Consider the following 140,945-nt stretch of genomic DNA (forward strand, 5'->3'; position numbering starts at 1 on the left):
TAGGGGGTGGTACTTCTCCTGTCCAGAGCAAATCTCTTCACCTCTGCCCTGACGTCATTCCTTCCCTCCATCTCTGGGATGTCTCACCAGGCATCTCTCTCTCTTCCGCATCCTTCAAGATCTTTTTCTCTACTGGTTCCTCCCCCTTTTTCCCTCCTAAAAAATGCTTCCTTGACTCCACATCTCCCTCTGGATATTGTCTGACTTCTCTCCTGCTCTTTTCATCCAAGCTTCCTAAACCAACTCTGCTGTTTGGTTTCTGCCTCCATTGCACCACTGAAACCACATTATCTGAAGTGCCCAAAGACCTAATCATAAAATCCAGGGGACATCTTCCAGTCTTTATTACTGGCGTCCCCACCTGCATCTAACATCAGTGATCACTCTATCCTTCTGGAAACCCCCTCCCTCCTTGGCTTGCTTGAAGCCAGTCTGTCCTTCTGATGCCAGAGCTAGCATCTTGAATGTGGGTTTGATGGAGGCAGGTGGCTTGATCCAGCCTGTCTCCTGTGTGGTGCTCTCTCTTGGCCTCATTAGGTGCCAACTCTACGGTCCTAGGGTGTCTGTCCCTGGGCTGGGATCTATTTGCCCCATACAGAACCAGGCCAGATTCCAGAGGCTTCCTTTTTATTGCTGATTTGAGCCAGGTTCAAAGAGGCCTGCGCCAGGTGTTGACACTGTCTGTCCCTGGAGGAGGGAAAAGCAGAGGTGAAAGGGTCAGGTATGTGGGTCAGACATAGGGTCAGGCCAGAGGCTGTGTGGGCCAGGAGGCCCAGGGGGTCTGGGGTGGGAGCCAGGACGGCCAGAGGGCCCCTGCTCCTGTAGAGCCTCAGAGTCAGAGTTGCTGACGATGGCTTCTCGGAGGGTAGGCATCTCTGCAAAAGGCACATAGTCTGCTCCTGGGGGTGGAAACCAGGGCAAGTATGGGGTGCAGCAGGTGAGAGGGTGAGATAGTCCTGGATGGGATGGTTGAGGGTGAGAGCACCTTCTTGCCTGGCCTTCTGACCTTGACCCCCCCCCCCCCCGTTCTAGGTTGCCCCCTCACCATGAGGCCTCCCTCCTCGTCGCCGGGTCTCCTCAGTCTCAAAGAAAGTCTCGTGTTCCTCCCAGCGCCGGTCACAGGCCGCACAGAGGAAATTAGACTCAAAACAGTGGCAGCAACAGCCTAGGGCAAGGAGGAAGCCAAGACAGGTATAGGGAATTGGGCCTTCCCCATGGGCTAACTATATTCTCATCTCTTCTGTACCAACCACAAATGCGAGTTTCTTCTACCAGTTCCCCTATTCTTATCTCCAAACTATTTGCATCCTACCCATGCCCACCCCTGTACTCCCCTCACCCTAGAAATTACCTTTCACCCTGCAGGGATGGGACCCAGCAGCTGCATGGTCTTCATGGCTGTGTTTGCAGCGACATTGGGCCCTCCAGGCCTTGGGGTCAAAGGTAGCTCGTCTTTTGAGCCAGAACTCACCCACCTCCTCTGGGCGTGATGGGATAAAGCAGAACATGAGGCAGCGACACTGGCCCACGTTGCAGGGCACAGATATGTCTGTGGGAATGGGGACAGATGGTAGGATTAGACTGGCACCTAATAGGGCCTGGCCTTCCCGTGCCAACCCTCATACCAACATGCACACTTTCTCTCATATGGCCAGAGTATAGTTATCCCTCCCCGCTGGCAGGGGCTGCTCAGTTCTCCCTACCTGAGATGATCTGGTGCTCTTTCAACAAGTGTCCACAAAAGCATTTGGACTCATCTCCAATCCGGAAACAGTCCCATAGGTAATGGGGGCAGCGCCAGCCAATGTAGAGACCTGAGAGTGGAGGGATTAACAAGGAAAAGTGAGAAGGAATAGTAGCCTAAGCCTCCTACCCAAGGCGTTCTCACCTCTCCCCCTAGGTGTGTTCACCTCCACCCATGAGTTCTCATCCCCACCCCTTTAGACATTTTCTCGCCAGGTTTTCTCAGGGTTCCACAAGTGTTTCAGTTCCTTTTCCACCCCAGGATCCACTCCATCTCCGTTAGCCTGTCAGAAATGACTGAAGACAGTCTTCAAGATGATAAATGAAATTTTGTTTGAAGATGAACATGAATCTCGCCAAGTTCTCTGTGACTGTGAAGATTCCCATCTCCTCTCCTTCCCACATTAGAAACCAGCTTGGTTTTGTTTCCTTGAAGTGTCTAAGGTGAGGGAAGGGAAGATGATTGGCCAGGTGTAGAAGAGATGGTGAGGACTGGCACCTAAGAAGCATGGTTGTTGACGGGACCAGAGGTGGAGGAGGAGGAGGAGGTTGGGCAGCTCTGGGACCAGGAGAAGGGCTTTCCTCACTTTTCAAGGTTTGCACCTTCATATTACCTTTCTTTGTTCCTGGTGTTACCGAACTAATGCTATCTATGAATTTGAGAAGGGCTGCCTATGGTTCTCTAAGAATCAGGAGAAAGAGGTAGGCCAGAAGTCATGAGTGGTGAAGGTCAAGAAATCGAAGCTTGTGAGGCTAAGAAGTATCCCTGAGAGCAGGCACCAGCAAAATGCCACAACCCTTGAGAGCCTGGTTACAGCAGTGGGATCTGAAACTGGCTTCATGGTTAGCCTTACTAAAAGGCAAGGGTGGAGCCATGTAAATATGGGAGGAGAACCAGAGAGCACATCCCACTCAGATTTTCTCACCCTTCAGGAGACCTGAGAGTACTCCAACTTCTAGGCAAGAATCCTAGATGAGTCCTCATGGAGTGGGACCTTCGGCCGTAGGACCCATTCCCATTTAAAGGCTACAGTGAGGTGTCACCTCCACCAAAAAGTTGTCCCTGACTTCCTCTGTCTACGGGCCCCTTCTCTTTCTTTGACTCCTTGTGCTACTCCTATTACAGTACAATACATCAGAATGGACTTTCCACTTGTATTCCTCTTCAACTGTAAGTTCCTCCAAGTAAGGGTCTGTCTTTTTGCCTATATCTCTAGTCCTAGCTTAGGGCCTGGCCAAAAGAGGTGCCCAGAGAGCACAGACTCCTTGACTGATGAAGTGAAGGAGCAAATTCCTTCAGGAAGGAAGAGAGACCCAGTATTCCAGGCATAGCCCTGAAGTTAGTGTCCTCTGGTCTTTGACTCTGGCCAGGGCCACAATTCACAATTTTGTGCCTAATTGTCAGTCTAGGTTTTCTTGCCTTACCCATGGTCTTTCAGGGTCTAAAGCCTGTCCAGATAATGGCTTTTGGCTTTGCTACTTCTGTCTTGATACTGACAGCCTATAGTGCCACTGCCCCATTACACCAGTGAGTCTTGGTCGAAGGGGCAGAGAATAGGCAGAATCACAATGGAGGTGAGTGGGGGCCAGAATTCCACTGGAGGAATTCTGAACTCTGTCCAGAGCAGCAGGGCAGGCTGAGCAGATGAGGTGTGGAGGTGAACGAGGGTCAGTGCCCATAGATCAAGGTCCTGCCTGAGGGCCTGGGAGAGTCAAGTCCAAGCACTGGTATGGGAGTCAGTGTCCAGCTCTCAGATGAAGACTAGAATTTAAACAGACTAGCAACTATACCTCAGACTCCCATTATAGGTGTCAGTGCTCTTAAAGTGGGACACATCAGGCCATGTAGTCCAGAGTGGGAGCCTCTTCTCTCTGCTCTGATTCCAAACACTCTTCCTGTTATAAGTGGACAAGGGCCGGCAGGGTGAGGAGACATTATCTGGGATGCCATTTTGACCCTGTATAAGGTGGTTCTACGTAGTTTTGCCTTAAGAATCTTTGCCTCAAGCATTTTCACTGCATGATTAATTGGCCATAGGCAATTTTGCCACAAAAGATAAAATTATGAAAAATAAAAGGGCATTCATTAAAAAGGACATAATGAAAAATGGAAAATGAGTATCAAAATTAAAAATGGCTTTATTGCAAAATGCAATATATTTGAATTTAAAATGAATTTATTTTTTTTTAAAGATTTTATTTATTTATTCATGAGAGACAGAGAGAGAGAGAGAAGCAGAGGGAGAAGCAGGCTCCCAAGGAGCTGGGAGCCCAATGCGGGACTCGATCCCAGGACCCTGGGATCATGACCTGAGCCGAAGGCAGACGCTCAACCATCTGAGCCACCCAGGCACCCTGAATTTAAAATGAATTTAAAATGTATAGAATAGATTCACAGCAATACTGTGAATAACTGATTTTATTTTGTGGATTGTACCTAAGCACTTGTCCTCAAAGTCTTACATTCATTGTTTTACACGTTTTTGTTTTTTGTTTTTGTTTTGTTGTGCTTGTTGATTCATCTCCTTGTTTGGCATCACACTTTTTTTGCTAAAATTTCTTCCTTAAGAGAGGTATCAGTTAACAAATACTAGGATACATATTTGTAACTGAACTTTGTATTGTGTTGTGAAAGCTTTCTACACTGCTGCTTGTTCTTGGCAGATTGTCACATGTCCATCGATAGACATTCCAAAGTTGTATGGGAAGTTGTGTGGATTCAAAACTCTGTGTCACTGTGTAGACAATTATGAAGGCTAAGATCTATGTAATATAAAAATGGGAGTACTGTGTCAACAGAAAAATGAAACCAAACTGTCAACCAGTTGATGAAGCCAACAAACTGTCAAACCAAACTACCAACTAGTTTATCTTTTTTTTAATCTTTTAAAAAATCTTTTATGGCAAATTGCCTTATGGTTAACTAATTTTGTGGCACCCTATTTGTGGCAAAGGCGTCTACAGTACAGATGCTTACTCTGAAAATACCAGACAGGGTACAACACAGTCGGTTCCATGGTCATATATCACATTTGCATGATAATATCTATTTTTGCTTAGAACATTTCCATACAACATACAGCTGTCTTTACATGAAGGATGTCTCCAGTCCAGACTTCTCTCCTGAGCTTCAGACCCATATAGCTAGCTGTCTCCAGACTCTTTCACCACCATGTTCCACCAGCACTTCTAATGTGGTACAGCCAATTATTCCTTTCAAACCTGGCCCTCATCCTTTGTCCTCTGTTCATCCAACACATACTTATCATGCATCTACTCTGTTTTAGGCATTCATTAATGGTTATCATCATCAAATCAGTCTCTAAGCCAAAAACCTAGAGGTCATTCCAGGCATGTCCTTCTCTCTTATCCTATACATCCAAAGATCCAAAAGTCAGTTTCACCTTCTTAACATTTCTTGAACGTTCTATTTCTCTCCACCTCCACCCATCTACTTCTTACCTGGATTATTATTACCAGTGACCAATGTAGTCTTCCTACGTCCAGTCTTATCTTTCTCCAGTCTACGATACTGCCAGAGCAGTCTTTCAAAAACACAAATTTGTTCATGTTATTGTCCCACTTAAAATCTTTCAGTGACTCTCAGCTACCCTTAGGATATAATCCCAGTTCTTGAGCTTTGCACAGAAATGCCTGTACAGTTCTGCCTTCCAGAGCTGAGCCCTGTCCAACATTTCTTGCACTTTCCTACTGGTGCCTTGCCCTGTCAGATCTCACCTTACCCCAGTTTTCACCTGGCCACCTCTTTTTACTCATCTTATAGATTTCAGCTGAGAAGTCATCCCTTCCAAGGCTTATTCCCTGAACCCCCAAGATTGGGTGCCCTTTTTTTCTGCTTGTGCGGCACTGTGGGCTGACCTCAATCATAGCAATTAGAATGAATTATAATTATCCTTTTACTTATTGGTGGCTCTCATTAGAGTACAAATTACTTGAGAGATTTTGTTTTTGACATCCCACCAGCCACTGCCTCCACATCTGGCTCAATGACTGGCATACAGTTGGTGCTCAATAAATGCTGAATAAATAAAAGAAAAGCTTACATTTGATCCTTCTCTACACAGCACACATTCTGATTCTCTAGGGACTCAAGATCCCCAATATTAGGAGGGAACTCTAAATACCTTTTTCAGGATTGAATGACACTTAAATTACTACATAAAACCGCCCGTTTAAACAGGAAAATGAAGAAGTTCCATGTGAAGAAGTATAGCAGCCTTGAAGAGTGGAGAGCAGGCAGGAGGTGCTGAGGAGATCAGGGACTGAATGACCCTGTATTTGCAGGAAGAATAAGAGTGACAGAAGATGTTAAAATAAGCAAACAAAGCCATTTAAATGCCTGAATTGAGACTGAGAAACAAATGAGATCATTATGACTTTCTTGGCCAGGGGTGGAGGGGAAGGGTCCCAGCTTGAGAATGAGGAAAGTAAATTGCATGGAGAAGGGAGGACATAGGATTGCCTGGTTGTCTTTATATCTTAGGACCATCTAGTTTCAACATAACTCTCTTCCTATCATAAGGGGAAAAGGAAGTATGAAAGACAAAAATAAATGCACTGATGTCTACTGAATTCAGTTTAGAAACCCCCAGAATCTGCAGAGCAGGTCAGGATGGCCTGCTTTCTGAAGTTATTCGCTATAGACATGAAGTTCAGCAACACAGGTACACATGCTCGCACCGGACGGCACGGGTTTACATAGTACATCTGCACACCTTTTATATGCAGGCACAGATAAGCATAGCGTGCCACTAATGGGGCTGGCATGAGTACTAATTCTGGGCTGAGACTTGGAATCAGTAGGGCTTGAAGATACGACTCTTCTCTTTGGTGAAGAGACTCATAGCTTTTGGGTACCCACGTGATAATGGTCTGGCATGTGGGGTGACAGCCTTTTAGTGGAGTTCCACCAAGGGGACCAAGGCCTTTTGCCATGTCAGAGCCACAAGTCTCCTGGACTATCTAGGGTCCTGGGCCATCTCTGTCTTAAGGTTGGTTTGGTGCAGGCTCTCAGAGCCCTAGATGTGGGGCTGGCCTATGACCCTTCTTCTTCTTTTTTTTTTTTCAACAGCTTTAGTTTAGCTGCCTGTCCCTACCTGGGATTTATATGAATATCCCCACTTTTTTCTGTACTCATGCTGTCCACTTTGGCCGACCTGGCTTCTCCCCTCCTAGATTACAGGCAGTTAGCATTGCCATTTCCACAAGGGGCAGTGATCCATTGATCAGGGCAGGTTCCCTGATCCAGTTGGATTGGAGGATGGCCACGGTCCTGTCACAGGCTTCTGAAGGGCTTTCTGGGCTCACCTGTCTGGATGGTACTTAGGGCTGCATTCTTCTCCCATTGGAAAAGATAATTCACCTGAGCACCAAACTTCTCTCTGGGCATTGCCTTAGCCACTTCCACCAGCTCTGCTTGCTTGGCAGGCACCACTGGGTGGACTGTGTAATCTGGGAAGGGAAAAGCTGAGTAACCAAGGGAAGGTGAGGAGGCCCTAAAACTAAGAGAAGGGGCCAGGTTGAAGAGTAACCCAATCCCCTCCTCCTGGGGCAGGTATAAGACAGTGATGAGAATGGGGAAAAGTGCAGGCATAATTACAGCTAACTCCTTTCTTCTTCTTCTTGCCCAGCTGTTGTCCAGGCTGAGCTGTGTGTGCGGTGCTGTCAGTGGCATCCACCTGCTCTTTGTCTTCTCCTTCCTCTTCCTTTTCCTTTGCAGATGTGTCCAGGTGGACCGGGGCTGAAGGGCTTGAAAGGGAGTGCTTTTGAAGGATCTCAGACTCAGAGATCTGGATGGACCTCCTTGTCCATGAGACCTCACTGGGAGAATACTTAGAGAGGTCTTCCTTCAGAGTATCAGGGGAAGGTACAGCGACATAGTCTTGTGATGAGGTAGGAGAAGAAAGGTGTTTCTCTGGGACCTTAAAGATGTGAGTTTCCAACAGGGTCTCAGGGATAAGGGTTTCTAAAGGGATCTCAGAGTATCCTACAGGGGTCTCAGAGATGGAGGGCTCCAAAAGGGATTCAGAGGTGTAGGTCTCTAAAGGAGCCAGGGAAGTGGATGGAAGCATATGAGATTCAGAGGTGTGGGCCTCTAAAGGGGCCTGGGAAGTGGATGGAACCAGATGAGATTCAGAGGTGTGGGCCTCTAAAGAGGTCTCAGAGATGGAAGGTTCCAAAGAAGTTTCAGAGGCATGGTTCTCTAAAGGGGCCTGGGAAGTGGAGGGAACTAGATGAGATTCAGAGGTGTGGGGCTCTAAGGGAGTCTCAGAGATGGAAGGCTCCAAAAGGGTTTCAGAGGTAAGGGGCTCTAAAGGGGTCTCAGAGATGGAAGGCTCAAAGGCTGTTTCAGGGATAGGGGGCTCCTGTGAGTCCTCGGAAGGGTCCTTTGAAGAGGAGCGCTCCTCTGTTTCCATGGTGGTATGAGGCTCTTCTGTGACCTTGTCTGCTTCCATCTAGTGGTAGAAGAGGGTACAGGCTTCATTAGGTTCGGACTGGAGGGTCTGCGAGTCAAGAGTTCACTGGGGGTTATGGAATTAGGATAAGGTTTTCAGGGCACCTGAGATATAAGGAGGAAGCAAGATGAACTTTGGGTCAGGGTATAGTGCCAGGAGGTTCACCTGTGTGCCTAGACCCCATGTGACATGTGGCTACGGATTGTGAGGGAGCTGGAACTTAAAGACAGAAAGGTTGAAGCAGTCAGAATCCCATCAGTAGATGGTAGCAGAGGACCGTGACCCAGGAGGGAGCCTAAACATAGCAACTTGGTTAGTCCAAGAGCAGGGTCCTGGGCCTTAGGACCATGGAGTTCAGGCAGTGGAGTTCTAGAGACTGGGATACCCAGCCAAAGTGGGGGTTTGCTCCTAAGAGTGCAGGACAATGCCATGATGCATTAGGCAGGGCCCCGACTGCAGTCTGGTTTTGTCTAGGACCACATACACCCTCCCTTGATGATGTCACTCATGTTCAAGGCTTTAGTTACTTCCAGTGGTATGCGGATGATTCCTAAATCCGTATTTCCAGTTCAGACCTCTTTAAATCCCTGTATTTAACACTCATACCCAACTGCTTGCTGGACATTGCTAAATGGATGTCCCACAGGGCATGAAAGCTGAATTCTGGGAATTATTTTGGTCTTACCGTTTCCCCTCAGACCTCATCTTCAAATAGGCACCAAGGACTGTATTTCCTATTTTCTAAATAATCCCAAAATCCATTCTCTCCTTTCTTTTCTCTCTAATTTTGTTTAAGTTCTCATCATTTTCTACCCGGATTATGTAGTAACTTCACCCCTCTGTCTCCTCCAGCATATTCATCCACTCAGCCATTCTTTCATTGATTTATGTAACTTATACTTTTATAAACAACCCAGTCTTACACTTTTGCCCAGGCACTGTGCTAAACACTGGACTCAGTTGAAAGAATCTGGGAAGGAGACCAGGTTAACCAAAATGACAATACAGATGAGTTGGTGGTGTGCTGGGGTAAGCTCAGGATGCTGTGGAGTGGGGTGTGACAAATTTGTCTTGGAAGGATGTCCAAAAGAAGTCATCCCTTTTTTTTTTTTTAAGGATTCATTTATTATTTATTTTGAGAGAGTGAGAATGAGAGAGAGAGAGTACATGAGAGGGGGGAGGGTCAGAGGGAGAAGCAGACTCCCTGCTGAGCAGGGAACCTGATGCGGGACTGGACCCCGGGACTCCAGGATCATGAGCTGAGCCGAAGGCAGCCGCTTAACCAACTGAACCACCCAGGCGCCCAGAAGTCAGTCCTCCTTAACGACCCAATGGAGATCTTTCTTTAAAAATGTAAACCTAACAATGGCATTCCTTTGCTTAAAAACACTCAATTGTCTCAGCCTAAGGATTAAGTCTAAATTTCTTGGCCCTGACATTCAAGGCCTGCCATTATTTGCAACACTGCCTAAGGATTCCAGCTTTAGCCTTCTGTGCTCCCTTTCTCCCCAAGCTCCAGAGATGCTAAACACATTATTTAACATTCATTAGAGTCTTTCCAAAGGGGAAGTTTGGGACAAGAAGTAGGGAGAGAGGTAGGATGATAGGAATCTGACCAGACATTCCGCAAGAGGAAAAAGATACTTGAAGGTGGAGAACCAAGGATGGGAGAAGGATAAAAAGAAGGGGAAGAGGGAACTGGGTGGAGAAGTGTGGCGGAGGGGGAGTGTAAGGATGAAAAGTAGAGAATGGGAGGGGTTTCGAGTGAGGTGGGAAGGGGCAGAAGGTGTTAGGAGCGAAATGGGATGAGAGTTTGGAGGAGGAGCCTTTGGAGAAACCACATACCTCTGGGCTTTGGCTTGGCTGTTAACAAGTCCTTCCTTAAGTCACGATCTCGTCTGAAGCTGGGAAGGGGAAATGTTAGGGGAGGATGGAAGGCTCTTGGATGAGACTCGCCTTGCAGTTGTTATGTAATGAGAGGCCTTGCCTTCAAGTCTACCACTTGGGGAGGGAAGTTGGACACCTGCAGAAATTCGCAAAGGAACTCTGGCCAGATCTGGGGGAGGGTGGGAGGGGAAGGGACGAGGGGTTCCGCGGCCGATGAGGGAGGAGCTTGACTGAAACCTCTGGAACCCCAGCCGGGAGAGGAGGGATCCGTCACCAGGGCAACCAGAACGCCCAGGAGTCTCCGTGGCAACAGCACTGGTTTCCAAATGAGGCTGCATTGGACCCAGAGGGGACGAGCCTAGAGGGCTCACTTTTAAAGGGGTTTTGCGGGATCTCTGTGAGAGTGTTTGGGTAGTCTGCGGACGTCTATGGGGACGTCCGTAGATGTCTGGGTTTGTGAGGGTCTCTGTAGGGTTCCTATGAGATGTGTGTGGCTCTATCAGTGGGGGCTGTGAGGATCTGAGGTTAGCATCGGCGTTCCGAGGTTGGGGTGAGAAAGGGGATCAAGAAGCTGGGGCTGGGGCGGAGTCTGTCCTCGGCCCGCAGAATCAAGTTGGAGACCAATAGAATAGGGCAGGGGGTGGGCTTTACTGGCAAGAACCAATCGAGCTGATAGATGGGCGGAGCGTCATAACTACGTCAGACAGAGGCCGCCGCCGCGGGGCCTGGTTGTCGCCGGTCCAGCGCAGCCCGGAGTCGCCCAGGCCTGAACTCCTACCCAGGTCCCCGGCCCGGCCTTAGCCGGCCTGACCCCGACCCCGGGCCCACGAGGACACCGAAAGCCACCCCCCTGGGGGTGGGGAGCGGAGCCGTGGGTCAGCTCTGCGCTCACCCCGCGCTGGCCTGTCCGGCCCCGCCCCCGCCCCGGGCCATGGCCCAGCCCTGGTCCCGGCCCCTCGTCCTATCCTCGTCCAGCCCTTGGCCCCCAGCCCCGCCCTCGCCCCGCTTCCCAAATCGGCCCCTGCCCCGGCCTGGGTCCCAGCGAACGCCCAGATCCGAATCCCAACCCAGGCCCCCCCTCCAGTCCCAGTCCCTGTGCCTGTCCTGGCCCCCAACCCCTCCTCTGCCCTTGTTCCACCTCCTGTCACAAATCCCAGCCGAAACCCTGTCCCAACCCCATTCCCAATGTTTGCTTAAACCCGGGGCCCAAACCCTGCCCTTGCCCCAGTCCCCATTACAGCCCCTCCTTCAATCCCATTCCCTGCCCTTGTTCAAGCCCCAGTGCCCAGCACAGCCCAATCCATTATCTCAGCCTTTGCCCTCATCTCTGTGTTTACCCAAGTCTCTCCCACTACCCACCCCCCTCTCTCATACCCTGCCCCTCTCCCAGCCTCGACTCAGGTCTGGGCTCCAGCTGCCGCCAGCCTTATTGCTGCTGTTGCTGTTCTCTGTCCTTGGCCCAGGGGCTGGTGAGTGCAGAAGCAGGAAGCACTGAGGCAGGGAGGGGTGGACTGGAGGGATTCAGGAGAGATGGGACCTGGGCAACTAGATCACTGGGGAAGAAGTCGGGAGAAATAGGGAGGAGAGAGGTCTTACACAACTGAGAGAAATTGGGAGGGTCAGAAGAGAGGAAACTGTGGGCTTGAGGCTCAGCAGGTGCCTAATAGTCCCCAGGACAGAGACTCCAAGGTTTTCTTTCCTGGTGGCCATCCTGACCCTGCTTTGACTCTTGCTTTTCCAAGGAAGGAAACTTGGAACTTCTTCTGCAAGGGAAGTTTGATGGGGGAGACATGATCCTATATCAGAGAGCCTCTGGTCCAGTGTGGGAAGTTCTAGCCTAAACTTTGAGATATTGGGCATGCATTAAAACAGGGTTAAGAAAACAGTTTTGAAAACAACATGTAGCAAACAGTTGGACATGGGTTAGTTTTCTTCTTGTAATGAGTCTTGTTCCAGATAAGTTTGTTTTGCTGAAGAATAATTCCTGACACTTCTAGAGCAGTCTTGAAATATAGAGGGCCATTTTATAGATGGGGAAACTGAGGCTTAGTTGGGGGCAGTTTTCCCAAGGTCATACAGCTTGTACATGGTAGTACTGGGTCTAAAAAAAGTTTCCAAATTCCTGTTTTATACTAATGTTTTTTTTTTTTTTTCAATGCAACATATGCCTAATAGGAAAATAGACCCAGTTGAGAGAAGACTCAAAGTACAACCTGTCCTCTCCCATGTCTGCCCACAGTGGGGCTTCCTCATTTGCCAGTTGTCAGCCTAGGACCACCATCCAGGGAGGAAGTGATTCGGAGAGGGGGAGGTCCAACTTCTTAATGGGTGGAATGTGGGAGCAGGCGGGGTTCCTGGCTGTAGGAGATATGCCATAAAGTTGGCCCCATCTTAAGGAGATGACTGTGGTCTTCACAGCCTTAGCCTCCAATCCCCTCTGGCACTCTAGATAAGATGGAGATATACCTAAGGGAGTCTGGCAATAATAACAGAGCAACTGGGTGGGAGTTGGGTTTCAGTGAGCTTTGGGGGCCTAGTTCAGTGTATAAACTTGAGAAGATTGGTACATGCCAAAGGTTATGCCGCTGCAGAGGTGTCCAAGCTCTATATGTATGTTCACTGGCATCTGGGTACCTATGTGTTTGTGTACCTGAGGGGTCTGTGGGAATGCTTGTCATGTGCAGTGTGTATACATGCTTATGTGTTAGTATGTTCTTTGGCATGCATGGGAGCCCCTGAGTGTCCTCTGAGTGCCTATGTGATTGCGTGAAGGGGAGAGTACATGTTGTGGCCACACATGTTCCTCTTCAGCAATTCTTACTCCTCCTATAGACAGATCACTGAAGTGTCACCTTCCAAATGGATTTCTTAGTTGGAGGCAGTGTTTGCTGCCTCCCACAACATATAGGAGTAATCCATGTGCCCCTAGCCTGACTCTTTGAAGGAAGGAGCTGTAGAGGGGCTCAGTGTTGATGACTGCTGCTGGCAAATCAGGCACTCAGTAGAGGTAATAACCAGGCCAGTTTTTCAGTTTAGGTGAGGGAGAATCTACTGTTGGGCCCAATTCGTAGTGTCCATCCCTGCCACCATGGCCTCTTTGTTCACGAGCCCATTGAGCAAGCCTTGGCTGGCTAAGGGAGAAAGGTGACTGACAGCCACAGAACAGTAGGAAGCTGAAAGATGTGGATTAGAAGACGATTGTCCAGAAGCAGGTTCAGGTGCTTTGGGGAGAATTGTAATGAAGTTGGAAAAGAGCTCTGAATAGGCTCTACTAAGTAAGGGCTGCCCTGTGTGTTAATAATTCCTGCCTTGGTGGCTGTGGCCTGGCCTGCAGGGTTGCTCTGTGACCTGGTGGTGGTGACAGGTTTCACCTGAGGAGAGGCTGGCAGTGTCACGGGACCATCAGAGCACATCAGAGCACATAGCGTAGCCTTAATAAATGTTTATCGTTGGCTTCAGTCTCATTTTAGGAATGGAAGGTACCTCCTGGGTCTCCTGGTCTACCCCAATCCTTGGGTCTTTTCCTTGGGCTCAGCTGACTATAGTTGCATAGCCCAGGGGTGCCTTGCCATCCCAGGAAGTCGCCTTTTGTTCCATCTAGCGCTATCACTAGCAGGGCCAGCCTCTGCCTGTGTGTGTATTTGTGTGTGTGCGTGTGTGTGTGCATCTGCGTGTGCATGTATGTTTCAGATGGTGGTGGAGAATCACCCTAGCTTCATGTGGAAGTATTGAGCATCCAGGACGGGTTCGTCTGGGCTTGACTAGGGCTTTACTCATGCTTCCTCTGGGACACAGCTCTGTAGGCCATTGTGAAATGCCAAACCAAAGCTTGGAGTGAATGGGGCTGTAGACACTTTCTCAAGCATCTGCCCTCAGAACTTCTAGGCTCCTCCCACCATGTCCAGTTGCTGCTCACTCCCTTTCCCACTAGCCCATTCTGTGACCTCTGTAGCCCCTGGCCACTTTTCGGGTGGCTTAACCAATTTCCCAGTTCTCCAGGCCATGCCATGTTCCTTTGAATCACAAGGGTTTTTTGTACTTGTACTTTTGTACTTTGTGCTTATCCATTGTTTCCCAAAAGTCATTAGCTGCTTTTCACCACCAGTTCTCTGAGGGTCTGCACTGGGGGACTGGCCAACATTTCTTCCTCACAATAGCAGTGGCCCATCCGATGACCCATCCCTGGTACCAGCTTTGGGGAGGAGAAGCTCTCCCCTAACCCCAGCAGAGGGTGCTCCAGAGCTCCACTTTCTTGTAAACAATAGCAGCCAGGCTATTCAGCTCTTGGCTTTCTGCCTCTGTTATCATTCATTGCTCAGCTCGCAAAGGTGGCAGGTTTTCCTTGCTGACCGTTGAGGCCCATCATGTGGTCTGAACTGGACTGACTAGTCCTTGGGTCTAGCCATGGCTTTGAAGATGAGCATAGGCCAGTCTAGGGCCAGTGGCCTCTATATACTTAGGGCAGCTCCCTGCAGGGTGACCTTGAAGTTCAGTGGTGCCTTCCTTACCTGTGTTCCCTCCTTCAGCAGGCTCCCTTTCCCAGATGCCTCTTTCTCTCTTATTCCAAATACCTCATCTTGAGTTATAGCTCCCATTTCTGGAAGGGAGATTGTCAGACTAGGTAAGCCCTGTGTGTATTTCCTGTTTGGCTGAAAACTCCCCTTCACGGTCTTCCCTCTACCCCCTGCTCTGTCCTGAAGCTGCTGGAGTTCCCAGCCTTCTCATCTGTCCTGGGGGCATGCTTCTGTGCTTCTCTAGGGCTGATCTTAGGTCTCCAGAGCAGTCAGATTCTCCAGAACTTTGCCTGCCATCTGGGACACTCTTCTATGCAGCTGAGCTACTGGGTTATTTTCACTGTCACGGCAGTCCTAGTGCCCATGCGTTTGCCTGGAGAGCTGCTGACACCAGACTTTTTTGCTCACCTTGGCTCTGCTCTGAACAACCACGATCAGGTACTTGTATCTTGGCACTTCAGTTAGAGATAACCAGTACCCCCAACCCCAAGTGTGAATATTTCCAAGTGGTTTGAGATTCTACTGAGTCCCAGCTGACTGCCTCACCGGGCCTCCCTCTGGGGAAACGCCCTCTGGTTGCTCATTCTGAATCCTGCAGGGCCTGATGACTCCCCTCCTCTCCTGCGAGTTCTCATGGTGGCCTACCAGCTCCTGTTCTTGCCTCTGCCACCCAGGCAGGCCCCTTGCATCCTCACCACACTTTCCCCTTCCCCCTCCTGCCCTGAGCCAGTATACAGACAGTTTTTGTGAAGCTTCTGAGGGTTTTTACTGCTCCTGGAACCACAGGGGAACAGAAAGGGGAAGAAAATAAACAAGGAAGTTACACATTCAGTGCTGACTCCCAAGCTCCACAGGTGGAGTTCTAGCCTGCTCAGTGGCCAAAGAGCCCATGTCCCCCACACCCCACCACAACACACGCCATTCACGCCTCTGTTTTGTTAAGCTTGCTGAGAAGAGAACAATGACTCCTCAGTGAGGGACAGCTGTGGGGGCATATAAAGGGTCCTGGTTTGGGATGTAGATAGATCTAAGTTTGAATCCTCAGTTTGGTCTAGGTTTGAGCCTCAGTTTCCTTATCTGTAAAAACAGGTCATTTTTCCCAAGGTCATTATAAGGAGTAAAGCAGATGGCTAGGGCAGCATGAGCCCCAGCTCCTGGCTCAGAGGAGAATATTTGTTGAGTTGGTGCTATTCCTGTTGCTTAACAAAAGTGCCCTGTGTCCTACCCTGCTCCTTTCTCTCTTGCCTGCTCCTCAGGAGGCCTCTTCCTGACTGACTACTCCACCTGCTCACCCCGCAAGCTGAGTCCCTTCCGCTCCTTTGCCAGCACCGAGCTCTTCCACTTCCATGTTCCCGAGGACACATTCCTGGCTGTTTGGAACCTCATCATCTTCAAGGAGCAGGGGGGAACCTTTGGGGACCACTGCCCAGACCAAAGTGTGACTGTGTGAGTGTCCAAGTTAACATCCTGACCCCCACCTCCAACTCCAGAGCACTTTCCAAGCTAAAGTGTGACTGTATGAGTATCTAAACTGACCCAACCCCTCACCTATGTCCAGATTGAAGTGTGACTGAGTGAGGGACCTCTGGCTCCTGACTACTGTTTGACTGTGTGAGAGCCTGAGCTGACCTTTTACTCTTTATGCCCTGACTCCTGACTTGGAACCACTTTGCTGTATGTATCAGTATAGGGAATTCACTTGTGTTATTGGTGATGAGTGACAGTTCTTTCTTTTCCCCATTTCCCATCTCCCACCCCATTGCCTGTTGTCTTCCTCTCCTCATTCTGGTCCCCCAGGTATTTCCGGTCCGGGGCACCCCCTGTCATCAATCCCCTGCACACACACTTCCCAGGGGACACGGCTGTGCCTGGGGTTTTCTCACTGACCCTCAGCTGGACACTGCCCAACCGCACCTCAGGCATCTTTAACGTCAGCAGCCCCTTACCTGGGGACTGGTTCTTGGCTGCCCACCTTCCCCAGGCCCATGGCCACATCTCTGTCAAGGTGGGTTGATGCTGCCCAGGGTAGGAGGGGCCGAAGCTGCTTCTCCATGCCTGCAGAATCCCCCTCAGGCTACCTGGAATACCAGCGTTGTGCCAGGGTGGGCAACAGCGTAAGGGTGGCTAGGGTGGGGCGTAGCTAGAGGCCGGCAGTTCACCTGGTCAGCCAGAGGTCATGATCTATAGAAGGCAATTTGGGAGCCTTAGGAGGACATAGTGGGTGCAGGTAGCTGAAGGGAAAGTGCAGAGTCTGGAATCGGTCAGAGGCCCTGGCACTGTGGAGTAGTGTCCCTGTTAGAAGGTGTAAGGGTTATTCAAGGTGATCAGAAGCCAGCCAGGGACTGGTCATATGCTGCTGCACAAACCCAGGACTGGTCTTGTTCTACATCTTGATTGGTGATAGCCCTGCAGACTCTCATAGGCTCCAGCCCAGTTGTTGGTCCATCTGGGAGAAAACGTTCCTCTTCTATCATAATTTCAGCTCCCTACGCCCTCTGGAAGACCATAGGAGAACACTTGGGGGCAGGGAAGCCCTTTCCTGTTAAAAGGAGGCCTTGGGCAGCTGGTGTCCATCCCAACTGTTGCTTCCCTTTTCTCCAAAGGTCAGCTCTGATTTCACTGAGCAGAGGTTTTTAAAGTCTGAAGTGTAGGTTCAAAGGTCAGTATGTTTCTCCATTCTGATTTGGAGGGGAAAGAAATGGCACAAAGTTTTCCTGCCCCTCCCAGGTACAGGCCAGATAGCCTCCTTGTAGTGAGAGGATCTATAGGTTTCTTACTCTTGTCCATTGGCAGGAAGGGAGGGTATGATAAGCTGGCCCTTGGCAGAGTGGGATGGCCACATGTGTGGGGCCAGTGGTAAGGGTGAAGGAATGAGCATAAGCAGAGCAAGGATTTAAAGAACAGGATGCTGAAGAACACGAAAGCTAGTGGGACTTGGCCATTGAGAAATTTCCAGTTGGGAAGATTTGACTCAGCTGTATCTCTCCAGGCTGAGTTCCTTGAGGACAGTGGCTCTTTGGCCATGCCAGACTCACCTCTCCTCCTTCTGCTATAGCGCAGTGTTCAGAGAAGGTGTTATGATGCTTTTGAATGAGTTGAGAATTGTACAGGGGCAGGTGCACTGGTCTGCTGTTGTCAGCGATGGGAACTACGGCTGAGGAAGCAACTTGAGGCCTCAGTGATAGGCCTCTCTTTCCTGAGAGGGTTGTACCAGAGAATTTCCTGTCAAGGCCTGGGAGCCCTGTGGATGACAGCATGTTGGGAACTCACCTGGAAATGGCTCTGGGTTCTAGGTAGATCTTGACTCTCATCAGAACTAGGGGTTATTCTATTCCAAGGAGTGCCTTAGGTCTTTGGCCAAATCCCAAAGAGCCCATTCCTGATTGTAACTTTGATCCTGATTCTCTTTGTGAGAACTGACAGGGAAAATCTTTCTGAAGCCCTGCTCTAGTTATCCAGAAACCTTTCTGGATGAGTAGGAGGAACTGGGGGCCTGGTTAGGAGAGGTCAGAACCAGCCTTGACGTAGCCATTTGCATCTAGATCTAGCAAGTGGGGTCTGGGGACTCAGAACTGCAAGCTGGAGAGCTAGCTGGCAGAACTCCTGAGGTATGGCGATATCAGAGAGAAGGGGACACTGTTACACCTTGCCCTTGAATGACAGCAGACCTGAATACCATGAGAGATGTAGATCTTTAGTTAAGGCGTCTTCTAGAGGGTTGGGGGTGAGGGACGGGCAAGAATCATCCTGTGGTTTCTCTGAGAATTTGATTATCTTTTGGAATCTTATATTGGCCTCTAAGGATTCTTGTTCTCTGGTTAATTCCTTAGACTCCAGCCTGTGAATTAATTGTCCAGAGCATTCCTCCACGGTTCCATCTTCTTGACTTGCTTTCTCCTCATACTGTTGTTCTGACTTCCTGTGAGGCTTGGCCTCAGGTGGGGACTGAAGAGTCCCAACCATAAGAAGGCAGCACTGTTTCTACGGCCCTCCTCAGCTTTGGGGATGAGCTCAGACCTCCCTTCAGACCTTAGTCCTTGGGCACCTGCTTTGTCCCAGACCTTGGGTGTGAGGGACACAGATAAATAAGATGTATATTAGTGAGATTCAGGAGATGTTTTAAGAGGACAAAGGAGAGATGGCTAACTCAGTTTGGTAATATGGTAGAGGTGGTTTTAGGAAACAGGAAGTGAGGCCTGATGTTGAAAAAGCAAGGGAAGCCATTCCAGATAGTGGGAGTAGCATGGGCTAAGGCGCAGAGGGGAGAACTGAAGCTGTTCAGTGTGGAGTGGTTGTTGGAATGGGTAAGGGAGCTGGGCGGGTGAGCAGAGGCCAGATCATGAAGGACCTAGAAGTTTGAACTTTATCCTGAGAGTGATTGGGACCTTTAAGAGGTTGTGAAAGGGTAGTGACTTACTGGTCCACGCCATTCTCCTGAGCTCTGGTCCCACACTTCTGCAAGCTCCTGTGTCTATGCCACTGGCTACTGTATTCCTAGCACTTGGCACTAGCCTGGCACACAGTGGTGGCATGGCCAATTTTCATTGTTCTTCTGCTATCTTCTCAAATTCATAGGGTCCAAAACCGATCTCACTTCTCCTTTCCTTTTCCCCTTTTCCCTGTCAACCTCTTCTGTCTTGACCCATGCCCTCCATTGCCTTGCCCTCCCTGTCTTGGACCATGTGTTCATTCTGTGGTGCCCAGTCTGCACTGAGGGACTGACCTTTGGATTATAGTAACATCAGGTATCACCTGGCTCATTAGGGGAAAGTTTTCCAAATTTCTGGAGCAGAGTTCTCCTCAAATGCTTCCTCTTTCCAGCTCCAAGGTTTGAAAGTAAATGAAAGCAGGTCAAGTAATGAAAACAAGGATAAGGAAAGCAAAGAAGCAGATTGTAGGGAAGAAAGGATCTGACTGAATCCATCAACCAGACCAAGTATAGCTCTGTATCTCAATTTGAAGAGATTAAAATCTGCTAACAGTGCTCATTCTGCTCTTCCTCCTCCTTCTAAATTATTATATTTGTGTCTTGAATAGGTAATATACGCACCTGGCACAACATTCGAAAGGTACAAAAGGCATACAGTGAAAAGTAAGTCTTCCTCTTCCCTTCACTCCTTCCAGTCCCCACTTCCTCTCTCCAGAGTTAAGTAGTAACTAGCTATTAACTAGTTCCTTCTATCACTCTTTCCTTCTTGAAACACTTTCTCCTTGTGGCCTTCATGACTTTATAGAACTGTCCTGATTTGCCTCCTGCCCGCCACTCCTTCTCTGTCTCCTTTCTTCGTGTCTCCTCTGCTTGGTGCATTTTGTGGGGCCCCAGTGTTTGGTCCTGAGACGGTTCCTTTTATTCCTTTTTATTTCTCCATTCTCTTGCTAGGTGTTTCCAGTTTTAAATACCACCTATAAGTTATGTTTTCCAAGTGTATTCCATGAGTCATAATTTCTTTAAATCTCAGCCTTTATATTTAACGGCTTGGTATCTCTGATTGAATGTCCAAGAAATGTCTCAAACTTAGCATGTACAAATCAAAGCAGAGCCCAAAGTGGAAATCTCATTGATTCTCATTTTACTTCTCCCAGCCCAAGCCTCTTCTCTCTAGTCTTCTTCTCAGTCAATGGCACTGCCATTCACCATTTGCTCAAGCCCCAAATTTAGGTGTCATACTTGATTCTTCTTTTCCCTTTATTTCCCTATAGCTAGTCCGTAAAGAAAAAGTCTTGTTGATTCTACTTCTAAAGTATGCTCTGAGTGCATCTGCTTCTCTCTTTCCATTCTGAGCAAACCTTCCCTGAGCTTTCTCCAGGGCCACCGCAGTAGCCTCCCAGTCATCTCTCTGCTTGCACTCTTGCCCTCTGCAGGCTGTCCGGCACTCTTCTGTGTTGTTTGGTGCTGACTGACTGTGGGCCAGGGGCTGTCCTCGGCGTCTTTGGGCATCTTAGTCCATAAGCCCTGTCCAGAGTCTGGCACTGGCCACCCTGCTGAGGCCTTCCTCAGGAAACTCAGGCCTGCCATACTAGGACAGTCTGGGGTTCAGTCAAAGGCCTTCCTCCCTTGCTCCTTTCAGACTAGTTCCCACTCTACTTCTCACTTGAGCCCTCCTGGTTTCTCAAGTGTCCTTGCTTTGACCCCATTCCTTACATGACTGCTGATGTTGGCTCAGTTTGGACTCTCTCACTTGGCTTATGCCTTGGCAGCTCCTGAAGACCTGGCTTCCAGTGCCCTTTCTCTGGCCCTATCACAGGGTGAAGGCTGCTGCATCTCTGCACCTTCCCTGCTCTCCACTGATCGAATGCTTCCCTCTGCAATAAGGGATGTGCACATTATACAGTTTAAGGAAGGAGCACATTTTAACCATTGAGGTCATGTCCACTGATCCTTCAGTTAAGCCAACAACAAGAAAGATGTAGAGCAAAGTGTTGCTTCCCCCTGGATTGTCCATCCAGCAAGGAAATGGGCCACCTCCGGTGTGTGAGCTCCCACCCTTGGGGCTCGCACACTGCAAGGTTATTGTGGTGGTAATTGCTCCCGTAAGAAGTGGGGTTGATGAGATGACTTGTGGTAGTATTTCTGGTCCTTAGGGTTTGACACCAAAAATGAAGGACATCTGCTTTGGGTATCAGAGATGGAGGTCTTTGAGCAACTAGGTAGGTTGAAGAGCTCTCTGAAAGGACTCTCTTTTTGTCACCCACTCTTTAACTCAATGGATATTTTCTTAGTGCCTAGTATTTGCCAGGTAGTGTGCTGGGCATTGGGGATGCAGTGGTGCAAGAGGCACAGAAGAATTCCAGGCAGAGGGTAGTGAGGTCTTTGGCCTGGCCTCATCAAGGCCTCCCTCCTTCCAGCCTTGGGGAGCTTTGCTGGAAGTCAGTGCCTTGGCTGGCTTTTCCACGGTATGGAACCCAGAGGGATGTCAGAGCCTGGAACTTCTGTCAGAATGAGGTTTAGAGGTTTGTCTAGGTCGGAATAACCACATAAGTAAACCGTGGCCTCCAGTTTCTTGGGCCAGCATAAGGCCATTTGTCCAGAAGAACAGAGAAGCCTCATCAGGAGCCCTGTCCTCCTCTGACCTGCTGGTATCAGAGGGCTTAGGTAGCTGCAGATGCTGCAGAGGAGGGGCCAGAAGGGACTGTGCCCACCGAGGAGTGAGGAGGCTGTGCGTGCTGGGGCGGTGCCAACTCAGTCAGCGAGGGTCAGGGATCTCACCGAGAAGAGCAGCTTAGATGTGGCTGTCGTGTCCAGTAACAGGAGAAACCCAGCTTGATTCAGAAGGAGCAGATGTATCTGTGGGTCCCCTGAGGCAGAACAGTAGGAGGGGAGACAGAAAACAGGCTCTGGCTTCATAAACGTCAGAGCTGCCCACAGCTGTGTTGATTCGTTTGTTCATTCATTTATTCAGTTGACGTTCATCTGTGAGGCATGCACTTTACATTAGGCTTCATGTCTGGGGGAGCAAAAATAAAATAAGACAAGGTTCCTGTTTTCAAGTTGCCTGCAGTCTGGAGATTGCCTAGGAGGTAGAGTGGCCCTTCCCCGGGGGGTGTTAATGCAGAGGCTGGACAAACACTTGGGAGGGCCGAGTAGGGAATAAAGGAAAGATTCAGGTTAGGAAGGCTGGTTGGGTTTGGACTAGAAGCCTCAGGGAGCTTTCTAACCCCAAAAGAGAGCCAGTGTTCTAAGTTCTTGAGGGCTTGGAGGGAAATGGGGTGTTTTGAAATTACCTTGAGGGGCTGTCCGGGAGTGTCCAGGAAGAGGGGTTAGAGTGGAGGAGGTGCAGGCCTGATTGTCTGGGGGGCGTGGCTTTGCGTCCCCAGACCTCACCCAGTGCAGAGGCTCGGAATAGATCCTATGCACCTGGAAAGACAGACGTGGAGACCAGGCAGGAGGGACCCAGAGCTTAGAGAGACCTCAATCCTAGCCCTGGGAGCTTTGTCCCCCACCTGTCAGCAGATTCTGTTTGCCTTGCTTCGGTAGCACCCTTGCTGTCTCTCCTCCCACCGCTCCTGCTTTTGTCTCAGGGTCTCCAGGATGAGTGTCAGTACCTCCTTCAGCCGCAGCTGATTGTCCGGCGTTTGCTGGATGTTGCTGTGCTGGTGCCTGGCCGTCCCTCAGAGCAAACCCTCTCGGCCCACAATCGCTCAGCCCTCTACAAGTAAGTCGAATACTCCCGCAAACCTGACCCTTTCCCCTCTTCCTTCCTTGGCTTCAAACAGGGAACAGGGTTCTTTTGGCTTCTCAGCCTGTCTACCTGTTCCTACTTTTCCACTGGCCAGCCTGGGCTACGGGGGCCACCCCGAGCCCCCGGGGGGTTGGACCCCTGCTGCCCTCTCTCCTGGCCCCGAGGGCAGGAAGCAAAGAGGCCTCCTGCCCTCCTGTTTCCCTGTCCCTCTGTGCCACCTTCTTCCTGAGTGTTTGCCTCAGCCTGGTGTCCCTCTCACTCTCTCGCCTATACTTTCTTACCCCCAACCTCCCCTCTGCCCAGGGTCTTTGTGCCCAGCTTTACTTACAGGCTTTCAGCACAGCTGGCGTGTGTGGGGAGCCGCGGGGCATCGGCCTGCCCCCTGACGTTGCGCCTGCGCCCCAAGGCCCCACCCCTGCACAACTCAAGCTCTTTGTCCTGTGGAGGTGCCTCGGTGTGCCAGCTGGAGCTGGCACTGCCACCCTGGGGGCACTGGGTCTACGTGCGTGTGGAGATCCCATCCCGGGGTCCTGGCAGGACCATCCGCTTCCAGCTGTGTGTGCGGTTGCAAGGTCAGAAGCCCCACATCTGCCTTGGCCACTCAGCCTGTTGCCGACATCTGTGGCTGGGAAGAGGCAGCCATGGTGGTTGTGTTCAACTGACCCTCTGCCTTGTCCCTATAATCTCCCTAACCCCCCAGGCTCCTTCACACTCCCTAAAGCCCTTCCACTTGAAGCTTCGATTCACTGGAAAGCCTTTGGATCATTTTTTGCATTTGACTGGGGCTAACTAAGGGACCTCATTACTCTCCTTGATTTAATCTCATTCAGTTTCCTGGGGGTAGGCAGGGGCATCTAAAACCTTTGGGACAACTGTCCTTGCCAAAGCCCATGCAAATCAGTGAGAGACCCCATCATCTGTTTCTACAGTGTCTTCACTGTCCTTGGGGAGGGAGAGATGACCTTGACTCCCTCCACATGACATTCTGTTGGTTGTGACCACTAGGAACCCCCTGGGCCCTATCTTGTGACCCTGAATGCCCCATACTTCCAAGGGACATTTGATTCTAGTTCTCATCCCCTCCCTACTCTTTGCTAATTCCTGTCTGGCTCAGCTCTGGTTTGTGGTGGGGCTGCAGGGCTTGTGAGGGTGGCAGTCCCCAGCACTGATTTCCTCTGCCCACAGAGTGCCCGCAGCCCAGCCTGTCCCGTGTCCTCGTCCCTGGAGCTGCCATGAACATGCCCCAGTCACTGGGCAACCAGCCACTGCCCCCAGAGCCGCCATCCCTGGGGGCCTCTGCGGAGGGGCCTGGGGCCACAACCCCACCAGAGCACTGCTGGCCAGTGCGCCCGACACTGCGCAATGAGCTGGACACCTTCTCTGTCCACTTCTACATCTTCTTTGGCCCCAGCGTGGCCCTGCCCCCTGAGCGCCCCGCAGTGTTTGCCCTGAGGCTGCTGCCAGTGCTGGACAGCGGAGGTGTCCTCAGCCTGGAGCTCCAGCTCAATGTGGTACTCTTGGTGGAAAAACGGGGAGGCGGCGGCGGGGGGGTTGCCCTGGAGGGGAGCTTGAAGGAGAAGATGACAGGGTTGCTTTGGGCCCACTTTACGATTAGGGACAATGTCTCAGCCCAAGTCTGATCAATAAACATACAGACATTCCCCTGAGTGTTGACTCTACTACAGATAGGGCGAGGTCAGCCAGGGCAACTCAGAGTGGGCTAAGTTATCCCAGTTTTACAGGCTAACCTTCTACTTCCCAAGGGCCTCTGTGGCAGGTGTTCACTTTCCTTGCATAGCTTCTGTGATGGGGAGTTCACCACCTCTTGAGGCCACGCGGTCCATGTTTAGACAGCTCTGATTGCTAGAGGAAGTCGTGACATTCCATAAAAATCTGCCTCCGGGATTTCTGCCCACCGGTCTCTGTTTTGCTCCAGAAGCTATATCCAGTGAATCTATCCTTGTCCTTTTTGTTTTTCTTTTCTTTTTTTAAATTAATAGACTTGATTTTTTCAGAGGAGTTTTAAGCTTACAGAGAAATTGGGCAGAAAGTACAGGGCGTTCCCATATCCCCCCCTCTTTCCCTGCACAGTTTCCCCTATTATTTTGCATCTTCAGTGTGGTACAGCTGTTACATTCCTATCCCGTTACGTAGCCCTTCAGATGCCCCTCACCTCCCCATAGCTGAACAACCTCAGCATCTTAGACCTCTCCCCATCTTCCGCTGTCTCCTCTGGTCCTAGGGCCTCTGAGATAAGTGATCCAAGGGGGTCTGACCAGGGTGGCAGGCGATGTTTGTGCGGCCTAAGGTCACGTTCCCTCTTTGAGCTGCCACATCACACTGGGGGATCACCTGGGGTTGTGGTGAACTAAGATTTCAGAGTCTTTTCCTTTTATCTTTTTATTTTCTTCAAACCAGTTTTATACATTTACTTTTTTATTATAAAAGTAATAGGATCACATGTAAAAACTTTGGAAAATTGAAGAAGACCTAAAACTGTGTGTCTTCTCAGTCCTTTTTCCACATTAACTTCTGTGTTTATCTACTCGTCACTAAGGGACACACACATTTTTGTGCCGGGAGCTGGTTCATGTGAACTCCTGCCAATTCCCACCTTGTATTTTTGCAGTGAACTTTTTAACTTCAGTGAAAGCATTTATGTCCATCTTTGAGGCATTGCCTAGTACTAGTTTGGGTCTTGGGTTTTCCCTGCTTTATGTAATTCACACACTTGAAAAGCCAACCTTCTGTACCTCTTAGTTATTATTTTCAGCATTGAATAAAACTGGGCTTAGGGCAGAGCCCTGTGTCAGGCCATTAGTGACTGTCTTAAATTGACATTGATCCAGTAATTTATGTACTATTCCCCAGCTCTGGAGGCAGGCACCATTTCCCTGTCAGCCAACCTGAGACCTGGTCTGTGTCTAGATGTGGTCTTTTGTAGGACATGGCTCAGAACTTTTTAGTCCTCCTGCTGGTCAGGACAGATCAGATTCTTAAGCCCAAAGACATTCCTTATCTCCGTACTCAAATTCTCTGTGACTCTTACTGCCTTTGGGCTGTGACAGTGAGGTCTTGATTTGACCTTGAAACGATAGAGCCTGTTTCAGAGACCAGTAAGACCCATACTTGTTCTTCCTCAGTATCTTGAGAGTAGAGGCCCAACCCCCCTGCAACCTCTCACCCTGTCCCTTTGTGCATTCATCTGCTTATATTACACCCATCTGCATGCCATGATACTTGTTACACACCTCAAACAGCCCATTATATTTATTCTGAAAGATATATTGGCTCATCTACTCTGATTTTTCCCTCCGAGTACTTTGATTTTTCCCCTTGGAATCAAGAACTGAACATTTGGATCAGAGAACTGCATACCTAGAGGACATTTTCCCCCCTTTGACTTCCAACTAGAATGACTTTTATGGTATAATACTTTGGTATATTACCCTGGCTTGCATTGAGGGAAATTATAAGCAAGTTGTATGAAATTTACTCTTGTGGTTGAGGACAGGATGCATGACAGAACACAGTGCTTCTTTGATGAGAATTTTCCTGAGAACCACCGGTTTGGATGCTGTGCTTCTCTTGAGATTCTAATTAAATTTTATCTTATGGACTCGTAAGATAAAATCTGGTAACTCATTATGTTTCATTTTTTTTTTTTGCTTTGGTTGCTTGGAAGTTAGCATCAAATATATGGCTCACATCTAGGGACAGACTTTATTTTTTTTATCTTGATTTTTAAATTTCCCTCATGCATTTATTTTATCCTATTATATGCATTTAATAAGCTATCTCAAATCCTTTTTGAATGAGGTGAGCTTATGGCATTCTGTTACTTTTATTCTTGTAGACACTCCTTACATAATCCTGTGGATATCTGGTTTCTTTAAATCCCAGACAGGTTGCTACATTAACCCCCCAGGCATTCTATTACCGCTGTTCAGTACCTAGGATCATTTTACCTGGGGAAGAGTACATTTCTTTACACTCCTCCTGCCTTCAGACCCAAGTGAAGATGATTGAAAACCTTACAGTTTCCTTTGTTCGCAACTAGTTTCTACATCCAGCAACAGCCCCCCTCTCGCTCGCACCCCCCCCCCCCCCCCCGTAAGCTAGATGGGACTGAAAGAGGGTGTTCTCTCTTGTCTGGACAGAGTTTAAACAATTCTGCTCAATGACAGCATTCAGAACTGGGCCTTGCCTTCTCATCAGTCTTTGAAAGATCTCTGCTGTGGAGGATCTGGTGTTCTCCAGTTTTTCTAAGAATAGGGGTGAGAGAGGGAGAGAGGGAGAAAAGAGAGAGAAGGACAGAGAAAGAGAAAGAGGGAGAAAGAGAAAGGCAGGCTTCGGTGTGGAGAGAACCTGTAGGAATGGGATGTCCAGTGAGCTCCCGGAGGGGTTTCTGGAGAGGTGTTAACAGGTGTAGGAGTCTGGGGGCGGTGGGGTGGTGGTAGGGTCTGGAGGGTGTGACCTCTTCGTTTTCATACCTGCTCTCCCCAGAGCTCCCTGCTCCAGGAAAATGTGACGGTGTTTGGATGCCTGACTCACGAGGTGCCCTTGAGCCTAGGGGATGCAGCGGTGACCTGTTCTAAAGGTGGGAGTGAGGAATGGGGGAAGCAGAAGAGGCTTTAACTCGGGGGCTGGGCACAGTGGGGGATGGTATGGAGGAAGGATGGGCTAGGGAAATATGGTCAGGTGGGTGAAGGTTCTTTAGGTCTTGACCCCACACTGACTCCTCCTCCCTCTCGCTGATACCCCCTCTTCTCCCTTCTCCCCTAAGAGTCCCTGGCTGGCTTCCTCCTCTCCGTCAGTGCCACTTCCAGAGTGGCCAGGCTGCGAATCCCTTTCCCACAGACTGGGACCTGGTTCCTGACCCTGCGCTCCCTGTGCGGGGTGGGGCCTCGGTGAGCGGGGCGGGGCAGGGCGGGGCCGACCTGGGGAAGGAGCGGTTTGGGACCCGGCTGACCGCCCGCTGTGTGTGCGCGCAGGTACGTGCGGTGCCGGAACGCGACGGCCGAGGTGCGGTTGCGCACTTTCCTCTCCCCCTGCGTGGACGACTGTGGGCCCTACGGCCAGTGCAAGCTGCTGCGCACGCACAACTACCTGTACGCGGCCTGCGAGTGCAAGGCCGGTGAGGGGGCTGGGCTGGTGAGGGAGCCGTGGGCGGGCTTCCTGGGTTGGAGGGGCTGCATGGACGGGCGGAGGCACCTTGAAATGAGGATGGGTTTGGAGAGAGTGGGAGGGTGGAGACCACCCTTCCCTGGCAATGTCTAGGGCCTGGCGAGAGGCCCCCAGCAGGAGTGCCGAACCTGTGGCTGCCCTGGGCCCTCTTCCACCTTCCACCTTGCGCCCTCCCTACTCGCAGGGTGGAGGGGCTGGGGCTGCACCGACAGTGCAGATGCGCTCACCTATGGATTCCAGCTGCTGTCTACGCTACTGCTCTGCCTGAGCAACCTCATGTTTTTGCCACCCGTGGTCCTGGCCATTCGGAGCCGATATGTGCTGGAAGCTGCTGTCTATACCTTCACCATGTTCTTCTCCACGGTATGCGGTGCACCTGTGTCTTCACCGAGTCCTTACTTATGGTGATGGGTGAGGGTCTGCATTTCCACTGTGTTTTCCACGGGTTTGGGGATGTCTACTCCTTCATTACTTGAGGATGTCTGCCTCCTCACAGTGTCTTCTACAGCAGTGTCACGGCACGCCGAGAATATGGTAATTTTTGTGAGGCACATCAGGCTAAATGAACAGGGCTGTTTGTAACTTAAGATAACCAACAGCCGCTTGAAATAGTGTGTGGTCTCCAGCTGTCTCACACACTGAGGGCCACGGGGACCTTTACCTCAATATACTGGCTGTGCTACAGTATGGAATGGTGTCTACAACTTCCCCTTTTCTCCTCCTTATGGTGACAAGAGATCTGTACTTTCTCCCATGTTTCTATATGGAGTCTCCACTTTGATCTCTCATGATGTGAGGGTTAGCTATACCGTGCCCATGTTCTTCATTGTACTGGGCATTTCTGTATCTTTAGCTTGTTCTTTCTTATGGTATGAAAAGGTGTCTCCCCATTCAGTCACCAGGGCCTCCTGGATTTCTTATGGGGACTTTTGGAAGACAGAGAGGATCTCTATAACTGGGTAATTTATAGAACATTCTGGCCCTTGGGATCCTAAGAAATTTTATGGACTCAACTATGTCCTGAGACAACATGGGAAGTGTCAGTGTGATATAAAATTCCAGCTCAAAGGAACATATTTTGATGAAGCTTAATATAGTTTTAAATTCTTCCCTTCCCATTACAGAATGTCCACGGTCCCTTCTCTGTGTTTTCCCACTCCTCCATAATCAGAAAAGTTCACATTACCAGCAAGCTTCATAAATAGTATAAGGAAAAGGTAGAGGAGAGTCTGCTAATGTGACTTAACCCCCGTGTAGACTCTCCCCTTGAGATGCTGCATCTAGGGATCTTTTCAGCTCATCTCTGGGCTCTTGGCATCTCATGACATACAGTGCCTGCCTATGAGCCCTGCAAAAATCTTAGATGGACTCAGACTCTTCATGTCTTGGCAACAGGAATATCACAAAAACCAATATGTGCTTCCCTTTTGTTCAGCATTAATAGATCAGACGTATGTCCAAATTGCAAAAATCCTACTTACCATTTAGCAGAAAGTGGGGGGGGGTGAATGCTCTGAAACTGAGGGACATGTTGTCGGGTCCTCCAGGATGTTCATGCACAGATGAGGAAGAGGAGGCTAGAACCAAGCTGTGTAGAGAGACCTTCTCCTCTTTAGCTGGGTGAGAAGAGCACACTCTAATTTTGCTTGGCTGTCCCCCTTTTTAGACCTGCTCTGACAGTGCTTCATTCTATTTTTATAGCACTTTCTCTCTCCCTCCTTTTTTTTTTTTTTAAACTGCCAGATGACCTTTATACTGTGGCTCACCAAATCCTATAGCAACAGCTGCTCCACCAGCCTACTCTTGGCTGCATGCAGGTCTAATAGGAGTCACAATCAGTAACAGTACCTAAGTGTATCAGGAGCCTGGAACATGTGGGGAGAGTGTGTTCATTCTGCACTTTGCACAAGCATCCTGGACGTTGGCTCTAGAGTGTTTAGTACCAGATGACTCCTTATATTCTGGATACAATGGCAAATCGTCCTTGAAAGAAAAGACCTTTTCCCCAGCTGGAACACCAGAGGAGCCTACAGTGGCTGACGTCACATACAGAGCTTCCACTTTCTTTTTTTTTTTTTTTTAAAGATTTTATTTATTTATTTGACAGAGAGAGAGAGACAGTGAGAGAGGGAACACAAGCAGGGAGAGTAGAGAGGGAGAAGCAGGCTTCCCGTCAAGCAGGGAGCCCCATGCGGGGCTCGATCCCAGGACCCTGGGATCATGACCTGAGCCGAAGGCAGACGCTCAACGACTGAGCCACCCAGGCGCCCCAGAGAGCTTCCACTTTCTTAACGAGGATAATAAGCAGAGCGCCTGCCTGGCTTAGTCAGTAGAGCATGCGACTCTTGATCTCGGCTTGTGAGTTCAAGCCCCATGTTGGGTGTGGAGCTCGCTTAAGAAAAAGAATAGGATAATCAAAAGATCAAGGAAAAGATGCTGGCTCTGTGGTATTGCCTGAAGTCTTGTTCTAACTCCTCTTCTTTTTCCACATGGGCCAAAATGTAGAGCTACTGGTCATCCAGTTTTCCTGGGCAGGTTCCCCATTGCTCTTCCTTTCTCATTCTTTACTTAGTTTAGACTTACTTCATTCCTCAACAGTCTCCATTTAAGGACCCACTGGTCAGGGGCGCCTGGGTGGCTCAGATGCTTAAGCGTCTGCCTTTGGCTCAGGTCATGATCCCAGGGTCCTGGGATCGAGTTCCGCATCGGGCTCCCTGCTCAGTGGGGAGCCTGCTTCTCCCTCTGCCTCTCTCTCTCTCTGTCTCTCTCTGTCTCTCATGAATAAATAAATAAAATCTTTTAAAAAAAAAAAAAGGACCCACTGGTCATATTGCAGGTAACAGTACCAGGACGTAGATGACAGTCTTCTTCCCTGTCTTCAAAGCCAGGATAGTCTACAGCTGGGAGTAGTGCATCGATTCCTATCCAGGGCATGGGAGCAGACAGTAGGTTTGTTCTTCAAGAGTTTAGAGTGTAAATATGTAAAATATTAAAAATGCAAAATATGTTACATAATATGTAAAATATGTTAAAAGAAAAACAGGTCACAAATCCAGCACTTGATTTTGTGTATAGCCAGACCAGTTCAGATCATGGAAACAGGAAAATAACATCTAGTGTGTCAGACACTGCAAATTGAGTCCTCACAATACCACTAGAGCAATAGGTAGGCACTTATGTCATCATCATCATCATCATCATCATCCCTTTTTGCAGATGAGGGCAGTTTAAATACTTTGAGGTGTAAGGTGAGTGGTAGAAGCAGAATTCTCGTGCAGCCTGACTCTAGGTTCCTTACATGTAATCACTAAGCTATATTGTCTCCTTGTACCAGGGCAGAAAGGACGCGTTGGTAAATTTCTAACCTGACGTCAGTTTCTCAGAAGCCCTAGAGTCTGTAGAGAAACGTATGACCTCAGTTTAATAGTTCTCACATTCTTCTTTAAAAATAGTTCTCAAATTCTTAAAAGATAAGAGCCAATCAAAAGATCAGAAAATATAACCAAATGCAGGAAGTCATCAAGGGAAATCTATCAAACATTGCAGTTGTACAGCTCTAACCCATACAGTTCAAGCCGTGAACCCTTCCCAGTGCTAGTCGAAGCCTCATAATCCGTTCCTAAGAGCTGACGTCCTGCCCCCCCCACCCCCCTCCGGGGCCTTTCTCGCTGATTGCTGACATCCTGGCTACAAGCACACCTTGCAAGTAATTCTTAGTGGCCCCTGGCAAAATCCCATGACTGTTTCCAAGAGGAAATGGAGGCAGATGATAAGGAAATAGCCATAAATTCCATTATATCCTGAGTGCAAATATTCCAGTCACTGCATGGATTGAATGTATTTGCATTTCCCGTTTTACATTCTGTAGTGCCTGGATACTCCATTTTGAAGCATTAGATGAACTATATAGTTATGTTATAAAAATATGAAATCTCACAGAAAACAATTTAGGTTAATTTTAAAAAAATTACCTCATAAATGTCCAAAGCTGAGGGAGGTGTCAAATTATATTAAAATTATATTAACGGAAGCCAGTTTATAGTCTAAATTTGTTTTTTTAAATTTCCCAATCTGTGTTATTTCTATCACTTTTTTTTATTTCTGTTGACAAAAGGAATACCAGTGTAAAAATCAGCCCATAATTTTCAGTGGATCGATAATGTTGCAAATTTCTTTCTTTGCTTCTGCATGGAGGAAAGTTCATTAGTGTAGGGATGTTCTCTCATGAACATACATGGCATAAAGTATGAGATGACTAAAATTTACTTTAGCTTTAGTAAGCCTACTCTCCTATATGTTTGGCACACACTGTGCACCAAACATATAGGAGAGTATTACAGACTTACAGAGTAGAGGCTCCCAGGTGACACCATAACTAAGCCTTCACTAGGCCATTCCAGTGTTTTCTTCAGCTGGTTGCTCCTAGGTATTGGGCAGTGTGTTTACACCAGTGAATTCTATGGTGGTGAGTGATTTGCTTTACTTTGTTTACTGTCAGTTGTATCTCCTGGTTAAAGATGGTAATGAGTGGGGTGCTGTGGCAATGGAGAGTGGATTCTGCTCCATGAATAATAAAGCATGAGGAAGCACTGCAGGTAGAAGGGACAAATATATACCCAGAATATATGAGGACAAGATGCTGCCTTCTCCAGGTTGAGAAGTTTCAGTGAGGTAAGCTGACACAGGTTGTTGGTTGGTTTCCCTAGTGGATTGAGCCCCATGAAGGAGTCAGTGATGGACTGACTGGACCAATGGTGTTTTTAGACATTCAGCCATGACCATAGCCACATCAGGATTGGTGATCATCTTGTTCACCTCACATCTTGTTCACCTCACACTGCAATTTTAACAACTCTACTTCTGTAGGTTTTCTACAACCTTAAAAATCTCTCTGACCTTTTAGTATGCTTAGAGAATAATCAGTCATAGAATCCTAGTGCAGTGATTCCTCCCCAAACCTCTCTACTCCAGGGACAATCTCTCCATTATCCCCTACTCTTTTTTCATTGCAGAGAAATTCCTAGGAGAACAATCAGACTTCAGTGAATTATTCCCTTATATGTGTCTTCAATATTAGGTGATTTAGCTTTGCTTTTTTTCTGATATAGATCTTCTCTTATCTGAGATTGAAGGATTTATTACAAGTCCAGTCCCTCTTCCAGAAATGTTTGGACATTTCCTTTTATATACTTGAAAGTCAGGCAGATGGAGCAAGCTTGGTGAAGGCTGAAATGTAAAATTAATGTTTTAAAATAAAATCGAGGGGCGCCTGGGTGGCTCACTCGTTAAGCGTCTGCCTTTGGTTCAGGTCATGATCCAGGGTCCTGGGATCAAGCCCCACATCAGGCTCCCTGCTCGGTGGGAAGCCTGCTTCTCCCTCTCCCCCTGCTTGTGTTCCTGTTCTTGCTATCTCTCTCTGTCAAATAAATAAATAAAATCTTTAAACAAAATAAAATAAAATCCAAATCAGAAAATAGTAATGGGTAATTTAGTAGCTATAGTACTTATATCTGATTTTAGACGTAGAGGATAATCAATATCCAATAGCTAAAATAGCAAAAGACCAAAATATTCATTTGCCTAGGAACTAAGTTAACTCTACCAATTGATCAGCACATACAAGAGAAAGAAGGAATTGAAAAAAATCCATCTTTTAGGTGTGTTCAGATACTAATTCTAATGCAGATGTGGACTCCCATGAAAAGTCTCTCAAGAGTTTCCCAGTAAGAGCTTACTTTCTCAATTTAATGAAATGTAAGAGGGAGCCATGGTTGCTAAACTTGCAAGCCCTTTCAAAAGCTTGGAGTACTCAAAACCTGATCATTCCAAAGTAGTCTCTTCCTGAAGGGACAGCATTCTTTACCTCCAAAGTGAAGGGAAAGACAGAGGATAGGTACACAAGCTTAAGACTTTATGAAGGAATCAAACCCAAGGTTTCCCAATGCCAATTAATATCCCTAAGTTTTCTTTTTCTTTTTCTAAACCCCTAGCTTCTCCCTGTTCTTACATTATTCACCTTTTCCAAAGTTACAAATTTTGCAGTTTGAATGACTGGATAAACTCTTCAACAGGTTCAAAAGAAACTTAGCAATTTCTTTCTCATCCTTTGTCTCTAGAGACTGAACTTTCGAGTCTGCTTTCCCACTCTATTGTTGGCAGCTCGGCTCCTGGACTGGATTCTGCTAGTTTTCAGAACAGACTTGCTTCAGTTTTCCACCTGCTTTTTTCTAAGGGGGATGCTGTTTGATTAAGGTTGGGGTGTCATGATTTGTGATTTGAGTTCAGGGTAGAATGCTCCTTTTCCCTGAACTCATCTTCCTGACCTCACCTCTACCTTCTCATTCTCAACAGTAATACATCCAGACAGGAGACCAGGTTCTCCCATTTCCATTCTTCCCCAAAGTTACAGAGACCGTTGCTGCCAGAAGTGAATGACCTGTGATATTGCTCAGCTACCTCTTTCCTTTGCTGTGGGCTACATCTCCCTGCCCTCCACCCACAGTTAAGGATATGCCTCTGGAGTGCCGGGCTGCCTGTCTCACTGAGGTCTGTAAGGCCACCTCTCTTCTGGACTCAGAGCCCTTGTGACTTAGGGTTGCTTTTCAATAGAATGAATAAGAAATTGACCTGGGCTGAAAGTAGTACCTAAAGGCTCCCTTCAGTCAAGGATCAAGCCACTTCCAAGGCCATGTTTGGGTGGTACAACACGTAGCCTTCCTGCCCCGGCTTCAGTTCAGCCTGATGAACTTCAGTCCAACCGTGGCAACTCCAGCAGCTTGTTCCTGCTATCAAGAGATGCCCTCAGCAGCCATGGCTCTCTAAGGACCAGGTGTAACATGCAGGGGACAGAGGTAAAGCAGATTGAGTCACAGGATCTTTTTTTTTTTTTAATATTTATTTATTTATTTATTTGACAGAGAGAGAGAGAGAGCAAGAGAGGGGACACAAGCAGGGGGAGTGGGAGAGGGAGAAGCAGGCTGAGCAGGGAGCCCGATGTGGGGCTAGATCCCAGGACTCCGGGATCATGACCTGAGCCAAAGGCAGATGCCCAACGACTGAGCCACACAGGCGCCCCTGAGTCACAGGATCTTAAGAAACTTTTTTGATCCTGTAAAATCTGCTGGTATGTCTCAAGGTCAGCTCCAGTGAGTAGATTTTCACCAAGTTTATATAGGTCAAAAACCTTTTCTCTCCCATTATAGCATTTTAATTTTCTTTTTTCATCACTATAACAGTCTGTTCTTCCTGACATGGAGCAGGGGCAGTATCAGGTGATGGGGGGAGTGAGCATGCCACTGTGATGTTCTTGGTCTGGAGCTGTTTGTCCTCATAGGTCTTACCCAGTATCTTGTCTTGGGGTGGGCTCATAGGGATACATGATCCTGTCATCTTCACACCAAAGATAGTCTTAAAACCATACATGTTCTTAGTGTTTGCCATCAATAAAAAAAATCACATAAATTCTACACAGAAGTTCAGAGAAAGGTGACAGCAAATGTTCTAAGGTAAAAAGAACTCAGGTCATTTTTGGGTAGCCCCTTTTACAAATAAGGGAACACAGGATGCTCGAGGCCATGATAGCATTGTCCAGAGAGGCACAGGAGTTGGGACCACAGACCAAGGGGGGCTGACTGCAGACCTTGGTTCCTTAATTGGGGTGCCCAGTATAGTCTGATGCAATCCCACCAGTGTCCCCTGTGCCTCCTTTGTAGCCCTTCTGTACCGTCTTTCCCACAGTGGAGGATAGGTGGACGTTCTCCCTTCCCTATTTTCTTCTCCATGCTGTAAAGTGACATGCTCTTCTCCATGGCCCAGGGACTGCCTTTTTTCTTACTCCCCCCACCCCCCCTCCACCCATGACATTGGGTGGGAGGGGATGAAGAGGGCCAGTTCGTGTAAGGCCTGAAGATGAATCCTAGCTTAAGAGTCTGAGCTATCAGGGCAGACTGGGATATGCAGGGGAGGCTTAGGGTCTGGGTTGGCCACAAGAGCAGTGTCTAGCCCCATAGCTTGGGCCCGGGAGGGGGATTATAGGTGGGACGCATGGTGAGCATGAGAAGTAGGGAAAGATTGGCCTCAGTTTGACGGGCCTGGAATCCCCACTGGCCTGGTGCTCTCCATAGTATATTCCAGAAGCAGGAAAATTAGGAAGGTAAGGACAGGGTCAGGGCTGGCAGATACAAAGGGCTTGTGAGGCAGACCAGGCTTCCCTACCACATTCTCAGGAGCAGGGAGTCAGGCATGTCCCAATTACTCTCAGCCTGTGACCTCTGACCTCTGACCTCTGCTTTTCTGACAGCAGCACACCACCCTTGGTACCTCTTTCTCCTGTTTCATGGACCTGGACTGTTGCCTTAAGTTCTCTCAATGCCTGTCATTTCTTCCTCCAGTTTTACCATGCCTGTGACCAGCCAGGCATTGTGGTTTTCTGCATCATGGACTACGATGTGCTGCAGTTCTGTGATTTCCTGGGCTCCTTAATGTCCGTGTGGGTCACTGTCATTGCCATGGCTCGTTTACAACCTGTGGTCAAGCAGGTCAGTCCAGAGTGGGCCCTGGGGGACAACCATAGGCAAGTCTACTTGAAATTCACTCCCCACCTCTCCCTGGGGGGCATTGCCAAGTGCCTCCCGCCCACCCGGCCCAGCCCCTGGAGTCCTCTTTCTCCAGGTGCTGTATTTGCTGGGGGCTATGCTGCTGTCTATGGCTCTACAGCTTGACCGGCATGGACTCTGGAACCTGCTTGGACCCAGCCTCTTCGCCCTGGGGATCTTGGCCACAGCCTGGGTAAGGTTGGGAGGGCTTGGGGAGGGGGGCATCCCAGCAGGACTCGGGTACAGGGCCCTAAGGATCTGGTCCCCAGTTTGAGATGGGCTTGGACCCTGTCATCATCACTGTGCTGTTCGTGGTGCCCACTCCAGACTTGGCAGATGCCTTCGGGTCGTGACCAGGGCTCCAGGGAAGCCTGAGAATGACCAGTTCTGGCTTGGGTTCCAAGGCCTTGTATTCCTGAGTCCCACTTCTCTGCTTCCCCCAGACAGTACGCAGCGTCCGCCGCCGGCACTGCTACCCACCCACGTGGCGCCGCTGGCTTTTCTACCTGTGTCCGGGCAGCCTTATTGCAGGCAGTGCTGTCCTACTCTATGCTTTTGTGGAGACCCGAGACAACTACTTCTACATTCACAGCATTTGGCATATGCTCATCGCTGGCAGTGTGGGCTTCTTACTGCCCCCACGTGCCAAGACTGACCACCGGGTCCCATCTGGAGCCCGGGCCCGGGGCTGCGGTTATCAGCTGTGCATCAATGAGCAGGAGGAGCTGGGCCTTGTGGGCCCAGGAGGGGCCACTGTCAGCAGCATCTGTTCCAGCTGAGAGGGGCTTTGGGCCTGGCCCTTGGGGAACATGAACCCTTCCTAGGGGCAGAGAGCCCTTCCTGGGAGTGTGGAACCCTCCCTGGATAAGAGACAGGTTGTATTTTTGAGGACATGGCATCTTTCTTACGGACGTGGAGCTCTTCTAGGGACCTGGCGCACTTCCTGAAGGCCTGGAGTCTTCCTGCATCCATGGAGTCCTTCTTAAGGACTGGAGCCTGTGCAGGCCCCTAGAGCCCCTCAGGACCAAGGAGTCCCTCCTAGGGGTGTGGAGTCCTTCCCAGGGATGTGGAGCCCCCCTAAGGACATGGATTCCTTCCCAGGGAGACAAAGCCCTCTCAGGATGTGGCATCATTCTCGAGGAAATGGAGTCCATCTTGGGGAAACTGAGTCTCCAGATCTTCCCAGCATCTCAGCAACTGTGGCCTCAGGCTTCCTTCCCAAGGCAGCGTCTGGGCCATGCCGTGCCATGCTGTGCCGTGCTGGGAGGGGGATTGGAGGACAGCTGGGGCTGGGGCTGGGGTGACTGGTATCCTGAGTTGATGCAGGTGGAGTCTGGTGTGTCTCCAATGAAGTATTTGCTGGTTCTGTGCTGCCTTTTTTCCTGGGGCAAAGGGTGTGGGGAGGAGAGGGAAAGAGAGGGTCTGAGGAAATCAGCGGGGGTGGTGGGAGCGCAGCTGGAATGAGCTGCTGGAGCTTTTGCCGGAGGCTTTTGCCCCATCACGGCAGGCTGCAGCCCCTGGGAGTAGGGAGTTGTGTGTGTGTCTGTGTGTGTGTGTGTACGTACTGAGATGATTTACATTAGTGAGACAGGCGTCCCTTGTGGTGCCCACACCCAACAGGAAAGGAAGCTGAGGTCTCAGGAAATTGGACTAGCAGGTACAAATCACAAATATGCAAGAAATATCGCAAGAACGTAACTTCTATTTTGAGCCCCCATTTTGCCTGAGTATCCTCATTTTTGCCTGAGAGACATCCTTTGTCATTTGGGATTTCTTCTCTTTCTACAAGGGTCACAGCTGACTCTTGAGGATCTTAGATAATGGGAAGATGTTGGGAGGTTGTTTTCTGGTCACTGGGGTCCACACTGCACCCATCCCCTGAGAGTTCCATCATTCCACCCTGGTCCCCAGTCAGCGGCATAGGCAGGCCATCCCAGAGCGCTTTCTTGTTCCCATATGCATAACCATTTTCAGTGCTGAGGCCCTCCCCGACTTCTGTGCTACCCACAAAGACCTGTGAGGCCTGGGCTGCCCAGACACACCGTGAAGCCATTTCTACTCTGGCGGCCTGCTCTGGGTTTTACTTGACCAAGGCATGAGTTGCTCCATCTTTCAGATCCTACAACTCTGTCCAGGGGTTTGGCCTAGGGAGTGGGGCTCAGGGCCTCTTCTTGGGACCCTTCTGTGCCAATGCTCTTACTGCATCCCCTCCTCTCTCTTTTCCCTAGCTTAGAGCGTTAATCTGGAGGTGGGGAAACCTCCCTTTTACTTAGGTTTTCTCCCAAATCTTATCCGTGCCTTCGGTCTCTCCTGTTAAGACTTCAGAGCCTAGGCTTTTGAAGCTCAAAAGCCAGGAAAAATCCCTTTGTTCTCTGCTTTCTGCAATTCTGTCTCTTCCTTGGGGCCCTGAGCAGAGTGATATGGCCGACTGAATGGTGAGCCAAGAAGTGTGGGCTTGGTGTTTGTTCTGGTATCAGAAATATTAGTCCTTCATGTTAGGATGTTTAGAGTCAGGTCACTAGGATGCATAAACCCAAATAGCTGGGATTCAGGACAGGGTCAGCAGAGTACAGAAGGCACTAAGGAGGGACACAGAGCTGGGACAGACCTCACCCTGCTAGGGGGGGTCAGAAGGGTTTTCTGGAAGAGGGGGGCAGATTTGAGTAAGGATTGAATGAGTTTCTGTAATGCCAAGATGTTGGGAGAGGGTTCTTTCTGGTCACCATGTCCATATTGTATTCAACCACTGAGATTTCTCTCATTCCAAGTGGTCCCCAATCAGTAAAGCACTTAGGACAGAATAATGCTTGGCCTGGTCTGTGGTCCAGTACATAATAGCTAAAGGTCAAGAAGCATCTGGACATGAGAGGGAAGAGCAAGGGGGAGACAGAGGCAGGAAAGACTGATACTTGCTGGGGAACTGGGAATAGTTCGGGGAGCCCTGGACCCGGAGAGTGTGTGTGGATGGAGCAGGCCTGAGGCAAGCAGCTGGGATGAGGTTGAATGGAGAGGTGGGGTCTGGTTTTTATTCCATGGGAAATGAGCCATTGGAGGGATTTAAGCAGGAGAGTGGCATGATCTGATTGGTGTTTTGTTTTTTGGATTTTTTTCTGATCGGCCTTTTGACAGCTAGTGCAGAGGGTGGATTCTGAAGGGAGTTTGCAGGATGAAAGTCCGGTGACATAGCTGTTGCAAGTATTTCAGAGAGAGAGAGGGAAAGCTTGAGGAGGCAGTGTCAGTAGAAAGGAGGGGACCCATTTAGGATTCTCATGACTGACTGGATGTGTGGGGTGGTGATGGTCCAAGAAAAGGAAGGCAAATCTCTTGTGGCTCTTGGGTTGACTGTGCGATAGTGTGGCAGCCATTAGACCATTCACACATTTCTCAGTCTTCCTGCTCCTTCCCAACACATGGTGAACGTGCTTCGCCTGCCCCTTGATGTTGGCTGTGGCACGTGCTTGCGTTGGCGGATGAAGTAGATGTGGAAGTGAAGCTCAAGAGAGCCAGTGCAGGCTTTGTCATGGTGACCAGCAATGTTCCGGATGGTGGCTGCTTATCATCCTGACGCCCGGAGGGATGAAGACAATGATTCAGAGCAGACCCCACCCACCCAGGCCACTGCTAATGGACCTGCAGTGAGAATGAGAAATAAACCCTTGTGGGTTTCAGCCCCTGCAATTCGAAGGCATTACCATGATGGACCTAGCCTGCTGTGCATTATAGAGTTGAAGGGCAACAGCGAGGGTGGGACATTTTTCTGGAGAGCAGGTCTCCCCCCAGCAGGGCTATGGCAGCAGCTTTCACCTCTGCGTTCCTCAGGCTGTAGATGATGGGGTTCAGTGAGGGTGTCACGACCCCGTAGAACAATGCAATAATCTTATCCATGTCAGGGTCCTTGGCCTTGGGCTTGAAATACATGAAGGATATGGTTCCATAGAAAACCACCACCACTGTGATGTGGGCAGAGCAGGTGGAGAAGGCTTTGTGCCGACCTGCAGCAGAGGGCACCCTAAGGATGGTAGCAAGGATGAAAATGTAGGACAGGCAGATGAGCAGGAGCGGGGCCAGTGTCAGGACCACTGTGGCCACCATTAACATCAGTGCGTTGAGAGAGATGTCCCCACAGGCCAGTTTCAGCACTGCCAAGATCTCACAGAAGAAGTGGTTGATGATACTGTGGCCACAGAAGGGGAGGTTCCAGGTGAGAAGGGACTGCAGCAGTGAGTTGGCAAAGCCTGTCCCCCAGCTCAGCACTGCCATCCGCACACACGTCTGCCCGCTCATGATCTCTGGGTACCTAAGTGGCTGGCAGATAGCCACATAACGGTCATATGCCATCATGGCCAGGAGCAGGCACTCCGTGGAACCCAGCGCCAGGGTCAGGTACATCTGCAGGGCACAGCCAGGGAAGGAGATGGTCTTCCGGGCTTCCAGGAAGTTGACCAGCATGAGAGGCACAAAGGAGGATGTGCCACAGATGTCCATGAGGGACAAGTTGCTGAGAAAGAAGTACATGGGGCTGTGCAGGCGGGGGTCCAGCATGCTCAGCCCTATGAGGAGGGAGTTCCCCAGCACATTCACGGAGTAGATGGCAAGGCAGAGCACAAACAAGACCGTCTCGAGGTTATGGTGCTCACGGAGTCCTAGCAAGACGTATTCGGTCACAGCCGTCCGGTTTGCCATCTCATTCTCGCTCCTTCCTGTCTAGACCACACAGGTGTCAGAAAAAGCTCTTGCTGGCCTGGAAAACAAGCAACCTGACCGGGCAGGTCATCTCTGCCTCTGTGATTGTTTCACCATCTGAATAATGAGAAGATTGGACTTCAGGCCTGCAAGCTGGCCCTCTCAGCTCTGCAGCTCTGATGTAACTTAGGGAGATGAGATCCATTCTAGCCCCCTAGGATCCTCATTGTTCTCCCCATGGTGGGGGCAGGGGAGACAGGAGAGGAGGACTCATGTTTGGCACACTCTGTCGTAATCTAAAGAGTTCTTGGCTGTTAAAGGAAGCTTCTTTTCTAGGTTATGACTCCATATGGCTGAATTATGCTCATGGTATTTTAGATTCATTCATTTGCTGAATGTGCTTTGAATACTTATTCTGTGCTAGATCTTGTTTAGGTGCTGTGGGTACAGCAGTAAGAAAAATAAGTGGATAGAAACATACCATACCTATCATAAGGCTGTTGTCCCTTCTTCCCTGAATTAGATGATACGAGCTCTTGCAGGCCCGTGGGTGATGGATGATGGTTACCTGGTGGTTCTTTTGGGCATTAAGGATCAATCATTCTCACTCCACAGGACGTGTAAGCTTGATGTGCAGGACCATTGTTGATTTTTTTTTCCCTTTCCCTCATCCGTTGATTTTTTTTAAAAAGATTTATTTATTTATTTTAGACAGAACATGAGCAGGGGGAGGGGCAGAGGGAGAGAGAGACAAGCAGACTCCCCACTGAGCGGGGAGACCAACGTGGGGCTCGAGCACAGGATCCTGAGATCATGACCTGAGCTGAAATCAAGAGTCAGACTCTTAACCAACTGAGCCACTCAGGCGGCCCCCTCATCCGTTGATTTTTAAAAGAACATACAAGAACATATATATTCCAGTGGTCATGCAAGCCAAATGACTCCCTTCTTGGCCTCCTTATTGCCTTGTGGGATAAATGATATTGGCAGTGATGTTGCAGGAGGAGGGAAAACCAGGTTCTAATCTGGCAGGGGCATTGCCAGTCAGTGACTAGTTCTAAAAAGAAGGGGGAGTCGGGGAGGGCCTCAGTTTTCTCCCTGGTGGCTTTCATTGCTCTTCTGAGCTGGTCTCACTGCCTCCTGGGGAAATGCCAGTGTCAGGTATTCACAGGAGGGAGCCCTAATGTCCCCAAGGCATGGCAGTCTTGTTAGGCAGGAAGGCTGTCTTATGGACCAGGTGACCCCTGGTCTAAAGCAGAAACAGGAGCTGAGTATGAAATTTAACATACAGAAGATATAGTCACCTCCTCATTCCTGCGTTGGCTGAGAGGCCGATGTCCTGTGACAGCACTGGAGCCCTGTCTGTCCTTCAGGGCTAGATTTTCCCCCTCATTCCTCCTCTCCGGGGCATCTAGCATTTGTTAGGGGCTGGTGGCCTCACCCTCTGCTGAATAAACCTTGTCTTTTCCCAGTGCTACATCTTGCTCAAGAAGTTCCCTTTTATTTTGTTTGTTTTAAAGTTTATTTATTTTAGAGAAAGCGCGAGCAAGCGGGGGGAGGGGCAGAGGGAGAAAGAGAATCCTGAAGCAGACTCCCTGCTAAGCGTGGAGCCCAACTCAAGGCTTGATCCCAGGACCCTGAGATCATGACTTGAGCTGAAATCAAGAGTCAGCAGCTTAACTGGCTGAGCCACCCAGGTGCCCTGAGAAGTGCCCTTTTAGAGGCATGTCCTCCCTTCCTTCCCCTGTGGGGGCTTCCTGCTCGTCCCTCAGAGCACAGCTCCTTCTGTCTGTCCCTCCTCTCCCTCCTGCTCCGTGAGGGGTTACCCGCCCCCTTCTTGCACTCCTTTAGCCCTCTGCTCTCCCTCTGTGTTCATCTACCATGTGCTGTGTGACTATCTCCTCTACCACACTTGAGAGCAGGACCCTGTCTCCTTCCTTCCCACACTTCCCACAGTGAGTGCTGCCAAGAGCAGTCACTCAACAGATATTCAAGCTTTGCACCCCAGTGTCAGTACTAATTAGCTGTGTGAGGTTGACTAAGTCACGTGGCTTCTCTGAGACTCAGTGTCCCTTTGAAACATGGAAGCGTTGTGTAGCTCAGATGAGACATACCCGCAAAGGTGCTCGTGAGCCGCCCGGCACTACCTGTTGTCTGAGGATCCTGAGCAAAGACTGTATATCTTCAGCCACAGGGCTCCTGCTGGGTCTGCGCTTGCCACCTCCCGACAAGAGCTCCAGCTTCTGTCATGACTCCTTCCATCCCCAGAGCCTGTGCCACTTTCCCCTCCTCCGGCCTGAATCAGGGTGATTATGAAGGGGGTTTCTGGAGCGTACAGGGGCAGCGGATTAATCTGAGTCAGCACCTGACTTTAAATCTTAAACACATGAACAACTAAGGGTAAGGTTTCTCTTGCTGAGGTTTGGCAAAAAGAGAATTGCCTGAGTGTGATGGTGGCTCGTTCGTTCACTCATTAAACAAATAGTTGTGGGACACTTACTATGTGCCAGGCAGTGGGCTAGGAGGTGGGAATACAGCAGAAGCAGATGTGGTTTCCGCCCTAACAGAGTTTACACTCATTCCCTCATGCTGGGTGAACTTGGACACGTCCCTTCCTCTCTCTGGACTTTAGAAACCGGAGGTTCTCTTTGAGAACTTGGGATGGAAAGACAAAGTAAAACTTGAAATCTGTAAAGAAGCTAAAAGGAAGCACCTTTTCTAGGTTATGACTTCATGTGTCTAGATTATGCCCACAGCATTTCAGATGCAAGTATAAGGGTTTGGTCCTTATAGGGTGTGTTATTACAAAATGACCTATATTAACCTTGAATTCTGATACCTGACATAGGGGTGTGTGTGTGTGGTGGGGGAGGTCTCAAGTAGGTGAAAGGTGGGAAACCACCTGTCTCCATATTTCTCTTCCTTGCCCTCGTCTCTAACAAAAAGACCAAGACGGAATGGCAGAGGCATTTAAAGGCTTTTGAGAACAGGCTCCGGCCTGCCCCCTTGCTTCATCTTCCTTCCATCCCTTCACGTACACCTGCTCCAGCCTCACCAGACCACCTCCCATTAATGGTCACCCCGCACACTCCTGTCTCGTCCCTCTTCTCATGTTCTTTCCTCAGCCTGGAGCGGCCTTTCCCTTCCACTCATCCTTCGAGGCTCGGCTCTCACACCCCTCCTCTGCACAGTCTGCTCAGATGCCCTAGTAGGACTGACCAGCCCAACAACACAATGCTCACAGCTCTAAGCACAGGGTAATCGCATTCTCCTTTGCATGGTAGTGTGTGGTCTCTCTCTCAATAGACTGAGCTCTTGTAATCAGAGGCTTGTGTCTGATCCATCTCTGCTGCCCTCCAGTGCCTGCACCCAGGAGGTGCTGGGGATTGCCATTGAGATCCCGTGCTGTTCCGCTGCCCCAAATCCCCGCGCCCCCAGTCCCAGATGTCTCACCTTTTTTTTTTAAGATTTTTTTAAATTTATTTATTGAGAGAGAGAATGGTAGAGAGCATGAGAGGGAGGAAGGTCAGAGGGAGAAGCAGACTCCCCGCTGAGCAGGGAGCCCGATGCGGGACTCGATCCTGGGACTCCAGGATCATGACCTGAGCCGAAGGCAATCGCTTAACCAACTGAGCCACCCAGGCGCCCCCAGACGTCTCACCTTGAGAGCACCTCCCACACCAGCACACACACAGCAACCAAGGAAGCAGCTGTCGTCATTGCTGGAGAAGAGCGGGGGTGGGGGGGATGGGGGGGCAGGGGGGTGGGGTGCCGGTCTTCTCCCTGCTCTTTCAGAGGAGCTACTCAGAGAGGAGTGGGTCTCCTCACAATTTAAGAGTCTGATCATAACACATTCATGGAAATTAGAACCCGCTCATGGAGCCACAGGCTTATGGCCCCAAAGAAACAAGTCTGTGTCTAGGAAATACCATGCTTCCGGGTAACCGACAGCTGTGACTCTGCACCCTGGGCATGGGAGGGGACGTCAGGGAGCAGCTGCTGTTCCCTGGGTGCGTCAGTGACGATGAGCTAGGTTTTGCTGCAGTAACACACCTAATCTTAGTGGCTTACCATGACGGCGGTTTATTTCTTTCTCATGCTCCATGTCCTTTGTAGCGTTTCAGGGGGCTCTGTTCCATGTCAAGCTGCTCAGAGACCCTGGCTGAGGGAGGCTCCGCCATCTGGACGTCATCAGCTGTTATGGCTAGGGAAGGACACACTAGGCGTTCACACCAGCAGTTACAGGCCCCGCCCCAGAAGTGGCATGGGTCACATCCACCCACACCTCACTGGCCCTGGGTGATCCTACCATATGCCAGGAGAAGGAAAACCTGAGATCTCCTGAATATTTGGGTATGAGGTGGTTTCCCAATACACTCGGAAAACCACCCTGGCTTCTATCTGCCAGTGTCTCACATGCGAGATAGCAAACCGAGTGTCTCTGAGAATAATTGTCAAATTCCACACCCCAGTTTTAGACCTCCTGAAAGGTAGGGTGATGCCATGAACCAGGACTGGGTCAGGAGTGAAGGATCCAGGTTTGATTGTTGCCTTTGTTCCGATTTTGCTGTATGACCTTGGTCAGATTTCTCCTGTGAATGGAAACACTCAATTAGGGGACCTCTAGTACCCTGTCACCTCTGAAACATTTCCTCCTTCTGTCTAGCAACTTCTAACCCTGAAGTCTGACAGACCTAGGGTTACTTTGCAAGGTAAATATTATATCAATTTCATTGGCTGGCGAATCTAGTTTGAACCATTTAATATTTTATTTTAGGCTTCACAAATTATTTTAAAAGAAAGGGGATGGGCATAAAAGGACCGAAGCTTCTGTTGCAATTTCCCTGACATGCCTGGATCTAGGATTCCTGCTTGACCACGTCTTCGCTGGATGGCAGAGCAGATGAGTGTGGGCTTTGGAGTCAGACCCACCAGGGCTCAAGTCCCAGACTGCCACTTGCTAGCAGTTTTCTCAGCCTCACCTCCCTTACCTGTAAAGTGGAGATAAGCATAGTGTTTCCTTGTGGGGTTGTTTTGAGGATCCAGTGAGATGAGGCGTGCAGAGCTCTTAGCACAGAGCCTGGCACACGGTAAGTAATCAGTACGTGGTAACCAGTATTGCTTGTATCATTATGTCCTCTTTCGCAAGCAGTTATTCTGGTTTTCACATGTTTAAAGAAGATTTCATGAGAATAGTCCACAGGCTAGATGGATTGTCCTTACCTCATCATACATATTGCCCAGTGGCATGAGCACATGCAGGTAGCTGGAGCAGGCTGCCAGGTGTCCTGACCCAGGGCTTCGGAGAGCAGAGCCGGCAAGTGCTGAGCTCATTACCGGCAGACACACTGTGCCGGGATGGGCCAGGGCCAAAGCCTTGAGGACCAGCCTCCTGGTCCCCTGCCACATAGCCTTCTGCTCCGTGCCCTGGGGAACCTCGCAGTCCCTGCCCAATTTAAAGTTCAGACTCTGGAACTACACAAGTTTGCGGGTTTGGCAGCTGTGGGGCTCAGAGACCCCGGGATTCTTGTGCTTTCCTGGGAGGGCCTGGCTGCGGTGAGATGAGTGCAGGAAAAACACTGGCCAGAATCTGATCGGGTCTTGGTGCCGCCCTGTCGCTTGGATCCGAGGATTGAAGTCTGGGGCCCCCTGTCCTAGGCATGGGTGTCTTGGTCTGGGAGAAGAGGTGTCTCCATTCTAGAATGTTGTGAGGATCGGGACTCATGAAAGTTCCAGAAGGCGCATTGCTGTAGAGTATGAGGCCGTGAGCACTCTTGAGGGACTTTAAGTCAAGGGTTCAGTCAGGTGCATGGGTCTCTACAGGTTTCCTTTCCCTTCCCTTCATAAAAACTAACAACCGGCACAGTTGTTGTAAAGACGACAACACAGCCTTAAATAAATCAGCAGCAGCAACAGAGTTTTCCCTTATACTGTGATTTGTCCTTCTGAATCTTTATCAAGATCCCAGGTCAAAGTCAAACATTTGAAGACTGTTACCACTTGTTTTCTCCGTGCTCGTGGAACAGTGCCCTCTTGCCACCCATGGACACCTGGAACTCAACACCATCCCCCTGCATCTCTCATCTTCCCCATCTCTGTCTCAGTGGGCGGCAAATAAGCCAGAAACACAAGCTGCAACCCACAGGCCTCTCTCTCTGTCTTCCAGCTCTGCAGTTGTCTGTGTACCCCAAGTATTTCTCAGCTGCCTTCTCTCCGCTTGGTTGCCCGGTGGGTCAGGCTGCCCCTGACTTATTCCCATCCCCACCATGAGAGACTGGAATAGGGCAGCAGCTTCCTCACTTCCTGCCTCTTGGGCTGGAGGCCTTCTCATCAGTGCTCTATTCTGGAACCAGGTGACCTTGCATTTCTTAAAAATGCATCACCTTATTTTTTAAATTCAAAATTAGAACATGACTTCTAAGTTCAAAGTCATGTTCATATTATATAAATATTGGAAATATTGGAATTAGTTAAATAAGAAAACAATTGGCTCTAACTGATCAATCCTATTTAACCCCTCCACCCAGTGGAAACAACTCTTTAATATTTTGTCCTGGTTTCCCAGGATTTTTTGCATATATACTAACTCATAAATCCATAACAAAAATACTTTAAAAAATAACATTGGGATCATAGTGAATGCAAAGTTGTGAATTCTGCTTTATTCTATTAATTACATTGTGAGCATTTCTCATTATCAAATATTCTTCAGAAAATAAGAATTTTTTGAAGACTGCATCACATTCTATCATTGGACACCACCAGTATTTATTTGGACATTCTTCTATGATTGGATGTTAAGATTATTACAACTTTTTGTTACTGCAAATAATGCTATGATTGATGTCCTCATGCATATCCTTGTTCATAAATCTTTATGCTTCTAATGATCATATGAGACTAATTCTTAGAAGTAGATGGGTTAGGTCATAGAGTCTAGCAATTTTTTAAGTCTTTGGATCATACTTCCAACTGACTTTTCAGGAAGTTTATATTAACTCATTGCCATCCCCACCAGCAGCATAGGGCATTACTTCATTACCAATAGAAATTTAAAAAATTCTTCACCAATTTCATGGGTGGAAAATGGTATCTAATCAGTGAGCTATCTAAAAGTAAATGTGATTGTAAACCCCAGTGCCCACATGATAACGTCCAAACTCCTGTCATGGCCTCAAAGCTGGACATCTTGGCAGGCGGGCTTCAGTGTGGCTTGGTCAGAGAGGGTAGAGCTTCAGGGGGCAGGCTGGGCTTCTCTCCTACCAACCTGGGAAGTAGAAAGAGGGACTGGAGTGGAACTGAGGGCTCTAGCAAGGACTGGGCTTCCCTGTGGCAGGGGGCAGGAGAGCTGGACTGCTTCTTGGAGGCCAAGGCCCGTGTCCCCATCGTATAGATGGTGCCACTGAGGCAGGGTGGGGGCAGGCAGGGAAGGAGATACTCTGTGAATCTGTATCCATTTCTACGGTGTGCTCACTGGGTTGTCAGAAAGGAAAGCTGGGAAGAGGCTGAGCACCAGGAAGGGGCAGCTCTGGCAGGATCCCTATGATGAGGTAAGGAAGGGTAAAGCAAGTCTCCCCAAAGTGAGGTGAGGCCTGGATGCTGGGCTGGGAGGCATGGCAACAGTTGCTGTTCCTGCTCAAGACCGATGTTGGGAACATAGGCCCTGGGCTGCTCAGCATGACCGGTACCCCTGTGGCTGGACCGCTCTGGGGATCATGGACTCTGGGCCTCGTCACTGCCTCTACTGTCACCTCCCAGGGCACCAGGTCATGCCTGTCATCTTTGAACTCTGTCTCCGCTCTGCTCAGATTCAGGAAGGATACCAGGCTCTGCCACCATCACCCCTACACTGTTGTGTTCATGTATTTATTTACAAAACCTATGGGGGGCCTAGGGTTGGGCAGGGCTGGACCTTGGGACAGAGTAGATTCTGACCATCCCTGCTCTTACAGTAACACTGAAAATAAAACAGGAGGAGCTCAGGTGAGGAGGCTTCCTGGTGGAGGTGGCATTTGAGCTGGGCCTCGAGGGTCTTGCCATCCTGGAGTTGTGTGCTGGGTGTGGCGGCCTCGTGGGAAGAACCAGGAAGAGCATGGAGCTGGGCAGGGCTGGGCAACACTGGGGCTCACACCTGGCTGCTCAGGTGGGAGAATGTGGGGCAGAAGGTTGGGGGTTAGGACCAGCAGGGCCAGCTTGTGAAGGCCTAGAATGCCCCACGGAGGAGCTTACACTTTGTCCTGAGAGTAGGGGGAGGCTTTTGGGGGTTTCAGTCAGGAGAGGATGTGATCACATTTGCCTTTCACAGAGGTCCCTCTGGATGCCCCAGGGAGGACAGAGTGGAAGGACCACTAGGAGTGCGGTCTTGAGGCCAGCCAGGAGCTGGTGTAAAAGTACAGGAAGTGATGTGGAGAGCTGGCCAGGGTGATGCCAGAGAAGGAGCCGAGGGTGCTTTGTGAGCAATTCTGGGGCAACATCAATGGGACTCAGTGCTGCCTTTCTGGGATGAAGATTCTAGACTCAGCCCTGCACCCCACCTGTCCTCAGTGTAGGCCTATGAAGGCCTCACCTACTAATCTGAAGATCCCAGGCCTCCCTCACTGGGTCGTCCAACTCCTACCCCACACTTTCCTGGCAGCCTCCTTCACCTCCTTGTTCCTCAAGCTGTAGATGACAGGGTTCAGCATGGGCGTGACCACAGCATAGAGGACCGTGAAGACCTCATCAGAGATGCGGGCCTCCTTGCTCTTGGGTTTCATGTACATGAATATGACGGTGCCATAGAAAAGCATCACCACGGCCAGGTGCGCCGAGCATGTGGAGAAGGCTTTGCAGCGTCCGGCAGCTGAGGGCACTCTCAGGATGGTGGCCAGGATAAGTGTGTAGGACAGGCAGATAAATGTCAGGGGTATAGGCAGCAGCAGGATGGCCCCAACCAGCAGGAAGACTTCACTGACAGAGGTGTCACTGCATGCCAGCTTCAGCACTGCCAGGATCTCACAGGTGAAGTGACTAACCACATGGTGAACGCAGAAGGGCAGCCTCATGGCAATGACTGTCTCAGTCACTGACTTGAAGAGACAGAGGACCCAGGCGGTTCCCGCCAGCGACAAGCAGAGCCGGGGGCTCATGAGCACGGGGTACCTGAGTGGCCGGCAAATGGCCAGGTAGCGATCATAGGCCATGATGGCAAGAAGCAGACACTCTGTGGAGCCTGTGGAGAGGCTCAGACACATCTGGATTGCGCAGCCAGTAAAGGAAATAGTCTTCTGGGCTGACAGGAGGTGGACCAGCATCAGAGGCACAAAGGTAGACGTGTAGCAGATGTCCAGGATGGAGAGGTTGCCCAGGAAGAAGTACATGGGCGTATGCAGGCGGACATCCAGGACACTCACTGCCACGATGGCTGTGTTCCCCAGCAGGGTCACCAGGTACATGGTTGAGCACAGAGGGAAGAGCAGGTGCTCCAGGGCTGGGTAACCAGAAAATCCTTTCAGAAAGAACTCAGAGATCTCTGTCCTATTGACCAGCTCCATATTGCTGTGCTCAAGGGGGCACATGGCTGTGATGGAAGGAAAGAGGGTGCAGGGTTGTGGGAGAGCCCACAGAGCCTCTTTTGGGTGGGAGTGTGTTGCTAGGGCCTTTTCCAGTTCTTACACACACTCTGTCCTTGAGTTTGGGCAGTCTGTGCACTTCTGGGCTGTAATTCATCCATGTGAAAAGTGAGCATTGATCTGGATCAGCATTTCCCTGAGAGAGTGTTAATGAAAATGTTAGTAGGCAATCTGAAAAATTAATCTGAGACAACACTAAATTAATTAAAAGTAAATAAAGCCCTTTAGTGCAGGACTTCTCATATGCCAATGTGATTTGTGACCTTCCAAAAGTGGTATAGGGCATGTAATTCCCAAACTTACTTGACCATGGGTCCTCTTTTTACATTAATCTACAGCAGATAAGTATTCTTTTTTTTTTAAGATTTATTTATTTATTTATTTGAGAGCGAGAGAGAGTATGTGCACAAGAGGGGAGGGGCAAAAGGAGAGAGAGAGAATCTCCAGCAGACTCCCTGCTGAGCATAGCTGAACACAGGGCTCAGCTCACGACCCTGAGATCATGACCTGAGCTGAAACCAAGAATCACCCAGGCGCCCCTACATCAGATAAGTGTTCTAACATAGTTTGGGGGAAAATCAGAGGTCCTCAAATCTTAATGTATAGCAGAATCACCTGGAAAGTTTGTTAAGACACAAATTGCTGGGCTCCATCCCCAGAGCTTCTGACTCAGTTTGTGTGGGTGACGTTTCTTCTGCTTGCCACGGCAGCACACTTGAGAATCCCTGGGCTAGATGGTTCCTGAGGGTTCTCCCGGCTTTCAGGAAGCCTCTGAGCTGCTTTACACTCTTCCCACTGTTGGGAATGTCCTTCTCCTTTATTTCTCAACCTGAAGACGTCTGGTTGTGTCTTCAGCTTGGCTCTGGTCTCCATGCATGAGGCATACATTGTGCCTCTCCTCGGAGGGGCTGCTGAACTCTGAGCCTCTCAGCAGGCTCATCCACCTGTCCCTCCACAGGGCCTGTTCATCAGCTACTGTGTGCAGACCGACCTTCAGAATCTGCCTTCATCATGGGCTTTGGAGCTGCAATTTGAAGGAGTAGCTGGCCTGGCCCCCAAACTCCTATTTTCTCTGGGTGTGAGCCAGAGCCGCTTTGGCCCTATGAACTTGTAGGGCATCAGCATGGAAAGCTCCCTGAGAGGCGAACCTATTGGATCTCACTGAAGGTAGGAAACTGAGATCATGTCGTGGGTCCATGGCAAGGTGTGTCTAGAATCCAGTCCTCCCGACTGTGTGACACCTACATCATGCTCACAGCAGATGTTTGCTTCTGTCAAGGGCCAAATGTTGGTGGTCCTTTTATCATACTGGGTGAACATCTTTCTCCCACATTCTCCCCCAATCTTCCCACCAGGTAATGAACGTAAGTCAACTTTTCCTTAGTGTTTTGGGCACCTGGCATTGATGTCAATAAACCCATGGGACACGCTGCGCACACCTGGGTCTGGAGGGAACCCCAATTCTTGTGAGCACCTCACTTGCATGAGATAGTTCCCTTTTATTCGTCCTGTGTTTATCCGTTCCAGAATGAAGAAGAGATTGAGTTCCTATGACACACCAGGCACCGTGCTAGGCATTAGGGGAATGAATGAGGACATACGTGCTCCCAGACCCCTAAATTCAAACTATTCCTAGGGAGAAATCCTCTCCAGTTTCCATGCCTAGCCTCATCCTGCTTCTGTCTGTGGGCCCTTAGTGATAAGAAGCCTGTTTCTCCCATGGACATACCTTTCTTCTCCCCCCCCCCTTTTTTTCTCTTTCTGTCAAGCCATGCTAAGGGTCACAAAAATCCTTCCTGATATGGAGTCTTTGGGCGTTACTGGGCCTACACCATCCAGCAGGGTGCAGGCTGAGTGGCCCCTGTGGACACTTCCCTCTCACACAGAACAAACACAGGGTGCTGGATGCTGGGCCCAGCACAGGGATGAAGGGCCCTTTCTGCAGCAGGGAGAGCTCTGCCCTAGCCTTGGGTCCTCAGGTAGAAGGTCTTGCCTCTGCTTGACTGTGTCTAGAGACATTGTGGGGTCAGGGGAGCATGCTCTGCAAGCTCCCTCCAAGATACTGCTGGGAAACCTGAGACTGGGCTCCTGGAGGGACACCTCTATTTAACTGAGTGTCAGTAGCAGTAGATGTTGTGCCAGGGGCGTGGATGGCAGAGAGGTGGCATTGTGTGCAGCCGCAGTAGTCGGGTCTTGCATAGCTTCCTCTTTGCACGGTTACACATACTATAATCTATCCCCTAAAGTCACTAGCAAACATGGGCGGCCATTGGCTCTCTGTTGCAATATACACACAGCTACATCATGTCCCCACATATGGCTCCCAACTACAAGTGTATGCACAAACAACTGTTTGAGCCCCACGTACTCACAGATGCGCCTGTGTGAATACGTGCTGCACATCAGCTCATGTGTGTCCCTGTATGGTCATTCATGTGAAGGTGTGCACATGTGTGGCAGGCACTCTCACTTTCTTGTGCACTAGCTCTCTCTCTCTCTCACACATACACACACACACTCACACATGCAGACACCAGTAGTGCAGACATTCGGACTTGTGGCCAGGGCTTCAGAGGACCAAGCAGGATGACTAGGATGAGTGGAGACCAAGCAGGGGCCCTGGAATTGCCAGGAGAGAAGGAGCAGCCCTTGGGGTGGGGAGCATACTTTGGGTTGAACCAGGAGGAGAAAGAAACATCAGAGCAGGGATATGGTTACGGAATCAGCTCAATGTCTTGTCTGCTTTCTAGCCTGAGTGCTGAGTTGCTGGGTTTCCCTGCTCTGCTGTCTCTCCTTCAGCTGGGGGATGGGGGCCTATAGGAAGAGGGGCCAAGAAGGGATGTGGCTGGCTGCTGGGGAACTCTGGTTCCTAGAGCAGGGCTAGGAAGCTTTGTCTGCAGAGACCACAGTGTCCTTTCTGCCTTCGCCTCACTCCTGGACATAGGCTACTTAAAAACCAATTCAGATGCCACCTCTCCCAGGAAGCCTTCTTTTATTTCTCCCAGGCCAGCTCGAACCCTCTCTCCTTTGTGCACCATGGCCCTGTGTTGGCATTTCCAAGGTGGTGCTCACCTCTCTCACTCACTCTTTGCCTCTTGCCTACCCTGCCAGCCCATAGGGATGCCACCTCCTTCCCCTCCTCACCCAGGTTCTGAAGGCCAAGTTGAAGTCCCCAGCCTGACCACAGCCAACTTCTTCCTGTCTTGCTGTGACTTCATGGGGGCTAAGACAAATTGGGAGTGAGCAGCTGGGTGACAATCATGAACTGTTCCCAATCTGGAAGACAGCCTGGCAGAGCCCGGAGGGTCTTGCAGCTCATGGAGACCACCCTCTTTTTACATATGGAGACTGAGACCCAGAGAGGAGAAGGGGCTTGCCCAGCATCATCACATACTGAGTTGGGGGGGAAGCCAAGGCTCCAGTAATTCCTTGGGGCTCTTGACTCCCAGCCAAGGCCCCTTCCCCTGTGGGGAAGTCCACTTTTTTACTTACCTTGAGGCTCTTTCAGACCCATGTTTCCTGTTTCCCAGAAGATAATTCAGAGACCAGGAGCCTTCTTTAGCTGCAGCTCGGAGAACACAGTTGAAAGAAATGGGTACACAGGGAACCCTGGTGGGCAGGACACAGGGTTTCACACTGACCCAGCTTCCCAAACTAAGAACACATGCCTATATTTGTGCAGAATTCAGGGAAGTGTTTGCAACTTGATAGAATTAAGTGGAACTTTTAGAACTGGGTGGAATTAGGCAAAGTACTCAAAATTCAGTGGAGGTTCTCTAAAGGGTGTCAGGTTTGGTGGAATTAGGAAATGCTGACGTGCTCAAGGCTGCACAGGGTCCTCAGTAGCTTACTGTGGGCAGCCAGGGTCTCCCCGACCTGGGCAGCTCCCAGCTCCATCGTGACTGACAGCCTCCCAGGGAGCAGGCAGCCCGAATGGAGTAGACACCTTTCAAAGCTCCCTATGTGCCAAGGGACTGTGCAATCCCTAAGGCAATTTAGAGGGAGAAGGGGAAATGCGCCCAGCTTAGAAACTTTGGGGTGCTTCAGGGATGATGTCCCAAAGACCCAATTACACAGAGTCTAGTTGGAAATCTTAATTGGTGTGAAAAAGTTGGAGAAAGTGACTCAGGGTCAGGATCCACACTCATAGGTCAGCCTCCAGCCAGTGTGGCTTGTGCATGTGTACAGAATGAGTAAATGAGTGGATGGATGAATAATTGAATAAATGCATAAACACTTCTTGGTGAATAAATTTAAAAAAATTAATGAACGGGTGAGCACACAAATGGGAGACAGAGGCACTTTCCCGAAGTTAGAGGTCCTGCCAACTTTCATAGGGATCTCAAGAAAATGCAAAATTTGGAAAGAGTATAACAGGGAGGGACTGGGTGAAGAGAGACAGAATTAAAGAATATCAGAGCATGGGAGTCTGCATCTACCATCCTGGCACACCCTCATTGGATGGATAGGAAAACTGCTCTAGGGAGGTGGAGCGGCTGGCTCAGGGTCCTGGGTTTGCTCTGTGACGCTGATGTGTCCGCTCTTGAATGCATCACCCTCGGTCAATGCCAAGCAGGTCTGCCCAGGTCAGGTAGTGACTGGGGGCCTCTCACTGCACCTGGCTCCTCCTCTCCACGCTCAGCACAAGTTCTGATGGTGGCTCCTTGAGGTTCCTTGCAGTTCTCAAAGTCCATGCTTCTGTGGGCTTGAGGGCCTCGTTATCAAATATGGTCATATCTATATCTAGATAGATATGCATATCTACACAGAAAGATTGATTTTGTAATCATATGTAAGTATGGCTTTTAAGCATGCTTTCTTGTTGCAGTCTTATTGACAATAAGTGATGAACAGTTGCATATATTTAAATCATATAATTTGATGAATTTTAACATAAGTGTACAGTCGTGAAACCATCAACACAATCAAGACTGAGAATTTATCTGTCATCCCCAAAGTTTCCTCATGCCCCGGTGTAATCCAGTCCTCCCTTCCCCAACCAGGCCACCTCGGATGTGTTTTCTGTGTTTTCCCTGAATTCCAGGGCTCAGGCCTAGGGAGATTACTCTGGCAGCAGGATGACAGATCAAGGACTCTGGGGGACATAAAATCTGTGTGCCCCAGTTACGTGGCTGTGTATTCTCTACTAGCTTCTAACTGCTAGGAGACCCTGAGGGAAGAGATTAAATCTGTATTCAAAGAATCTATTCTCTCAGAATCTAGCAGTTGATTCACTAACATGTCCTTTCTCTAAGATTTATAATTATCTTTATGTCATTTCCAATGAGGCCAAAACCTCAAATATACTTTCACTTTTATGAATCTGGATGGCCTTTCATATCAATAAATTTACAAATCAGAAAACTGTATTTCATCTTTGGTCCAGAAAGTAAGATCTTGAGTCCTTGGCACCAGCCAAGTTTGGAGACTCAATACGTGTGTGGAGGTCTTACCAAAAAGTTGTAGAAGATAGAACTTGTACATGTTTAAATAAAAATAAATTCTTAACAGCCCTGAAAAATCAGGGAGAGTGCTACCAGCAGACCAGAAACATTGAGAATTGCTGAGAAATGATAAGCAAATGAGATTGGATTGTTAGAAGAAACCACAGCCAAACAAAGTAAGGAAGGGATTACTGCAATAAGGACAGTGGTTTTGGGGGTTCTCGGCTCACAGGCAGTGGTTACAAGGAGCAGGAGGAAGAGCCTGAGGGAACCCATCAGGATGACTGGTAAGGGACTGTATCAGCAAGCAGGCAGGTCCAGGTAGTGGGCACGGAAATACTTGCCCTCAAACTGAGTCAGTAATTGTCAATGCTTGAACCAGAGACACACAGAGAAGTCCTGGGAGGAATGGGGAGCCACCAAGCCCAACTGACATCCTCTCAGTAACTTCTTCAGCCCTTCAATCATCATTCCTGGAGGTGGTAAATGGAAACTGAGTTCATAGACAAGGCAATAGGGAATTGTAAATAAGAAGACGAGCCTACCAAAATTAACGTCAGGAAACCACAGATGTTGGTGGGGATGCGGAGAAAGGGGAACCCTCCTACACTGTTGGTGGGAATGCAAGCTGGTGCAACCCCTCTGGAAAACAGTGTGGAGGTTCCTCAAACAGTTGAAAATAGAGCTACCATACGATCCAGCAATTGCACTACTGGGTATTTACCACAAAGATACAAATGTAGGGATCCGAAGGGGTACGTGCACCCCAATGTTTATAGCAGCAATGTCCACAATAGCCAAACTGTGAAAGGAGCTGAGATGTCCATCAACAGATGAATGGATAAAGAAGATGTGGTATATATACACAATGGAATATTATGCAGCCATAAAAAGGAATGAGATCTTGCCATTTGCAACAACGTGGATGGAACTGGAGGGTGTTATGCTGAGTGAAATAAGTCAATCAGAGAAAGACATGTATCATATGACCTCACTGATATGAGGAATTCTTAATCTCAGGAAACAAACTGAGTGTTGCTGGAGTGGTGGGGGGTGGGAGGGATGGGGTGGCTGGGTGATAGACATTGGGTAGGGTATGTGCTATGGTGAGCGCTGTGAATTGTGCAAGACTGTTGAATCACAGATCTGTACTTTTGAAACAAATAATGCAACATATGTTAAGAAAAAAGAAAAAGAAGAAGATAGCAGGAGGGGAAGAATGAAGGGGAGTAAGTCGGAGGGGGAGACAAACCATGAGAGACGATGGACTCTGAAAAACAAACTGAGGGTTCTAGAGGAGAGGAGGGTGGGGGGATGGGTTAGCCTGGTGATGGGTATTAAAGAGGGCACATTCTGCGTGGAGCACTGGGTGTTATGCACAAACAATGAATCATGGAACACTACACCAAAAACTAATGATGTATGGTGATTAACATAACAATAAAAAATTTAAAAAAAGGAAGACGAGCCTACCATGTGGAATTATACGGTATTTATCTTTTTTGTGACTGGCTTATTTCAATTAGCATAATGCCTTCAAGGTTCATCCATGTTGTTGCCATTGTATTCCATTGTAAGGATATACCACTTTTTGCTTATACATTCACCAGCTGATGGAAACTTGGGTTGCTCCCACGTTTTAGCTGCTGTGAACAATGCTATTATACTAACGTTAACCCTACTTTCAATTTTTTGGGGGTATATACCCAAAGTGGAGTTGCTGGCTGGTATCGCATTTCTTTTTTAAATTTTTGAGGAACCTCCAAAATTTTGAGGAACCTCGACTATTTTCTATAATGGCAGTACTATTTTTTTTTTTAAAGATTTTATTCATTTGAGAGAGAGAGAGAATGAGAGATAGCACGAGAGGGAAGAGGGTCAGAGGGAGAAGCAGACTCCCTGCTGAGCAGGGAGCCCGATACGGGACTCGATCCTGGGACTTCAGGATCATGACCTGAGCCAAAGGCAGTCGCTTAACCAACTGAGCCACCCAGGCTCCCCCGGCAGTACTATTATTTTACACTCCCATCAACAATATGCAAGAGTTCCAATTTCTCCACATGCTTGCCAACACTTGTTAATTTCCATTTTTTCCTTAATAGTAGCCATCATAATGGGTGCGAGGTGGTATCTCATTGTGGTTTTGGTTTACATTTCCCTAATGATTTGTGATATTGAGCATCTTTTCATGTGCTTATTGGCCATTCATATATCATCTTGTAGAAATGTCGGAACAAGTCCTATGCCCATTTTTATTTTTTAATTTTATTTATTTATTATTATTTTTTGAGGAATAGCTTTTTTTATTTTGTTCAGTTAGCCAACATATAGTACATCATTAGTTTTTGATATAGTGTTCAACGATTCATTAGTTGTGTATAACACCCTATGCTCATCACAACATGTGCCCTCCTTAATACCCATCACCTGGCTCCCCCAACCTCCCACCCCCCCTTCCTTCTGTAACCCTCAGTTTGTTTTCCAGAGTCCAGAGTCTCTCATGGTTTGTCTCTCTCTCTCTGATTTCTTCCCATTCAGTTTTCCCTTCCTTCCCCTATGGTCCTCCATGCTATCTCTTATGTTCCACATATGAGTGAAACCATATGATAATTGTCTTTCTCTGCTTGACTTATTTCACTTAGCATAATCCCCTCCAGTTCCATCCATGTTGATGCAAATGGTAGGTATTCATCCTTTCTGATGCCTATGCCCATTTTTAAATTAAATTGTTTGTTTTTTGTTGTTGTTGTTGAGTTTTAGAAGATCTCTAGAGATTCTAGATATTAATCCCTTATCAGTTATATGATTTGCAAATATTTCCTCCCATTTTGTAGGCTGCCTTTATACTCTGTAGATAGTGTTTTTTCAGTACACAAAGTTTTAAAATTCTCATGGGGTCCACTTTGTCTAATGTTATTTTTGTTACCTATGTCCTTGGTGTCCTCTCTAAGAAATCATTGCCACGTACAATGTCATGAAACTTCTGTCCTATGTTTTCTTTTAAGAGTTTTATTGTTTCAGGTCTTACATTTAGGTCTGTGATCCATTTTTAGTTAATTTTTGTATGTGGTTTTAGGTAAGGGTTTAACTTCATTCTTTTCATGTAGATACCCCGTTTTTCCAGTACTATTTGTTGAAAAGACTATCCTTTCCCCATTGAATGGTCTTGGCACCCTTGTCAATAGTCATTTGATCATATGTGTGGGGGTTTATTTCTGCACTCTCTATTTTATTCTATTCATCTATAGATCTCTTCTTTTACCAGTGCCATACTGTTTTGATTGCTGTAACTTTTTTTTTTAAGATTTTATTTATTTATTTGACAGAGAGACAGAGAGAGTGCACAAGTAGGCAGAGTGGCAGGCAGAGGGAGAGGGAGAAGCAGGCTCTCGCTGAGCAGGGAGCCCAATGCAGGGCTCAATCCTGGGACCTTGGGATCATGACCTGAGCCAAAGGCAGCCACTTAACCGACTGAGCCACCCAGGCACCCCGGATTGCTGTAGCTTTGTAGTGAGTTTTGGAATCAGGAAGTGTGTGTCTTCCAGTTTTGTTCTTTTTTTTTTCAGGATTGTTTTGGTTGCTTGCCATTCCTTGAGATTCCATTGAATTTTAGGATGAATTCTTCTATTTCTGTGAAACATGTCATTGGGATTTTCTTAGGGATTGCATTGAATCTGTAGGGCAGTTTGGGCAGTTTTTTTTTTTTTTTAAAGATTTTATTATTTACTTGTCAGAGAGAGAGAACACAAGCAGGGGGAGTGGTAGGCAGAGCAGGCAGAACAGGCAGAGGGAGAAGCAGGCTCCTTGTGGGGCAAGGAGCCCAATGTGGGACTCGATCCCAGAACCCTTGGGATCATGACCTGAGCCAAAGGCAGACGCTTAAATGACTGAGCCACCCAGGCGTCCCTGGGTAGTTTTGATATTTAAAGTATGTTAAATTTTCCAATCCAGGAACATGGGAAGTGTTTCTATTTATTTATGTCTGTTTGAATTTCTTTCAGCAATTTTTGTAGATTTTATTGTACAAGTCTTTCACTTCCTTAGTTAATTCCTACGTATTCTTTTTTTTTAAAGATTTTATTTATTTATTTGAGAGAGAGAGAGAGAGAGAGAGCACATGAGGGGGGAGGGTCAGAGGGAGAAGCAGACTTCCTGCTGAGCAAGGAGCCTGATATGGGACTCGATCCTGGGACTCCAGGATCATGACCTGAGCCGAAGGCAGCTGCTTAACCAACTGAACCACCCAGGCGCCCCTAAGTATTTTATTCTTTATGATGCTATTGTAAATGGACTTGTTTTTGTGATTTCCTTTCAGATTGTTCATGTATAGAAATGCAACTGATTTTTGTGTGTTGACTTTTGTGTGTAGTATCCTGCTATGTTGCTGAGTTCATTTATAGTGCTAATGGCTTTTTTTGTGGAGTCTTTAGGGTTTCCTAAATATAAGATTATATCTGCCAATAGAGATAATTTAACTTCTTGCTTTCCAATTAAGATGCCTTTATTTCTGGGGCACCTGGGTGGCTCAGTAGTTAAGCGTCTGCCTTCGGCTCAGGTCATGATCCCAGGGTCCTGGGATCGAGCCCCACATTGGGCTCCCTGCTCTATGGGAAACATGCTTCTCTCCCTCCCGCTCCCCCTGCTTGTTTTCCCTCTCTTGCTGTGTCTCTTTATATCAAATAAATAAATAAAATCTTAAAAAAAAGATGCCTTTATTTCTTTTATTTCCTAATTGCTCTGGCTGGAACTTTCAGTACTATGCTGAAAGGGGGTCATCCTTGCCTTGTTTCTGATCTTAGAGGAAAGGCTTTCAGTCTTTCACAACTGAGTATGATGTTTGCTGTGGCTTTTTCATATATGAGTTTTATTATGTTGAAGTAGTTTCCTTCTGTTTTTATTTTGTTGAGAGTTTTTACAATGAAAGGGTGTTGAATTTTGTCAAATGCTTCTCCTATATCAAAGGAGATGATCATGTTTTTTTGTCTTTTATTTTGTTGATGTAGTGTATTACATTTATTGATTTTTTTTTATGTTGAACTATCCTTGCATTCCAGGAATAAATCTGCCTTGTCACAGTATATAATCCTTTTAATGTGATGTTGAATTCAGTTTTTTAGAATTTTTATTGAGGATTTTTGCATCTATGTTCATCAGGATTATTGGCTTGTAGTTTTTGTTTTTTTCTCATGGCGGCTTTATTTGGATTTTGTATCAGGGTGATGCTAGCCTCATAAAATGAATTTGCAAGTGTTCCCTCTTGTTCTATTTTTTGGGAGAGTTTAAGGATTGGTTTTAATTCTTTGGGTGTTTGGTAAAATTCACCTGTGAAGCCACCTGGTCCTAGTCTGTCTTTGATGGGAGGTTTTTGGTTACTGATTCAATTTCTTTATTTGTTATTGGTCTGTTCAGGCTTTTTATTTTTTCTTGATTCAGTTTGGCTAGGTTGTGGGTTTCTAAGAATTTATCCATTTCTCCTAAGAATTTAGAAGAAATTTCTTCCTTCTAATTTATCCATTCTTCTAAGAATCTATCCATTTCTAGATTATGCAATTTGTTGGTGTGTAATTGTTTATAGTAATTCTTACATTCTTTTTAATTTCTTAATTAAAGAAAAAATCATTTGTTGTAGTGTCTGCTCTTTCTGATTCTATTTATTTGAGTCTTTGCTCTTTTTTCTATTAGTCTAGCTCAGGATTTGCCAATTGTATTTTTTTTTTAAAACCTCTTGATTTTGTTGAGTTTTTTCAATTGTTTCTCTATTCCTTATTTGATTTATATCTGGTCTAATCTTTATTATTTTCTCTTTTTCTGCTAACCTTGGCTTTCTTTTTCTCAATTTTTAAGCTCATTAAATTTCAGACTTTATTTTTTCTAATAAAAATGCTTTTTTAACTTCACTCCACATATTTTTTTATTTTTATTTTTTTAGATTTTATTTATTTATTTGACAGAGAGAGAGAGAGCACAAGTAGGCAGAGTGGCAGGCAGAGGGAGAGGGAGAAGCAGGCTCTCCACTGAACAGGGAGCCGGACATGGGGCTACATCCCAGGACCCCAGGATCATGGCCATGAGCCGAAGGCAGCCGCTTAACCGACTGAGCCACCCAGGCACCCCTCATTCCACATATTTTAATATGTACTATTTCTAAATCTGTCTTGTTCTAAATAATTTGTAATTTCTACTATTATTCCTTTTAGTTATTATAGAAGTATATTTCTTAATTCCCAAACAAATGGAAGTTGTTGGATAAACCTTTAAAATTATCTCAGCTTGATTTCTAATTTAACTTCATTGTAGTCAGAGACTGTGGTCTGTATGATACCCATCTTTTAAATTTGTTGAGACTTGCTTTATGACCTATTTTCTGGCAGTTTTTCATCAATAGTATCTGTGTGCTTGAAAACAATGTCTTCTCTGCTGAGGGCATTGATTCTATATATGTCCATTTTATCAAGCTTCACAGTTAACTTTGTTCAAATCTAAATTCTTACTGATTGTTTTGTCTGTTTGACCTCTCAATAATGTAAAGATATGTGTTAGAATCATTTTCTTTATTGTGAATTTGTCAGTTTTTCCTTATAGTTCTAGAAATTTTTGCTTTATATACTTTCATACTATGTTATTAGGAGCATACAGCACTATAATTGGTATATCCTGCTGGTGAAAAATGATCTTTTATGTTTATATATGGATCCTCTTTATCTCTAGAAAATTTTTTTGCCCTAAAATTTACTTTGTTTATCATTATACCAGCTTTCTTTTGCTAGTATTTGCTTGACATATATATCTTTTCTATCTTTCTGCTTTCAATTTCTCTATCACCTTTTTTAAAACTTTTGTAGTAAATAGCATATAGCTCAATTTTTTAAAAAACTGAGCAGGAAGGAAAAGGAATGAGGCCCAAGGAGGTCACTTCAAGTATCTAGTTGGCTGGAGACTCATGGTACCAGGAACTGAAACAGGGAGTCAGTCTCAAAATATCCCACTCCACCCCTATTCCTGACCCTAAATCCTCTCTCCTCCACAGGAATATCATTCCATGAGTCACTCCCCTCCCTTGGGGATTCCCATGGAATATAAGGCTCTATCTTCTTACATCTTTAAAATAAAACCTTCTTTGATATAATTTCCTCTTGTAGCTGCTGCCTCATCTCTCTTCTACCCTTCACTGACAAGTTTCCCGAGAAGTTATTCCTGCCTATTCTATCATTTAGTTGTTCATTCCAGATCCCTTAATTCTCCTTATCAAATGTGTCAGAAAGTCCTCTTAATGCCATCTCAACAATATATTTTAAGTCTGTGCCACCTGCTTTTCTCCCAGATACTGTTGTGATGCAGGCACTTACCATGTCTTGCCTGCACCTTGTTCTAGGAAGGGATTGCTGATCCTTTCACAGGCTAGCAGTGATACTCACCTATCAGATTCCTTACATCTTACCTGGTGCTCACCTAAGGCCTTCTGGGGATCTGTGGAGTTTGAGGACTTGTCCTTTAGCTGAAGTTATGTAGGACACCCATCCACACTCCTCATCTCCCATAGCTCCAGCCCCTGAGATCAGAGCAAAGGGATGGCTCGTTTTCACTGGTCACCACCTCCAGAAGTCGGTGTCCCTGTGGCATTTTGGAGCCTGATGCTGGAGAATGGTCCCTGAACTCTGGGTATAGGCTCCCAGATGGTTAATTAGGCTGGGCTAATTGAATGCTGCCTTTGGCAGTCTTCATAATCAGACAGGTTTCCTGCTGGGAGCCAAACCCTTGGGTGTCCTTAACTGTCCCAGGGTAGTTTTCCTACCTTTAAGGACATATAGAATTGGGTTATGTGATTCAGTACCCCAGGAACCTCCTTGTTCTTGCCTGCATGGGAATATTGGTGCTACCTCTGTGTGCGTTAGTGAACAGGCCTCAGAGTCCTTATCCAGCGGGTAGAAACAGGTGTGTCATTCTTCCTGTACTAGGTTCCTCAACAGGTACACTATTGCAGTTTTGGACAAGATAATTCTTAATTATGTAGGACTGTCTTTAATGTGGGATACTTACCTTCCCTGGCTCTTGCATGTGAAATGCTGGCCCCCAGTTCTGACCTCTTCAAACACCCCCACATATGTCTCAGTGTGGTCTAAAAAAGTTCTGCCCTCAGTCTAATCAGAAAGGCACCACATGGACACTCACAGGCAAGGAAGTCACTGAGGTTACCTAGATACTGAAATCTTATCATGTTTTCAGGTCTGTCTTGGCTTGTCTCCCAGACCTAGACCTTCAGCTGTCTGAGGCTGTGACTGAGCAGACACAGGACTTGGTCCAGAGCAGGTATGAATGAGCAAAGGAATAGGATCTGTGGTGACTGGATGCTGTAGGTGACACTGTTCAGTAGAAATGCTCTATAGGGTGTGCATGTAAGTTACATGTGTAGCCACTTTAAAAAAGTAAAAAGAAGCAGGTGAAATTAATTTAAATAATGTATTTTATTTAATCTAAAAACCAAAAAAATATCATTTCAACCTGGGTAAAAATTATTAATGAGATATTTCCCATTCTTTGTGTACAAGTTTTTGAAATCTGGAGTCTCTATTACATATACAGAACCCCTCAACTCAGATTAGCCACATTTCAAGTGCTCAATCGCCATGTGGCTAATGCTACCATATGTGACAGCACTAGAGAACTCTATTCTCTTACTTCCCTGCCCAACTATTGCTTATTTCCCCCTGCCTACAACATTGTGCGTGTGTGTGGGTGGTGGTGGTGGTGGGTGTGTATGTGAAAATTTTCAAACATATAGGAAGGCTGGAAAAATTGTAGTGTGAATAGCCACATACTTAAAATCTAATTTCGACAATTGTTAACCATTTGCTATTTGCATTATCACATATGAATTCATCTATACCGTCTTATTTTTTGATTATTTTCTACTTTAAGAAGACTTTTCTTGGGGCGCCTGGGTGGCTCAGTCGTTAAGCATCTGCCTTCGGCTCAGGTCATGATCCCAGGGTCCTGGGATCAAGCCCCGAATTGGGCTCCTTGCTCAGCGGGGAGCCTGCTTCTCCCTCTGCCTCTCCCCCTGCTTGTGTTTCCTCTCTTGCTGTGTCTCTTTCTGCCAAATAAATAAATAAATAAAAATCTTTAAATAAAAAAAATAAGAAGACTTTTCTCTTTGTTGGAGGATGGGTTGGAAAGACACTCAGGAAACTGTTATCTCTTTGAACATTGTTCTACAGTCTAATCAGAGTTTTTCAAATTTTCAGGGCAGAAGTCTTGAAAGACTCCTCTCTTTTTCTCTCCATTATCCTCCCATAATCTTTTTCCTCTCTGTGGATTCCCAGAGACACAGCTTCTCTTTCCAAGGGGGCGGTGGGGGCTCTTGCCTCATTCAGTTCCCTCTCTCAGTCTACCACTAGGTTAGAGGTAGGCTTTGGGGCCAGGAAGGCCCGGGCTCCATTCTGGCCCTGCCACTCCCTAGCTGTGCCTCATATGTAACACGAGGATAATGGAGTTGTGGGAGGTTTAAGTGAGATCAATTTGTGAAGTGTAATTATTCTAGCAATTATTAAAATAGTAGGTTGGGGAGAAAAGGGAGAGAAGTTTATTGCTTATGAATGACCCTCTCTTTTGTACTTTGCTGGGGCCTTGTGAACATTTAGGTCCCAGAATTTACCTGGTACATTGTAATCATTTCTATTTCTGTCTCCTATCCAAGGTAAAAAGCTCCTGGAGGGCAAAGACTGTGTCTTTCTTCTCCCTAGCCTTAGCACCAAATGCAGGGCCTGGTTAAATAAATATTAGTTAAATAAATGAATAGAGTTCTAAGTATCACAGTTATCTTTTAATGGTACTTTCAGAAAGTTATAGAAACTTGAAAAGTCAGAAAGGAAGGCAACTTAGACTGTACAGATTCAATCTGTCATCAGTCTTTCCCTCATTGTGCATAAGGGCAAAGTGAGGCTCAAGAAAATTTACTATGTTTACCTGAATATGTGTGGCTAAATGCCCATGGACACACCATCCAGGAGGGTTGGGGAAGAGCAGTCCTCTTGGATTAATCAGCTCCCTCACATTCCTGAGGACAGCCAATCTGTGGTATACTTCTTACATTTTTTGGCTTCTTTAAGCTGACACCAATTGAGTTTATGATTCTGGAGTCTGGCTGTTCTTACGTTTGGTGAATGAGGTGGATGGCTTGGCTGGGATTCAGGGCTATTCTATTTGGGTGGGCATGGTTTCTGAATATTTATTTATTTAATTAAGGGAGAGAGGGAGCGCGAGGGAGCGCTAGAGAGCATGGGGGGAGGGGCAACGGGAGAGGAAACTCAAGACAACTCCACGCAGAACCTGATACGGGTCAATACCCTGAGATCACGACTTGAGCGGAAACCAAGAGTTGGTCACTTAACTGATCGTACCACCCAGGTGACCCCTGAATATCTTTTCTAAAGCTGCTATAACTTTTGTTGCATTCATTAATATACAAATAAGGTGTTTGTTGTCAAATGTTAAAAATATAGATTGCCAAAATAAAATTCAATCACTGGTAACCCCACCACTCAGTGAGAAGCACTGTTAATATCACATGGTATAGCTCTCCAGCTCCCATCTGTGCATACGTTTAAGGTTACAACTAGAACATTCCCAGCCCTAACTGCCCTGTATGCCCAAATGAGGTCACATTTTCATGAATTCCCAGATTTTGTAGACTGTATTTTTTATCCACATGTCAGTGTCTACCCCCATCTTCCCGGTCTCGCCACTTATTTTTGGAATTCCCTAGGGCCTGCCTCATGGAGTTTATACTTCACGTCTCTTTCTTCTGTCTCTTTTCTCTTTTCCATCATCACTTGGGGCCAGAAGAGACTAGGCTTCCCCTGGCCCTGGCTATCATGGCCCCCTCTACCTTAGAGCTTCAAACCTCTGCTACTTGGCGGTCACAGGTGAAAGTGGGGAACTTTCTGCACTATGGGCATTATGGGGGAGCTCTGGGGGCTGGGTCCTCAGCTTGGTTCTTGATTCAGTGTGCTGAAAGGCAACTTCGAAAAACTGCTCTCAGGACAATGGCTTGACTTATAAGGAAGAGGCCTGCTCTGAATGTCAAAGATTGCATATTCATTCCTTCTCTTTGTATTCTTTCTATAATAATTCAAATCTTCCCCCAGACAGATGCTCTGGGCCCCCAAGGAAGAAGCTCACATATTTCCTTCCTGAGCAAAATGTTGTCTCCCCCACCCCTGCTAGCCCCCACCATTAGTATTCTTGCTTAATTTATTCCTAGAGATTTTATATTTTTGGCTGCCAATTTCAATATTTTTGCTCTGTTGTGTTTTTAAATTAATTATTACCATTATGTAGGAAAAGTCACTACTTTTTGTATTTTTTTAAAAATAATCTTCTTTATTGAACTCTTATTAGTGTGGATAGTTTTTAGCATAATCTCTTAAGCTTTCTAGATATGTAATTACATAATACATTATTTTTACCTTTTATGCTCTTTTTAAACTGTGCTAAGTTAAGTGAAAGTGGTAAGAGTGAGCATTCTCACTTATCCCTGGTTTTCATGGGAACATCTGTTTTCTTACCATCAGTCATGATGTTGGCTACTGGTTTGAAATATTTTTCTTTTTAATCACGTGAAGAGAGTACCCTTCTAATACTGCACTTCCGGTTTTTTTTTGGTTCATTTGTGTATTTATCAGGAATGAATAATGAATTTTATCAAATGCCTTTCTGCCCCTCATGGAGGTGATTATATGGTTTTATTCTTTTTACCTATGTATATAACTAATTACAACAATAGATTTCTAAAAATATCAAACCACCTTCAGATTCCTAGAATAAGCTATATTTGTTTATGGAGCATTGGTCTTTCAATATTCTGCTAGGGACATAAATATGTTATTTATTTTTTAGAATTTTGATATCTGTTGTGTTTTTATGCGATAGTTGTCAGGGTTATTATCAGGGTTATGCTAGTTTTAGAAAATAAATTTTGTAAATTAAAAAATAAAGGAAAGTTCCTACCTTTCTCTATTCTTTGAGATAGTTTGAACAGCTCCAGTTGTTTGTAGGATCATTTCTTAATCCTTTTACTTTTTTGGAGTAGACTATTTTTTTAGAGCAGTTTTAGTTTCACAGCAAAATTGAGTGGAATGTACAGGGATTTCCCATGTACGTCCTGCCCCCACTATCATCTGGCACCACGATGGTACATTTGTTATAATCCATGAACCTCCACTGATACATCAGAGTCAACCAAAGTACATAGTTTACATTAGGGTTAACTCTTGTGTTGTACACTGTAAAGGCTTTGACAAATGTATAATGACATGTATCCAACATGATAGTGTCCTGGGAAATAGTTTCACTGCCCTAAAAATCCTCTGTGCCCACCTGTTCATGCTTCTTTCGTCTCTGGCCCCTGGCAACCACTGATTCTTTTGTCTCCATAGTTTTGCCTTTTCCAGAATGTCATATGGTTGGAATCATACAGTATGTAGCTTTTTCAGATTGTATTCTTTCTCTTACTAAGATGCATTTAAGATTCCTACATGTTTTTTAATGGCTTGATAGCTCATTTCTTCTCAGTGCTGAGTAATATTCCATTGTCTTAATGTACTTTGGTTTATTTATTCATTCACCTATGGAAGGGCATCTTGGTTGCTTCTAAGTTTTGGCAATTAATAAAACTGCTGTAAACATCTATGTGCAGTTTTTGTGTGAACATAAGTTTTAAACTACTTGTGTTAATACCAAGAAGTGTGATTCCTGGATAATAGAGTAGAATGTGTTTAGTTTTGTAAGAAACTGCCAGACTGTTTCTATATAGCTGTACCATTTGAGTTCCTTTCTATATTTTTTTACATAATATTTTAATGTTAAAATTTCACCTGGATATACCTAGATGGTCTGCCCTGGCCTCTCTAGATAGTTTGCCTAGTACTCAGTGTGACTTTTCATCTAAACACTCAATTCTTCAGCTCAGGAAATTTACTTTATTTCTTTAATTATTATTTCTCCATGGGCTCTGCTCTCTACTTCTAGAATGTCTATTATATAAGCGTATTTGAGTTCCTGGGCATTTCCCCTCTCTCTCTCTATTCTTTTTTTCCTCCAGACGTGTGAGATAGGTTCTCGAAGTGGTCTTTCCTGATTTGATTTTTAATCTGAAAGTAAATTTCCTGCTTTGCATAATTTCCCCAAATTCATGTATGGATTGACTTTTGAATATTATTTAAATAGAATATAAATTTGGGGATTTTACTATTTTTCCATTTTTTAGATTCTAGTAACCCTGGTAATAAGGTACAATACTTGATATCTTTTTTCATATGTCTAGCAATTTTCCTCTATTTGTTCACTTTAAAGAGGGACCTAGATCTATGTTTGTTTGGTATTGTAATTGAAATGGTTCTAGGGGTGCCTGGGTGGCTTCATCGTTAAGCATCTGCCTTCCACTCAGGTCATGATCCCAGGGTCCTGGGATTGAGCCCCGCATCAGGGAGCCTGCTTCTCCCTCTCGCACTGCCCCTGCTTGTATTCCCTCTCTCGCTGTGTCTTTCTCTCTGTCAAATAAATAAATAAATAAATAAAAATCTTAAAAAAAAAGAAATGGTTCTATAAAAATTATGTAGCTTAGTTTCAAGCATGTTGGCTTCAGACAGTGGAGAAAGAAGAGGAAAACCTGGTTGTTTATGGTTTAGTGGAGTGGGTGTAGGGTGGTGCTCTACTCGGCCATGATTAGAGCAGGAAGAACTCCTGAGAAGACGAGAGAAGTTTGCCGCTGTTCTGGGCAACTTCTTTTCAATATTTACTGAGGCAGCCTAAGGTTAGGCAAAGGACTATCTCCCTTCTCTAACTGGAATGAGCACCCAGGTTAGGAACCTGCTGATCATTATCCCTACTTTTCTGTGCAAAACAAAAGATGGGCTGAGTCTTGGCCTTTCCTCTGAGAGCAGACAGTTGTGTTCCTAAAGTGACTCAACTTGTTTCCTGCCTGTGCCCACCTCACCCTTATTCCTAGTCCTGGCTGTCTATCATAGGGCTTAGGGAGGCTCTGGGGGACATACCCTCCACTACCTCCTGGAGATGCCCTTCCTTAGTCAATGCATCCATCAATATGGTTTAATTTGCACTCTATCTTGTAGAAATCCCTTAAATTTTCTGGACCAGAATTTGTAACAGAGAGGGGTTAAGTGCATGGGTTCAAATTATGATCTATAAACGAAGATCTGGAGACTGTAACTTTTGTCAGGTTAGAATACGAAACTGATTTTTACAGTTTCACCACTAGGTGGTGCCACCAATTACTGAAAACAATGGTTGGATCGTGGGACAACCAAGAACCACTTGTATCCGGAACAAGCACAATTTTGTGAGCTTGTATGGAAGTTGTATGCACTTGTGCGTATGTGCACGAGTGTGTGCACACACAATTCTCGGTGCATGAGTTTACCCACAGAGCAGTTTACAAGGGCCCACAGGCATGTTAAGTGCATGCATAGGTCTGTGCCCTGGAAAGTATGGGCATGAAGCTAAATGATAGGAACTCCAAAAGGCTGACCTATCAGCTGTATGGTCTGAAACTCCAGTCCCTCAGCTAGGAAGGCAGCCTGTGGAGTGTGCAGAAGACCAAACCCTATGGGAGAAATACAGTCACAGTGCTACAGAACAGCTTTTCTGACACAACCACACATTCCTCTAAAGTCATCAGTCCTGCAAACCCTTCTGGACAGTCAGGACTACAAGAAGGTCTCAGTCACTTCTGCAGTCCCAGAGGACTGTGGTCTCTATACCTTCCCCCAGGTGCTCAAAGCATCTTATCAAATACCCACCCTGGGATCCTATCTTCTGTCCAGATGGGAAGTGACTCTGTACTTAAGAAAACAAATGTCACGTGTATGTGTGTGTGAGAGGGGTGGAGCGTTTAGTGTCCACATCTGTCTATCGATGTCCCTGTTATCTCTGTAGAAGGTCCCCAGCTGATCTCAGACTCTCACTCTGGATTGCCCCCCTCACTCCAGGAATAGTGCTGTCTTCATTACCTGCTGTACAGAATAGCCCACAAAGCTGGGAAAACTTAAGCAAGTTGCTTCCCTTCTCTGGCCTCAGTTTCTCTAACTCTTCAGTGACGGCTGGGTCTGGGTGATTCCAAGAGGTCCTTTGTGCTGACTGAAGCCCTGCATGTCTGCAGTTTGCAGGGTCCTGGCCCCATCCCGTGGCTGGTGTGGAGTGGGAGTCTCCTTAGAGAAGAAGGAGAAAGTTCTGTTTGCTTTTTTCCTCTTCTTTCCAGCAGACTTCCCTCCTTAACAGGCCCTGAGAGAAGGCAGCTGGGTTCCCAGGGCCCCAGAGGCCATAGGAGGAAGTTCTCACTCCGGCATCATTAAAAGTTTAAGTGGCTTTCCCTCTGAGGGTGAAAGCCCCTGGATTCATTAGAGCTGCTGCCCCCTGAGTCCAATTTGGTTGAAGGGATCATTTGGCGTTTTCATCCAGAGAAGGTTTTCACTAAGGGTTTGGGGCCTCCCTGAGAGAGCTCATCTCATTGAGGTCTGAGAGGAAAAGTCCCCAGAGGTCACTTCTTGCCCTGGCACTTTTCCAGAGGAGGAACCTGGCTGGGTCAGGGGAGGGGCTTGCCTAAGGACACATGGAGGCTGGCTGCTGAAAACATTCCTCCAGGGGGCAGGGCAATGAGCGGTACCAGGGAAGGGTAGGGAGGGAGGGTGGGGGGCCTCATTGTGGAGGGCCCCTGGGCATCTGCAGCTTATGGAGTGAGATGGAGAGCTGCATGTGCAGAGGAGCTTTGAGGATGGCCTGACAAGCCCACAGCAGAAAGGATTCCCCGGGGAGATAGTGGGTGCCTGGCCCTGAGGCATGTGAGCTGGATGGACAGTGCTTGTTTAGGATGCACAGAACGGATTCGGGACTAGGAGGGGCAGGGGAGTCTGACTGCTCAGGTTCTGCCTGCTTTGTAAGTTCTTCACCAGGAAGGAATAGCATGTCACTCCTGCTGTGCAGAAGGTGTGGGATGGGGCCAAAAGCCTGCCATTTATGGCCAGTTGAGACTGTTGAACGGGGAACCAGGAGGCTGGGACGGGGTCTGGCCTCTCTGAGCTCAGCAGCCTCCTTCCTGCCTCCTGAGCATGGGCTAACACCCAGACCGGGTGGGACCGAGGACCTAGAGACAGGATTCAGCTTCTCTAATGATGAAAATCTGCCCGCAGTACCTCACTGAGCTCCTGAAGCACAATTCATTCCATAGGGCCTGTCCCTGTCCTGGAGGACTCGGGTGGCAGGACAGGGAGCCAGAGACTCTCAAATGCTGAGGTCTCTCTGGTCCACACTCCACTGCAATAATATTGATGGCAAATGTGTGTCAGGGACTAGTTTAAGTGCTTTATAAATCTTAACTCCTTGAATCCTTAGAAAACCCTATGTATGGGGGAAAGTACTCTTATTGGCCATTTTGCAGATGAGGAAATTGAGGCACAGAGAAGTTAAGTAACTTGTGCACAGTCACAGAGCTAGTGAGTTGTGTTGTTCCAGAATCCACATTCTTATTGGCTAAGTTTTACTGTCTAAGAGTGGAGGGAGCTGAGGCCAGGGAGGGGAAGGGACTGGCCTGGTCACTTGGCCAGGTGGCAGAGATGGGGGGGGCTGGGCCTCTTGTCCCCAACCTCAGGGCTCTTCCTTCCACAGCCCTGGCTGTCCCCACCCAGCCTCCCCATGGACCTCCCCAGAGTTAACAGTCCCCTGGCCTGGCGCTTGGCAGGCAGCTCCAGCCCAAAGAGGCTGCGCCCACATTCCCTGGCTGCTCTCCAGCCCGCAGGAGCTGAGACAACAAGGTCCAGGGACTGTGAGGGCTGAGCAGAGGTGGCCGAAGGGGAGGAAGCAGCAAGGAGCCGCCGAGTGGGAGGACTGTCCAGCTCCCGGATGCTAGGCCTCGTGGGCTTGATCACTGGCGCTGCTGCGGTCGTTCTGCTGCTGCTGCTGCTGGCCGCCTGCCTGTGCCGTGGCCGGCAGTACCCCAGTGTGGAGAGGAACCGCCCGGCTGCGAGGACAGACCGGGTCCGGTGGGCCCAGCCTTGCTTCTTCCCGCGCCGGGGCCACCTGGGCCGCCCTCACTGTCTCCATCATCCTGGCCACGTGGCTCGCATGCACCATGCGGGCCTCCAGCACCACCACGGCCCCCGAGGCCGCCGCTGACACCTGTGAATGGCAGCCACTGCCTGCCCTTCCATCGCAGGGACTCGTGGACGCCCGTGCTCCCATGCAGAGGGGCGCCTCTGGGTGGTAAACGCTGGGTACTGTGCCCGGTCCTGCTGGGCTGCTGCTGCATACTATGCCCCAGAGAACCGAGGGGCACCAGGTGTGGCCCTGCGCACATCGAAGGGTGACGGGGTGAGAGCAAGCGGGGCCCTTTGGGGATGGAGCCGCCTTGTGACTGTCACTCCCAGCGGACGCCGGTGCACGTGGACGCCCAGAAGACGTGCCACGCTTCTGGAAGTGCTGTCTTCTGACGTACTGTATGTACTGTCCGCAGGCCCCTGGCCCGGGGGCTAGCTGGGAGGGGCCGGCAATGCCCTCGTATTTGGAGAAGGCAGTACGAGGCTGCAAGGTCCATTCACTTGTGCCTTGATGCAAGAAAATAAAAACCACTAAGAAGCTTTTGTGAAGAGGCTCTTGATTGTAACTCAGGTGGGAGAGGGAGCAACCAGGCGTGTGTCCGCACTGCCCTGGGACCTTCCTCTCGGACAAGAAGTGAATGCCTGGCACAGGCGCCCTCTGCCTGTGGGCTGGAGGGCACTGTGGCCGGCCCTGTGGTGCTCTGAGGGCAGTGGGGAGGGAACGCTCGGGACCCAGGCTTTGAGGGAGGATTTAGGGTTTGCACGCAGCCCTGCCCAGAGAGGGCTGTCCGTGTACCAGGGGGGCTCTGGGCCTCTGTGGGACAGTCCAGGGGCTCAGGGAGAAGAGGGATGAGGCCACGCAGGCTGGCCCCCAAGGCCTCTACCTCCAGCGCTTTTCCCAGCCCATCTCCAGGGCAGACTGAGCTCTGGGACCTGCAGAAGCCCCACTCTGTGGGCTGTGTTGAATTCAGTATTTCCTTGGTAACTGGGTCAGGGTTTCTTATCCAAGCCTTGAGTCTTCAGCTCCCCGTGCTCACGGGTGTCTGTGTATACCAGAGGGGTGGAGAGGTTCTTTAAACTGCAGGAGGTGGTGCTGGGTGGCCTTTGGAGAGTGCTTGCCTCCTCGGGATCTCAGTTTCCTCTTCCCTAAAATGGGATAGATAGCGGAGATTCCTTCTTGCCAAAGCCTGGAGACATGTTCCAAATATCCCATGAATAGCTGGCAGAATTCCACAGGGAGGAAGGAAATCTTGTTCTGAGGTCTTTAGCCTGTGCTTGGGTGGGAAATGGAGGGAGGAGATCCTTGGGGGCCAGGAGAGGTGGTGGTGGTAGTGGGGGCTGACTCAAGAATAAGCCAGAAAGTCAGGGGCCTGGTGACTCATTGGAACAGAACATCCTGTTTCTTTTCTATTTCCCAGTGGATTCTCCATGAGGCCTGGGGGGTGTGATGGGGAGGGTGAGGCGAATTCACACTGACAACCACACTAGATTTCTGGGCTGGGAAAGTAGGCCATGGGTCAGTATGTATTGCTGATTTTATCTCTGCTGTGTCCTTCAAATCCTCCTCCGGTCCCGCATCCCCATGTTTGCCCTAGCTTGTCCCCCCAGCCTGGATTCCTGCCCACCTCCAACCCTGCCCTTTCTGAAGCATCTCTGCGTGGCCTGAGGGATCTGCCGAAATGCCTCATCACCCTAGGGGGAAAGTCTCTGCCTCTCGGTTGGCTATTCAAGGCCCCCTGATCTGGTTCCTGCCCCTTGCCCCTTTTCTCCTGTCCATACTGCTTTGTCGTCATTGGCCCCAGAAAACACCTCATACCTTCCCCTCTCTGGGTCTTTGCTCAAGAAGAATTTTTTGCTCCCTCCTATAGGTTTCCAATTTGTTACAAGATTTATTTTTGTATTTATGTTGGAACACAATTACATTGTCTCCTTCCCCCGAGATTTATGGCAGGATTCAGGGACCCCTACCCTCCTAGGTCTGAGAACCTTTGAGGGCTCCCTGCCCCCAGTGCAAAACCAGCCAAAACAACAGATGCTCAGGAAAAATTCTCAGAACCTCATGCTCTCTGGAAAAGTAAATATGATTGGAATAACCCCTGCCAGAAATTTGGGGCTTGTGGGATACCAAGTATAGCAGTAGGGCCCCGAGAGGATTAGGCCTCTGAGTTCCTGGGGCCTTGCTGAGGGGGCTCGGGTTCCCACTCCGTCCCTGGTGTTGGGGATCTGAGAACTGGGAAACATTTAACAGATGGACGTGTGTGGCCTGCTGTCTTGGACGTCTCCTCTCCCTTATCTCTCTGCGGAGCCCCATGTCAAACTCGGATGGCCTGCCTGTCCTCGGTGTGGCCTGGAGTCTCTAGGAGAGCGCTATTCTCTCTGTTCTAGGATGTCTGCCACCATCTTTGCCTTTCCTAATGTAAGGAAAAGTGTGGGATGTGGTCTTTTTCTGATCAGTTGACGATGGTGGATCTGGGAGGACACATACATATCTAAGTGATAGTTATCTTGGGGAGTCCCATGGCATCTGGTGTCCATGGGCAGGGGCTGTATATCACAGGATGACAATAATCACAAGAAGAAGAGAAGATACCCAGAAAAAACCCTTAGTACAAATGTCTCTGAGCTGTGGGCAAACAGGTATGGCTGTCTTGATCTTTTCAACTTGCGTGATCCCGCTGCTGCCACTTGTTACAGGACAGGGCTGTGGGGGGAATGGTCGAGGGCGAGGATCCTGGACTGAACGCGCACTCTGGCGAAGCCATCTGCACTTCGTCCATCTTTATCAGACATTGCTCCTTTTGCCCTGGGCTTGAGATGCTGTGTTGGCCATTCCATGTGGCAGACTGCCCATGTGATGTGAAACCCCGCGGGGCCTTCAGAGCAGACTGCACCTGTCCTCACAACATAAGCCAGGTCCCTCACATTGTGCCATGCAGCATCCATTCAGATACTGAATGCCTTTTGTGAGAATGGACCAGAAGGCCTATTTTACTGATGAATCAAGGAAGGGCCCCCAAATCTCAGAATCAGATAAGGAAACCGATACAAGGCAGAAGGTAAGAGGGCTGAGCAGTCGCCTTTGTTCCAGTTTAAAACTGCTGAAAATTGCACGTCTACCATAAGTGGCCTCCAACTCTATGCATCCACAAAGAACAGGCAAACCAGAAGTCAGAGAACAAATAACTCAGCTTGAAACCCGGTTCTTCTGGTGTCTTCTACCTCCTGAATTGGCTCATCATGTTTCCTTCGCTCTGCTCTGGTTGCCCCGGTTAATACTAGTAATTCGAGGTGTCCAGCTTCCTGCCATGGGCTCAGCTTGCCCGGAGCTGCTCATGCGGAGGAAGAGCCCTGAGCTCATGCTGGAAAAGGGAAGAGTGAGAATTTGACAGGCTTCATGTAGTCCAAATAGTCACTCATTCTGTGCTTAAGCAGCCTCCTAAAACTGGTACTAAAGAAAATTCACTGGGTCCTTGGAGAGCTTGCAAAGGACCCAGGCTGTGTGACCTCAGGCTGGCCCTTTGCCCTTTCTGGGCCTTTGCACTCCGATCAGTAAAACTGTGGAAAGAGGTGATTGCTCTGTGGCCCCGTGGTACCCGGGAAGAGCACTGAGCTAGGAGGGAAAGGAGGGAAGCCCCCCTACCCCTTCAGCCATTTGGTGCTCTTGTTATCACTATGACTAATTAGCAGTAGGCTACAGGCAGGTCATTTAACTTCTGACTATATGCATTTTGTCTGTAAAATGGAGACAATATCACTTCCCAGGGTTGCTGGAGCCATTATATGAGATAATGCCTGGCTGTGTCTGGTACCTGGGAGCATTGTTTCTCTCCACTCCATTCCTCATAGTTTGGGTAAAGCCTCCTTTCTGGAAGTGGGGTGGTGTCAGGGGGTGGAAGAGCCGCGACTGAGTGAGAGGATGCAGCCCTTCTGGCGGACTTACTCAGCGGCCTGGCCTGGCTCAGCCCTCACCCGGAGCGGCCAAGTGGAGAACCCGACTGCGCAGGGCTGGAACGGCGCGGGTGTGCGTGGGTGTGGGGTAAGTGCAGTCACCAAGGGGGCAGGCAGCTGTGCAGGTCCTGGGCCCACACTCACAATTGGAGGAAGGAATTCAGGAAGTGCTCACGGCTACTCAGACATCTCGGAGCCTTGTCCCAAGCAGGACAAAGGCTGCAGCACCCAGGGATGAGTGGGCCATGGCCTGGCCTGTGGGGTGGCCCCCATGTCAGGAGGCCACGGCACCGCGTACAGCCAGCGCTGTCACTCGGGGAAGCCCGGGGTAAGTTGTCATAGCACCTGAGCGTGGGCGGCAGGTGTGAGGGCTGGGGGGAGGCCATGCCAAAGAGGGCTTCTCGGGAACGGGAACCACACGGCAAAGGAGCCCCGTCGGAAGTCACTGAAGGGGTTCAGGTCCTGGTGGGAGCATACCCTGACTTCTCTAAACAGCACTCTCCCAGCCCCATGTAGAAAAGGAGGCCGAGTCAAAGGGACCTCAGCCCCTGCCGAAGGCCCCATGGCCCTCGTGGTGCCCCTGCAGTGCCCCCAGCCCGACCTTGCCCAGGGTGGAAGAGCCGCGACTGAGTGAGAGGATGCAGCCCTTCTGGCGGACTTACTCAGCGGCCTGGCCTGGCTCAGCCCTCACCCGGAGCGGCCAAGTGGAGAACCCGACTGCGCAGGGCTGGAACGGCGCGGGTGTGCGTGGGGGTGGGGTAAGTGCAGTCACCAAGGGGGCAGGCAGCCTTCCTGCCCACCTGCGTTCCTGCCCCCTGCCGGCGGCCAGGAGCTCAGGAGGCAGCAGATAGGCTGACTCAAGGACTGGCCCAAGGTTCTTCCAGGGGAGGAGACCAGGCTCATCCTGGATCCCCAGGAGGGGGAGTATTTTGTCTTTTGTCCAAGCAGACAAACTCTCTCGAAGTGGGTAGGCGGCACCAGAGGGCCGGGTTGGCAAGGTTCCCTCTGAGCAAAGTCTTCTGCTCCCTCTTCCTCAGCCCCTCCGTGTCCGGGGAGTCTTGAGCTCACATCTTTCAGGACAGCTCTTCTTCCAGAAGCTGCCAGTAGAGTTGACCACGGCTCTTGGGATCCTGGCCAGAGGCTTAGAAAACAGTAACAGACAGCAGCTGAGGTCTGATGGCGCAATGCGGAGTGCCCGCCGGCCTGGTGGGGCCGTGACCCGGGGCCTCAGACCGGCATCTGCTAGGAGCCCACAAGGAGTGCGGCTGGAAGAGCAGGGCGCCTGCTACCCCCCAGAGCCCCCTGTTTCGGGTGGGGAGCTGAGGCTCTAAGACTCGGCCCTGGTTGCTCAGCAGGTCACCTGCCACACGGGGCCATGGAAACAGCAGTGATTGGCGTGGTGGTGGTGCTGTTTGTGGTCACCGTAGCCATCACCTGCCTCCTCTGCTGCTTCAGCTGTGACTCGAGGACCCAGGATCCTCAGGGGGGCCCTGGCCGCAGCTTCACAGTGGCCACGTTTCACCAGGAGGCTTCTCTCTTCACGGGGCCGGGTCATCATGCCCAGCCGCCGGTGGCGGGTGCCGGGGACTTCTGGACCTTCATGTGAGGCCTCACAGTCCCCAGGATTTGTTCTGCTGGTGGGTCAGACCCACTCACCCCCCAGTAAGCCTTCCCTGGTGTCCCACTCCTCCAAGGCTGTATTGGGCGAACTCCCCGTCCCAGCCCAGCCCAGATTGCTGTGCCCGCCAGCCTGGGAGATCTGCAGGGCTGGGACCATGTGGAATTCAGCTCCGAGCCCTGAGAGTTCAGCTGGACCCTGCCCACAGGCTGGGGCCTAGGAGAGGCCTGAAGAGTGAGTGACTGACTGGGTAAAGTCGGATGGAACTGAGGCCAGCTCTTCTGATTTACCGGGGACTGCAATATCACTGGAGCTGACTGGGCACAGAGCGCTAGTTCGCTCAGGTTACCCCAGCGTGCCCGTACAACTGGTTCTATTGCCACCAGAAGAAACAGTGCCCCCAAGTGGACATTTTTACATTTTTATCTGCCCCTTTGATCGAGTCGTTCGGTTCCTTGCAAGGCACATTGCACAGAATCCAACCCTGAGACCTGTCCCCTGCCGGTTGCCTGAAATCAGACCTGCAATTCTGCAACCAAAGGGCTTCTTCCTTGGGAACAAGTGATTTATTTTATAATTGAAAATGTATATCCTTAGGGCGCCTGGGTGGCTCAGTTGGTTAAGCAACTGCCTTCGGCTCAGGTCATGATCCCGGGGTCCTGGGATCGAGCCCCGCATCAGGCTCCCTGCTCAGCTGGAAGCCTGCTTCTCCCTCTCCCACTCCCCCTGCTTGTGTTCCCTCTCATGCTCTCTCTCTCTCTGTCAATTAAATAAATAAAATCTTAAAAAAAAAAGAAGAAAATGTATATCCTTATATAGGTCTCTCAAGAACCAGGGCTAAAAACTACAAAAGGAAACAGAAGAGGAAAAAAAAAGTCACAGAAAGTACAAGCTGTTTGATTAACAGGAAAGCCAGAAAGAAGACTTTGAAACATATTTTGAATGAGACTTTATTACTATATTCTTAGAGGTCACTTCTGTTCTTAGAGAATGTGAGTGACTTGCGTCACTTGGGAATGATAGAAAAATCATGAACTGAAAGATAATTCCAAATAAATTAAAATGTTATGTTACATCGAGAGCATGTAACAAAGCTCTTGTTTTTGTCACAAAAAAAGAGATGCTCAGTTTTTATTAATAGAAAATCTGTTTTTTTTTTCTGTACCAGGAAATAAATCCTGTGCCATATTTAGAATATAGTTTGAAGGGTGCAAACTTCTGGGTCTCCTGGCTCATATGTCTCCATTCAGCCCTGAATGGATAGCCCTCTGCCTATTGAAGGGGGCAAAACTGACCCTTCCAGGGGTCTGGCCTCTACGGGTACCCAGACAGGCCATCTCGGCCACAGGAAGGACTCTCAGAGAGAGGCTTGTGGCTGCAGAGGTGCAGAGGGGGGAAGGGGCCAGGGAGAGTGTCAGGCTGGCAGAGAGGGATGGAGTAGGGGAGCATGGGGAAGGGAGAGGCATGGCCCAGGGACAGGAGTTCCTGGGAGCTTGTTGTGGTCATTCTGGACCCAAAAGCCCCCAAACGGGGCCTTCCTAGATGTACGTGGAAGGGAACGGTTGCAGGTTGCATTCTCCACAAATGAACACTGAGACAAAGTTCGGGGTGCAAGATGTTTATAGGGGTCAACATCTGTGAGGGGAATGAGGAGAAAGCAGGATTAGATGAGGAACAAATCAGATTATGATGCAGGCCCTTAATACCCGCCTCCTACCTTTGCTCAGTCTCTGAGTGCGGCCCACCCCTGTTCCCTGTCCCCCAAGGTCTGACCTCTGGCAAAGCAGCTCTGCAGCTGAGGCTGCCCCTGAAGTCCTTCCTTGAAGCGGTCCTGGGTGGTGCCTTTCTCAGAACTCAGCAGGGACCTGTTCTCAGGGGTGCCCAGACATCAGAGGTAGGGGAGCATGTCTAGACACAAAGAAATACCTGGGCATGGAAGCTCCAGATGGGCAGAGACAGAAGTGCAAGGTCTGGGAGGAGAGAGCAAAGTCAGCTCTGGTCCAGGTCAGGTGCCTTTCAGCCAAACCCAAGTATCAGGACCCCAGGCCTAGAGCCCTTTCCCTGTGCTGCGTGGTCACAACCTCCTTGGGTCCATGGAAGCAGAGTCTGCAGGCTGGAATCACATGACTCTGGAAACAAAGCGATGGCAAGGAGCCTGACCTCACACTGTAGGTGATGGGCAGTCTGTCAAGTTTCCTCATTTGTTCACTTGCTAATCCACCCACTTATCTGCCCATCCATCCATTCATTCATCCACTCACCCACCCATTCACCCGCTCATCCATCCATCCATCCATCCACCAGTTCACCCGCTCATCCATCCATCCATCCATCCATCCATCCATCCATCCATCCATCCATCTATCCATCCATCTACTCACCGAGTCTTCCTTCCTTCCTTCCTCAGGCATTTGTTCATTCATTCTGTCACCTGTTCTCTTATGTAGTCATTCACTCCTCTATCAATACACACTGGCTGAGCACCAACTGTGTACCAGGCTATGCCCAAGGAACATGGGAGTCAACCAGACATGGTCCCAGCACTTGGTGAACTCCCAATTTAGTGACCTAGACACGGCTGCACATAACACACTCAGGTGCTCAGGGGAGGGAGAGCTGGGAGACCCAAGGAAACCTGGGAGGAGGTGGCCCTTGAGCTAGACCTGAAGAAAAGAGGGCACTTCAACAGGAAGAGTTTGAGAGAGGGTGTTCCAGAGGGAGCAGCACGAGTGGTGATTCAGAGAACATGTGGGGGCAGGGAGTAGGCAATTCAGTGAGAGGAGATGAGGCTGGACCACAGCCAGCTCCCGAGGGAAGCACTTCTTGCTTCCACATCTGGAATGCTTCCAGATGCTTCCACATCTGGCCGGCACGTTTCTGGGCAATAGATGATGAAGGCAACAAAGAGGCAGCCTTGCTTGTTGGGTCGGACAAGTAGTCTTTCCAAGCACACACACACACAACACACACCAGCATTGCAATCTGCTATTGCTACAAAGGAGCTCGAGAGGTCTTTGGAGACTCTGGACAAGGCCAGCCTCGAGTGGAGCTGGGCTCAAGGATGTGGGAGAAGCTGTCCCAGAGATCAGGGAGTTTGAGAAGGGAAGGTAGGCAAGGCCAGCACCCCGGAGCAGGCCGACAGAAGGAGGAGGCTGAGGAGGAGCAGCTGAAGAAGAGACAGGAAGGTGGGGAGCACATGGGACAGAGAAGCAGGGAGTAGGGTTGCTAGATTTAGCAAATAAAAATGCAGGACATCTAGTTATTTTAACTTCAGATAGACCAAAAAAAAAAAAAAAGTATTTAGTATAAGTATGTCCCATGCACTATTTGGGACAGACTTATACTAAAACATTATTTGTTGTCTATCTGAGAGTCTATTTTAACTGGTGCCCTATATTTTATCTGGCAACCTTGCAAGGGAGAAAGTGGCTCTCAGAGAGGACAAGTCAGCTGGTTGAAAGCATCAGGGGGCTGGCGACGGTGAGCACAGAGCAGAGACCTTGGATTTTGCAACATGAGGGTTGACAATGACCTTGGTGAGAAGAGTTTGAGTGGAGTGAAGGGAGTGGCCCTACGGTGGTGTGTGTGGGGTGCATGCCTGTGTGGGGGTGTGTGTGTGAAAGGGCAGTTGAATCAGCGGGAACTGAGGAAGGGGAGGTTGCAGTTGAAGATAATTTGAAGGGAAGAAGAGCCATGTATTTTGACCAGAACAGCACCATGCTGAGGGAGAGAGAGGTGACTATTATTTTTAGGAATGGGAGGGAGGTTGAGCCTGTGTTGAGCAAGGAGGATTGGGGAGGGAGACACTAACAGTACATTAGCAAGGAAGAGACCCACAGAGGGGTCCCCAGGATGGGCCTGGGAGTCAGAGCTCAGGAAGGGGGTCGGGGGGTCAGGCCCAGATGGTGGCATGCAGTGCAGCAATGCTGCTGGGAAGGATGTTCGGGGGTGCAGGTAAAGCCTGTGTGCTTGCCTGTTGGGGGGAGAAGAGAGAGGAGCATGTCACATTGGATGGTCCGTTTTCTCAGCGAAGCAGGAGCATCTGCTGGAAGCTGGGCGTGGGGTAGCTGGGATTAAGGAAGTTTGGAGGGATGACCCAGAGAAGGGACGAGCAGCTCCTACAATTCTACTTTCCTTATGTATGTGGAGTGTGTGGGTGCAAGAGTATGCGTGGGGTCTGTGGCGTGAGGGTGGAGTGTGTGTGTGATGTGTGTGGTGTGAGTGCGTACGTGCGTGAGGTGTGTGTCGTGTGAGTGGTGTGGTGTGTGGTGGCCCAGATGCTCCTGCCCTGCAGCCCAGCGCGGCTCATTGCATAAGAAGAGGGAGGGGCTCTGGAACAGGCCGGCCGCAAGCGCCTCTGCCTCGCCAGCAGAGCCAGGAGTGTTTATCTGGGGGCAGCAAGGGAAGGGGCTGCTCAAGGTCACCTAAGAGATCTGGGGCGGAGCCTCCCTTGAACCCGGTTTCCAAATCCAGCCTTCTCTCTGGTCCTCCTGCTGTTACCAGTTCCTATTCATTGGACTTCTCCTGTGCATGGAGCTCCATGCTTTCTACAGATCTTCTCCTCAGAGCTCACGGCCACCCCATCCCCTCTATTTTGTAGCTGAGGAACCTCGCTGCTCACTGTGAGGCACTTTGGACCAATGCCTTACAGCCCTGCTGTGGTAGGAACCCACAGGCGCAAAGCTCAACTGTCCTTTCATCCATAAATGGGGTCTGCCTCCCGCCACCTCTCAGCAGACCATTTCCTATCTTCAGAATGAAGGGAAGGCCAGAGTACCTGGGATCTGATTTGCCCTGTGTTTCCCTGGACAGGAGCTTTGTGCCATGTCCTAAGGAGAGTGGGGGCCTGGCAAGGCACAATGACCCTTTTCTACTCCTTGGAACGAGTGTTTTTCTTTAAGGAAGGTACTTTTCCGGAAAACATGTTATTTCATGGCCTACTGACTCCAGAATCCAGCCCGTCCCAGAGAGAAACAACTCCCTGGTTGCAGAGCCAAGAATGTGGAGAAGCAGGGCAGGGGTGAGCCCCTCCTGACAGCTGGGTTTAGAGGATCTTCCCGCTCTCAAGACATCGTCTAGACAGAACAGGACAGAATCCTGTTCCTCAGCAGGTGCGAAGCTTCAGGGAGGCTGTGGTGGGCTGACTCAGGGCTGAGGTCCCGCTCTTGACAGATGTTTATCAGGGTGAGGCTTCATGGGCTGCTCATTAGGACTGGGTATGGCAAAGACCCCTTTTTTCCTCAAAGTCAGAGATCCAGGGAAATCCACATGTGAACAAAGCTTCCCTGTTGCTGTCCCTGCATGAGCTTTACCACTGTAATCTCCTCTGACTGACCTCCCTGTCCTTACCCCGCCACTGCCCGCCTGGCCCCAGGAAGAATCTTTCTCAGACATACATCTAAACTCCTTAGAAGTCTCCTATGTGGGCTCTGTTCTCAACTTCAGGCTCTTGGTATCTGCGCTAGGCATAATAATGGTCTCCCAAAGACGTCCACATCCTAATCCCCGGGGCCTGTGAATATGTCATATTATATCCAGAGGGGAATTACTCTTGCAGGTGGAATCACAGTCGAAAACCAAATGACCCCAAAATAAGGTTAGCCTGGATCATCCAGGTGGGCCCAGTACAATCAAAATGTTCTTAAATGTGGAAGAGGGAAGCAAGAGAGGTCAGAGAAAGACTTGGAGAGAGAAGGGGCCACCAGCCAAGGAATGTTGGCAGCCTCTAGAAGCTGGAGACGGAAAAGCCAGGAAACAGATTCTCCCCAAGAGCTTGCAGATAGGAACCCAGCCCTGCCTTCACCTTGACTCGAGCCCACTGAGTCCCAGTTTGGACTCTGACCTCCAGAACGGTTAAGACAATACATTTGTTATCTATAACAAATTTGTTATAATACATGTGTTGTTTTAAGTCACTGAGTTTATGGTTACAACAGCAAAGTATCCTTGGCTTAACCATCATTGCTCACCAAGACTTAGGCTAGAATTTGCTCCTCGAGCTAATCCCAGTCCTGGCTGAGTAGGTGGCATCTGAAGAGCTGAAGAAAGCTGTCGGGCTCAGGGGATTGCAGTACCCTACAGAGAGGGACGTGGAGGTAGAAATCACACTTTACAGATGCTGCTGGGAACAGGCTAAGAGTGGCACTGTGGGTGTTGGCAATGTGCTTCTCCAGCAATCTCAATACACAGAAATACCCGCACATGTGTGCAAACATCTATGTCCAGGGCTGTTCTTACAGGATTACTATTTTTTAGAGGATTGTTTTGAATAGCAAAAACGTTGTAAAGACCAAAGTATCCAATAATAGGTAAATGTATGTGTCCCTATTGGAATTATTAAGTAAATCCAAAATGGAATAATAACCACTACAAAAATGTACTGACTTGGAAACTGCCCACTGTAAATAGAGAAAAAACAGCAAGTTACAGAATGGTCCCATGAAACGGGGTGAGGGTGGGGGAGCAAATAAACAGTACCTCTCCCTTAGAAAACAAAGCAAAACCAAAAAACTCCTAAATTACTCATATGCGTATATGTATACATATACACCTGGAAAGTCTGGAAGGATATGATTACCACTGGGGGATAGGCTTGCAGGGAAGAGGAAACTTACTTTTGACTTTGTGTACTTCTGCATTGTTTGACTTTATTTTAACAAGCATGTGTTGCTTTTCAGTACACGTAATAATATTTTTTTTAAAGATGGTGCAAAGGTTAAGAAAAGCGAACTTTACTGCTACTGTTCAGAAAATAGCTGTTATTTGCAAAAAGCTCTCCGGGCTGAGGAATGCCAGAGCTCCACTTAGCAAGAACATTCCGGATGCAAATGAACAAAACTGATTCCTGTTTCTGGGTGAGCTCAGCTGGGGAATGCGGCAGCATGAATCCTTGTGGAAATGTGGAGTCATCCAGGCCCCCCTGGCCTTTTATAGATGTAATAGTTCTGAAGATCTGAAGTTTGGGCAGGGGAAATGACGTATTCCTCTACATTCTATAGCAGTTCCAGACTGAAATGCAACTTCCTGACTCCCATTTTGGTGAACTTGCAACTTGCACACAATTCATACTTCCCTTTCTATAACCCATCACTTTGTGTGAGGAGTACAATTTTCTGTGTTCCACTGCCTGATCCCAACTAGGTGTAGAATGATTCCACTTTATACTCAAGGTCTTGTTTATAGCTTGAAGCTCCCCCTCTTAAAAGGGACAGACATTGGCAGAGAGTCTAGAAAAGTGGCCAGGATGGGTGGTGTCTTGGGTTCCAGTCTGCTCTCCCCATTGGGCTCACAGTACAACAGTTGTATCAGGTGTGTGGACGTCCGTTATCTACCTGGCACCTAACCCTGTATGAGGCGTCCCGAGTTTGCAAAGCCCTTCTGAGCAACGTCTCAGCTGCCTGCCACAACAAGCCAGGGTCCCGGTAGGAGCAGCGTCAGTTGCAATTTACAAGTGAGGAAACCAAGACAGAGACACTTAAGTGCCGGGCCCCAAGTCACTCAGCAATTTCGTTGCAACACTGGGGACAGAATCCCAGCTCCTAAATCTGTCTCCTTCAGCCAGAGCTTCCTTTTATATCTTTTGTGTCCTCTGTTTCCAAGGTGAACTTTGATGCTAATGGTTGGCTGCTTTAAAAAGTTTGAAAATCAGTGATCCAGAGTAGTGTTTCCAAATTTCCAACTGATACTAATATCAACAGCCGGGAATGACAAGTTGGAATTTCTGGGAATTCTCAAGCTTCCTGACATTGTGAATCATTCCGCATCTTTCATAATACTTATTTACATGCTTTTAAATGAGAGACCATAATAATAAACTGAATAATTTTCTGATCATACGATACTAAAGATTTCAGCAAATAATACGGTTTTATATTATTATTATCCTCATGAGCCAATATACTGTGACAAGGTTATTTAAAGAGCATGTAAAACTGATCTCTACCTGGTGCAGATTCTGGATATAGAAAATGATAAAAGGAAGGGAATGGTAACACAAAATAAATGCCAAATAAAAAAATCACTTAAAATGGAAAGAGAACAGTGCAAATATTTGATATTTAAAAGTTATGATTTACAAAATGAACTTAAAAAATGTGAATTAGTCCATCTGATAGCTTTGATATTTGCTTTGCAACAAGCATTCCAGATGTAGAACACTTTCTTTCATTTTGCACTAATGTTGGTTGAATTGAGAGTGTGTCCCAAACATCTTCAAGTTGGGCATTAGAGGGGCGCCTGGGTGGCTCAGTCGTTAAGCGTCTGCCTTCGGCTCAGGTCATGATCTCAGGGTCCTGGGATTGAGCCCCACGTCGGGCTCCCTGCTCCGCGGGAAGCCTGCTTCTCCCTCTCCCACTCCCCCTGCTTGTGTTCCCTCCCTGCTGTGTCTCTCTCTGTCAAATAAATAAATAAATCTTTAAAAAAAGTTGGGCATTAGGGTACATGTTGCTTCAGAGAAGTTCGTTTCTTTTTTTTTTTTAAGATTTTATTTATTTATTTGAGAGAGAGAGAGAGAATGAGAGATAGAGAGCATGAGAGGGAAGAGGGTCAGAGGGAGAAGCAGACTCCCTGCCGAGCAGGGAGTCCGATGTGGGACTCGATCCCGGGACTCCAGGATCATGACCTGAGCCGAAGGCAGTCGCTTAACCAACTGAGCCACCCAGGCGCCCCGTTTCTTTTTTTTTTTTAAGACTTATTTATTTATTTTAGAGAGAGAGCCCGAGGGGGAGGGGCAGAGGGAGAGAGAAACCCAAGCAGATTGTGCACTGAGCATGGAGGCTGACGCGGGGCTCGATCCCATGACCCTGAGATCATGACCTGAGTCGAAATTGAGTAAGATGCTTAACCGACTGCACCACGCAGGCACCCTTCATTTCCTTTTTTAATTACAATTTTGTCTGCTTGCCTTAATCTTGATTTTGCTGTTGAATTCAATATTGTTCTTGCCAATTCAGATTTTCTTGCAGTCTCTGATTTCATGTTGGGGTGTTCTACAAAAACGATCACCTCGTACTCTTTTTGCATCTCTTTTACTGAATATTAACAAAGAACTGTAGCCTGTAGTGAATACTTGAACACCTGGAAATGCCAGCAATCATTATTGGGAAGTTTTCAAATAATATTAACATTCAGACCCACTGAGAAGTTTAGTAACACTACACAGAATCACTTGTTGAAATTGCCAATAGAAGGACTTATTTTGCCTCAAAATTGGTTATTTTTTCTAACACTACTCATAGGACTTGTATAAGTATCCTAATTTCCCTAGGTTTCTAGATTTCTCAACTTATTTTAGTTAGGATTTGGGCTTTGGAAAAACAGAACATTTCTGAGAAATGCCAGGAAGGAATTCTTGCATGGCAACACTAATCGAGAAGATCGGAGTTAAAAAATCCATTTGCTTGAATGATCATGATTTCACTGAATACATTTTTGTGGGTCCTCATTTTGCCCACTGGTCATTGATCTTATTTTAGGGGATTTTAATTGTGGAGTCCTATACAATTTGATGTCAAGTTTAGTGATTTTCCAGAGAGGCTGGCCACCAGGGTTGGATCAGTAATCACTTGACCTTTTGTCTGATCCTGAGCACATGTCATACAAGTTGTTGTCAGCACAGCTAGTTGTCCCCCAATCTTAGTGTCCCCCTTCTTCCTTATTATCAGAAAAGTGACAACAACAACACAGCCTCCGCTGGATCTAGGAATGACCAATGGAAGTGGTGTGCAACTTCTGGGGAACGTCTTGAGGTAGAGAGAGCGTCGTGTACTTTGCCTTTCTGATTTCCCTCTGGCCAGAGAGTGGCTGTAATGGCTGGAGCTACCCAAGTCACATTAGACCATAAACTGAACTTGGAATGGAACAGCAAGGTAGAAGGGGCCTAGGTTTCTGATATTGTGGGGGCACCATACCTCACCCGCTTCTAGGCTTGTACACCAAAGGGAAATAAACCATCTTATCTAAACCGCTGTTGAGAATGAGCTTTCTATCACTCGCAGCTGGAACAAATGAAACAGCAGACTCACCCATTTGTTTCCTATGGAAAGCACAGCCCACTAGCAAGAGACTAAGAAAGGTCAGTAATGGAGGGCGGTCGATGAAAGACCTTAGCCTTACTCAGTGACTCAGGGGGTGTCTGCGAGGAGATTGGACCTAACCGTATGGATGACGGAATTTGTAATGTAAGAGACCGTGGCTCCCCCCGGGTGCTTGCTGTGGGTTTGTCAAGAGGTTGATATCTAAGAAAACTTCTGTACTGCTCTGAGCTGTAGGCCTGGGAAAAGAAGTTTTCAGACTGCTGATTCTTCACAGGATCTGTTCACAAATGTCTATGATCTTAACTTTGTAGCAACTGGAGCCCTGGAAGGCATAGAATGTACTTTATTGCCCTGCGGGCTGGGAGTGTAAGTACGGGCTGAAGAACTAGGGGGTTTAGACCAGGGATGAGATTAGGGGAGGTGGGGATCTGAGAGCTGCTTTCACACATTAGAATAAAGAAGGGTTTAGGTGTCTTCTGGGAGACTCCCAGGCCCAAACCAGGACCCTTGGGTAGAGGGTGCCGAATCTGCCCTAAGTTACAGGGAAGCCCGTCTCAGGGCTGGAAGGAGGTGGTCGAGGGGAGCGCCTCTCCTGGTGGAGAGGATTTAAGCAGAGGCCTTTGCAGGAAAGATTCATCAGCTGAGCAGAATTCCCAAATACCAGTCTCCACATTGGTACCTGTCTGTAAAGCTTTCCAGGTCTCATTTTCCTATTGAGGAAAGAAAAGATTGCATGGTACATTTTTTATAAAGCTAAATATTTGCAACTTGAAGTATATTTCCTTTATTCTGAGATTATGTTCTTTCTATTTTGGAGGGTGTTAAAATGTTTTTTTTGTTGTTTTTAGATAGAAGGTGGTATTTGTTATTGTTATTTAACATCCTAAATCAACAAAATGAGATCTTGACAACCCCTTTTAAGTCTCCATAAAAAAACCCACAAAAATCCTTATATGTCTGTGAATGGACCATAGTTTATGGTTATCTCTGACTTGACCTTTCAAGGAGATGTAGTTCACAAAAGTGGCCACTAGATGACACTCTTGTCTACTTCCATCAGCTGGATAATTTCATGGCGCAAATACAGAAATCAGAAATGGGATCCCCTTGCTTTAAGGTGGATTAACCTTCGCTGATGAAGTATTCACTTTTCCCACACATAACTACTTTGGGATAAACACTAATTTTTTATTAGCATTTGAAAACAAAACTAATTTTCAAGGTTCTTTTCTTAAAATTGAAGTGATTACTTTCCTAAATGCTCTCTTTAACTCCCCCGTATTCTCAGAAATTTAGTGTCCTTACAACAGACTTTCTCTTGGTCGAGAGCCTTTTGTGAGCATCTCAACCAGCTGCTGTCTTTATTCGTGTGGCAGTATGTTGTGTCCCTTTTTGCAGAGCACGCAGCATCTAGCACGATGCCACACTGATATAATGATAATAATCTTCGTTTGTCTAGTGGTTTGTGCTTTAGAGGCTTGCTCTTCCAAGTGGGAGCTCAAGTTGCAGAGAATGACCTTTCCTTTGTCCTTCTTTGTCATAAGCTCAAGTGAGTCTAATGCACATTCTTCATAGTGAAAACCTTCTACCTCATTCATTTATTCAACAAATATTTATTTGAGCACGTTAATGACTGTACTGTGCCTTGTGCTGGGCACTGTGTGTTAGCAATAACCACAGCGGAGGAAGTGCATTCCCCCATGGAGTGGACAGTCCAGTGGAGAGATAGTTGGTAAACAAACGAATGATGAGATTGTTTGTCAGGGGGTAATGAGTGCTGTGGGGAAGAATAAAGGTGTAGGGGGATGGGAGGGCGTCCATCTTTGGCATGCAGAAAGATGCCCTTTATGCCGAGACCTGAGTGATGTGAAGGGCAACACAGGGTGATGATGTGGACGAAGCACGTGCCAAGTCTCGTAGCAAAAAGGGACTGGGAAGTTTGTCAGCGAGAAAGGGGCTTGGAAAGATGTCAGCTGGAGGGGAGGCCGAAGGGTGGACAGGACACAGATTGTGTGGGAATTGGGATTTTATGCCCAAGGGCGACAGGACACCATTGGAGGGTTTTGAGCTGGGAAGGAACATGCTTTGAAACATCAGGAATGGCTTGCAGGGCAGCATGTGTACCAACAGAATGGGCTCAATTTCAATATATTTTGAAGGAGACGAATAGGATTCCCTGATGCATTGGATGTAGGGGATGAGGGAGGGAGTAAATGAAGATGATCCATAGGTTCTCGGCCTGAGTAATTGGGTAGGTGGTGGTGTCCCCATTTACTTAGATGGGAAAAATGGGGAAGGAAAAAATTGGAAGAAGGACACTGAGAAACTGAGAGTTCTATTTTGGGCTTATTTGATTTGAGGATTTATTATACATCCGAGTACAGATGTCAAATACGCAGGTAGTTATTCAAGTCTGGACTTGGGAGGACGGTTCGGGGCTGGCGAAGTTGCTATGAGATCCGTTCTTGTGGACCTCTGCTATTTGGCAGCTTAGGTAACAACAGGGTCTGTTCAACTTAGTCTAATGGCACTTAGAAATTTGGCATGATCTCGTAATATCTTTACTGCATTTCAAATGGAATATTTAGTAAATTCTATATCTACTGAAGCTGTCAGACACGAGACCAATATGTTTCAAAACATACAAAGCATATTTTGGAAAGTTAAAGATTACAGTTTTCTATTAAATTTACTTAATGAAGTTAGAAGTTACTTTGCTTCTGAATGACAGTTGTATCAACTTGAGAGAGCCTTCCTTGAGCTGCTGCTGACAGCATCATGGTCCAGACACCTGCCAAACCAGCAATCCTCTTCAGGGACTTAGTCCTGAGGAAGTAATCAAAGAAGTAGATCAAGTTTTCTCAACAAAGATGTTCATCTCATCCTTAGTTACAAGAAAAATATCGGAAAAATAATTGTCCATCAATTAGTGGCATAGTCAAGAACTGTGGCATCTTCATAAAATGGAAGATTATTCACACTAAAAGGATGTCAACAGAGGGTTTTTAGTAACACGGTAGGGATAGCCAAGATATAAAATTAAGTGAATCCTAAGATTTAAATGTGCACATACAATATAATCTCAATCACATGGAAGTATTTATGTATAAAAATGAACAGAGGGAAATTATTTCCAAATTTTAGAGTGGTTAACCATAGGGGATGGAATTCCTTCTTATACTGCTTTGATTTTGTTCAAGCTTCCTACAATGGGCATGTGTTAATTTGTACTCTGAAAAAAAAATATCATCATTTGGATTGAAAACAATGAAAAAGAAATGGGAAAATGGAAAGAACTAGCATTGGCCTGGGAATCAGAAGATAAGAATTTGGGTCCAGAGTCCTGGCTTACCCTTTGAGCAGGGAAAAATTTATTTTTTCTTTGAGCCTTAGGTTTCTTACCTGTAAAACGTGACTAGGAACCCAGCTGTCTTCCTTTTGGAGTCGAAGTGAAGATTCAGCAATTATGTCAGTGCAGGGCTTGATCCCAGAAGCAATTCAAAGTTTGAGATGTGAAGTGGTTACACCAAGGCTCTAGGGACAATGTCCTGCCTTCCCCACTCTTGCAGAGTTAGTGGGAGAAGGTAACTGAAGAGGAAGGAAAGTCCACAGGCACAGTAACTCCTCTGAGCACCCTGTCCTGGCCCCAAGGAAGTGGGTCTTCCAGTGTTCACTGGATGTGGGACCAATCTTGACTCATTCATGCCTCAGAACTGTGGTGGTAAGATAGGAGAGATCTCGGTGATCATCCGATAATAATGCTTATTTCATGGTTGCATTTATTGAAAATTTACAATGCGTCAGGCACTGTGATTGGTGCCTTTTACTAATTTTGTTCATCTGTTGCACCCAGGATAGATTTATTGTGCATACCTAACTCCATTTTTATGGCAGCGTTTCCCCACTCCTTACCCCTTTTGTAGGGCCCATCACATACCCACTCCTCTTTTGGCATGAGTGAGACTCACACCAAGCTGGGTGACAGGAATTTACCTTTTGTGACACAAGTTGAAGCAAAGAAAAAGACTGTGACTTTTGTGGCGTAATAATGTATACATGATATACTAAGGGACAACCTGGGCTGTGGTAAAAGCCTGAATGTCTCATGGGTGCTTGACCTTGAGGCTGTACTTCAGGGCTTTTCCCCTTCATCTCCTTCATGTTCATGCATTTTCAAATTGTCTCTGGCTCCATCCAAGAGAAAACAAGATGGTACCCAGTGATCAATAACCAGGGCCAAATGCAGGGGACGAGGGAAGGCTCCAATGGGAGGGAGCAGGGAGGTTGAAGGACCACAGAGCTTGGGGGTTGGCAAAGGGGGAGGAAGTCTCCAGGGAAGAGGCTCCCAGGCAGACTGAGAGAGGGGTACCTACCTGGGCAGCAGCAAGGGTTGAGAACAAAGGTCGCCGTGACCTTTGTGGCACAGAGGAGAGGCAACCTGAATGGGGCAGAGGATCTGTTCCTGATCACTCCTTTACAGTGGATGCTGTGGACATGGCAACGGGTGATTTGAACCCAAGGAAAAGAACTGTATAAATCCTGAGCAATAACTACTTGACTAATCCTCAGACCGCTGCTTTTGTTCAGTTATGATCTTTGTTGCCTTGCCTTTCTGAAATTCAGGCATAATGAGGGGGTCACAGATGAAGAAACTGAGACTTAAAGAGGCAAAGCATAATGTGAGGATTGTTTAGATCCTTATTCAAAGAAACTAAGAAAAAAAGAAATGAAAGAAAAGATTAGGACATTAGGAGAGGGTTGGAAATTCCAAATTTGGAAAGGAGTAGATATGTAACTATATTAAGAAATTACTGATAAAATTTTACACATGGTAATGGTATTGCACGTTATGTTAAAATGTCATTACCTTTGAGAGATGGACTGTATTTTTTTACAGGTGTAATGATAACAGTGTCTGGAAAATAAAAAACTAGCTGAGCAATTCCTGTGACAGAATATCAGCAATAATCATTCCCTGGGGGAAGGGACATGATATTTTTAGTATATGTGCTGCCGAAGCCAGCACGGAAGGGACATCATAAAAGAGACACAGGGCAGGATTTTTAGCAGCAATCCGAAGTAAAACTTTCCCCTCTCTCTCTCTCTCTCTTTTTTTTAAGATTTTATTTATTTATTTGAGAGAGCGAGAGAGCAGAGAGAGAGAGAGCACAAGTTGTGGGGAGGGGTAGAGGGAGAAACAGACTCCCTGCTGAGCGGGGCTCGATCCCGGGACCCCGGCATCATGACCTGAGCCGAAGGCAGATGCTTAACCGACTGAGCCACCCAGGCGCCCAAAACTTTCCTCTCTTGTTGTTCTTATTTTTTATATTAAATTAGAGCTGCCAGATAAAATACAGTTTGCCCAGTAAAATTTCAATTTCAGATAATCAATGGAAACTCTTTTTAGTAAAAGTATATGTACTTATACTAAAAATATATACCTTTTAAATGTATGTATTTTATGTGTGTGTATATATATATTTATGAAAATATTCATGGTTTATCTGAAATTTGAATGGAATTGGGCATCTCTATATTGATTTGCTAAATTTGGCACCTCCCCAAGAAGGCATGGGGACACCATTTGTGAAACAGGACTTTGGACTTGTAGGCCCCTTAGTTTTCTTTCTTGGAAGATGGTTGAATTTTCTTTTTTTAATTCAATCTCCTTGTTCCGTATGTCTACCTGATATTATAGCATTATATTTTAAATAATCTCTATATCCGGTGTGGGGCTTGAACTCACGACCCAGAGATCAAGAGTTGCATGTTCTACCGAATGAGTCAGTCAGATGTCCTTTTATGGCATTATATTTAAAAAAAATTGACCTGCTTTACATTAACACTAACAGAATATAAGAGTATTTATTTCTCTCTGTTCTCATCAACGTCAGATATCATCCATCTTTTAAGTTTTGCTAATCTTCAGGACAAAAAGTTTGAGAATTGCCAGTCTAGAACACTTTTTAAGTGAGACAAACTTTTCTTTTGTGATGCCTAGCACCAAGGTTTTGTTTAAAATAATTTTAAATATTGTTCTACACTGTAAAACTTTGTACCATGAAATGTCATGACTTCTAACACATTAGCTGCTTTTTAAATTCCACCAGTGGATTTCCTAGCTTTTTCCAACAAAACTGAGCTTTTCTGTGCATACCCAAGTCAACGCTCAAGAATTTCAAATTAGCTTTAGCAAAAGCAAATATTTATATTCAAAAAGAAAATATTTGAACCCAGAACTCATTAAGATAAAAAATTTAATAAACTGAAGATGTCTTGTTTTTTGATGCCCCTAAAGGCCACATCTAGGTCAGATAACTTATATTGATTTCAACAGTATTCCCATTAGCTTCATGTAACCGTATTTGTGATTATTGCAATAAGGGATTAAAAAAAAAACTGGTCTCCTTAATCTATGTTTCCACAGAAAGCTGTTGAAAGAACACACATTTCTGCTCAGTTGTTTTTTTCCTTTGCTTAAAAAAATAAAAGTGCCAGGAATCCCACCCCACCGTGCTGCTGGGTAACAGTCAATCATTTATTATTCCTGGATCAAACATAAGCCATTCATGCCTATGAAAACATGTCGCAATGAATGGGATCTTGGTCTGTACTAAAAACAAAAAATGGCTAAAAAGAGACTTCAGTTTATTTTCAAATTCTATGGCTAAATTCCTATAATTCCTCACCGGTAAAAACACTGGCAAGCCACTACATTTTACTTTGGATTGGATTTACTTCTTTGGTGTCTGCCCAGAGGTGCTATTGAGAGCTATTTGTGGCTAGCTTTTTAAGAGACCAGATGGGCCTCAAACGGAGTGAATACTGACACTGATGTACAATGCACAAGGAAAGGCTGCAGAGAGAGTCGAATATTTTAATTTCTTTTAAATAACTAAGCACAGCCCATTTTGACTTGAGAGTTTTAATATTTGGCAAACCAAAAAGGTTACTTCTCCAAAATGACCAAACTTATAGCTGAAACCTTTCCTTTTATTTTGTTATTAAAGCAGGAGTTATACATCTTATCAAAATTCTTATCTAATCAATTCAATCAACCTCAAAAATACGATCGCCGTCGATCCAGACATACTCAGTGCTCTTCCTTTCCTCAAGCCCCATCAGCCCTTCACCTAATTAAGCCTCTAGAAACTAATACATCCCCCCAAAGTAATCAATTCCCCCCCAAGGTGATTGAACCCCTTCTCCCAAGCATTCTTTGTCATCCAGTCAACCACTAACTATGGTCCAGCAATCACCCATGAAACAAATGTCATTCTGGCAGAGACCAATAATATTTCAAAGTTTATACATTCTGATTATTTTCATCTGGGGGAGGGGATAGACTCCTATATTGTATGGTACCATAGCAATAATTTTGAGAAAGACTGATGACCTGGGTCAAAGAACAGTTTTCCTCCGTCTTCTGTCATCTCGTTTCTGTTGATGCATCTTGTGCTTTTTGAAAGCATGGACCAGGAGACAGGTGCCTGACTTGGAAATACAAGGAATGTGAGATGGGAGGTCAGGAGTAGAAGTAGCCATTGTTCCTAGAGAAAACAATTTATGTGATTTTTACCTTAACAATTACATTAGGATTAGGTCATCCATAATATAAAATGATAATGGTTGCCATTACTCAGAGGAAAAGCAAGGGAGCAGAGGATGGCCTAACAAGAAGGTGGGCTTGTTCAAAAGTGGTTCTCTATACCAGTCTTATCTCAGTTATCCTGGGGAAATAGAGTTAGCTTAGCAGCATCATTATTATTCCCAAGGTATTTTCAGAGCTATCATACTCTTTCCATTCTTGATGATGCTCTAGACACATTTGGGTAAAATCGGGTGATTTTGGCATCCGAGGAAGGACTGGGACTGTTTGAGCTGGAGGGGAACTATCTAGAAGAACTATCTTCATATACCAGAAGAAAAGAGATTGGGTGCATCTCATGTAGAGGCACTAAACCCAATTAGGAGTGAAGGTAGAAGTTACTGGAGGATATAGTTTAGCATAATTTGAGGAGGAATTTACTAGGGCTGAACAAAAAAGCTAGATTCTGGAAGTATTGAATTCTTTGTCACTGCAGGTGTCCCAGCAAATGCCGGTTGATTGGCGTCAGGGACATTGGAGAGGAACTGCATGCTAGCTGTACATAGGGTTGAAGAAGAAAACTCCTTGTAGCCTCTTCTAACAATAGTATTGCATGGCTCCACTAAGTATCTGAAGTTTGCTTAAATGGCCACTAGATGTCATTTGTGTGTTTGCAGTAGCAAGATTATCCCCTACTGGTGCAAAGTAGAAATCAGCAACAGGACTAACATAAGGATGGGAAATTTTATTAACAAAATATGTATCCTTATGCAGCTCATTTTTTAAAAAAGATTTTGTTTATTTATTTGAGATAGAGAGAGTGAGAGCCCATGAGTGGCAGGGGCAGAGGGAAAGGGAGAAGCAGGCTCTCCACTGAGCAGGGAGCCGGACTCGGGGCTCAATCCTAGGACCATGGGATCATGACCTGAGCCAAAGGCAGACACTTAAATGACTGGGCCACCCAGGTGCCCCGCAACTCATTTAAAATAAATATAAGAAAATGTAAATATCATTTGAAGCAAAACCTTCCAACTTCCAAGATCTATTCTCAAAATTGGACTCACTTTCTAAATTCTCTTTTTAAATAAGTCTGCCATACTCAAAGAATTTCAAAGAACTTGCCATAAAAATGCTTCTATTCATCTGCTAACATCTCTGAGTCTCCCATTCACCTTGTGTGTCTATTATTCTATGTAGGGACCATGTCTTACTCTGTTCCACACGGCACACAGCACTGTGCAGCTTTCATGATACGACCACAACTAGTATCTAATAGTTCCATTGTGCTTGCCATTTATCAAGTACTTATCTACAATAACTAATTCACGTAAAATCAAGTGGTTAGGTGTAACATATGAAGAAATAGACTGGAAAAGGTTAAGCAACCCACCCAAGGTCATAGGTAAGAAAATGCTGCCCAATTTTTATCCTGCTGAGCTCTGGAGGCTCAGGAAATGGACATCTCTTGGACACCTGCAGTGTACCGTAGCATATTAAAGACTTTGAGAAGTCCTGGAACAAAGAAACGCGTCAAATGTTAGCCCCCAAAGTCTTCAAAGTCTTCAAATATATTTAGCCTCTTTCTGTCTATCTGTACATCTATCTATATCTCTATCATCTTTCTTTCGTCCAGAATGTGAGTTATTATCTAACTGAATACTAACTTTTCTGGGGGGAATTGCTATAAGTGATGAAAATCAAATTCAAACTCTATACTCCTTCTTGCCATTAACTTACTAGAGTGTTTCATAATGTGAAGTGCACGGGGAAAAATAGCCTCAATGTTCTCATAGCTAAAAAGAAATTCAGTGTATCGGAATAGATTCTTCCCACCCAAAAGCTCTCTACGTGGAGAGAGCTTGTCTTTGTCTCTTCTTAGTAATTCAGGCAAACTGAGTCACATCACAAAAACAAAACAAAACAAAAAAACAGTCCAAAATGAAAATTCCCACTTCCTCCTTGTTCCTGTGACTCTCGTGGGGAATCCAAGAGGGATGGCAACAGTGCTGGGAGCGCCCTCTCCCCTCTGTGTACTGGCTGTGTAGCTTAGACAGAGTACAGGCCATTCAGCTTGCTCTCGTGGTTCCTCTCTCCTCAGTTTTAGCATGTGCTCAGAATGTCTTTGTGTATTCAGTTAGAGATTTATTGTCTGGTGTCTGTCAAAACTCTCAGATATATGGCCAAAACTCAGTAGATACGCTCTGAAAAGATAAGCATTCTCTGAAAAAGGACTGAAGAGCAAGAGAGCATTCTGGATAACTAGACTTGTCTTTTGAATGCAGCTATAATGATGGAAAGTCTTTCTCGCGTAGGGTGAGAACCACAGAGGAGCCCTCCATCACTGGGTGAAGCATTTCTGAGCCGTCAAGTTCCTCACAGCAGCCTTCACATCCTTGTTCCTGAGGCTGTAGATGATGGGGTTGAGCATGGGAATCACCACCCCGTAGAAGAGGGGGATGAGCTTGTCTGAAAGGTCTACTTTGTTGTCCCCCAGGAGATCCTTAGACTTGGGTTTCCTATACATGAAAAGTAAGGTCCCATAGAAGACGACCACCACAGTGAAGTGGGCAGAGCAGGTGGAGAAGGCCTTCTTCCTCCCCTCAGCCGAGGGGATCCTCAGGATGGTAGCGATGATGAAGACATAAGAGATAGAGATGAACAGAACTGGGACCCCCAGGAAGATCACATTGGTCACCCCCATGCTGATCACATTGATGGAGATGTCAGTACAGGCCAACTTCAAGACAGCCAGGATCTCACACGCAAGGTGGTTGATGACGTTGTTCCCACAGAAAGGCAGCTGAATTGTCAAGGATGTGTGTACCACAGAAGCAGTACCACCAATGGCCCAGGAGCTGACAGCCATGGGCACGTAGGCAGCCTTGCTCATGACCACAGGATATCTAAGGGGGTTACAGATGGCCACATAGCGATCAAATGCCATCATGCCCAGAAGCACACACTCTGTGGCTCCCATGGCAAAGGAGAGAAACATTTGCACAGCACAGGCTGAGAAGGAGATGGTTTTCCTGGGAGTGAGGAAGCCATCCAGGACTAGAGGGACTGAGGAGGTTGTGTAGCAGATGTCCAGGAAGGAGAGGTTCCCCAGGAAGAAGTACATGGGCGTGTGCAGGCGCGAGTCAAGGAGGGTCACCACGATGAGGAGCCCGTTGCCCAGCAGGATCACCAGGTACATCAGGAGGATGAGCACAAAGAACATTTTCTCCAGCCTTGGGTGGGCTGAGAGTCCCAGGATAATGAACTCTGCCACAGGGGAGGACCAGTTGGCTTTTTGCATGTGCTATCCCTTCTGTCGTCAGCCAAGTACCAAAGTAGCACAGGAAGCTTTCTTGAGAAGAGTCTCAGGCATCTGGTACACCATCACTCCGTGCTACATGATAGGAGAGCATATGTGTATGAGAGATAAATGACTGAAAGAGACAGTAAGTAGGAGTGTGCTTAGCTCTTAGATGAGAGAAGGTGAGGCTGGAAGAGAGCTTACAAATATTGCAGCCAGCTGTTTGAGAGGGGTTTTCTCTCATTGCCCATAAAAGCAACTGAGGCCCAAAGAGGGGAAGTGACCTGTCCGAGTCTTCAGAGCAAGGTGTTGATAGAGATAGAACCTGAGCCCAGCAGAGCTAATCCCAGTCAAGGAGGGCTTTTCCTCTGTTTTATGATGAACATTGGAAAATGCTGTAAATTGTTTCATTTTGATGCAAATGCATTGAAATTTCATTTAATCTGGGCTTTCTTAGATTCTCAGAGAGGGGAATCCCCAAGCTGATCCAATTCTTACAACTACCAAAGTTTCAAGCTCCTTTAAACTGTGATTACATTTGGAAGGAACTTGTTTAAAAGCCTTAATCCACATCCAGACAGAATAAAGCCTAGGTAAAGATTCAACCATGTGAGGGACACTTCCTTAGTCTGCCCACCCTCAGCAACACAGACTTGACTGTTGTCAGAATTGGGATCTGCCTACTTTAATACATATTAAAGGCAATATGTGGGGGAGGTTCCCTCATGGGGAAGAACTTTATGAAGTCCACAGAAGGAGTAATTGGAGTGAGTGAACCCACACTATGGGATGACAGCCATGCAGCTTACTGACCAGTTAACTCAATTCTTAACAACCAGGCTGACCATAGTTATCAGATAGCAGGATACATGGCATTAACATCTAATCCCAGCTCATTAGAATATTGGTGAAGTCTTAGCCAGGGTGACTAGGGAATGTTTTCTCTTTGTTCTTTTGTGTTTATACTTTATTCTTGTGTAATACTCTGGCTCTCTGCCTCCATTATTGTGTTCCACACAAGCAGCTAGCTTACGGGAAGACTTGCATGCCTTTGTGTAGAGGATTTCCAGACTCTTAGCTACAATTGCCAGACTCTGTATTCAGAATCCTCATTTGTAATATTTCTATAGCTCTTTCTTATTCCAGTGGTGTGTGTACATACGTGAGTGAGTGTGTGTGTGTGTGTGTGTGTGTGTGTGTGTAGGATAGATGATGAGTGGGTAATATTGATGAGCATCTATTCTCTGCCATATTCTTTGAAACACCCCACGGAGAAGATATTATCATTCAAGTTGTATAAGTAAAAGTAACCAAATCTCAGAGGAGCCAAAGATTTGGTTCTTAAGACTGAATGACAGAGGTGGGGTTGGATCACAGCCTCCAAATCTGAGTTCTTTCCACCAAATAGCAGACTCACTCTCTTGCACAGATGTTTAAGAGAGTCTGTCTCTCCAGTACCAACTCTGTGTGTTCGCTGATCTGTCTCATTGTCCAGCATGCTCTTGCTTCAGTCATGGTAGGAGTTTATGTCAGATACATTGTCAGGCAGAGTAGCTTCCGCCCTACATTGAACCCAGACTTTGTCAGCCTTGGCACCAGTGACATTTGGGGCTGGAGAATTCTTTGTTGTTTGGAGCTGTCCTGTGCATGATAGGATGTTTAGCGTCATCCCTGACCTCTGCCCACCTGCTGCCAGTCGCACCTGCTCCTTGAGTTGTAACCACCAAAAATGTCTCCAGACGTTACCAAATGTTTCTGGGAGGAGAAGGGGGTACAAATTGTGCCAGCAAAGAAGCATTGATCTGAGCCAGGGGAGGCCTCTCCCATTATGCAACCAGGGGTTCCATTGTGTTTTCTGTGCAAGGCCATGACCCTTCCCCCGTCCCTCAATTCAGCACACGGGGGTGTTCCCCTTTGCTCAGTGCAGGCCCACGCTGGGTGCTTCACCAGGACATTCTGCCCCAACTTATCTCCCATTCTTCCCAGTGGCTCTCCCAGCCCCTCCCTTTTCCCAGAAAAGCCAAAGTAAACATGGCAGTGTCACAAGCAGGATTCAACAGTGACAAAGTTATGCTGTGGTTGGAGAGGCCAAGGAGAGTGGCTTCTGTTAGAGAAGCCATCCTTTCCACTCCCATGAGACAGAGCCGTGCACACAGAAGCTTCTTCCCATGAACAGTGTGCTGTGGGCATGAGTGATACACAGGATTTGACCCACGTGAGAGCTGCAGCTGAGGAAGACCTTAGTGCCCGCCGTGGCAAAGTTGCTGAATGAAAGTTGGTTCAACTGGAATGAACTGAATGGCTAGGAAGATCTTGGGCACTGAGCCCAGAGCTGTGGGACCTGCCCCTGCCCATGACGTGGATATTCTGTATAGCTTGAGCAAGTCCCCAGGCCTCAGTTTCCTCATGTGCATCATGAAAAGGCAGAACAGGTGCTTCCCAGGGAATCTCAACTCTGTCGTGGACTGCCCAGCACTGTCCTCACTAGACAGGAGCAGTTGGGTGAAGGTGACAGCCCCCTCCTGTGTTGTGTGTGTGTGTGTGTGTGTGTGTGTGTGAGAGAGAGAGAGAGAGAGAGAGAGAGAGAGAGAGTGTGTGTGTGTGTGTGTGTGTGTGTGTGTGAAGGGGAGATCTGAATGCTTGGTTTCTCATCAAGATATGCCAGCAGGAAATAGTGCTGTGTCAGGCTTTGGAGGAGACTCGGGATGGAAGGAAACATGAGTTCTGACCACCTATAGCCTCAGGTGGACAGAAGTCAGCCTGTGAGAGCTATGTAAGAAGGGAAATTTTTACCTTTGTGGCTACATGCTGCAAGTGTGAAACCTCAGCTTGTCCCAGGGTTAGGGCCTTGCTTGTGGCCTGATCACTACTTATCCATGGAGCCAACAGGCAGCTGAGAAAAGGAATGTAGTCCAGAGCCCATGCATTGTCATATGGCCTCTCTGGAGAACAGCTTGTGTAGCAAAAGGAAATACTTGGAAAATGCACATAACTCAGCATTTCAACCTCTGGAAGAAAATTCTAAATGATCAATGAGAGTTGATGGTCAGTATCTCTCAATAAAAGCCTGCATCACAACAGTATTGGTGAATGAATATAGGAAACAAAATAACTGTCTACCAATAAATGCCTAATGGTGCCCTTTCATATAATGGAATATTAGACATTTAAATTACATTTATGATTTTTACACTAGCAGATCATTACACTTCAATGATAAAAGTGAGAATACAAAATTGTACACACTGTCTGATTTCAGTCAGGTAAACAATATATTTGGATAAGAGTGACTGAAAAGACATTTTAGGGAAATCAGTAGGGGAAGGGATTCCGCTTTGTGCCTCTTCAATATTATCAAATTTTCTAATACAATGGGCAGAATTTACTTTGTGTTCAGGGAAAAAAATTCTCATACAGTAATTCCCCTTACCAACATTTTGCTTTCCAAAATTTCAGTTCTGGCCCTGCCAGCACCCCAACTGTGGTTTGGAGCAGAAGTTGGCCTTTCTGACATATGGTCACAAGGTCAAGGGTAGCCTTATGTTGCATCTCAATGCCAAGATCACTTACCTCAGTTCAGCTCATCGTGTGACCATTTTATCATCTTGCATCGCCACAGGAAGAAGGGGAAGTCAGTACAGTAAGATTCCTTGAGAGAGAGACCACATTCACATAACTTTATTATGTTATATTGTTATGCTTGTTCAATTTTATTATTGGTTACTGTTAACCTTTCACTGTGTCAGATTTACAAATTATACTTTATCATAGGTACATGTGTATAGGAAGAAACAGGATACATAGAGTTCAGTACTATCTGTGGTTTCTGGCATCTACTGGGGGTCTTGGGAGGTATCCCCAGTGAATAAGGGAGGGTCTACATATTGTAGAAAGAAAGTGAGGAAAGCAGAAAGAACTAGCCACAGACGGGGAATCACAGACAGGGATGGGTCCCAGCTTGCCTGTCTGCTCACCCTCTGACCCTGAGGAAGGCTCAGTCTTCTGGGAAATCTCAGCAGGATGGGGGTGGGAATGGGGCTGCCTTCTTCCCAGGGCTCTGGGCTCCTCCCGGGAAGGATGGAACAGCAATGTCAGGGCAGGGGCTTGGTGACTGGTGAGCTGTGTAGAGCAGGAGGGACTGCCTGGGCTTAGCCTCAGCTGTTCCTCCCTGCTCCAGCATCAGCTGCTCACAGTCGGTTGCAGCTGGAAGGTGCTTGGAGCAGAGGCAGGATGAGGAGGAAAGTCCATCTTTGGAAAATGCTCTGCAAAAGTCATGGCCACCACCCCTGTCCCCACCACAGCCCGGCGCTCCCCACCTGCATCCTGCTTGCAGCCACTTCTCCGAGTCTCCTGATGCCAGACACAATTCTCAGCTCCTCACTGTGTCCTGGGCCAGACCCTGGATGCCAGAGAAAGACCCCGGACACTCCCCTGCTGGACTCCCTTTACCTCTGAGACCCTCTTTCTTCTTCTTTCCCGTACATCCCTGTGGGAACTTTAGCCTCAGGTGGCGTCTCTCTCACATCCTTCCTCCTAGACGTGCAGGCTGACTGGGTGTCTCAGCTACAGAGTCTTCATGGAGAGGACCTGTCATCCTGGTCTGAGGCCCAGAAATCCCAAGGGTACATTTTCTCCAGCAGCTGTGAACTCCTACAGGGACCCTGTTAGTCCCAGAAGCAATTTAAAGTTTGGAATGTCAAATGTGCACAGGGTACAGGCCCTAGGCATACCTGGGGCCTCCAGGGACCATCTCCCTGTCCCAATTAGAGGTAACGGCTGGGACACGGTCAATTGGAGATGGAGAAGAGTGTATAGCAGATGCTGGCTTCCTCCTGAGCTTTCCCTGGGGTCCCAGAGAAGCCAGTGCTCGATTCAGAGCCAGACTACATTGTCCCCATGCTGAGTCCTAGACATCCAGAATGGGGAGGCAGGACAAATGTCTAATAACAGCAGCAGCAGAGTTGGCTACATTCAGTGAGGTGCTCCCATGTGCCAGTCACTGAGACAAACATTTCACAGCCCTCATTTTAATATTTTCTCCACTTCCTCATGAGCACACGTTATTTCTTGTCATTTTGCTTCTCGGCATTCTGACTAGTGTGAAGTGATATCTCCTTGTGGGTTTAATTTGCCTTTCCCTGATGAACAGTGATGTTGAGCATCGTTTCATGTTTCTGTTAACCACCTGCAGGTCATCTTTGGAGAAAAGTCTATTCAGGTCCTCTGCCCATTTTTATGTTTTTTTAAAAGATTTTATTTATTTATTTGAGAGGGAGACAATGAGAGAGAGAGCATTAGAAGGGGGAGGGTCAGAGGGAGAAGCAGACTCCGCCCTGAGCAGGGAGCCTGATGCAGGACTCCTTCCTGGATTCCAGGATCATGACCTGAGTCAAAGGCAGTTGCTTAACCAACTGAGCCACCCTGGTGCCCCTCTGCCCATTTTTAATCAAATTATTTCTTTTCTTGGTGTTGAGTTATGCATTCTTAATATATTTTGGATAGTATCCAAATAGATTATCAAATATATTGTTTGCAAATATCTTCTCCCATTCAGTAGGTTGCCTTTTCATTTAGCTGATGGTTTCCTTCACTGTGCAAAAGCTTTTCAGTTCAAAGAAGTCCAGGAGTTGACTTTTGCCTTTGTTTTCCTTGTCTGAGGTCTTGGAGAACTTTTACCAGATTCGCCCCTGCGTGATGATATTAATATTTAATACGAATATATTAAAATTTTATCTTTACGCATATGAATATGCATGCTTATATTCAAATATGTAAATGTGTATGTTTATATTTCTTGGTATGTTTTCAAATATTTCATAACCTATTGCTAGAGTACAGAAATGCAACAGCTTTTTTTGTACAGTGATTTAGTGTTGAGGAACACTCTTTTAAATATTTAAAATATATCTCTAAGTCATTTTAGATTTTGTTTATAGTAGGCAATAATAACACCAGTAAATAATGACAACTTTAGTTGTCCTTCAAAACTGATAGACTTGTCTCTTTTCTTTCCCTTCTGCACTGGCTGGGACCTCCAGTTCAATGCTGAAAGGTTTTTGTTTTGTTTTGTTTTGTTTCATTTTATCATGAATGGGTATTGTTTTTTCAAACGCTTTTCCTCCTTCACTTGATGTGATCATGTGGTTTTTCTTAGTTAGCCTGTTAATATGATAGATTGCATTGGCTGATCTTTGGCTATTGAACCAGCCTGTCATTCCTGAATGGAGGAGAGCCTCGTTGCTGCTAGAGAGCAGGAGTTTCAGCTCCCCACTAGGGCTCTGCTGATTCCCTCCTGGCTGGCAAGGGCAGGGGTACATTTTTACTACTGCCATGTCCTCCGCTGACATCATGGGAAGGGTGGCCTCCCTGCCACAGGCACAAGTCCTGACTCTCCTCTAGACCCTCTCTGATACCACCCACGTGGGAAGGAGAAGGGGCACCCCGTTACACAAGGTAGGGGGTGAAAGTGCAGGCTTCCCACATGGTCTCCACCGACACCTGGAGTGGGGATTTGTTACTGTCTGGTGGAGATAAAAGTTCCACCTCTGTGTTCAGCCTCCTCTGATGCCACATTAGGTTTAGGATTTTTGCATCAGTGTTCATGGACAGTGTAGGCCTGAGAAGAGTTTCTTGGTTTTCTTTTATTTGAAAAAGAGCCTGGCATTTGACCAAGACTGGTTTGCAGTTTCTTGTATCTCAACTGAGTATGATCTACCATGTAAGATAAATGTAGAATTGCAGGTGGAGAATGCAGTGGTCAGCAAGAGAGGGAGACCAGATAAAGATGCTTTTACTTTGGCTTTGTCATTGTCAGGATTCCCTAGGCTGCTAGATAGAGAACTTACTCCAACCAGCTTAATCCCACAATGAACTGTAATGTTCATGCAGCTGAGAAGTTCAAGGGTGGATTCAGTCCCAGGCCCAGCTGGATTTAGGGACTCAACATGTCATTAGGACCTTGGGTCCCTTCATCTGTTCTTTATCTCTATTTGTCTTTTCCTGGCTTCATTTTACACTCTGGTGCACAGACTTCCTCACATGGGAGGGAAGAGAGTTGTCAGCAGCCTGATTCAGGTTCTTCTTTTGGAGTCTCCAGATGAGAATGAGCCCTGGCCAACACCTAGCCTGCAGCCTTGTGGAGGACTTGGTAGAACTCCTGACTTAGAGAAACTGCAAGATTATAAGTGTGTGCTGTCTGAAGCTAATAAGTTGGTAGGGATCTGGGACCTTTTCTCTGCTTGCTCCAATTACAAGTATCCTAGTTAGTTTGACTTAGATTATATGCCTTCCATTAGGCTGATTGCTGTGCCAAGAGTTGGTGTACTATGATTGGTAGCTACCTTAAATGACATAAGAGTGAGAGGGAGCAGTTCCCCTCCCCAACCCCAAAACAGTAGGTGTACTGTGCAGGATATAGCTGACTTCTGTGATGGCATTCTTAGGGAGTCCAGCTGTGACTTTTGAGTGCTAATAGCAGATGTTGCAAATTGGCAACCTCTAGCCAAATCTGGCTATGGAACAAATTTTGTTTGGCCCTCATAATACTTATCTTGATATCATGAAAGAATCTACAGAGAACAGTCAGCTCAGCTCTGCAAGCACCAGAGGTAAACATGGAACCTGCAGCTGGGACAGTGCTCTGCATCCCCTCCCCCATTCCTACATCCCTTCCTTGTAGCAGCTGACTGGGGTCCAGGAAGGTTATCTGCTGGAAGAGGCAGTCAGCTCCTGCTTCACACCTGGTTCTTTCCCACAGTCCAGCATTTGAAATACTCTGACTTAACCTATTTGGGTGATTACATTCTTGACCTGTTGTCTGTGACCATCTGGGATGTTTGATTTGGTCATGTTAGTAAAAACTTTCATTGGAAACTGTAATCTCTGGAAGATGTTAGGGATCATCCTAACCTGAGATAAATGGTCACTAGTTGTAATGAGGTGGAAAGTAATCAGCACATAAGAAGAGCTCTGAAAGTCCCCATTTGTCAGTGGTCTGTTCTAGACCCTTGGTTACCACCGTAGCGTGGACTGAGTTGAAGGCTGGTTTTCTTTGCTTCTGAGACCTTTAGGTCAGGGAGCCTTCATGTTTGCCTCCAAACCCTTGGACCTTCCTTCCCAACTAATAGATGGGCCTGCTCTAAGGATGGGAAAGTGGGTGGAGCGTGGCTCATCCCCAACCTGTTGGCAAGAGGGAGAAAGGCTTTGAATGAGGGCACCTGGATAGTTAAATGTCCCGAGGCTTACATTCAGGGCTTCTCCTTCTTCAAAAGGAAAATATCTTATTATTTTTCCTGTTACTATATGATCATTGTAAATATATGATATTCATATAGGCCTCTCATGCTTCTTAAATACTTTCCATAGGTATTGTAAAGTTTTTGTGACTGATGTGAATTATATACAACTACTCTACTGTAGTTTCTTACTACTTCTTGTAGTTTTGGCATTTGAGTAAAATTTTTTCTAGTTAAATGACATTTGTGAATAGTTTTCTTTTTTTCCCTTCTTTTCAGTATTTATGTTCTTTATTTTCTTCATCTCATCTACTTAGCTAGACTGCAAAATGATATAGACATTGAAAGCTGGTGACCTAATCCAAGTTGTAGGCATGCTGCTTGCTGGTGTTCTGATACTTTCTTTCATGTCAAGGGTAGTTTCCTCTATTGAAGTGTGCTACTTTTAAAAAAGGCAGAAACTACTCAGCCATCAGAAAGTATGAATACCCAACTTTTACATCAACATGGATGGGATTGGAGGAGATGATGCTAAGTGAAATAAGTCAAGCAGAGAAAGTCAATTATCATATGATTTCACTTATTTGTGGAACATAAGGAATGGTATGGAGGACATTAGGAGAAGGAAGGGAAAAATGGAGGGGGGGAGTCGGAGGGAGAGATGAACCATGAGAGACTATGGACTCTGAGAAACAAACTGAGGGTTCTAGAGGGGAGGGGGTGGGGGGATGGGTTAGCCTGGTGATGGGTATTAAGGAGGGCAAGTACTGCATGGAGCACTGGGTGTTATACGAAAACAATGAATCATGGATCGCCACATCAAAAATTAATGATGTATTGTATGGTGACTAACATAATGTAATCAAATAAAATTTAAAAAAGAAATGAAACTATAAAATATAAAAAATAAATAAAAAGGCAGAAATCAATGTGAAATTTTATCAAGTGACTTGTCACCATCTGTTGATGAGACTACATTTTCTTCTTGAATCTATTAGTAATATGGTTTCAATAGATCTCCTAATCTTTCCTAATGTTAGAAACCGCGAAGCCCCTTAAAAAACTAGGTACTATGTATCATGTAGTTAATATACAATGATTTAAATCTACTCAGGTTCAGTAAATGACTTTTTTCATTTGACCAACTTTCTTTGCTCATTCGTCATCCTCTTATTCTTTCAAAAGTCTTCATCCTAATACTTGTCTACTGGCATTTTGTCTTAAAATTTCTACAAGCCTATATATATATATATATATATTTATTTTTTTTATTATGTTATGTTAATCACCATACATTACATCATTAGTTTTTGATGTAGTGTTCCATGATTCACCGCCCGCGTATAACACTCAGTGCTCCATGAAGAATGTGCCCTCTTTAATACCCATCACCAGGCTAACCCATCCTCTCACCCCCCCGCCTCCAGAACCCTCAGTTTGCTTTTCAGAGTCCACTGTCTGTCATGGTTCATCTCCCCCTCCGATTTCCCCCCCTTCCTTCTTCCCCTCCTGCTATCTTCTTCTTCTTCTTCTTCTTCTTCTTCTTCTTCTTCTTCTTCTTCTTCTTTCTTCTTTCTTCTTTCTTCTTTCTTCTTCTTTCTTCTTTCTTCTTCTTCTTCTTCTTCTTCTTCTTCTTCTTCTTCTTCTTCTTCTTCTTCTCCTCCTCCTCCTCCTCCTCCTCCTCCTCCTCCTCCTCCTCCTCCTTCTTCTTCAACATATAATGTATTATTTGTTTCAGAGGTACAGGTCTGTGATTCATCAGTCTTGCACAATCCACAGCACTCACCATAGCACATACCCTCCCCAATGTCTATCACCCAGCCACTCCATCCTTCCCACACCCCACCACTCCAGCAACCCTCAATTTGTTTCCTGAGATTAAGAATTCTTCATATCAGTAAGGTCATATGATACATGTCTTTCTCTGTTTGACTTATTTCGCTCAGCATAACACCCTCCAGTTCCATCCACGTCGTTGCAAATGGCAAGATTTCATTCCTTTTGATGGCTGCATAATATTCCATTGTGTATATATATATATATCACCCCTTCTTTATTCATTCATCTGTCGATGGACATCTTGGCTCTTTCCATAGTTTGGCTATTGTGGACATTGCTGCTATAAACATCGGGGTGCATGTACCCCTTCGGATCACTACATTTGTATCTTTGGGGTAAATACCCAGTAGTGCAATTCCTGGGTCGTAGGGTAGCTCTCCTTTCAACTGTTTGAGGAACCTCCATACTGTTTTCCAGAGGGGCTGCACCAGCTTGCATTCCCACCAACAGTGTAGGAGGGTTCCCCTTTCTCCGCATCCCCGCCAACATCTGTCGTTTCCTGACTTAATTTTAGCCATTCTGACTGGTGTGAGGTGATATCTCATTGAGGTTTTGATTTGGATTACCCTGATGCTGAGTGATGTTGAGCACTTTTTCATGTGTCTGTTTACAAGCCTATATATTTTTAAAGATTTTATTTAGAGAGAGAGAGAGAGAGAAAGGGAGGGAGAGAGAACAAGTGGTGCAGGGCTGAGGGAGAGGGAGAAGACTCCACATTGAGCAGTTGAGCTGGGAGCCTGATGCTTGGCACCTTCCCAGGACCATGGGATCATGACCTGAGCCTAAGGCAGCTGCTAACTGACTGAGCCACCCAGGTGCCCCTCAACAAACATATTAATACTTTTGTTATTTCAGTATCAGTGCAATGAATTATAAGATTCCCCTTCCAGCCACATCCTTCAAAGATGAGACCTTTAGTGTGTTGTAGCTATACTTCTTTTTCTAAATTTCTCAGCTTAATGAAGTCATCTAGAATTGTAACTGAAGTTACACCATTGCTTTGTTGTCACTGTTTGCCTTGATACATTTCCTAATAATTCCTTCATATATTTGTCTTTGCACATTTGGTATCAAGTGATCATTAGACTTTACTGGTCTTGAGCATTTGACCATTCTCCACTGTGTCTTACATACGATATCTGTCCCAGTCCTTCCATTGTTTATTTTTAACTATTTGTTGGGAGAACTTTATAAATAAAATTTCTTTTTGAGAAAGGGATTATAGGGGTATGTGCTGTCTGTGTTTGCACATGCCAACAATGTCTTTTCAACTCTCATATTTGTGCAATGGTCAGGGTAGTAAAATTCAGGACTCGCAGCCCCTATGGACTAGAGCTCTTTGTAAGTTAAAAATAAAACTTGAAGAGTTATTTTTCCTGGACATCAGTTAGTTCAGTAGGCATTCCAAAGATGGGCAACTATAAGGCTTGACCAATGGTATACATTTTTGTAGAAGTGCTTATAGAATGGGGCAGAAACGTCCCATTAAATGCTTCCTGCTCACTTAAAGCCTTCTGTGTAATCAGATTTGCCTATACACCTTTGAGGAAATTGGCCCCTTATCTTATCCTCCCCAGGTGAGAGAAACTAGGGAATAGAGATCTGTCAGGACCCCTCCACCATCACTGGACGAGGTGTTTGGGAAGTACCAGTTTCCTCACAGCAGCCTTCATGGCCTTGTTCCTCAGGCTGTAGATGATGGGGTTGAGCACGGGGGTCACCACCCCATAGAAGAGGGAGGTGAGCTTGTCTGAAACATCCTGCTTGTCTGCCCCCAGGGGGTCCTTGGATTTCAGCTTCCCATACATGAGGATTGTTCCATAGAAGAAGACCATGACTGTGAATTGGGCAGAGCAGGCAGAGAAGGCCTTTTCCTCCCCTCAGCTGAGGGGATCTTCAGGATGGTAGCAATGATGAACACATAGGAGACAAAAATGTAGTCACCTGGAATGCCCAGGAAGATGACATTGGCCACTGCCATACTGATCACATTGATGAAGATGTCAGGGCAACTTCAGGACAGCCAGGATCTCACAGGTAAAGTGGCTGCTGACATTGTCCTCACAGGAGGGTAATCATGTCACTAAGATGTTGGACCATGGCAGTCATGCTTCCAGTTGCCCAGGAGCTGACAGCCATGGGCACATAGGCAGCCTTGCTCATGACCACAGGGTATCTAAAGGGGTTACAGATGGCCACATAGCGATCAAATGCCGACATGCCCAGAAGTACACACTCCGTGGCTCCCATGGAAAGGAGAGAAGCATCTGCTCGGCACAGGCTGAGAAGGGTATGGTTTTCTTGGGGCTTAGGAAGATGTCAAGAATCTGGGGGACTGAGCAGGTTGTTTAGCAGATGTCCAGGATTGAGGGGTTCCCCAGGAAAAAGTACATGGGCATGTGCCGGTAGACACAGTCACCAGGATGAGAACACCAGTGCCCAGCAGGAACACTACCTACATCGAGAGAATGAGCACAAAGAACATTTCGCATAGGAGGAAGTACTGGGTCTGCTGGCCGGAGGGGACTCAGTGACCAGAAGAACTCTCTTCATATAGCAGAAAGAAGGGATTGGGTGCATCTTCTGCTGAATTTGGCACTAAGCAGAATTTGGAGTGAAGGTAGATACTGGAAGGTAAAGTTAAGCATAATGCAAGGAAGAATTTGCTAGGGCTGAGTGAGAAATCTAGAATCTGAAGGATTGAATTCTTTGTCACTGAAGGTGTTCAAGGAAATGCACGTTGACTGGGGTGAGGGGCATTGGAGAGGAACTGCATGCATCCTGTACATAGGGTTGCACAAGAACCCCCTGAAACCTCTTCTAAGGATGGTATTGCATGGCTCCACTAAGTATCTGATGTTTGCTTAAACGGCCACTAGATGTCATTTGTGCATTTTCAGTAGCAAGATTATCCCCTCCTGGTGCAAAGTAGAAATCAGGAACAGGACTAACATAAGGATGTGAAATTCTATTAACAAAATATGCATCCTTAGGCAATTCATTCCTTTTATTAAAGATCTTATTTATTTATTTGACAGAGAGACACAGCGAGAGAGGGAACACAAGCAGGGGGAGTGGGAGAGGGGAAGCAGGCTTCCCGCTGAGCAGGGAGCCCGATGCGGGGCTCCATCCCAGGACCCTGGGATCATGACCTGAGCCTAAGGCAGACGCTTAATGACTGAGCCACCCAGGCACCCCAGGCAATTCATTCTTAATAAATAAAAGAAAATGTAAATATCACTTGAAGCAAAACCTTTCAACTTCCAAGATCTATTCTCAAAATTGGACTCACTTTCTAAATTCTCTTTTTAAATAAGTCTGCCATACTCAAAGAATTTCAAAGAACTTGCCATAAAAATGCTTCTATTCATCTGCTAACATCTCTGAGTCTCCCATTCACCTTGTGTGTCTATTATTCTATGTAGGGACCATGTCTTACTCTGTTCCACACGGCACACAGCACTGTGCAGCTTTCATGATACGACCACAACTAGTATCTAATAGTTCCATTGTGCTTACCATTTATCAAGTACTTATCTACAATAACTAATTCACGTAAAATCAAGTGGTTAGGTGTAACATATGAAGAAATAGACTGGAAAAGGTTAAGCAACCCACCCAAGGTCATAGGTAAGAAAATGCTGCCCAATTTTTATCCTGCTGAGCTCTGGAGGCTCAGGAAATGGACATCTCTTGGACACCTGCAGTGTACCGTAGCATATTAAAGACTTTGAGAAGTCCTGGAACAAAGAAACGCGTCAAATGTTAGCCCCCAAAGTCTTCAAAGTCTTCAAATATATTTAGCCTCTTTCTGTCTATCTGTACATCTATCTATATCTCTATCATCTTTCTTTCGTCCAGAATGTGAGTTATTATCTAACTGAATACTAACTTTTCTGGGGGGAATTGCTATAAGTGATGAAAATCAAATTCAAACTCTATACTCCTTCTTGCTATTAACTTACTAGAGTGTTTCATAATGTGAAGTGCACGGGGAAAAATAGCCTCAATGTTCTCATAGCTAAAAAGAAATTCAGTGTATCGGAATAGATTCTTCCCACCCAAAAGCTCTCTACGTGGAGAGAGCTTGTCTTTGTCTCTTCTTAGTAATTCAGGCAAACTGAGTCACATCACAAAAACAAAACAAAACAAAAAAACAGTCCAAAATGAAAATTCCCACTTCCTCCTTGTTCCTGTGACTCTCGTGGGGAATCCAAGAGGGATGGCAACAGTGCTGGGAGCGCCCTCTCCCCTCTGTGTACTGGCTGTGTAGCTTAGACAGAGTACAGGCCATTCAGCTTGCTCTCGTGGTTCCTCTCTCCTCAGTTTTAGCATGTGCTCAGAATGTCTTTGTGTATTCAGTTAGAGATTTATTGTCTGGTGTCTGTCAAAACTCTCAGATATATGGCCAAAACTCAGTAGATACGCTCTGAAAAGATAAGCATTCTCTGAAAAAGGACTGAAGAGCAAGAGAGCATTCTGGATAACTAGACTTGTCTTTTGAATGCAGCTATAATGATGGAAAGTCTTTCTCGCGTAGGGTGAGAACCACAGAGGAGCCCTCCATCACTGGGTGAAGCATTTCTGAGCCGTCAAGTTCCTCACAGCAGCCTTCACATCCTTGTTCCTGAGGCTGTAGATGATGGGGTTGAGCATGGGAATCACCACCCCGTAGAAGAGGGGGATGAGCTTGTCTGAAAGGTCTACTTTGTTGTCCCCCAGGAGATCCTTAGACTTGGGTTTCCTATACATGAAAAGTAAGGTCCCATAGAAGATGACCACCACAGTGAAGTGGGCAGAGCAGGTGGAGAAGGCCTTCTTCCTCCCCTCAGCTGAGGGGATCCTCAGGATGGTAGCGATGATGAAGACATAAGAGATAGAGATGAACAGAACTGGGACCCCCAGGAAGATCACATTGGTCACCCCCATGCTGATCACATTGATGGAGATGTCAGTACAGGCCAACTTCAAGACAGCCAGGATCTCACACGCAAGGTGGTTGATGACGTTGTTCCCACAGAAAGGCAGCTGAATTGTTAAGGATGTGTGTACCACAGAAGCAGTACCACCAATGGCCCAGGAGCTGACAGCCATGGGCACGTAGGCAGCCTTGCTCATGACCACAGGATATCTAAGGGGGTTACAGATGGCCACATAGCGATCAAATGCCATCATGCCCAGAAGCACACACTCTGTGGCTCCCATGGCAAAGGAGAGAAACATTTGCACAGCACAGGCTGAGAAGGAGATGGTTTTCCTGGGAGTGAGGAAGCCATCCAGGACTAGAGGGACTGAGGAGGTTGTGTAGCAGATGTCCAGGAAGGAGAGGTTCCCCAGGAAGAAGTACATGGGCGTGTGCAGGCGCGAGTCAAGGAGGGTCACCACGATGAGGAGCCCGTTGCCCAGCAGGATCACCAGGTACATCAGGAGGATGAGCACAAAGAACATTTTCTCCAGCCTTGGGTGGGCTGAGAGTCCCAGGATAATGAACTCTGCCACAGGGGAGGACCAGTTGGCTTTTTGCATGTGCTATCCCTTCTGTCGTCAGCCAAGTACCAAAGTAGCACAGGAAGCTTTCTTGAGAAGAGTCTCAGGCATCTGGTACACCATCACTCCGTGCTACATGATAGGAGAGCATATGTGTATGAGAGATAAATGACTGAAAGAGACAGTAAGTAGGAGTGTGCTTAGCTCTTAGATGAGAGAAGGTGAGGCTGGAAGAGAGCTTACAAATATTGCAGCCAGCTGTTTGAGAGGGGTTTTCTCTCATTGCCCATAAAAGCAACTGAGGCCCAAAGAGGGGAAGTGACCTGTCCGAGTCTTCAGAGCAAGGTGTTGATAGAGATAGAACCTGAGCCCAGCAGAGCTAATCCCAGTCAAGGAGGGCTTTTCCTCTGTTTTATGATGAACATTGGAAAATGCTGTAAATTGTTTCATTTTGATGCAAATGCATTGAAATTTCATTTAATCTGGGCTTTCTTAGATTCTCAGAGAGGGGAATCCCCAAGCTGATCCAATTCTTACAACTACCAAAGTTTCAAGCTCCTTTAAACTGTGATTACATTTGGAAGGAACTTGTTTAAAAGCCTTAATCCACATCCAGACAGAATAAAGCCTAGGTAAAGATTCAACCATGTGAGGGACACTTCCTTAGTCTGCCCACCCTCAGCAACACAGACTTGACTGTTGTCAGAATTGGGATCTGCCTACTTTAATACATATTAAAGGCAATATGTGGGGGAGGTTCCCTCATGGGGAAGAACTTTATGAAGTCCACAGAAGGAGTAATTGGAGTGAGTGAACCCACACTATGGGATGACAGCCATGCAGCTTACTGACCAGTTAACTCAATTCTTAACAACCAGGCTGACCATAGTTATCAGATAGCAGGATACATGGCATTAACATCTAATCCCAGCTCATTAGAATATTGGTGAAGTCTTAGCCAGGGTGACTAGGGAATGTTTTCTCTTTGTTCTTTTGTGTTTATACTTTATTCTTGTGTAATACTCTGGCTCTCTGCCTCCATTATTGTGTTCCACACAAGCAGCTAGCTTACGGGAAGACTTGCATGCCTTTGTGTAGAGGATTTCCAGACTCTTAGCTACAATTGCCAGACTCTGTATTCAGAATCCTCATTTGTAATATTTCTATAGCTCTTTCTTATTCCAGTGGTGTGTGTACATACGTGAGTGAGTGTGTGTGTGTGTGTGTGTGTGTGTGTGTGTGTGTAGGATAGATGATGAGTGGGTAATATTGATGAGCATCTATTCTCTGCCATATTCTTTGAAACACCCCACGGAGAAGATATTATCATTCAAGTTGTATAAGTAAAAGTAACCAAATCTCAGAGGAGCCAAAGATTTGGTTCTTAAGACTGAATGACAGAGGTGGGGTTGGATCACAGCCTCCAAATCTGAGTTCTTTCCACCAAATAGCAGACTCACTCTCTTGCACAGATGTTTAAGAGAGTCTGTCTCTCCAGTACCAACTCTGTGTGTTCGCTGATCTGTCTCATTGTCCAGCATGCTCTTGCTTCAGTCATGGTAGGAGTTTATGTCAGATACATTGTCAGGCAGAGTAGCTTCCGCCCTACATTGAACCCAGACTTTGTCAGCCTTGGCACCAGTGACATTTGGGGCTGGAGAATTCTTTGTTGTTTGGAGCTGTCCTGTGCATGATAGGATGTTTAGCGTCATCCCTGACCTCTGCCCACCTGCTGCCAGTCGCACCTGCTCCTTGAGTTGTAACCACCAAAAATGTCTCCAGACGTTACCAAATGTTTCTGGGAGGAGAAGGGGGTACAAATTGTGCCAGCAAAGAAGCATTGATCTGAGCCAGGGGAGGCCTCTCCCATTATGCAACCAGGGGTTCCATTGTGTTTTCTGTGCAAGGCCATGACCCTTCCCCCGTCCCTCAATTCAGCACACGGGGGTGTTCCCCTTTGCTCAGTGCAGGCCCACGCTGGGTGCTTCACCAGGACATTCTGCCCCAACTTATCTCCCATTCTTCCCAGTGGCTCTCCCAGCCCCTCCCTTTTCCCAGAAAAGCCAAAGTAAACATGGCAGTGTCACAAGCAGGATTCAACAGTGACAAAGTTATGCTGTGGTTGGAGAGGCCAAGGAGAGTGGCTTCTGTTAGAGAAGCCATCCTTTCCACTCCCATGAGACAGAGCCGTGCACACAGAAGCTTCTTCCCATGAACAGTGTGCTGTGGGCATGAGTGATACACAGGATTTGACCCACGTGAGAGCTGCAGCTGAGGAAGACCTTAGTGCCCGCCGTGGCAAAGTTGCTGAATGAAAGTTGGTTCAACTGGAATGAACTGAATGGCTAGGAAGATCTTGGGCACTGAGCCCAGAGCTGTGGGACCTGCCCCTGCCCATGACGTGGATATTCTGTATAGCTTGAGCAAGTCCCCAGGCCTCAGTTTCCTCATGTGCATCATGAAAAGGCAGAACAGGTGCTTCCCAGGGAATCTCAACTCTGTCGTGGACTGCCCAGCACTGTCCTCACTAGACAGGAGCAGTTGGGTGAAGGTGACAGCCCCCTCCTGTGTTGTGTGTGTGTGTGTGTGTGTGTGTGTGTGTGTGTGAGAGAGAGAGAGAGAGAGAGAGAGAGAGAGAGTGTGTGTGTGTGTGTGTGTGTGTGAAGGGGAGATCTGAATGCTTGGTTTCTCATCAAGATATGCCAGCAGGAAATAGTGCTGTGTCAGGCTTTGGAGGAGACTCGGGATGGAAGGAAACATGAGTTCTGACCACCTATAGCCTCAGGTGGACAGAAGTCAGCCTGTGAGAGCTATGTAAGAAGGGAAATTTTTACCTTTGTGGCTACATGCTGCAAGTGTGAAACCTCAGCTTGTCCCAGGGTTAGGGCCTTGCTTGTGGCCTGATCACTACTTATCCATGGAGCCAACAGGCAGCTGAGAAAAGGAATGTAGTCCAGAGCCCATGCATTGTCATATGGCCTCTCTGGAGAACAGCTTGTGTAGCAAAAGGAAATACTTGGAAAATGCACATAACTCAGCATTTCAACCTCTGGAAGAAAATTCTAAATGATCAATGAGAGTTGATGGTCAGTATCTCTCAATAAAAGCCTGCATCACAACAGTATTGGTGAATGAATATAGGAAACAAAATAACTGTCTACCAATAAATGCCTAATGGTGCCCTTTCATATAATGGAATATTAGACATTTAAATTACATTTATGATTTTTACACTAGCAGATCATTACACTTCAATGATAAAAGTGAGAATACAAAATTGTACACACTGTCTGATTTCAGTCAGGTAAACAATATATTTGGATAAGAGTGACTGAAAAGACATTTTAGGGAAATCAGTAGGGGAAGGGATTCCGCTTTGTGCCTCTTCAATATTATCAAATTTTCTAATACAATGGGCAGAATTTACTTTGTGTTCAGGGAAAAAAATTCTCATACAGTAATTCCCCTTACCAACATTTTGCTTTCCAAAATTTCAGTTCTGGCCCTGCCAGCACCCCAACTGTGGTTTGGAGCAGAAGTTGGCCTTTCTGACATATGGTCACAAGGTCAAGGGTAGCCTTATGTTGCATCTCAATGCCAAGATCACTTACCTCAGTTCAGCTCATCGTGTGACCATTTTATCATCTTGCATCGCCACAGGAAGAAGGGGAAGTCAGTACAGTAAGATTCCTTGAGAGAGAGACCACATTCACATAACTTTATTATGTTATATTGTTATACTTGTTCAATTTTATTATTGGTTACTGTTAACCTTTCACTGTGTCAGATTTACAAATTATACTTTATCATAGGTACATGTGTATAGGAAGAAACAGGATACATAGAGTTCAGTACTATCTGTGGTTTCTGGCATCTACTGGGGGTCTTGGGAGGTATCCCCAGTGAATAAGGGAGGGTCTACATATTGTAGAAAGAAAGTGAGGAAAGCAGAAAGAACTAGCCACAGACGGGGAATCACAGACAGGGATGGGTCCCAGCTTGCCTGTCTGCTCACCCTCTGACCCTGAGGAAGGCTCAGTCTTCTGGGAAATCTCAGCAGGGTGGGGGTGGGAATGGGGCTGCCTTCTTCCCAGGGCTCTGGGCTCCTCCCGGGAAGGATGGAACAGCAATGTCAGGGCAGGGGCTTGGTGACTGGTGAGCTGTGTAGAGCAGGAGGGACTGCCTGGGCTTAGCCTCAGCTGTTCCTCCCTGCTCCAGCATCAGCTGCTCACAGTCGGTTGCAGCTGGAAGGTGCTTGGAGCAGAGGCAGGATGAGGAGGAAAGTCCATCTTTGGAAAATGCTCTGCAAAAGTCATGGCCACCACCCCTGTCCCCACCACAGCCCGGCGCTCCCCACCTGCATCCTGCTTGCAGCCACTTCTCCGAGTCTCCTGATGTCAGACACAATTCTCAGCTCCTCACTGTGTCCTGGGCCAGACCCTGGATGCCAGAGAAAGACCCCGGACACTCCCCTGCTGGACTCCCTTTACCTCTGAGACCCTCTTTCTTCTTCTTTCCCGTACATCCCTGTGGGAACTTTAGCCTCAGGTGGCGTCTCTCTCACATCCTTCCTCCTAGACGTGCAGGCTGACTGGGTGTCTCAGCTACAGAGTCTTCATGGAGAGGACCTGTCATCCTGGTCTGAGGCCCAGAAATCCCAAGGGTACATTTTCTCCAGCAGCTGTGAACTCCTACAGGGACCCTGTTAGTCCCAGAAGCAATTTAAAGTTTGGAATGTCAAATGTGCACAGGGTACAGGCCCTAGGCATACCTGGGGCCTCCAGGGACCATCTCCCTGTCCCAATTAGAGGTAACGGCTGGGACACGGTCAATTGGAGATGGAGAAGAGTGTATAGCAGATGCTGGCTTCCTCCTGAGCTTTCCCTGGGGTCCCAGAGAAGCCAGTGCTCGATTCAGAGCCAGACTACATTGTCCCCATGCTGAGTCCTAGACATCCAGAATGGGGAGGCAGGACAAATGTCTAATAACAGCAGCAGCAGAGTTGGCTACATTCAGTGAGGTGCTCCCATGTGCCAGTCACTGAGACAAACATTTCACAGCCCTCATTTTAATATTTTCTCCACTTCCTCATGAGCACACGTTATTTCTTGTCATTTTGCTTCTCGGCATTCTGACTAGTGTGAAGTGATATCTCCTTGTGGGTTTAATTTGCCTTTCCCTGATGAACAGTGATGTTGAGCATCGTTTCATGTTTCTGTTAACCACCTGCAGGTCATCTTTGGAGAAAAGTCTATTCAGGTCCTCTGCCCATTTTTATGTTTTTTTAAAAGATTTTATTTATTTATTTGAGAGGGAGACAATGAGAGAGAGAGCATTAGAAGGGGGAGGGTCAGAGGGAGAAGCAGACTCCGCCCTGAGCAGGGAGCCTGATGCAGGACTCCTTCCTGGATTCCAGGATCATGACCTGAGTCAAAGGCAGTTGCTTAACCAACTGAGCCACCCTGGTGCCCCTCTGCCCATTTTTAATCAAATTATTTCTTTTCTTGGTGTTGAGTTATGCATTCTTAATATATTTTGGATAGTATCCAAATAGATTATCAAATATATTGTTTGCAAATATCTTCTCCCATTCAGTAGGTTGCCTTTTCATTTAGCTGATGGTTTCCTTCACTGTGCAAAAGCTTTTCAGTTCAAAGAAGTCCAGGAGTTGACTTTTGCCTTTGTTTTCCTTGTCTGAGGTCTTGGAGAACTTTTACCAGATTCGCCCCTGCGTGATGATATTAATATTTAATACGAATATATTAAAATTTTATCTTTACGCATATGAATATGCATGCTTATATTCAAATATGTAAATGTGTATGTTTATATTTCTTGGTATGTTTTCAAATATTTCATAACCTATTGCTAGAGTACAGAAATGCAACAGCTTTTTTTGTACAGTGATTTAGTGTTGAGGAACACTCTTTTAAATATTTAAAATATATCTCTAAGTCATTTTAGATTTTGTTTATAGTAGGCAATAATAACACCAGTAAATAATGACAACTTTAGTTGTCCTTCAAAACTGATAGACTTGTCTCTTTTCTTTCCCTTCTGCACTGGCTGGGACCTCCAGTTCAATGCTGAAAGGTTTTTGTTTTGTTTTGTTTTGTTTCATTTTATCATGAATGGGTATTGTTTTTTCAAACGCTTTTCCTCCTTCACTTGATGTGATCATGTGGTTTTTCTTAGTTAGCCTGTTAATATGATAGATTGCATTGGCTGATCTTTGGCTATTGAACCAGCCTGTCATTCCTGAATGGAGGAGAGCCTCGTTGCTGCTAGAGAGCAGGAGTTTCAGCTCCCCACTAGGGCTCTGCTGATTCCCTCCTGGCTGGCAAGGGCAGGGGTACATTTTTACTACTGCCATGTCCTCCGCTGACATCATGGGAAGGGTGGCCTCCCTGCCACAGGCACAAGTCCTGACTCTCCTCTAGACCCTCTCTGATACCACCCACGTGGGAAGGAGAAGGGGCACCCCGTTACACAAGGTAGGGGGTGAAAGTGCAGGCTTCCCACATGGTCTCCACCGACACCTGGAATGGGGATTTGTTACTGTCTGGTGGAGATAAAAGTTCCACCTCTGTGTTCAGCCTCCTCTGATGCCACATTAGGTTTAGGATTTTTGCATCAGTGTTCATGGACAGTGTAGGCCTGAGAAGAGTTTCTTGGTTTTCTTTTATTTGAAAAAGAGCCTGGCATTTGACCAAGACTGGTTTGCAGTTTCTTGTATCTCAACTGAGTATGATCTACCATGTAAGATAAATGTAGAATTGCAGGTGGAGAATGCAGTGGTCAGCAAGAGAGGGAGACCAGATAAAGATGCTTTTACTTTGGCTTTGTCATTGTCAGGATTCCCTAGGCTGCTAGATAGAGAACTTACTCCAACCAGCTTAATCCCACAATGAACTGTAATGTTCATGCAGCTGAGAAGTTCAAGGGTGGATTCAGTCCCAGGCCCAGCTGGATTTAGGGACTCAACATGTCATTAGGACCTTGGGTCCCTTCATCTGTTCTTTATCTCTATTTGTCTTTTCCTGGCTTCATTTTACACTCTGGTGCACAGACTTCCTCACATGGGAGGGAAGAGAGTTGTCAGCAGCCTGATTCAGGTTCTTCTATTGGAGTCTCCAGATGAGAATGAGCCCTGGCCAACACCTAGCCTGCAGCCTTGTGGAGGACTTGGTAGAACTCCTGACTTAGAGAAACTGCAAGATTATAAGTGTGTGCTGTCTGAAGCTAATAAGTTGGTAGGGATCTGGGACCTTTTCTCTGCTTGCTCCAATTACAAGTATCCTAGTTAGTTTGACTTAGATTATATGCCTTCCATTAGGCTGATTGCTGTGCCAAGAGTTGGTGTACTATGATTGGTAGCTACCTTAAATGACATAAGAGTGAGAGGGAGCAGTTCCCCTCCCCAACCCCAAAACAGTAGGTGTACTGTGCAGGATATAGCTGACTTCTGTGATGGCATTCTTAGGGAGTCCAGCTGTGACTTTTGAGTGCTAATAGCAGATGTTGCAAATTGGCAACCTCTAGCCAAATCTGGCTATGGAACAAATTTTGTTTGGCCCTCATAATACTTATCTTGATATCATGAAAGAATCTACAGAGAACAGTCAGCTCAGCTCTGCAAGCACCAGAGGTAAACATGGAACCTGCAGCTGGGACAGTGCTCTGCATCCCCTCCCCCATTCCTACATCCCTTCCTTGTAGCAGCTGACTGGGGTCCAGGAAGGTTATCTGCTGGAAGAGGCAGTCAGCTCCTGCTTCACACCTGGTTCTTTCCCACAGTCCAGCATCTGAAATACTCTGATTTAACCTATTTGGGTGATTGCATTCTTGACCTGTTGTCTGTGACCATCTGGGATGTTTGATTTGGTCATGTTAGTAAAAAATTGCATTGGAGACTGTAATCTCTGGAAGATGTTAGGGATCATCCTAACCTGAGATAAATGGTCACTAGTTGTAATGAGGTGGAAAGTAATCAGCACATAAGCAGAGCTCAGGAAGCCCCCATTTGTCAGTGGTCTATTCTAGACTCTTTGGTTACCTCCAAAAGCGTGGACTGAGTTAAAGTTTTGTTTTCTTTGCTTCTGAGACCTTTAGATCAGGGAGCCTTCATGTTTGCCTCCAAGCCCTGGGTTTGGACCTTCCTTCCCAACTAAGAGGATGGGCCTGCTCTAAGGTTGGGAAAGTGGGTGGAGCATGGCTCATCCCAATCTATTGGCAAGAGGAAGAAAGGCTTTGAATGAGGGCATCTGGAGGATAGTTAAATGTCCCGAGGCTTACTTTCAGGGTTTTTCCTTCTTTAAATGAAAATATCTTATTATTTCTCCTGTTACTATATGATCATTGTAAATATATGATATTCATATAGGTCTCTCATATTTCTTAAGTATTTTTCCATAGGTATTGTAAAGTTTTTGTGACTGATGTGAATTGTATACAACTACTCTACTGTACTTTCTTACTACTTCTTATAGTTTTGGCATTTGAGTAAAATTTTTTCTAGTTAAATGACATTTGTGAATAGTTTTCTTTTTTTCCCTTCTTTTCAGTATTTATGTTCTTTATTTTCTTCATCTCATCTACTTAGCTAGACTGCAAAATGATATAGACATTGAAAGCTGGTGACCTAATCCAAGTTGTAGGCATGCTGCTTGCTGGTGTTCTGATACTTTCTTTCATGTCAAGGGTAGTTTCCTCTATTGAAGTGTGCTACTTTTAAAAAGGCAGAAATCAATGTTAAATTTTATCAAGTGACTTGTCACCATCTGTTGATGAGATCACTTTTTCTTCTTGAATCTATTAGTAAAATGGTTTCAATAGATCTCCTAATCCTTCCTAATGTTAGAAACCTTGACGCTTGTTAAAAAACTGGGTACTGTGTATCATGTATTTAATATGCAATGATTTAAATCTACTCAGGTTCAGCAAATGACGTTTTTCATTTGATCAACTTTCTTTGCTCATTCATCATCCTCTTATTCTTTCAAATCTTCATCCTAATACTTGTCTACTGGTATTTTGTCTTAAATTTCCACAAGCATGTATTTTTTTAAAGATTTTATTTATCTGAGAGAGAGTGAGAGGGAGAGGGAGAGAGAGAGAGAGAGAGAACAAGCAGGGGAGGGGGCTGATGGGGAGGGAGAAGCAGACTTCAAGGTGAGCTGTTGAGCAGGGGGCCCGACACGTGGCTCCATCCCAGGACCAGGGGATTATGACCTGAGCCAAGGCAACCATTAACTGACTGAGCCCCCCAGGTGCCCCTCAACAAGCATATTAATACTTTTGTTATTTCAGTATCAATGAATTATACTCATGTATTATATTCACAAGATTCCCCTTCCTGCCACATCCTTGGTAAGACGAGACCTTCAATGGGATCTAACTATGCTTCTTTTTCTAAATTTCTCAGCTTAATGAAGCCGTCTAGAATTGTAACTGGAGTTACACACTTGCTTTGTTGTCACTGTTTACCTCGATGCATTTCCTAATAATTCCTTCATGTATTTGTCTTTGCACATTTGATATCAAGCATTCATTAGACTTTACTGGTCCTTGGACATCTGACCATTCTCCACTGTGTCTTACATACCATATCGGTCCCAGTCCTTCCATTGTTTATTTTTAACTATTTGTTGGGAGAACTTTATAAATAAAATTTCTTTTTGAGAAAGGGATTATAGGGGTATGTGCTGTCTGTGTTTGCATGTGCCAACAATGTCTTTTCAACTCTCATATTTGTGCAATGGTCAGGATGTGTAGCATTTGGACTCGCAGCCCCTTTCCCTCAGAACTCTGTCAAGCTTGTTCTGCTGGCACCTACATTTAGGGAGGCAGAGCAGCAGGCCAACAGCAGCCAGATTCTTGTGCCTTGTTGGGAAATATGCTTTTATGCTGTGGAAATGTCTATAGAATTATTTTGGCATATATGAGAATTACAACTTATCCTTGGATCGACTGTACATAGGTATGTCTTTTGCTACAATTCTTACCTGGTGACTGATGAGCATTTATGGATAAAATATGCAGAATTTCTGTTCAGTGAAATGTTTTTCTCCTCCTTTATTATTTGTCTTTCATCTGTTCTGTTTTCTCCTCCTGAATTACATAATGGATCCCCCTGGTCTACCTTTTATGTCGCTCACCTGTTCTCAAATAACCGAATTCTCTCTCTCTCTCTCTTTTTCCCCTCTAAGCCTAGGAGAGAAACTTAAGTTCTTTTTAATTTAAAAATTCATTTTTAAGCATTGTTTTATCTACTTTTAAATACTTTCTACTGGATTTTATTTGATCAACAATGTTGATTTTTTTCCTCTAAGACAAGTTTTTAGCTCCGAGTTACCTTTTCCCCTAGCTTCTCTTTGATAGACTGCTTTTGCTTTATCGATTCAATAGCCTCCAGAATCCCACAGAGAATACCACTGAGGCTTTTCTTTACTGTCTCATCATCTTCCTGCAATAACTCTTTTTCAGGAAAGCCTGTTTGTTTGGAGGGTTAGTTTATTTCCTCCCTGTTGGGTTAAAAGTTCATGTCAGCTCTCAGAGGCTTTCTATTCCACTCATTCTTTTAACTGGACTTCTAGATTGCTAACTACCGGGAGCTGACTTGGAATTCCTCACCAGTCATGGGGGTGATTCTTGGATGTCTGCTGGTGAACATCACCTTCTTCTCCCTCTGACTGCCATGTAGGGTTGGGTATTCTTAGGTAAATAAGCGACTGATGTCACCACTTGGAGGCATGCTTGGTCAAGCCAGGTCAGGAAGTTAAAAAATTCATTTGATTCTTTTTTTTTTTTTATGTTATGTTAATCACCATACATTACATCATTAGTTTTTGATGTAGTGTTCCAAAATTCATTTGATTCTCCTAAATACATCTCAGTTTCCACATCACTCTGATGACCTATGGGAGGCCTCAGCTATCCAGGGACAGAAGCCAGGGGTGAAAAACATCTTCAAAAAGGGGAAAGAAAAAAGGCCTGAGTCTTTGACCCTTGCATCAGTTTTGCCACAACCTACTCACTCTCCTCTCTGCTCCAAAGGTGTGAATGATTTTCTGGTGGGGACCATGATTGAGGACAGGAAATGAGGTTAATTATGGAGACATAGGAAGAGAACAATTCAAGAAACAGTTTTAGGAATGAATGTGAAAATAAGGAGAAAGAAACAATGAGCATAAAGATAAAATATTACTATTATTTAATATGGAGTAGGGCATGTTGAAAGGTAACATGAATCAAGGACCCATCCAATTATGTTCAAAGAAAGAGGCCAAGGAGCAATTGAATTACAGATCTATAGACTAGAGCTTTTTGTAAGTTAAAAATAAAACTTGAAGAATAATTTTTCTTGGACGTCAATTAGTTTAGTAGGTATCCCAAAGATGGGCAACTATAAGGCTTGACCAATGATATACATTTTTGTAGAAGTGCTTATAGAATGGGGCAGAAACATCCCATTAAATGCTTCCTACTCACATAAAGCCTTCTGTGTAATCAGATTTGCCTGTGCACCTCTCATGAAATTGTCCCCTTATCTTATCGTCTCAGACCCTCAGGTGAGAGAAACTAGGGAGTAGAGATCTATCAGGACCGCTTCACCATCACTGGGCAAAGTGTTTGTGAAATGCCAGGTTCTTCACAGCAGCCTTCACATCCTTGTTCCTGAGGCTATAGATGATGGGGTTGAGCATGGGGGTCACAACCCCATAGAAGAGGGAGGTGAGCTTGTCTGAAACATCCTGCTTGTCTGCTCCCAGGGGGTCCTTGGATTTCGGCTTCCCATACATGAAGAGGATTGTTCCATAGAAGATGACCACGACTGTGAAGTGGGCAGAGCAAGTGGAGAAGGCCTTTTTCCTCCCCTCAGCTGAGGGGATCTTCAGGATGGTAGCAATGATGAACACATAGGAGACAAAAATGAACAGAACTGGAACGCCCAGGAAGATGACATTGGCCACTGCCATACTGATCACATTGATGGAGATGTCAGCACAGGCCAACTTCAGGACAGCGAGGATCTCACAGGTGAAGTGGTTGATGACATTGTCCCCACAGAAGGGCAGTCGCATTGCTAAGGATGTTTGCACCATGGCAGTCATGCTTCCAGCTGCCCAGGAGGTGAGAGCCATGGGCACATAGGCAGCCTTGTTCATGACCATAGGGTACCTAAGGGGGTTACAGATGGCCACATAGCGATCAAATGCCATCATGCCCAGAAGCACACACTCTGTGGCTCCCATAGCAAAGGAGAGAAACATCTGCATGGCACAGGCAGAGAAAGGTATGGTTTTCTTTGGGGTTAGGAAGCTGTCGAGAATGAGGGGGACTGAGGAGGTTGTGTAGCAGATGTCCAGGAAGGAGAGGTTCCCCAGGAAGAAGTACATGGGCGTGTGCAGGCGCGAGTCAAGGAGGGTCACCACGATGAGGAGCCCGTTGCCCAGCAGGATCACCAGGTACATCAGGAGGATGAGCACAAAGAACATTTTCTCCAGCCTTGGGTGGGCTGAGAGTCCCAGGAGGATGAACCCCACCACAGGAGAAGTCCAATTGGACCTGTCCATGGTATATCTCCCCTGTCACCTGCAGGAACTCAGAAAGTCAATTTCACGATGCTCTGATACCTAAAGTGGCCAGAAAGCCATTGAGGATACTTTCTTTGCTAAGCAGCTGGAGAACAGCCCTGGCAATCTGGGGGGCTCTTTACATTGCTCTAATCAGATGCAGAGAAATTGGTCAAAATCTACTTTGCGATATTTGGCCAACCATAGAGGCGTTTGACATTTCACAAAATTGTATTTACTTTTCCTAATCACATTTAAGATTAACATCACACATTTACCTCAGCTTATATCATGCGTGGCTGATTCATTTTAATCAATTTTGTGAGAATTGTTATACTCCATTTGTATGAATATTTTTTCTTTTTTTTTTAAAGATTTTATTCATTTATTTGAGAGAGAGAGAGTGTGTGTGTGGGTGTGGGTGTAAGAGAGCACAAGTGGTGGAGAGGGAGAAGCAGGCTGCCCATCGAGCAGGGAGCCTGATGCGGGGCTCGATCCCAGGACCCTGGGATCATGACCTGAGCCAAAGGCAGACGCTTAATGACTGAGCCACCCAGGAGCCCCTGAATTTTTTTCTTTGGGGACATAAGACCGGTGGAAATAACTGATCTTCATTCTCAGTTCCTGATCATTCCCCTCTCCAAGTAATTTTGCATATGACTTCCCTCCTCTTTTAGAGTTCTCTCCTACTGTCCATAGACCCTTGGGATATTCATTAATTCATTCCTTCACTCACCTTCCAAACTCCTTGGAGCACTTACCAAAAGAACTGATTTTCACCAATCATTCAATGTATGGGGTTATTAAGTCCCTTTTCCTCTCTGGGCTCTGTTTCCCTAATACTCATTTTGGAATGGATTATATTTAGAAATATTCTATCCAGGGACTAGATGATCTCATGAATTTCTCATTCTTGGACTTTCTGTCCTACCACTGAGAAGTCCTTCTCTCTTTCCTTCCAGTTCACCCCATGCCACTAGTCACAAGGAATGGAACAAGGAACTGGGCTGGGCCCACAGAATTTACATATTCTTTTACAAGTTCTGTCTTACCTTTTCTGTAAATAGAGCAATGAAGAAAACCACTTGTCTGAGGTCCGGGAATAGTCCAGAGGCTGAAATTAGCCAATCTGATCTGTAAGTAGCAGCCAGAGGAATTAGCCCCTAAAATGGATGAGAGCTGAGTTTTCTGGTCTTTGTTCTATGTTTGGGTAAAATCCACAAAGGACCATGCATTGTGTATGAAGCCAGTTAAATTCCACCCAGCTATTGGGATTATCCTAGTCCCTGAAGTGATTTGAAGTTTTGAAAGGGAAGTGACGAAGTTTAGAAAATTTAGACATCTGGGATTATGTCCCCAAGATCCAATTATTTTGGAGTCCTTCCAGTAATACTTTGTTCCCCCTCCCTCCCTTTATACCCATCCTGTTGAGCTACTGGAAAGATTAGGAGGAAGGGTCATTCTGGTCCTGCCAGAATTAACATAAACCCCAAGTCAATGAGAACTCTCAGTAGAGTCCATGATAGGTCTAGGAGAGTGTGCAACTCACTGCACAGGACAAATCCTTATAGCTCAGTATCCCTGGCATTTCCAAATTCAGGATGTTGGGGTTGGAAAGAGGCAAGTGACCTGGAAAGTTCCTTCTTGTCTGTGTCCCACCATATAGATTGTGAGCTCCTACCATAGACCAGGCCTTTATAAGGCATTGGGAGATTCATAAATGAATCTGGTTCTAGCTCTTGCCATGAGAGTTCCACAGGCATAGCAGCTGTGGGCTTGAAAAAAGCCAGTTGATTGCAGAAGTGATGTCCTGTTGTTTGAAGTCTTTCTTATGCTCATTTGTTTTATCCTTTCCAGAGAATAAACTTTTTGTTGGGATGGCTAAGAGACAGGTGGCCAATGTCATGGGTTGAGCGAGGGGGTGTGGGGGACTCTGTTTCTTATACATTTTTTGCCTAATCCCCCTTGTTTTAGCAGCACCCCTTCACCCCTGGACCTAGAAGGACCTGGCACAGTGGCTGCTCAGTGCTGGAGATCTGGTTATAGCACAGCACTCTCCCCATTTGTGGCTCAGGATTTGGCTCTGTCAGATCTGCCTTAGAAACGACCACTAGTCCATCTACTTCCCAGCCTTCAAAACATTATCACTCTGATGCCCTCCTTCTTCTTAACCTTGTGGTTTGTCACTTAAAAGCAAATGAAACAAAACAAAAAAGCTGTAGTTTTTGTGTGTTTCAGGAGGGAGAAAAATTAGGTGCATGGGTTCAGTCCTCCTGTATGCCTCAGTCCTGATTCTGTGCAGTTTCTAACATCCTCTGTTATTTTCTTATGTGCATTAGTAATTGTTTCTTGTCTGTTTCCATCTGCCAGAATGCAAGTTTCATAGAGGCAAGGACTTTTTTCTACATTGTTTATAAATGTATCCTAAGTATAAAAACTGGACCTGGTTGCACTCAATGAAGAGTTGCTGAATAAATTAATAAACGAATTTGTGACCTACCCTTGTTTTCTTCTTTCTCCATGGTAGCTCTTCTTTTTATATTTTTACTTTTATCCCATCTTTTTAAATTTTTATTTTGTAAACAATTTATAATGTATATAACATATTGGTACAGTAGAACATTTATGCATTTTATAAATAACTAACCAGATGGTGTAAACTGTAAGGATGCATGGCTTTAAAACCTAGGGGACCATTGACCAGATACATAGCTTCTGGCTATGGTTCCAGCCTTTCAGATATGTAACAAACCTCTCTTTTCTAAGTGGCTCTTAATTACTGGAAACATCTATCTTGAGCAGAACAAGCTTGCAGAACTCAGGACTTTTGGCCCTATTCAAAGATAATCTGCCATCTTACTTGTCTGCACCATGTACCTTTCTCGGTTGGAGGCCATCCGTGGTGAACAGGGGTGGGTGACTGCCCCTGTTTTGGAAAGTCATCTCTGAGCTTTGAGATGCCTTGAGGGTCTGGTTTGGAGTCTCTGTCTCTCTCTCCCCACCTTGGGTTTCTCCTGCAACTCTTCCACAGCCTGTCACCCCTCAGTACTCCACTCATGGGCTTGGGTCTCCTGTGGAAAGCTCAGGAACAAGTGGGAGGGCCCACACCATTGCCTCAGCTGTTATGATTTGCCCCAATACTGCCAGGTACACAGGCATTGGGACACATATCACAGTGACAACCTGACTCACTTCTGCTCTTTACAGGAGCTGTGCCCACATTAGCTCTTAACATCTTATTATGTTGGTATATCTTTGTTGCTGGGTGGACTGGGGTTACCTTGGGTTCCACGGCCTTGACACAGCCCATCCAAAAGATATTGCTGGGGGCTTAGTCTTATGAGAAAGAATTCAAGGACAGACACAACACAGGAGATGAGCAGCACAAACCGGAGAGTTTATTAACTATTATTACTCACTCTCTAGACGTGAGAGCGGGTGAGCTCAAGGGAGTGCTGCACCCACCGGGGTTTGGATTTCTATCTTTAATAGACAGTGGTTAACAAAGGGGTGGAATATTCATTACTCTAAGGTGGAAATTTTCTTCAAAACAGGTGGTCTCCTCCAGGAATGTGGGTCATGTGCCTTTTCTTCCTTAGTTGGTCGGGGATTTTCTGTCATGGCACCCTTAGGGAGGAGACTTTGTTAGCCATCTTGGGCCTGTCTGGGTTAATCTGGTTTCCTGTGTTTTTGTTTTGGAGTGCTGCCGGGATAGACCCCTGACTTTAGCTGTGACTTCCTCTTTGCTAGCTTCCAGGCATCCTGTCAGAACCTCACTAACTGCCTCTAACAACTTTAAGCCCTCTCCATACTTTTCTGCAATGAGATTGTGCATGGGAAGAAATAACCTTAATCAGTAGGTTAAGTAAAAATTCTGTAGAAATTGTAGGTATGAATTTTATATATTTATAAATATTTTATTTTTACATATATTTCCTCTTTCCACTGAAAGGCCTAGAAACTATGATAAACTCATTAGCACCCTTGGCACCCAGATTGTGGTTTTTTTCTTTTTTTAAAGATTTTATTTATTTATTTGACAGAGAGAGACAGTGAGAGAGGGAACACAAGCAGGCGGAGTGGGAGAGGGAGAAGCAGGCTCCCCGCTGAGCAGGGAGCCCGATGCGGCGGGGCTCAATCCCAGGACCCTGGGATCATGACCTGAGCTGAAGGCAGACGCTTAACGACTGAGCCACCCAGGCGCCCCCAGATTGTGGTTTCTAAATACCAGTCCCCACTAAAGGAAACAAGACCTCCTTGGAGAAAATGATTATTTCCATATCTGGAAAGGAACTGCAAATGTTGAGCCTATATCTTGACATACTATAAAGCAAGGAAGCCATTAAAGATACTCGGGTCTTATTAGAAGATCTCAGGTGCCATGAGCTCATAACCACACTAGAACTTACTAAAACCTCTCAAATATCTAGACCTAATCATCAATTTATAGGAAATACAGGGATACACACTATAGAACTGTAATCAGTAGATTGTAGTAATGTGATATTGTAACAGATAAGAGGTATATATTTGTTCATTCAGATGACCAAAATATATTTCTCACGTATATTTGGTCTTTGTCAAAGATTCCTGGTTCAGGAATCTGCTCCCAAAGCCCTTGGAATTTCCTGAACAAGAGCAATGGGAGCACCTCTGTTATAATGTCTGGTCTCTTGTCCTCAGTTCCTGAGAAACACTTCAGAGCTATAAAGGTGAAATGGTGTCTTATTATTCATGACAAGCCCATCTCAACCATACCAGGGTTTATGTTAATGAGGTGACTTTTAGAACATAAATAAGAATGGAAGCTGTTTGCCAGGGGGACCAACCTTGAATAGAATGTTGGAACTTTCATTCCCACCACTTCCATCCCCATCCCTAGTTTCCAGGGCAGGGAAAGGAACTGGAGATCAAAACAACCACTAATGGCCAATGATTTAGTCAATTGTGCCTATGTAGTGAATCTTCCAAAGAGACCAAAAAGGTCAGGGTTCAGAGAACCTCCGGGTTGGTGAACAGTGAACATAGGGGAGAGTGGAGAGGGCATGGAAGCTCTGCACCCTCACCAATACCTTGCCCTATGCATCTCTTCCATCTGACTATTCTTGAATTATATCTTTTTATAATAAACCAGTGGTCTAGTAAGTAAAATGTGTCTCTGAGTTCTGGAAGCTGCTCTAGCAAATTAAGAGGAAATTAAGGAGTTGGGGGAGGGGGACAGACGGGGAATAGGAGAGGGGAAAGGGAACTGCAGAAAGAATACACTAATCATAATGTATAGTCTTATTTGGATTTTGACTCAAATAAACAAATTGAAATAATTACAGCATTTATAAGACATTTGGGGAAATAGGAAATGCTGGATAATTGATGATTTTAAGGAATTAGTGTGAGTTTTAGGTATGAAAATGGTAATTTATTTATATTTTACAAGAGTACTAATTATGTTAAGAGGTAAATACAGAAATATTTAAGGATGATATGCTATGAATATCTGGGATTTGTTTCAAAATAATTCAGGAGAGGGAGAAATAATCCTTGGAGTTATAGGTGAACAAGATTGGTCATGAATGGCTCATTGTTGGATCTGGGACATGAATACCTAAGGATTCATTTTATTATCTTCTTTACTTTTCTGTAGATTTAAATTTTTCCAGAAAACGAAAGAGAAATTCTCCATGTCTTGGGTCATGTATTGTATGGTTCTCATTTGATTTATCATTTCTCTGCAGACCAGTTTTCTCTTTCTTGCAAGGCACATGGCCAATTAGTCCTGCATTTATGTGGTCTCTCAGCTCAAGAGCCCTATGCCAACTAACAAGGGTCTCTATATCCACATTCATATTCCTTGGAGAGAAAATATGATTAGCTCTGTTTTGGTCAATAGTCCAATCATCTGTGCCCAGGGGAAGGGGCACTACTGTCCTCTTATCAGGTACTAAGGAGGAAACAGCTTGCCTCTGGCAGAACTTTCTAGTTAGTTTTCTACAGGGTCCAGATATGCCAAGGTTAGAGTCCCCTTGGGGTCATTAAGCAGGACATGTTGTGACCTAATCCCCCAGGTGAATTGCCTTTACCGTCTACCTATCCCAGGGTGTCATACAGATCCCATTATTTTCTTTGTGGTTCATGGCAAAAAATGGGAATGGAAAACACTGAACTAAGGCGGTGGTAGGCAGATTTCAGAGACGTTAACTACAGTATAAAACAAACTTCAAGATAAGTTGATAAATAGAGGACCTGGCACCTAACCCAGGTCTGGTTTCAAAGCTTCTGATGCTAACACAACTATTGTACATGATTTTTGTGAGGATTGCCAGTGTCCACGGATTCTGAAAAGAGAATATATGCATTATATGAGCAATGGAGCTTGCATGATGTCACAGTTTGAGTTTGCCAGGAAGCAGACTCTGGTATGGAGATTGCAGGGCATAATATTTATTAGGGAGTGCTCTTGGGATCAACACTGGTGGGAGGGAGGATGAGAAAGCAGGATTGGGCAGAGGGAGGAGTTGCCCCGTGATGTAGTCTCAACAAAGGCCGCAGTCAACCCCATGGGGAGCTCTAGCAGTAGGATCACCCTTCAGAAGTATCCTGTGTAGGGGCAAGATGTTCATATCTCTTCATCAGTGAATCACTGGATATGGGCTGCCCTAAGGAAGGGGGCATGATCTTGGGGGAGTCAGCTCTCTTCAGCTAAGGGCACTCTTTAGCTGATTCCTGAAGGAGAGTGACATCTGAAGGCTTTCTGAGGGTGGCACTTTCATCAGCTGAAGGAGTCCTGTAGAGAGTCCAGTAGAAAGATCTGGGTGGAAACTAGTTATGGTTCTCTGAGTCAAAACTAGTAAAATGAAGTTCGTTGAAAAGGAATTTTGCTCTGCAAGTATGTTTCATTTCTAAGTCAATTCTTGACTTACAAAGGATGGAATTGATCCCGAATTGATGTCATCCTCCCTGTAGTGAGCTAAGAAGGACATAGATGGGCTCTGTGCTCAACAGGGAAAGGCAAATTCACACCAGAGTGGGACAGATAATACTGGGTTTGAAATGGTGAGAAAGGACTAGCCAGAGAGACTGTTTAAGGGCCCACACAGGTATGGACCAGCAACCACGCTTCTGCCCAGTATGGACAGGAGAGTGCTGTAGGGCTGAAGGGGGTGGCTGGCCACATCTCAGATAGGACAAGCCCAGGACACCCAAGCAAGGCAAGCAGGGAGCATTTGTTTTCATCAGGAAATTTTGATTCTCAGGAAAAAAATAGGCATCCAGATACCTCAAGGAAAAAGAGACATTCAGAGTTCACTCCCTCACAGAATCTTTGTCCCTTTTTGTGTCTCTAGTGACTGAGATCCTCACACATTACACCTCTGGACCCCTTCTCAGGTGCTTGGTGAACTGGTTCTGCCTTTCAGTTTTATCATTCCACTTCTCCTCAGTCAGCCACCTTGCCGCATCTTCTGCTGGTCCTGTGGTGCTCCTGCTCTACTCTCCCCCATAGGTCCATCCTCTAACTCTCCAGACTATCGGGCCAGACTGTGTACTTAAATATGTAAGACTTACCGAGGGCAGGAAAATGAAGCTTAAAACCAGATACCAGCTATGAGTGCTCCTGGGCTAAGATCTTCCACATGCGTTTGTAGGATCCGGCTTACTTGCCCTCAAAGGAAATACTCTACGTGGAATCTACATGATTCCAAGTCCTCGGAGTCTCAGGGGAAGGAAAGAGCCAACTTAATTCTCATCTCCTGTCTCAGCCCTGCTGCTAAGAAAAACAACATTGAAAGATGTGCCATTTCATCTCCAATGCAGACAATTTTTTGTACTGTTTTGTCATGAAGTTTTGCCCCACACTGTCTTCCATGCCTTCTTTGCACAGAAGGATCTTAGATCTTTATGTAACTCAAAAGAACACTAAGCTGTTTTTCCCAAAACAATGAAGCGACTGCTTACAAGGGTGAATTCAGATGTGCCCAGAAGGGAACCAGAAAATCACTACTTGTTTTTTTACCAGCACCCATTCCATCCCCTCAAGTCTCACCCCATCAGGTTTTAGATTTCATCATTTTTAGAACTTGGGTCCAGTAATAGCTAAAGTTCTCCATTAGGTATGTAATTCTATTTTCTGGTAATCACTCTTCACATATCTCTTCTTTGGGGACACATTCTTCTGAGATTCCTGGGTGCGAGAGCCAAGAGCACAGAACTATAGGGACATTTGTCCTCCAGAGATCACTGGGTAAAGCATTTCTGACTCACCAGGGTCTTCACAGCAGCCTTCACATCCTTGTTCCTGAGGCTGTAGATGATGGGGTTGAGCATGGGGGTCACCACCCCATAGAAGAGGGAGGTGAGCTTGTCTGAAACATCCTGTTTGTCTGCCCCCAGGGGGTCCTTGGATTTGGGCTTCCCATACATGAAGAGGATGGTCCCATAGAAGACGACCACCACCACAAGGTGGGCAGAGCAGGTGGAGAAAGCCTTTTTCCTCCCCTCAGCAGAGGGGATCCTCAGGATGGTGGCAAGGATGAAGATGTAGGAGACAAAGATGAACAGAACTGGGACCCCCAGAAAAATCACATTTGTCACTCCCATACTGATCACATTGATGGAGATGTCAGCACAGGCCAACTTCAGGACAGCCAGGATCTCACAGGTGAAGTGGTTAATGATGTTGTTCCCACAGAAGGGAAGCCTCATTGCAAGGGATGTTTGAACCATGGAAGCAGCACTTCCAGCTGCCCAGGAGCTGACAGCCATGAGCACGTAGGCAGCCTTGCTCATGACCACAGGATACCTAAGGGGGTTACAGATGGCCACATAGCGATCAAATGCCATCATGCCCAGAAGCACACACTCTGTGGCTCCCATGGCAAAGGAGAGAAACATCTGCACGGCACAGGCAGAGAAGGAGATGGTTTTCCTGGGGGTCAGGAAGCTGTCGAGAATGAGGGGGACTGAGGAGGTTGTGTAGCAGATGTCCAGGAAGGAGAGGTTCCCCAGGAAGTAGTACATGGGCGTGTGCAGATGGGAGACAGACACAGTCACCAGGATGAGGAGCCCATTGCCCAGCAGGATCACTATATACATCAGGAGGATGAGCACAAAGAACGTTTTCTCTAGCTTTGGGTGGGCTGAGAGGCCCAGGAGAATGAACTCTGTCACAGAGATGGTCTGGTTGGCACTTTCCATGGTATGTCTCCTCTTTCAACAGAGGAAAACACTCGGAGATCCAAACTCAATATTCTTTGCCTTGCTTAGGTCCAGGGCATCTGGTCTGGAGTTCCAACTAGGCTGAGTGGTTAGAAAATAGTCTTGAAAGCCCACAGTCTCTATTTCTTCCAAGAAAAAGAAGCAATAAAATCAGAAATTACTTTGGGCCATAGGACATCAAATTCACAATATGTAAAATGGTGATTCTGATTAAATTTAATGCATTTGATCAGAGAGAAGACATATAACACATTCTTTTTCTTTTTTCTTTTTTTAGATTTTTATTTATTTATTTGACAGAGAGAAACACAGCGAGAGAGGGAACACAAGCAGGGGGAGTGGGAGAGGGGTAGGCGGGCTTCCCGCAGAGCGGGGAGCCCGATGTGGGGCTTGATCCCAGGACCCTGGGATCATGACCTGAGCTGAAGGCAGACACTTGATCACTGAGCCACCCGGGCGCCCCATAACACATTCATTTTTATGGTTCTATGTCCATATGGCATTTCATCTCATTCAACTTCAATCAGGAAAGTGACTTTAAGTCTGCTTCATGTTCTCCAACTTTGTGCCAGTTACTAGTGAAATGATTAGTTGTGACCACATACTTTCTTTCTTCTCTCTAGATCATTTTCACAGAAAACATACTCCTGTTGTTCCCAAGATTTCCTTTCTCATAGGCCCCACCTGCTCCAGGGCTTTCCATCCATCTGTATTTCCATCCATCCACCCACCCACCCATCCATCCACCCACCCACCCATCCATCCGTTAATGTCTGAACATCCTTCCACTAAAATATTTGTTGATCAACTAGTATGTGGGTATGACAGTTCTTATGAGAAGCAGGGGTGCCCCATAGTCCAGACTTAAGTATGCTTACAACTTAGCAGGAAAGGGAAGCAGAAGGATTCTGGAGAGGCTAGAGTATCTGAAAGGGTATCTAGGGTATTGGTGGGAATAGAGTTATGGAAGGCTCCTTTAGTGATACAGAATCCAGCTGGGTTTTCAAGGACAAAAAGAGACTGGACATGCAGAGATGGAAAGGGAAGTTGTGTGTGTTTGGTTGGGGGGTGGTCTCCAAAATAACTTCATGCTCTGGAAATGCTGGTGTGTCCCAGAGAGTATTAATCTGATATTCCATGAAGATAGAGGACTGGATCTAAAAATGCATAGTGGATCACCGCTTCTGGAAGTCTAGTTCTCTCAGATAACTAAAGCAGTCCTTTTTTTCTTATTCTACTGGGTCACCCTTCCTCTGGATGAGCATCCTTATAGGAATCACTGGAATGAGTAGTCTTTGAGCCTTTTGACTCAGCTCCTAGATATGTCACCCAGACTAATATTCTGTCACCGATTATGGTCCCCAAGTAATCTAGTCCAATCCTCTCTCCCACTCTAGATCATTTTCTGCACTGCACTGATGCATGGCTTTCAGTTTCGTTTGACATATTTTCATAACGAAGAGCATGACGAAGAGCTCACTATATTCCCCCACAGCATACTGCATTATTTGCAGGCTCTAGAGTATTAGAAAATGTTTCTTCATATTGAATCAAGCAGGCAACTTCCTAAGAGTTCCCTATTCATATGATGGTAGTCAGCTTCCTTCTGGAACTGCAGTGAATCTGTGGAAAGTCATCGGGTCTGTAAAGCAGTGATTTGGACTGTATTCTTCTTAACCTTCTAATCTGCTATGTAGGCTTCAGTACTTCCTTTCCTCTCTTACATCCTCAGTTTACCCTATTCTGTATTGGGATTATAAGAGATCAAGGATGTTCAAACTATTTAGGAAAGAGAATTATTATTTTTTTAGGAAGGAGAAATTCTGTTTTCTTAAATTTAGAACCCTCAAATATAAAGCAGAGCTGCTCTTGTTGAAGTGGGGAAGGAGGGCTGGGAAAGTCTGAGCTACTCAGCCAGTGAGGCTCCTTCAAGGCATTGCAAGCAATTTAAATGGTGCCCTCTGGAGTCTAACTCTGGAACAACTCCAGCCTTTCCATGGCTATTATGTGAATGATGCTCCCCGGAGTTATACAAGAAGGGGCTCTGAAACCATGGGCCCATCTCATTTCTGAGGGTGCCTCTAAAGTTAGATGAGTCCATTAAATGAGACTGAAAAGTTTCATAGGTTTCTTGCCATCTAGGTTTTTCTAATCCAGGAAGAAGGGGTTTGTGTTGCCCTCGGTCTTTGTGAGACCACTGAAATTGCTTCATCTCTTCCTTTTTCAAGCCCCAACCCCTTTGAAAAATCAAGTCAAAGGCTGGAAATGTTACTGTGCTAACAAAAGGTTGAGGATTACTCTGATAAGAACTCTCACTTACCTTTATTAGGAACCTACTGAGAAAGGTTCCCTACAGTTTGGGAATAGTGCATGGGCCAAAAATAGCAACACTAGTTTGAAAGGCCCAGGCTGAGATGTCCACCTCTGATTTGAAGAGGGGTGAGAACAAGTTCTTCCCATCTGTCTTGATTGTGTATTGTGGGCAAAATCTCCAAAGGAACAACCAGTACATGCAGAAGGCAATTTGAAATCAGTGTAGTAATTGGGACTGTTGTGTTCCCTGAAGTGATTAAAAGTTTGGAAATGGAATCATACAAAGTAAGAAAACTTTTTATACTTCTGGGACAATGTCCCCAGGATCTAATCATGCTGAAAACACTCTAAGAAGACTTCTTTTTCTCTTTCCTTCATTCCTGCTAGAACTTTCCACTCTTAGGCCACTGAAGGACATCAAGGGAAACATCTCCATGTCCTGCTTAAATTTCTACAAACTTCAAATTGCTTAAAATTCTTGAAAAGAGCAGCCAGAGAGATATGAATTATTTACAAACATTCTGTGTTCATGGCATTATGGGACCAGCAGCTGTGGGCACAGTGCTTCTAAGCCAATGCTCAAGGCATGACTATGGACACTTGGAGGGACCTTCCACCTAGAACCCTGAGGAGACTTCAAGGAGCAGGAGATTTCTGGCCAGGACTTGAACAATGGGGGAGAAGTTACACACGAAGAGATAGGAAAGAGGTGGGGGAAAGGGAAAACTGTCTTCGGGACAGAGCTTGGCAGGTCTTGGGCTTGAGTATTTCTTCCATAGCCTCAACAAGTCATTTGTTTGAAAAGCATTGTGGAACAGGAGGTATAGAACAAAGTCCAGGGGAGATATTCTACGCTGGTGGAATCTGGAATGTGGTTGCAGTCTCTAGGATTCCCCTTGCTGATTCTTGCCTACTGTTACTTATGACCTTGTGTAATTCCCTTGCCTTTAGTGGCTTGCTTCTGACCAAAAGGCTACACTGCCTTTCTGGGTTTGATGACGCAAACTGTCATATTGGAGAGGCCTGTGTGGCAAGGAACTGAGGGAAGTCTCTGACCAACAGAGAACTAAGGTCCTCAGACCAACTACCAAATCAACTACCCTCAAGTTACATGGCCAACAACTGTGTAAATGAACTTGGAAATAAAGCTCGTCTCTCATCCCCAGTGAAACCTCCAGAAGAGATCCCAGCCCTAGTCAACATCTTGATTGCAGTCTTGTGAAAGACCCTGAAGCAGAAGACCCTGCTAATCTGTGCTCAGATTTTTGACCTACGGAAACTACGAAACAATACTCATATGCTCTTCTAAGCTACTATGTTTTGAAGTAATTTGTTTTGCAACAATAAATAACTGATTCATAGAGTATGGTTATGAGC

General features: G+C 46.5%; 10 protein-coding genes and 1 pseudogene across 11 annotated transcripts; 3 read left to right on the forward strand and 8 right to left on the reverse strand.

Moving 5' to 3' along the window:
• Positions 1–649: 649 nt before the first annotated feature.
• On the reverse strand, positions 650–8,219 carry FAM221B (family with sequence similarity 221 member B). 2 transcript variants are annotated; one of them, XM_028096231.2, is made up of 7 exons: positions 7,869–8,219; positions 7,388–7,685; positions 7,072–7,212; positions 1,704–1,814; positions 1,352–1,549; positions 1,046–1,165; positions 650–687 (listed from the first exon to the last, which is right to left on the reverse strand). In XM_028096231.2, exons 1-7 carry the CDS (start codon positions 8,217–8,219, stop codon positions 650–652), a joined length of 1,257 nt encoding a protein of 418 aa, XP_027952032.1. The 2 variants fall into 2 exon arrangements, with proteins under 2 accessions (XP_027952032.1, XP_087875364.1); XM_088019238.1 differs by lacking the exon at positions 650–687 and adding an exon at positions 718–899 and having other exon boundaries at positions 7,072–7,215; positions 7,364–8,219.
• A 2,708-nt stretch (positions 8,220–10,927) lies between these two features.
• TMEM8B (transmembrane protein 8B) lies at positions 10,928–37,947 on the forward strand. Its single transcript, XM_028096235.2, has 13 exons — positions 10,928–11,575; positions 15,877–16,066; positions 16,418–16,625; positions 22,640–22,773; positions 23,104–23,372; positions 23,986–24,311; positions 27,307–27,400; positions 27,587–27,710; positions 27,795–27,937; positions 28,172–28,350; positions 36,378–36,524; positions 36,658–36,774; positions 37,025–37,947. The coding sequence occupies exons 1-13, from the start codon at positions 11,038–11,040 to the stop codon at positions 37,358–37,360; spliced, it is 2,805 nt and encodes a 934-aa protein (XP_027952036.1). The 5' UTR covers positions 10,928–11,037; the 3' UTR covers positions 37,361–37,947.
• Positions 33,035–41,264, reverse strand: LOC114202845 (olfactory receptor 13C7-like). The gene is made up of 2 exons (XM_028096237.2): positions 40,374–41,264; positions 33,035–33,073 (listed from the first exon to the last, which is right to left on the reverse strand). The coding sequence occupies exons 1-2, from the start codon at positions 41,262–41,264 to the stop codon at positions 33,035–33,037; spliced, it is 930 nt and encodes a 309-aa protein (XP_027952038.2).
• Positions 41,265–49,858: 8,594 nt separating this feature from the next.
• Positions 49,859–50,821, reverse strand: LOC114202836 (olfactory receptor 13J1). Its single transcript, XM_028096226.2, has one exon. The coding sequence runs from the start codon at positions 50,819–50,821 to the stop codon at positions 49,859–49,861; it is 963 nt and encodes a 320-aa protein (XP_027952027.2).
• A 22,409-nt stretch (positions 50,822–73,230) lies between these two features.
• Positions 73,231–73,503, forward strand: HRCT1 (histidine rich carboxyl terminus 1). Its single transcript, XM_028096228.1, has one exon. The coding sequence runs from the start codon at positions 73,231–73,233 to the stop codon at positions 73,501–73,503; it is 273 nt and encodes a 90-aa protein (XP_027952029.1).
• Positions 73,504–78,747: 5,244 nt separating this feature from the next.
• On the forward strand, positions 78,748–78,978 carry SPAAR (small regulatory polypeptide of amino acid response). Its single transcript, XM_028096227.2, has one exon. The coding sequence runs from the start codon at positions 78,748–78,750 to the stop codon at positions 78,976–78,978; it is 231 nt and encodes a 76-aa protein (XP_027952028.1).
• A 19,972-nt stretch (positions 78,979–98,950) lies between these two features.
• Positions 98,951–99,910, reverse strand: LOC148162431 (olfactory receptor 2S2-like). Its single transcript, XM_088019231.1, has one exon. The coding sequence runs from the start codon at positions 99,908–99,910 to the stop codon at positions 98,951–98,953; it is 960 nt and encodes a 319-aa protein (XP_087875357.1).
• Positions 99,911–111,605: 11,695 nt separating this feature from the next.
• LOC114204051 (olfactory receptor 13C7-like) lies at positions 111,606–112,468 on the reverse strand (annotated as a pseudogene).
• Positions 112,469–114,549: 2,081 nt separating this feature from the next.
• LOC114203989 (olfactory receptor 2S2-like) lies at positions 114,550–115,509 on the reverse strand. Its single transcript, XM_028097234.2, has one exon. The coding sequence runs from the start codon at positions 115,507–115,509 to the stop codon at positions 114,550–114,552; it is 960 nt and encodes a 319-aa protein (XP_027953035.2).
• Positions 115,510–127,085: 11,576 nt separating this feature from the next.
• On the reverse strand, positions 127,086–128,045 carry LOC114213526 (olfactory receptor 13C7-like). Its single transcript, XM_028108765.1, has one exon. It carries the CDS (start codon positions 128,043–128,045, stop codon positions 127,086–127,088), a length of 960 nt encoding a protein of 319 aa, XP_027964566.1.
• An 8,229-nt stretch (positions 128,046–136,274) lies between these two features.
• Positions 136,275–137,234, reverse strand: LOC114213528 (olfactory receptor 13C7). Its single transcript, XM_028108767.2, has one exon. It carries the CDS (start codon positions 137,232–137,234, stop codon positions 136,275–136,277), a length of 960 nt encoding a protein of 319 aa, XP_027964568.2.
• Positions 137,235–140,945: the final 3,711 nt, after the last annotated feature.

Source organism: Eumetopias jubatus, unplaced genomic scaffold, assembly GCF_037043125.1.
Source record: "Eumetopias jubatus isolate StellerSeaLion01/CBP00866 unplaced genomic scaffold, mEumJub1_p1.0 scaffold_15, whole genome shotgun sequence".
NCBI classification, from domain to species: domain Eukaryota; kingdom Metazoa; phylum Chordata; class Mammalia; order Carnivora; family Otariidae; genus Eumetopias; species Eumetopias jubatus.

Bases quoted from the DNA above. Each gene is read 5' to 3' on its own strand.
- FAM221B (XM_088019238.1), bottom strand. From the start codon at position 8,219: ATGGAAGCAGACAAGGTCACAGAAGAGCCTCATACCACCATGGAAACA. The intron at 1,815-7,071 runs GTGAGCCCAGAA...CTCCACTCTCAG, and splicing joins CCTAAGTACCATCCAGACAG to GTCTCTACATTGGCTGGCGC. The intron at 1,550-1,703 runs GTAGGGAGAACT...CCATTCCCACAG, and splicing joins AGAGCACCAGATCATCTCAG to ACATATCTGTGCCCTGCAAC.
- TMEM8B (XM_028096235.2), top strand. From the start codon at position 11,038: ATGGCCCAGCCCTGGTCCCGGCCCCTCGTCCTATCCTCGTCCAGCCCT. The intron at 16,626-22,639 runs GTGGGTTGATGC...CTTTTGTCTCAG, and splicing joins ATGGCCACATCTCTGTCAAG to GGTCTCCAGGATGAGTGTCA. The intron at 27,401-27,586 runs GTGGGAGTGAGG...TTCTCCCCTAAG, and splicing joins AGCGGTGACCTGTTCTAAAG to AGTCCCTGGCTGGCTTCCTC.
- LOC114202845 (XM_028096237.2), bottom strand. From the start codon at position 41,264: ATGGCAAACCGGACGGCTGTGACCGAATACGTCTTGCTAGGACTCCGT. The intron at 33,074-40,373 runs GCCATAGCCCTG...AAAAAAGCAAAG, and splicing joins ACGCAGAGGTGAAAGCTGCT to CTAAATCACCTAATATTGAA.
- LOC114202836 (XM_028096226.2), bottom strand. From the start codon at position 50,821: ATGTGCCCCCTTGAGCACAGCAATATGGAGCTGGTCAATAGGACAGAG.
- HRCT1 (XM_028096228.1), top strand. From the start codon at position 73,231: ATGCTAGGCCTCGTGGGCTTGATCACTGGCGCTGCTGCGGTCGTTCTG.
- SPAAR (XM_028096227.2), top strand. From the start codon at position 78,748: ATGGAAACAGCAGTGATTGGCGTGGTGGTGGTGCTGTTTGTGGTCACC.
- LOC148162431 (XM_088019231.1), bottom strand. From the start codon at position 99,910: ATGCAAAAAGCCAACTGGTCCTCCCCTGTGGCAGAGTTCATTATCCTG.
- LOC114203989 (XM_028097234.2), bottom strand. From the start codon at position 115,509: ATGCAAAAAGCCAACTGGTCCTCCCCTGTGGCAGAGTTCATTATCCTG.
- LOC114213526 (XM_028108765.1), bottom strand. From the start codon at position 128,045: ATGGACAGGTCCAATTGGACTTCTCCTGTGGTGGGGTTCATCCTCCTG.
- LOC114213528 (XM_028108767.2), bottom strand. From the start codon at position 137,234: ATGGAAAGTGCCAACCAGACCATCTCTGTGACAGAGTTCATTCTCCTG.